The sequence below is a fragment of the Lutra lutra genome, chromosome 2 (assembly GCF_902655055.1).
Source record: "Lutra lutra chromosome 2, mLutLut1.2, whole genome shotgun sequence".
NCBI lineage: Eukaryota > Metazoa > Chordata > Mammalia > Carnivora > Mustelidae > Lutra > Lutra lutra.
In genome coordinates this window covers 119,924,978-120,069,156 of record NC_062279.1, presented here as the reverse complement: position 1 = coordinate 120,069,156, position 144,179 = coordinate 119,924,978, and the positions used below count along the sequence as shown (strand labels likewise).

General features: G+C 37.5%; 1 protein-coding gene, 1 long non-coding RNA gene and 1 other non-coding gene across 3 annotated transcripts; 1 reads left to right on the top strand and 2 right to left on the bottom strand.

Moving 5' to 3' along the window:
• Positions 1–28,828: 28,828 nt before the first annotated feature.
• On the top strand, positions 28,829–129,426 carry TNIP3 (TNFAIP3 interacting protein 3). The gene is made up of 14 exons (XM_047718345.1): positions 28,829–28,916; positions 41,154–41,239; positions 78,951–79,071; positions 93,690–93,776; positions 97,004–97,084; positions 98,795–98,860; positions 100,295–100,426; positions 102,481–102,609; positions 107,671–107,790; positions 110,603–110,728; positions 115,135–115,185; positions 116,075–116,173; positions 119,080–119,140; positions 126,905–129,426. The coding sequence occupies exons 1-14, from the start codon at positions 28,914–28,916 to the stop codon at positions 126,934–126,936; spliced, it is 1,194 nt and encodes a 397-aa protein (XP_047574301.1). The 5' UTR covers positions 28,829–28,913; the 3' UTR covers positions 126,937–129,426.
• On the bottom strand, positions 112,884–119,730 carry LOC125093339 (uncharacterized). Its single transcript, XR_007125212.1, has 3 exons — positions 119,693–119,730; positions 113,808–114,017; positions 112,884–113,215 (listed from the first exon to the last, which is right to left on the bottom strand). It is a non-coding gene; the product is annotated as an uncharacterized LOC125093339 (long non-coding RNA).
• Positions 129,419–129,525, bottom strand: LOC125094526 (U6 spliceosomal RNA). Its single transcript, XR_007125551.1, has one exon. It is a non-coding gene; the product is annotated as a U6 spliceosomal RNA (small nuclear RNA).
• Between the last annotated feature and the right edge of the window lie 14,654 nt (positions 129,526–144,179).

The following is a 144,179-nucleotide window of genomic DNA, read 5'->3' as shown; positions in this document are numbered from 1 at the left end:
CATCCATTTACCCTACAAAAGATCTACTTCCACCAGTTTTTACCGACCGCCCTGCCCCAGAGGCTGACTGGAAAGGAATACATGTTCAGGGTACCTGTACCCTCTGACTTCCAGCTATGTTTGATGAATGGGGAGCCCTTGCCAGAGATGAGCAGAAAGCAGACAAATGCAGTTAGAGAACTTCTTTCTCAGATCCTTCCTTGTGAGGCCATTTTGGCTGTGTCCATCCACCAAAGGCCACTGCTCCTTTCAGGTAGACATCTCCACACTAGCCTCTCCAGGTTCTGATCACCATCTTTCCATGGGACCAATTTGGCTGCTTCTAGCCTCAGAATATCGCACTATCCCTGGGGTGGCTTCAAGCCTCCTTATAATTAACCTTTTTAGAATTAGCCTTTACTGTGCACATGCAAATGCAAAGCTTTGTTAAAAGATACAGAGATTAGAGAGAAAGTCGACAACCGAGAGGCTCTTATTCAGGGGCCCACTGCCAATGTGAACTGCCTGCCAGCCTCATGAATAAGCTAACTTCATTCAATTGGTTACGGGGTCCACACTTTAAGTTTCAGATGAATGGAGTCTTCCAGTTATGAGCAAGGAACACGCCACCCTGCCTGTTTGTGAAGGAAGGAGGAGTCATTTCCTGGTCCTCTGCAGACAGTGTTATGGTTTGGCATAGGGTTGCAGCCAGTCATCATGGTTGGTTCCTCCATCTTTTAACTAAGGAAGTCAGACTAGAGGATCTCTGAATCAGTCTAACAATAGAGTTTGGAATTTGGAGAATGTTCCAGAGGTGGTAGTGCCTCTCCCCAGGTCTACCTCTAATATTTGCAGGTCTCAGAGCAAGAGCACAAACTGGAGGTCAATTTACTATAACTCTAAATATTTAGAAGTTACAAATAATAGTTACAGCCAAATATAGTGAATTCTATATTTCTACCCTAACAAATATGTCTTTATCACAACAAAATGAAAAATATGCATAAAGGTATAGTTTTTTTGACAAAATATCAAAGATATTTGAATTTATGCATAATTGCTCATATATGAGTCTTACTTTGACAATATGAAGATGAGTAACAAAATACATGTTATTTATAAATAATTTTTATTAATTCCAAAATTTTTGCCTTTGTTTCAGTAAAGCTACTAATAATGTTATAGTTGTCAAAATTTCTCCATAAGTTGTGTTCTACAAATTAACTTTAGATTAAAAAATAAGTATAATTCTACTCAATGTATACATTTTAATGCCTTTTATATAAATATAAATTATACTAAATGTAAAAAATTTAAACATTAAAATTATTTTTCATAAATGTTTTAATTTTCTTTTAAATATTCATAACCATGAAAATTAAAATGCAAAGTAAAATTAATGACTATCAAATACTCATATCAAAATTATTTAAATCAGGATTAACTTTTTATTTGATTTATAGATATACTGAAATTATATTGTACTAATAGACCAAATGTGTATATATATATATATATATGTATATGTATATGTAGACCAATTTATATATATCTTATATATATAATAGACCAAATATTATATATATATAATATAAAATATATTTTGTATTAATAGACCAAGTCTTGAAACTGCCAAAAGTCATCTAACTTCTACACATAGGAGCACCTTTTAGAATTAAGATGATGCTTAGTGTCTAAGACGACACTTAGACCGTCTTTAGAATTAAAATGACTTTTGTTAAGTGCAATGACTATAAGATTGTTAGGATGCTATCTTGCCTTTTCTAGCTGTTTGCTATTCCCTCTATTCTCCCCAACATGGAAGGAGTGAGCCAGAGGCCCCAAATCCTTCTCTGTTCTCATAAGAGGAATAGTTTTATCTAGCAGAATTCCCTAAAATTTTCCCAAGACATTCCGGCCTGATGACAAAGGAAGGTCCCCAGCCAGATAAAGAGAACCTAAACTGATCTCATAGATGAGAATAGATTATCTGAGGCCTCTCTGCTTCAGGAAAATATTTCTAAACATCCAAACAAATGAAAAAGTCTCTGAAAAATGGTGCAGTAACCAATGTCTGAGTAGGAGCAGATCTACTCGCCCCAAACACAGCTTGTGAATATTATTCAGCATTTGTATTATCAGTGGCCAGGCTCTGAGAGCTCTTGATGTAAAATAAGATGAAGTTAACTGATGGAGCTAAACTGGCTTTCAGAGTTCTTTAATTTCAGAATTAAAAGTAAAACAGAGAGTTAGTGACCTGGCTAATGTCCCAGCATTGGATTCTGCCATAGACAAAGATTGCAAAGCCTCAGAGGAAGTATGATGTGGTGGGAAGATCATGTATCATGTGATTGGGCAAACCTTGGCTCCAATTCCAGACTGCCACATCCAAGATTATATTGGAAAATCTCTCTCTTTTTTCCTAAGATTTTATTTATTTATTTATTTGACAGACAGAGATCACAAGTAGGCAGAGAGTCAGGCAGAGAGAGAGAAGGAAGCAGGCTCCCTGCTGAGCAGAAAGCCCGATGTGGGGCTCCATCCTAGGACCCTGAGATCATGACCTGAGCCGAAGGCAGAGGCTTTAACCCACTGAGCCACCCAGGTGCCCCTATATTGGGAAATCTCTTAACATAACTAAGCCCCTGTTAACAATTTTCACATCGTTCAGAGTGAAGCATAATACCTGTTTGTGGATTGAGTAAAATAGTGTGTAAAGAGCACATAAGACAGACACTTCTCCAATGAAGACATACAAATGGCTCACAGACACATGAAAAAATGTTCATCATCATTAGCCATCAGGGAAATTCAAATCAAAACTACATTACACCAGTTAGAATGGCAAAAATTAACAAGGCAAGAAACAACAAATGTTGGAGAGGATGTGGAGAAGGGGGAACCCTCTTACACTGTTGGTGGGAATGTAAGTTGGTGCAGCCACTCTGGAAAACAGTGTGGAAATTCCTTAAAAAATTAAAAATAGAACTACCTTATGACCCAGCAATTGCACTACTGGGTATTTACCCCAAAGATAAAGATGTAGTGAAAAGAAGGGCCATCTGTATCCTCAATGTTCATAGTAGCAATGTCCACAATAGTCAAACTGTGGAAAGAGCTGAGGTGCTCTTCAAAAGACAAGTGGATAAAGAAGATGTAGGGTCCATCTATACGATGGATATTACTCAGCTATCAGAAAGGATGAATACCCAACTTTTGCATCAACATGGATGGGACTGGAGGAGATTATGTTGAGTGAAATAGGTCAATCAGAGAAAGTCAATTACCATATGGTTTCACTTACTTGTGGAACATAGGGAATAGCATGGAAGACATTAGGACAAGGAAGGGAAAAGTGAAGGGGGGGTGGAAATCAGAGGGGGAGATGAACCATGAAGGACTGTGGACTCCAATAAACAAACTGAGAGTTTTAGAGGGGAGAGGGGTGGGGAGATAGGTGAGCTTGGTGGTGGGTATAAAGGAGGGCACTTATTGCAAGGAGCAATGGGTGCTATATGTAAACAATGAATCTTGGAACACCGTATCAAAAACTAATAATGTGCTGTATGGTGACTAACATGACATACTAAAAAAAATAGCATATAGCAGATTATAACAGATACCGTGAACATACATTTTCTTTTTCTGTCTCCAGTCCAGCATTCTCTTAACTATATACACTTATATAAGATCCCATTAAGGGTAGTGAATAAAGGAGAATGTATAGTGTTAAATATATTCTTTAAATCTCTGACCTAGAAAGTTCTTACTTTCAAAGCAATAGGCAGCAGTGACTCATTACTACAGCACTCAAAAATGAAGGAAGGATGGGGGTGGGGGGTTCCTATCAAAGCAAAACATAGAATACAGATGAATAAAAATACACGTATACATGTTTTATACACACATATTAAAGTATCTGCCTATAGGTCTAACTAGATAAGAGAGTTCAATCATAACTGATTCTACTCTCTTCTGACTCATAAGCAGCATTAAGTAACTTCCTGTACTCTACTGAAATGAGTTCTCTTTCTGCCCACCCCAGCAACCTGCAGCCTGAGAACCTGGCTCTACTTCAGAAGTTGAGTCACTGCCTTTATTTTAAAGGCTGTTTCTGCCAACAGATTCTCCATCCAATTTCAGAAAAGATTCACAAAGTGTGATTGCCTTTTGATACTTTAAGCAGTAGCTTGATTTCCTTGGTGCAGGTATACTGCCATTAGACATTTAAGGTTGATCTCAAAAAGGTAGAAAGGTAAGTTTGAGATGTTATATAATCAAAAAACTAAGTACAATATCCAAACTTAAAGAAAAATGCCAACATTTAAACATCTCTCACAGCTGAATTCAACTGCAATTTCTGATGTGCAGAAGGAAGTGATGATTCATCTCAGTTCATAATGGGTCCCCAAAGTGCTAAATTTTTCTTGCTTTACTTAATTAGAAACACCAAAGGGACCTGAGCAATGTGGTTTAACAGTGTGGAGAATCAATTTTTTTAGTTTAATCCTATCAGTAAAACTATATGACCCTTTACTAATGTAATGGATTAAAAACTGAAAGGAAAGATCATTTTTAAATTTTAAAAAAAATTATAGTTTTATATGGGATTAACCAATAGATAGATACATTGACAATAAAGCTTTGACTTATCACATAGGGTGCCTGGGTGGCTCAGTAGGTTAAGCCTCTGCCTTCGGCTCAGGTCATGATCTCAGGATCCTGGGATTGAGTCCCACATCCAGCTCTCTGCTCGGCAGGGAGTCTGCTTCCTCCTCTCTCTCTGCCTACTTGTAATCTTTCTCTCTGTGTGTCAAATAAATAAATAAAATCTTTAAAAAAAAAAACGAAAACTGACTTATCACACAAAGAAAAGGTAATTGTGGTGAATACATTCAGTTTCAATATTTTATAGAACACCAAAAAAGAATTTCTATGTTAAAAATGGGACAGGTAACACAGATTTATAGAAAGAAAGAACATAAGAAATTCCTTGTGATGTGTATGGTTGTACTGAATGTTCCTTGTCTACTCCTACAGCTGTGAAGACTGTGGTTTGGAGCATGTTTCAATTATGTTCACACAAGCCCAACTTTCCCGTCTTGCTTTGAGCCATGTCATGTGTCTCATGGTGTGACATGGGAAGTTCATGGGAACCCACTTGGCATTCACACATGTATTCTGGAAGTCTGGAGAATTAATACCCATGGAGCATGGTTGAAGAGTGAAGGATGGAGCTGAAAGAAATGCTTTACCCTGACACACAGTTCATAAGGCTCCTCAGAAGTTCCTACCGAGTAGAACATCAGTTCACCATAACAACACCAACACATCTTTATATTAATTTTCTCTCCTTCCCTGATTGAGTTCGTGTATTAGTTACCTATTTCCATGTGACAAACTGACTCAAATCTTAGTGATTTAAAACAACCAGTATTTATTCTCACAATTTCCACGGTCAACAAATCAGAAGCAGCTTCAGTGGGGTGATTATAGATCAGTCTCTCATGAGCATGTAACTCAAATGTCAGGTAGGGCCACTTTCATCAGAAGGCTTGATTGGGGCTGGAGGATCCACCTCTGAAATTACTCCTATGGTTGTGAGCAGGAGCACTGAGTTACTCACCATGTGGACTGCTGCTCACCTCATGGCAGCTGGCTTTCCACAGAATGAGTGATCCAAGACAGAAGCCAAGGGAGAATACATACAGGAAGCTACATGTCTTCTGTGACCTAGTTTTAGAAGGGCCATACTACCGCTTCTGCTGTGTGCTCTGTGACATAGACTAACTCTGGTGCAGTGCGGGAGGAGACAACACAAGAGTATGAATACCAACAGGTAGGAACAATGGGCTTTTATGGAGATTGGCTATCATACCTCTTCTATCCTTCATTTATAATCCCTGGAATAACTTCCAATAAAATACTTGAAAAAACCTTTATTTCAGGCTTTGTTTTGGGGCAGAAGCTAGGCTAAGACAATGAATAACTTCCTCTATTTAATTTTTTTTTAATGAGTAGATCAGTATGTACATACAGAAAGATTTCTAAAACATTATTAAGTGCAAAAAAGAAAAATGTAGAACACTTCTGGTATATGTCTATGACTGAGAGAATATTTTTAAAAACTAAGTAATAGTTAATAGTGACAGAAGTTTTGGAAAGAAAGGTTTATTAATTTTAATTTTATTATTCTCAGTATTATTTGAATTTTTGATAATTTGACTTTTTGGGGTGATTAAATTGTGGCTGATTTTCAATTTCTCTATAATTTTATGAATTAAAAGCATAATAGTACTTTCGAAAATAGTAACAGTCAGAGAAAATCTTTTCTGTCAGAAACTACAGAAAATATTTAGGAGAAGGCTCAATTCAGACAGTACTTTAAATAGTACTGTATTTAGTCTCTCCAGGCAGTGAGCTATAGTGTTAGCCTAATTATTTCACCCCAAAAGAAAAATGGAGAGGCATTCCACTTCTATGATAAACCCATGCCCAAAGACACAGCACATTTCTTGTTGTGCTAGCTGTACATTATCTTAACATCATATTAAAACTGGGAATACATGGAAGAATCATCTAGAACCATGCCCCAGAATTTTGCTCTTGTCCACTATTACTTTTCATATGTTTCAAACTAAAATCAAATCCACTAACAATACAGTGCCAAGATAATGAGAATTCCAGTATAAAGCAATTGACAATGGGTTTCTATTATTATCTCAAAGAACAGTTCAAAATCTTTACCTTGGAAACAACAGGCAACATTGGCTGGTAAAGCAAGTGATAAAGGAGAGTGGCTCCCTACATCCTCAGTATCTTCCTAGTCAACCTTCCCCAGTTAGAGCAGGAGAAACCGAGGCCAAATAACCAGAAGATTCCAGGAATCAGTAGGCCTCTCCTCATTAGATTGTCCTGGTGGCTGCCCCAGATGATGCTCAATTGCAGCTGAGACCAGGATGGATTTGGATTAAGCCTCTACATCTCTCTTGCCAACTAGATACATAGCTCCAGCAAGCAATTCACAAATTTTGCATAATGTGATCTCACATTTTAATCTTTTTAAAAATTTCACCGAATTATAGCAAGATTTTATATCATAAGCAAAGACACCTTTTATAGGCCAGATGATCTCTTAGTAGTGGTAACTTTTGTTACTACATAAGAATTTAAATTACTATACTAAAGAATTTGAATCATCTACCTCATTTGACTATAGTTGTAAGGAACGGAGGAGACAGACCAAAACACCTAAACTTACCAAAATCTTTTTTTCCTAAAGATGAAAAAAGTGAACTTTAGACAATAGACATTTTTTTCCTGAAGATAGGCACATTTCTCAGTAATCAAGTTAATCTCCTACAATTTTAATTGTGAATCCAAGTGTCCTTGCCTAGTCTTCCATGTTTTCAATGAGAAATACAGGTGGTTAAGACATTGTGTCCTTTGGGTGCTCTGGGCCATGACCACAGTGCTGTTCCCATTTTGACACATATGGACACTGGCAAGGCTTATTATTGTTATCAGTATTGGAGTCTGCTAATATCTGGAGTGCTAAGTGGCATCACTTTCCACTCCTCTGGTGTGAATCTCATTAATGTGACAAATTTCAGAGTCTGATGCGAATACATAAAAAAAAAAAAGTTGAAAGTTGTTGTTGTTGTTGTTATTGTTTTTTCATAGACGGCTTAACTTCCCTACAAGTTTTGTCCCCTCAAAAAAGTCTTGACGGAGGAGGGGAATTAGATGGTGATCAAAAGGTACAAACTTCCGGTTATGAGATAAAGGAGTTCTATATAATATACAGCATGGTGACTATAATTAATAGTACTGTACTGTATATTTGTAAGTTGCTAAGAGAGTAGATCTTAAAAGTTCTCTATCATAAGGAAAAAAAATTGTAATTATGTGAAGTAATGAATGGTAACTACATTTATTGTTGCGATCATTTCCGTGTGTGTGTGTGTGTGTGTGTGTGTGTAGATAGATAGATAGATATGTATATATATACATTATGTTGTATCCCTTAAATCTCACAATGTTATATGTCAACTATGTCTCAATAAAACCAGAAAAAAATAATGAGTTCACCATGTTCCTCTGAATGACCCTCTAAAAGAAGCTATGTCTATTTAGAGTGATGTAAATTGCTTGAATTTTCACTTTTGCCTTCGTATGGCAAGCTTGAATATATAGTGATTGGATTTAGGAAAACATAGAACACAGTGGATGGCATGACGAAGGTTAAGTAAGTGTGGCTAAAAATATCCTTGCCAGAAACAGAAAGATCAGTAACTGTGAAATCTATGCAAGCACAATTCCTTTTACTCATATACTCCTAATTCCTTTTAATCAAATAAGACCAAGAAGTAATTATTAATATAATGTGCAAATTTATATAACAAGTTTTCTCAATTTTATAAAGTCTTGAACCACAGAGAGAGGGAATCTTCCTCTTTTGCTATCCCCTCTCATTCTTTTGGCGGAGAGAAACACTGCAGTTTTCTTGTCAAACTGCATGTATTCTAGTCTTGACTTAGTTAATTATTTTCATGATCACCATAAAATATAACCTTAAAATTTCTTCCATAATTTCAAGCTTCTTGTTCCGGAATTAAAACTGGAAAGAAATTGTTATGTGAGTTCTCTACATTGTTCATGATTTAAAGTTCTCTTCAGAAAAGTTTCCAAGAGACTCTTGTATCTCCAAAAATGTGGTAACTCACAAACTGTACATACTAGCTTTAACTGAATGTTCTTTTTTGGACATGGAAAGTAACTGAAATATTTACACCCTGGTTTTATCTAGGGAAATAAAAAAACTAATATTTGGAAGCTGACTTGAGAATATCAATATAAATATAAATAATAAAAATAAAATAAAACATTATTTTCTTTGCCATATTCCAAAAGTTTCACCTTGAAGGAGATTCAGCTTTGAAGTTAATTAGTGCTTTGACAAGCCTATTTGGAGTTTCCAGGGCTGTAGTTTGGTTGGCATCAAGATGGATTGGGAGAGATGGCAGAAAACTCTACTGTTCTGCTTAGAAGAGGAAGAGATTTGACACTTCACAGGGAATGGGTGGCTAGAGAGAGACCCAAAGGCTGGAAATGGGAAAGAGAGACAGAAAAATTTAATATTATTCTGAGTAAAATATCATGTGTTGTGTAATGCAAGTTTTCCCTTAGTCTTCTGTACACAATCATTAGTTAATTTATACTGGTCACTCATGCTTTGTAGAGAAGAATTCCTAGTAGGGGAAACTGAAGAAGTACTGAATCCAGTTTCAAGGCTGGTATGAGGTGAAAACAGGTGTCCACTGAAGATATTACATATGAGATGAGAAAAGATTTCAATGATATGATTTTCGAGCTAGAGAATCACTTCCTTTTCTAAGACCCCACATATCCCATAATTTGTATAGATAGAACAGAATCTTAGATTTTTCTAAGAGAAAATATAATATTTTAAAGATAATGGTCGAACTTGTGTGTGCCACCACTAGATTGTCAGGGAACAGGAATTAAAGACACGAATATATAAGCATGGGGCTTGGAGTGCCTTAAACACCTGGAATTAGAAGTTATGTAAACCAGTGATTTTCATTTAGGTTGGTTTGGTTTGGATTTTCATCCCTTACAATGGGAAATCTCTTGCCTTTGATGCAGAGAACAATTCTGGTTATCATCAGAAGGTCAGTGAGGACAAAGAGAGTCATAGGGATGATAGATGAAGAACAGGTACAGTTAAAAGAAAATAATCTGGTAGCTGAAAGCATTTGCCATTCTACTTGCCTTGAACGGATCAATTTCCAAGCTCTAGTTTGAACACTAGCATTGGCCTCAGAGAAAGAAATCCAAGGGCTTCTCAATGAGAGAAGCATTATATCAAACTTTAGCTGTACCTTGAGTATTGAGGAGTTAGCCAGCTGCCAATGTGGATATGGAAGAGAAAGTTCTCTGTAGCCGGGTCAACTTGGATGGGGAGGAAAGAAGAAAGTATTGTGCAGAGGGGTACACAATAAACTATAAAGGTTACTCACGGCTAAAGATCTGGCCCTTAGTCCTGAACTAGCATTGACCTCTCTTCCTTGGCCATGCTTCTGTAAATTTTTCCCACTTAACTGCACGTATTTATTTATGACCCTGGTTAAAGCCACCTCTTCTATTCTTGATCCTACTAGCTCATTCTTCTTTCATATCTTCCTTGGGGTTGCCTGAATCTGTCCCCCATTGGGCTAATTATGCCTCAATCTCTTAGCTGTGTTTGTGGTTATACATCTAGACTCCTGCCACCTGCTCTCTTCTTATATGGTATTTTATCCTTTGAGTTTTATTAGGGCACCAACTGTGCCCATTTGGGGCTTTTGATCCCATTCACTAAACTGTGAGAGTCATATGGAGGCTTATGTAGCACTAACTGAATGGTCCAGTCGAGGGGAAAATATAAGGGCAGAAAGAAGACACAGCTTGGAAGAGAGTCGGAAAACAGAATGAAAAATTATTAATAATGTTGACTTTCACTTTTTCAACCTTAAAAAAATCCTTGTTGTGCTTTATTTTATCTCCCAAAATTAGTGGAAGATTTCCAGTCATGATTCACCAGTAGTTCAAGATGAGCTGCCATGCTGATTTCTGCTCTTCCATCTGGCCCATCAGGAGGTCCCTTCTCATATTTTGGTTTGAATATCATTTTGTCACTGGAGCTCTCTCTGACTACAGTGGTCCTTTTTATTCACAGAAGATATGTCTCAAGACCCTCAGTGGATTCCTGAAGCTTCAGATAGTACCAAACCTCATACATGTTTTTTCCTTTACATACATCCTTATGATAAAATTTAATTTATAAATTTGGCAAAGTAAGAAATTAATAATAATAACTAAAATAAAATTTAATAATTATAACAATATAACTGTAATAAAAGTTATGTGAATGTGGCTTCTCTGTCTTGATATTTTATATCACTCATCTTCTTGTAATGATATGAGATGAAAAAATCCCTGATGATGAAGTGAGGTGAATGACATAGGCATTGTGACATAATGTTAAGCTACTACTGACCATCTGACCATACATCAGAAGGAGGATTATCTGCTTCTGGTCCATGGTTAATTGGAGTTTGGAGGATGAAAATGAAACCTTGGAAAGTAAAACCATGGATAAGGGGGAACTACTATGCCAAATTCCACATCTCCATCACTTCTAGGCTTTATGTTTCTGCATATCATTTACCACCATCTGACAGAGTCTATGTCTCACTTGTCTGTTAATGTTTCATTCCTCTCTGGTTAATCTTCTGTCCCACCAGGGCATAACATTAGGTACTCAATAGATATTGGCTGAGTGAGTCAATGAATGAATGACAAAAAATAAATCAATATTTCTATTATATAACCTTCCCCCTTCCCTCAAAAAGAGCAGTTTGGTTAATAGTGCTATTCTCTGTAGGCAGTTTCAAAGACAGCCATTCCCCCACTCATTTGTGTGTATCATGGTTTTATCTTACATGTTTCAAGACATTTAAGTATTAAAAATAAACAAAGCTGATGAAAAAAGAACTGGGTGGTGCAGTGAGTTAAGCACCCTATTCTTGGCTTGGGCTCAAGATTGAGCCCTGCATCAGGCTCTGCGCTCAGCACAGAGTCTGCTCGAGACTGTCTCTCCCTCTGCCCTTCTCCCCCGCTCAAATTAATAAATAAATCTAAAAAAAAACACCCAAAACTGATGAGATCTAAGGTTTTCAAAAAATTAAATGTAAGCAAAAAATTTAAAAATACATAATGATTATAAAAGATCTGGGGAAAATCACATTTGGGGAATATATTAGTCAAAACAAACAATTTTAAACACGTTATTAAAAACTGAAACTGGATGACAAATTTTCATTACTGTTATTAATCTGCTACAAAATCTTTAGATAATAGATATTATAATTCAAGGCCAAGAGCAGCTTTCTTTTAGCCAAGAAATGCTCTAACATCATCGACATAATGCCAGTTGGAAAAGTTCTAAGACAATCACAGTGACATTCAGCAGCCTCTGATTGCTCACAAAGTGTGTGGTATGTCAGAGATACTCACCATTTTTCTGATAAAATATTAATGATATATAAGCCAAGGCATCGAGCAAAGGGAAAGTTCAGTATTAAAAGGGGACAAATTGGACCACCCTGCCCTAAGCATGTGGGGTGTGGGTCATGTGGGGTGGGTGTCTTCATGATAATCACCTGTGACCAACAAAGAATAACCAGACCCTAAAAAGGAAGTAAGCCACTGAAGATGTTATCAACAGAGATGCTAAAAGATTTCAGTGTAATCAATAGAGATGCTAAAAGTTCCCTGGTTAGCCTTCTATAAAAGATCAACCCTAAAGGCCCTTGTTGGCAACCCTGTTGGACCCCTCTCACTACTGAGAGCTTTTTTCTCTGTATCCTTGCTTAGTAAACATATATTGCTTTACTTGCTAAATAAATAAATAAATAAATAAATGGGAAATTTCATTAAAATATCATTTTTTAAGATTTATTTATTTATTTTAGAAAGAGAGAGCAAGGGCACAGGGGGAGGTGCAGAGGGAGAGGGAGAGAGAATCTCAAGCAGACTTCATGCTAAGCACAGAGTCAAGGGTCTCCATCCCATGACCTGAGCCAAAACCATGAGTTAGGTGCTTGATCAACTGTGCAACCCAGGCTCCTTCATTAAAGTATCATTTTAATCAATGGACACATGAAACTTTACTTTGTTGTATTAAAATTAGTTTAGGGAATATGTTTTGCCAACAATATACCTATGAATGTATTAAATCAATTTGAGATTTTGAAATATGATTTTCTAAAATACATCCAAGAGATTTTTTCTTTCACAAAAGGAATATTTACGATCATCCACAAAAGACTAGTTTTCAACAATTTGAAACTGATACTGAGAATTCCAGAAGTTGAAATGGTTGACTACAGGTTTAGTTCTGATAATAATGAGGGGAAGATGTCAGATAAACCAGAGGCGACATCCACAAATATCCCGCTTCCTTTTTACTGCTGAATAGCACTGCATGCTATTTACCTATCTCGGAGGCTTCCAAGAATTCAAAATACCCTGGCAATATGTGTGGCAGTGTCCTGCTTCTGTCTATTTACTTCCTTTGTCTCAACCTTGCTCTACTCTCCCATCACCTCTCTTTCTTATTTCACTGGAATCATATACTTCCAAAAGCACTCCATAATAAATAGACACAACCCTTTTATGTATACACAACCCTTCACACATACACACACATACACATCTTACATTATGCTTATGTATATACATTTTATGTTGTATCTATATATGGTGCATCTATAAACATCAGTACCAATAAACTAATTTATAGACCCTAATAACTAACATTGGCAGAAGCTAAAAAATGAAATCTAAAATCAACATATGTTGCCATTTTACTTGCCAACTATACCTTTAAAAAGCTGGAAAAAATAAAACACATATTTCGGAACTGAAAAACAAGTAAAAGATGATAGGTAGGTAGAGATATGATAGGTCTATGTAGGATTTTTAAATTATGTACAATTTATCAACTCCAAATCATTGAAGATATGTTACTAACATGCTAGGACATAAAAATATGTGATACATTATAATCTGCTTGAAAATATTATTTTTTGAAAATTTTGCTAGGGAGTTTAAGTTTCCTTTATCTTACTCATTTGGTTAATGGGATTTTTTTCTTCATTTCTTCTGAATGTTTCCCTATCTCCTGAAAATTGTAGAAATTGATGTTTTACTCAATCTACTTGTAAGGAGGTTTTAGCATATGGTTTGTGAAAGGGAGAATCACAGAAGGGCAGTTCATATAGAGAGTGTTTGTTTTTCTGAGGCAACATTCAAGGTGAATTTAAGCTCAGCCTAGGTTGAACACAATTTCACATGTCATTGGCACTGTGTGATGAAACTGTACCTCGAATAATATCCTCACTCTTCAAAGGGAGTGTAGATATATTCTCCTATTTAACCTTCAGGCTCATTTCTCATGTCAGGTTTTTATAAAATTGCCTGCATGTTAATTGCCCAAATTAGAGGGTAAGAAAAGAGCAGTCATAATAAAAGATTTCCCACAAAATCATCATCTAGTCTTATTTTTTTCATACATCAGAATAGGGGCTTGGCAGTTTTGTCCAAGTCTCCAGATTTCTAGAACTGTCCGTGATACATCAACTAGTTTAAGTATAGCTGAGGTGGTTTGTGTATGTTCATTTCTTGTCATCAAAATGTCTTCTGTTACTTTGAAAATCCTTGTAAACTTTTTTGAGTGTTCTGCACTGTGGCCAATTTTGAAAGACCTTTTCTTTTTAAATGCCTTTATTTAGAGGAAACATAAATAGAATAACCATCAAAATCCTGTCTCTGCAAATGGTTGAATTCAGAGTTAGTGAAGTATATCATCCAGAAAGTGATGCTATGATGTGGATGAAATGAAATGTAATGAAAGCAATCTTTATGCAATGAGAAAAATCTAGCCCCAAGGACATGATATAAATGCTTACTAGTTAAGTCTTTAAACTATGAGTCATGAGCCATGATTAGTGAAGTATTCCTTCTCAGCTTTCAGTAACCATGAAGGTAATTTTTATAAAAGTAGTTTTTTACCCTACCCATAGTGATAGCTAGAAAAGATAAACTCCCACACAAGGCAGTGGTGGGGGCAGTGAGGGAGGAGGTTACGATCTGCGTGGGAAGCTGTAGGTTGTCAGGGACACTTTATAGTCCAAGATGAGGCTCCTACTCATCTAGCTTGAGCAGTTAGCAGCCACTTTTTAGTTGTTTAGTTGGCCCTGCTCTCTCTCTCCCACCACCCTACCATCAAATCCAACACTTATGTTCAAAAACCAGCTTGCAGTTCTTATTAGAACACTTGAGCTTGTATCAACTTGCACCAGCCAATGGAATCAATTATTAAGATCTTATTAACACATATTTTATCATTCAAGCCATATGTTTCTGTAAATATCTCATTGAGTTGTTCCATTTAAAAATAAAGATGGTGTATCCCTCAAGATAGTGTGTGTGTGTGTGTGTGTGTGTGTGTGTGTGTGTGTCTTTCAATATATTAAATTCAGCATTTCATTCAAAGTTATCCAAAGCCTTGGGTCATACTGTTCCTAGTTTTCACCAAACAAATAATTCCTAATTTCTATCTTGGCATTGCTCAGCCTGATACTGGGGCTCAAAATTATATTAGAAAAGAATATAGTCCCCCTGCAGAAGCACTTACCAACAAGAAATTGATATTCTGCATTTATTTTTCTCTTAATACTGAAGTCTTCACAAAACGTTTTACATTAGCTTTTCTTTTTACCACAGACCAATCGCAAACGTCCACATTATATATTTTGTGTAAATGTATAAGTGTGTCTATGTCTCTCTCTATACTCATGTGCATACACTCATATAGACAAAAGCATATGTGATGAAAAATAAAACAGAAGTCACAGCAGCACATTTTCACAAGTTGTTTGTCAATTTCATAATCCTACCACCACCTGAAAAGGTGTTTAATGGTGTTCAGATTAACAATCCTAATCTGAAAATCTACAGATCCACGGTGGCCATGAAGAGCTTGAAATGTTGATGAAGCCACGCCTCCTTGTCACTTTAGAGGCCCTTGTATGCCTCATTAACACAGGGCAAGGAAACAGAGTGCTCTGCTTGCTTTCCCAGCATCTACCGCCTGTTGCCACACCCTGAGGAAGAACTTCCTCTTTTTCCACAATTTTAGCAGGAGCTTTTGTGGTCTATTTTCCAGAAATTAACTCCCCTTCCAGTTATCACTCTGATTATTTTTGAGAGCCCCAGGGAACCATATCCCATATTCTCCAAAGCAAAGGCCTCAGGTTTTCAGATTCCAGTAGACATGCCTGCAGTCACTCAGCAGCTGTGGCAGAGTTGACTCTCACAAGTTTGTGGTCTTCTGAGAAGAACAGTCCTCCAGTGGAACTCCTCTGGTGTTCCCTTGATGGCCTTGAGGAGTATCACTACCCTATCTAATCCCCATACCACAACTAGGACGGGGATATAATTTTTCTTAAGAATTTCCCGAAGAGTTGAAGGTAATGGATACGTAACTCAGAAAGTACCTTACAACTGTGATTAGAGACCTGAAGATGGCTTCTTAGGACTCTGTGTAGCCAGCGGTAAGGGACAATATAACTCCCGACTCATAGGAAGCCTCAGATATTCATACCTCAGGGGTCACTGAGGAGAAATGTTCTCTTCTGTCCAAGCTGATTAGCAGAATGTCCGAGATGATCTAGCAACTTTGTAGGTAGCCTCTTCAATCCTCACAACAACCCTATCATAATGATAATTACTACCACCACCATAATAATCCTTTTTACAGATGAGGAAAATAAGATCCAGAGAGGTTAAAAGTCATCTTGCTCAAGATCACAAAGCCAGGATTTGAAAAGCATCTGACTCCCTCACTTCAGGGATCTAGAGACAACTAAAACTGGTGGTGATCAGAGCACTAAGTTCAAACCCTCAACTTAATGAAATTCTGACAGCTTCTTGAGTAAAGAAGACAGGCGGGAACCTTGCCATGAGGAAGAAGTCAGGTGAGAGAAAGCAGCAACCATATTCTGAAGGTTAGGAGGAACACCTGACTGAAATGGCACCTCCCATTGCAGACCTCCAAGCTACAGCAGTGTTAAGGTTGATGCTCTCTGAGTCAAGAGGAAAAGACATTCTTCCAGCCGCACAACTGCCCCAGCTCTCCCACCTTGAGGCAGGAATCCCAGCAGATCCTAATACTGCACCCCCACTATCATGTGCAGTGGGAAGGAAGAGAAAGACATATTATTTCCACTGTCCTTTAAAAAGCTTCCTTCCGGGTGCCTGGGTGGCTCAGTGGGTTAAACCTCTGCCTTTGGCTCAGGTCATGATCTCAGGGTCCTGAGATCGAGTCCTGCATCGGGCTCTCTGCTTGGCAAGGAGCCTGCTTCCTCCTCTCTCTCTCTCTGCCTGCCTTTCTGCCTACTTGTGATCTCTCTGTGTCAAATAAATAAATAAAATCTTAAAAATAAAAAAAAAAGCTTCCTTCCCATTCTAAAGAAAGCCCAGTCTTACAAGTAAGCATACCATATTGTTAAGCCATGATTAAGCCATGATTCAGCTGATGGCTTCGTGGCTTGGTCTACAAAGGTAAGTACATATATGACTCTTGAACAGTATGGGTTTGAACTGTGTGGGTTCACTTATATGTGGATCTTTCTCAATAAATACAATATAGCATTGTCAATGTATTTACTCTTCCTTATGATTTTCTTAATGTTTTCTTTTCTCTAGCTTATTTTATAGTAAGAATACAGTATATAATACACATACAAAATACGTGATAATTAACTATTTGCTATTCGTAAGGCTTCTGGTCAACAGTAGGTTATTAGTAACTAAATTTTGGGCAGGGGTCAAAAGTTATATGTGGATTTTAAACTGCATGGGGACTTGGTGCCCTTAACCCTCACTGTGCTCAAGGGTCAGCATGCATATATATGTGTGTGTGTGCTTGCGTGTATGTGTGTGTGTATACACACACAGTCAGGAAAAAAGCAATAAGGTCAAGGTAAATTACTTGTCAGTGAGACAAGCAAGAATGTAAGTTTTACTCCTTAAAATACAGATGGCAATTTGCAGTTGTATTTCCTCTCCATAATTAAATTCATGGCAGATGGTACAATTCTTTGCATTGTCATGTAGATTTTACAACTACTCTAAAAAATAACAATTTTAATGGCACATTACTTCATTTTATCTGCTATCCCAAATTATTTGATGCAATTGCTTCAAGATTCTACAAGCTCAACGACAATTATAATGACACTTCCTATAAAATTTATGAAGTATATGCTCAAGTTGAAGTCTAAGTTGAGAAAATGGAATGGCCTTAAGAGACTTTATTGCAGAAATCTCTATCCTAGCAACCATCTCTTTAAAGAGATGGATACAGGGGCGCCTGGGTGGCTCAGTGGGTTAAGCTGCTGCCTTCGGCTCAGGTCATGATCTCAGGGTCCTGGGATCGAGTCCCGCATCGGGCTCTCTGCTCAGCAGGGGGCCTGCTTCCCTTCCTCTCTCTCTGCCTGCCTCTCTGCCTACTTGTGATCTCTGTCTGTCAAATAAATAAATAAAATCTTTAAAAAAAATAAAAAAATAAATAAAGAGATGTATACAGGCCTAAGATAGCACACTTCTTCCCCAGTCAGGGTGTAAACATGATTCTTAAAGATGTACAAATATAGCTGAACCAGGTATCTTAGCTCTGCCCTCTAGGCATAACTAAACTTGACTTCATAATCCTAAATGCTCAGACTAATTGCCAGGGAGCAACTTTTTGATACAAAACTTCCAGACTTGCAGAACCGTCACCAGCCAAGCAGTCCTCCTGTCTAAAGAACATTGTCCGTATGATAATAGAATCTGCTCTACCTAAATAACCTCTCCCAGGAAGTTCAACTTTCCTGAACTTTCCATATTCTGACCCAATCCAAGTTAGTGCTTTTGTTCATACATGATCTCGAGTCATCCTTTCATTGGTCAAGCTTATTAACAAATGGCAAATGGACAAAATCATATTTGCTGAGGGATTCTTAATCCATTCCCTGTACCTTTCCTTAAAAATAAATCACTTCCAAAAAGTACACAATTATTTCATCAATCCCTTCTAAATATTTTCAAGTCTACTTTTTTGTAACTACCACAATCATGTTTACCTTGATTCATCTTCTTTTTGGCCATCCTGATTCTGTTGTTTACCAATAACCATCACAGTAAGGTGTCAGAAAGAATTTTTAACTAAGCCAAGACTACCTATCTCCAACATATCTACTCCAAAGCTGTGGTTCTGAGGCTCAAAGAAAGGCCCTGGGAATATGATGATTATATTCAGAGTCTTTGACCTTTTCCACCTTCTGCTGTCATAACCAATAAGCCTAAGTCTCACCCTACTCCCCTGCACTGGGGTTCTCCTAACAGTCAGTACATACTGTGCAGATTTGTACAACTTTCCATTCATATAGACACAGACCACTTTTAGGAAGAAAAGAATTAAGTAAAACATTTCAGTTTCTCCTCCCAAAGGACTGTGGGTGTAATAGTTTAACTTACTCCTGACCCTCATGGCTGATTCTAAGATGTGATAACTGACTCTGACTCCCCAACTGTGTGAAGATGTTGGCCTGCTTTCTCCCTGGTTCTCATTCCTGAATTTCTCTTGTAACCTAACATCCTGACTCACTGTTTTGGCTGAGTTTTCCATGCTAATTGGCAAGTCAGATCTCCTAGCCTCCCACAGAAAACATCTTGATAACCACAGTTTACCCACATAACTCTCTAGTCATATCATCAGCTGAAGCTGAATCTAAGCTGACACATTTCTCATTAAGTTTCCAGCAATGACTGGAACACTTGCTTTCTGATTTCTGCTTGCTTGGGAACTGAACTGCTTCCCAATTTGAGGAAGTTGTGTATATTTTTAAAAAGTTATCTTCTAATTGCAAATTTGTTTGCATGAAGCCTCATCTCACTCTGTTTTTCCCCATTTAAACTTTTCATCTGGATCCATTCCTCAGGTATGATGTTGGCGATATGTCCAGAAGAGAGTGTAGACAGCATCCCATGTGAAAGGGTGAATGAGTTTCACACTCCGAGGCTCCTTTGTTTCCACATATCATCCCGAGAAAGATTTGCTTAGGTAACAAGGTGGAGATGCTTTTCTTTGGAAGACTTTTCAGAGGTTTTCTTGTAAGAAAAGCAATGTGTGTGAGGAAAGAGCCCAGCTTTCTGAGGAGCACAGGCCACAGGTGTCTAGTGAGCAAGCAATGACAAGGGAAGAGGCAGCTGCTAGATGTTCTGGCTCCCCGAGGGGGCAGGGACAGACCATTGGCCTCATTCCCTTAAGGGGGCAGTGAAGCATGGCTTTTTGAGAGATGGGAAATGAGGAGCCTGGGTGGGCAGGGTGTGTGTTAGTATCTAGAGGAATGATTTCAGAATGAAGCAAGAAGTGTTCCAGACCTGCTTGAGGGATTACAGAGCACATGATAGAGGATTGATTGTGTTGTTTTGTTTCTCTCAGAAGTGAGGCTGTGAGCCTGTGCATTGGATACCCTTTAATGTTTTTCGGAAGACAAAAATAAAGCCAGAACTACATAGAATTACAGAATTACAATGTTTAATAATAATGCACATTTTTGAGTATATGACAGGGTAGTCTATCAGTTTTTGCTGTGTAGCAAATCACTCTAAAACTTAGTGATGTTATAAAACAAGAAATTATTTAACTCACAGTTCCATGGATTGTCAGTTTGGGGTGGGCTCAGAGAGGAAGTTTTGGCACAGCGGGACTCACATATACGTTTGTAGTAAGCAGCTGGCCAGGCTAGGCAATCGTGTTGGCTGGCTATTAAAATAGGTGGAAGGAGAGGGAGGGAGCACCTGGGACACATGTCTCTCCTCTTGATGAGAAAAACTGAAAAGTCACATTGCTTCACCCATCAAGAGAATAAAGTCTATTTCTCTATTCCCTGCATCTGGGCTGGCCTTATAGCTTACTTTTGCCGGTATAATATATAGGAAGCAAAGTCATTTCTGAGCCTAGGCCTCAAGAGGCAGTTCGTTTCTGTCCCTCCTTTTCAGCACTCTATCAGTTACCAATGAAACATTGATGAAATATAACTGAAATGTGAATTTCTTTCTGGATGGGAATGTGTGGGTCAAAGCTGGCTGTTTCGGGTACAGCATCAAACTTACAAAATATTGTGTTGCTTCAATAACTTAGCCAAAGTCAATATCACACTTTTTGCCCAACATCCATGAAGATTATATATTTCTTGAGAAATGACAAGTATTTAGGTTGGTATCCTTCTTGCTTTGACTATCACAGGCTTATTGTTCTCCTTTACTAAGACAGTACAGATTCCTTATGGAGGTGGCTATTACTGTGTGACTTGTAATCAAACAGGCTTTGAACTATGGGCATATGGAATTTCTACCCTAACTGAAGAAATTCACGGGGAGCACTCCTCTAAGATCCTAAGGAAAAGTTTGAATCTTGTTACCAGGGACATAAGACAGGATGGAAACCTCAGAACCTGGCAAAAATCAACAGCCAAAGGAGAGATTTCTGGGGTTGTTCATGACCTCAGAGACAGACAAACCATGGATAATGTCCAGAATAGATAGTGACTAAGAGAATTCCCATGGCTTCCCATTCCAAATGGAAGGCTACCACACAGATCAATTGGGAGAAGTGATAGCAAGATGCTTGACAAAGGAGAAACCAGTCAGGTCCAAGTGGAATATATTTATAGCCAAGGATGTCTGAATCATTTTGATATTCCCACACAGAGATGAAGTAGGAAAAGATGAGTCTCCAGAAGTCCATCAGGAGCAGGACAAAGGAGAGAATTCCAATTCTAGAAGATGCAGTGGACTTTGAGAGCTAGCAATAATGCCATGGCTTCTGAAGTCAGACCCAACAAACAAGAACCTAATAGTGGAAATAATCAGGTTCTCCAATTATAACCAGCAAACATCCCATCCACAATTGACTTTCAAACTCTACACCTTCCTGTCCACCTGAACCTCATTTTATAGACTACATCAACTAATTTGGCTTCAGTAGGATGAGATGGGTCACAAACTGGAGAGATAGTTACCTCTGGCAATTCACAAAACTGGCCATGGATAGGCAATTAAAGGGCTACTTCCTTGGTAGTGTTCTGCTTCTCAAAATGAGTGTTGTTTATACAGGTATATAGTTTTTGAAAATTCATCAAGCTATATTTAGATATGTACACCATTTGTATGTATTATACATCAATTAACAATTTAAAATTTAAAAATAAAAGACTGCCTCCTAAATTCTCCTAACATTGATGTTTGGACTTTGCTTTGGCTGTGTTGAGAAGAAACATGGAGTCAGAGGTTGTAACCATGAGATGTTTTCCAGAGAAATGAATTCTCCTTTTCACATTACCATTACCTATAGTCACAACCTTTAGGATAAAAGAAGGAATCACACAGACACTCATGGATGAGCCTGGCGAGGCCACTGGGTACAGTGCCACTGACTGGAGAAGAAGATATGGGTTCCTGTTAGATTGTGAGTAGGAAGACTGTGGGATCAAAATCTATATGGACTTCCACATTACAGAGGGTGACACAGATTTTACTAGGGTGGGACCAGAAATATTCCACACCATTTATTGTGAGAAGAGCAGTCACAGAGACAAGATCATTACATTTTTGGAAGGTGTATTAGAAACACCCTATTCTGTTGTGTCTCTTTACTTTTATATTATTTCCACACTCACACAGGACTCTTCACTTCTGGCACATCTGGTCACCAAATGCATGGAAGTTTTCCCCCACAAGAAGTAATTCTCTGTGACACCAGCTGTGTGGCCTACAATTCAACTCGTATCCGGCACTATCTACCCAGAAATAACATCAGATCCCAGAGGCTAAGGGCTCAGTCTCACAAGTCCGCCCAACTCCAACTTCCGAGGCCAGTTGAAAATCTAGATTGCCACATGTGCTTTTGACAGATTGGGTATAGATTGGGAGCTCCAAAAACTCCCTGCTTGGACTTCAGACACCAGTCACAAGTTCAGGCTTTTACCTGTCTTTCTGACTGACACATCATTGATGGAAGTTCCCTCCACTGCAGCCTTGGTTAATTTGCTAGAGTAGTTCATAGAACTCAGAGACACATTTCACTAGATTGTTGGTTTATTATAAAAGGATCTAACTCAGGAACAGCCAGATGGAAGATACGCATATGGCAAGGTATGGGGAAAGGGTGTGATGCTCCCATGATCTCTCACAACATGCCACTTTCCCCAAATCACCATGCGTTTACTAACACAGAAGCTCTCCAAACCCCATCCTTTTTAATGGAGTTTAATGGAATTTTAAGGGGCTTTTAATGGAGGCTTTCTTATAGAGGCATCATTGGCCATTATTGATTGGTTCAACCTCCAGACCCACTCCCCTCCCTGGAGGTCAAGGATAGAAAGAAAAATTCCAACCCTTAAATCTCATGGTTGGTTATTAGGCAACCTTAGTCCAAAAGGTTACTCATTAACATAACAAAAGGTAACTTTATGGCTCTCATCACTTAAGAAATTCCAAGGGTTTACAGAGCTCTGTGCCAGAAAGGAGGACAAAGTCCAAATACGTATTTCTTAAATTAATTACAGTATCCAGACAGTATCCACACAGTATCCTGTGTGGCTCAGTTGGTTAAGCATCTGCCTTGGGCTCAGGGGCTCAGGTATGATCCCAGGGTCCTGGGACCCAGTCCCCCATATGGCTCCCTGCTCAGCGGGGAGTCTGCTCCTCTCTCCCCCTTTGCCTGCTGCTCCCATTACTTGTGCTCTCTCTCTCTCTCTCTCATAAATAAACAGAATCTTAAAAAAAAATCAAATCAATCAATCAATCAATCACAATATCGCAAAAGGTCTTTGCAGGTAAATGTCATGTTCTATCCATCCTCAAGAGAACTGGACTTTGTTTCTTTGACTGAGACAGCACACCATTTTGGCTGGCTTGGATATATTCAAGCAGAGTGAGAAGACAGAAGAGATTGAAATGAAGAAATGAATGGGCAGAGGGAAATTGGAAATGGTGAAGTCTTTTAAGTTTAGTTTTGATCTACCTCTTAACCCAGCTGACCTTAGAAATTCCTAGTTGATATGTGAAACAATCATAATAATCTGTGTGGGACAGTGAGAAAAGTATGTTCTGAGACACACAAACCAGGGTCTGAAACCTAGCTATGCTAATTACTGGCTGAGATAAGATAGCCTAGATGGTACTTCAGTTCTTGCTTGTCAGAGCTGATGTTGGATGTTTACACCTACTCTAGTTCAGCTGTCCCCTCTCATTGGCTAGAGGTTGTCAAATATTCTGAATATCACTTCAGCATCTCTGAGTTTCATTTTCCTCATGGGAGCTAGTGATACCTTGTTTACTAGTCACTATAAAGAATACATGATATAATTCAATGCTTCTCAAACTTCAATGTTTATTAATGAGATCCCTTCTCATACCTGGAGATCTTATTAAAATGAAGATTTTGATTCAGTAAGTCTGGGGTAGGGTCTGAGATTCTGCCTTTCTAACAAGTTTCCTGCTGATCCAAAGACTTCACTTTAAGTAGCCAGGAGACATTGAGGAAGATATGTGTTGTGAGCGCTGGCTATTGTGTACCTGTACTCTTGAAACAAATAACACATTATATGTCAATTAAAAATCAATCAATTAATTAATATAAATAAATTGGGGGAAAATAAAGGCACTGTTTGTAAGCAATAAATAAATAAATAAATAAATAATAAGTAGCTGGGAGGTAATGTTCGTAAAGCATCTGATATATAATAGATGATCAGAAATTATTGCTAGTCATTATTCCCAGTGATCATCATCATCAAACTCATACATCTGAATGGCTTCTACTTATAGTTAATTGCCATACAACACAACAATGATAATATGTTATTTAAATTTATCCAAGCTAATGTTTATAATGAATTTGGCTCAATTTCAGCAATGGGCTTTGTCCATATGTGTTTATTCTTTATATTACACGAATCATTTATTCACAATTTTAGAAACCAGAGAGAATGACCAAGAAGACCTCTTGAATTTATGACATTATTTTTTATTTTTCCCTCCATTTTAGTAGATAAAGGAGAGACTATAATTTATTAAATGATAAGAAGTGTTCTTAGCATTACCCAATCAGAAATATTATTGCCAACAGTAATACTTGTTAGCCTCATTCAGTAACAAAATATTACACCTAATAATGATACCAATTATTATATGTATAGAAAAGAAAAAAATGGGAGGGATACAGCAAATTACCTCAAAATGGTGTTTTTTAGGAAATCACAGTCTAATATCAGGAATTATTTCCTCCATTTTTTTCTCTTTCCATGTGATATAGTTTTATACCCTTAAACTTGCCATAAATCCATGTTTGACATTTGTAATTAAAAATTTAAAGGAAAAGCAATTATTACTTTTAGTCCTTGGATATGCTTCACTTTCTGGAGTCCTAACATTTTTTTGTAAAATAGACAAAATTTTCTTGAGAATAAAGTACTTCCTCTAACTGCCAAGCATTTTTACAGAGCAGTGAAGAACATGGTGAGATCAGCTTTTCCTAAGGCTTACTTAGTTCTTGGGAGTAAATTAGGCATTCGAGTATATACTTTTCAGTTGTGCTGAGAGTCCATCTCCTCTAGGTCATTAAGGCTTTGGTTTAAGAGTTGAATGAGTTAATACACTTCCATGAGTAGAACTTACTCAGGATAGACACACTTGTAGACAATGCAAGGATTGTATTTTTGATATTTTTTTCTCCTCAAAGGACGTTAAAAACCATAAAACCAATCAAAATGGAAATGTTTGCTATTTGGGATGACACCAAATTATAGACTCTTTAGCCTGGGATGGGATTTTTAGGCTTCATCTTGTCCAAATCTCATTTTTAGGTAAAGGAATAGAAGACTTTGGGGGTTAAATGAATCTGATCTGTAGTAATGCTGTTAGAAAGAAAGCCACTGGAGAATAATGAATTGGTTTAAATTAAACTGTGGGCAGATCTCAGCATTTTTTTCCTTGGTGTATAAAATGATTTCCAATACAAATTTTAAAATTATTTTGAGTTTCAAAGTGCTGGAGGTAAAGTTTTACATTTGTTATGTAATCTTCTGAGTCCTCTGGGATAAAACAGTGAGGACCCCTCCCAAACGTCAGAATAGTAAATGACTTTTCCTTAAAAAACCATAAAGCTCATCATTTTAGTAACTGTTTTTACAGTTTTAAAGTTCCTGTCTATTCCCGAGTGCACAAACCTCACAATGTGCAGTTAAGATCTGAAGAGCGTAAGAAGACATTTGGCTGTAAAGGAGGGTTACAGAAAGTAGAAATCACAGCTTAGGATCAAAAGTTATTTCTCCATTTTAGATTTTCAATTAAAAACTGCTAGAATTAGAACCTTCTAGAAGAAAAATTCCCTTCAGATCGGATGTATAGGGCTTCCAGTACCCAAACTCCATGTTCACACAGATAGGGAATATGTAAATTATTCAATGTTGATCCTGTAGAATTTGATCCAGAATGCCTGACTTCTAAGTTAATGCTCTCTGGGTGGTAATCCTACAAGATAGAAATGATCAAAAGCAAATTTAATGTTGAAAACAGGTATGGTTCCTGAATTTGGATGAGAAAATAGATTCATGTATATTGAAAACAGGAAGGGATGCCGTTGTGGTGCAGGTAAAAGTCAAAGGAGTTGTGTGTCAGAGTTCTCCTGGGGCATCTCCACTTGTCAACACCTGGGGTTGTCTTTTAAAGATCACCATGTCTTTGGGCCTGGTGTATAGTGATAACTGGACTTTGGTCCCCAACAGCTGCATTTCTGATTTATCTACATCCGTGATTCTCATCCATCCTTTCATCCTCTTTAGAAAGGAGATTTATGCCCCTTCCCCCCCCCCCCCCAATTGTTTGCCTGATAAATCCTCTTTTTGGCAGAATTTTTCAGAGGAATGTTTGTTCCAGTCCTTAGGAAAAAGCAGAACTATGATAATTTAATGGGTCTAAATCATTTGTTGTTTAGCCCGTTGTTATCCATAACTGGAATTTTTAAAAAATATATACACACACATACACACAGTAATGACAGAGAACTCAGGAAAAATGTATAGAGTTACCTAAGTTCTTAAGACAGCAGTTCTATTGAAAAAAAAAAAAAAGAATGGAGAAAAAAAATCAAATTTAACCATTTTATCATAACTGTTTCCAGAATTTTATGAATGGATATTCAGTTTTGCAAAATGATGACAAATTGTCTGTTCTCTATGTCAGTTTTCATCCAGATGAGATTTCATCAAATAGCAAAGTCAGCTACACTCCTGGTTGTTATGATAATTTGACTTTATCACCTTATTGCTGTTTACTGATATGTCTTCTTGCTCTTTTGGTATCACATTAAAATGGCATAGTCTTGTGAAACATTGAGTAATTATTTTTCTCACATGGAAAGAAACTAAGAGGGTTAGTGTCATTTTGTGTTATTTAAAAATATTTTTTAAAAGAAATGTTCAAAAGACTTTAGGAGACCTTGCAACAGTGGTATTTTCATATCAAATGTTTAATAACTCAGATTAAGGACAGATTGTTTGCTTCCTAGTTTTGTTTATATTTTTAATTTTTTTTTTTTAGGTTAAGGGTCTATGCAATCTACATGGCATTATGGAATATTTTTTCTTTTGAAAAAAAAATTTTTTTTTTAAAGATTTTATTTATTTATTTGACAGAGAGAGATCACAAGCAGGCAGAGAGGCAGGCAGAGAGAGAGGAGGAAGCAGGCTCCCCGCTGAGCAGAGAGCCCGATGCGGGGCTCGATGCGGGGCTCGATCCCAGGACCCTGAGATCATGACCTGAGCCGAAGGCAGCGGCTTAACCCACTGAGCCACCCAGGCGCCCCTGAAAAAATTTTTTTAATTTAATGTTCTCTTTTTCAATGTTCCAAGATTCATTGTTTACATATAACACCTAGTGCTCCATGCAATACGTGCCCTCCTTAATATCCACCACCAGCCTCACCCCATCCCCCACCCCCATCCCCTCCAAAACACTCAGTTGTTTCTCAGAGTACAGAAGGGCATAAAGAAAAAGGTAATGAATGTTCATGACTTCACCACCCAGGATTGATACTTACTAACATTTTGTCGTAAAAAAGATAGTGCTGAAGTTCCCTGTGTAAATCACTGACTTCGCAAAGTCTTTGTGTCAGAAGTGGAATCACAGAGGTGGGATCCTCCTTAACTCATGTGGTGGAGTCTGCTTTCCTATGGTGCAATGCCTTGTGAGGAGAGCTAGAGTCAGTCACCCAGGCAAACTCTGACCCACTCCGGCCTCTCCAGCGTATTGCTAACCTGCTATTTGCTGTTTACTCAAGCTTGCCATGACTACCTGAAGAACGAATGCTTTGACATAAACAAATGGTGCAAATAACTATTAGTGATTACTACTGGGTACTTCATCAGCCATGATTTCATTCCTGGACTCGCACAAATTTCTTTATCATTTTGGAGATGTTTACCACTGCTGATAATTACATAGACTATTTTCTGTTATGGTGAGAAAAATATACATAATTCCTATTCTGTTGTGCCCGTGAAACAAGATAGGGACTATAAATATAATTTCCCCTCTAAGTTAAGAAAAAACAAAAAACAAAAAATAAAAAAAAACACTCAGCAACTTCTTTTTTTTTTTTTTTTTTAAGGTACTGGGCTTATTTCTTAATTTCTTTGAAGGATGAGTATTTAAATGTTAACCTGGGTGCTAGCTCTCTCAGGGAAAGAAATAGGAAGATGAAACAGAGGAACATTCCTAGAAATGAGTGTGTAACCTACGTGGTCCTTACAGTAAATTATACTAATTCTACATTTATGTTTATGTGTTGTGGTCCTATTAAGCTGAGATAACTTTTCCATTAAGTGGGCAGGTTGATTTCCTGTAGTACCCCCAATTGCTTGAAGAGGTGTATTGTTTTCTTGTGTTTCCATTACAACATGTAGACTAAGAGGGAATCCTCTGTGGTATTTTCACATAGGTTATGAATCTTTTATCTGGCGGTTGTATTTGTGTCTGAGGGGTGAATATTAATAGCCTCTTGGTAGCAGAGTGACTTTCTTAAAAAAGGGGTTTCCCTATGTATGGGTGGATTAACCTTTCAAAATATATGTTTCTACTTAAACCACTCAGTTACTGTTTGATTCAAAGAGTCATAAAGACAAGCTCGCCACATCTCTGTTAGACCTTGTAGTATGCTTACCTAGATCTGAGAGGGACTTTCAGTAGAGACCATGGTGAGTAACATAACGCGGTGTGCCTTTACTTTCATTTCGCTCGCTTACCAGGGTTTGCTGTATCTTCATTTCTTTTTTAAATGCTTAAAGTTTTCGTATTAAAATGGCATGTGGGATTGATGATAAGTTTTGCAATGGCAGTTAAGATATGGTTTCGTGTATTCCAGGTGGGAAGTTAGGTGGAACTTCTGAAATGTAATAATGTGGGATGTTCTCCTTTAAAATTTTCATCGCTTTTACCAGTTAGCCCCTTTGTCCACATCACAGAACCAAGCTTTTGAAATGACACATTGAACTCTATGAATGTTATCCTATTTACTTTATTATTTCTAGCAATTCTGTAGTGAGTAACTAAATTTAAGTACTTATATGAATAATTTAACTATGCCTTGTCTTCTTTGTCTGTTATAGGGGCTAACAATCTTGACTGAGGAATAATCAGTGTAGGGAGTCAGGCAGCGTGTGTCACTGTAATCTTCATGGTACGATGTAATCATGTTGATGGGAGGCATAAAAAGATCTCAAAATGTATACTTCTAAATATAAAGTCACTGGCCTGTTCTATTCAAATAGTCAAATGTTCCAAAGGAAATAGAAAAATAAACCTCTTTGGGCGTACTTTAAGTGTAAGCAATCAAACTGACATCCAAGGGAAGTTCATTTTAAAAGTCAGGGTCGGACAAAGGTAGACTGAATGCCTATGATCATAGGGACCATGTTTCATTAACCTAGCAGCATTAAACTTCTGGCTTGACCACGACATTTCTTGCTGTGAAATGCTAAGGGACTTCATTCTTAGGAATCACAGGTCATGCCCTATTGCAGAAACTCCAAAAGCCGTCTTTTAAACAGTACAGGGTTCACAAGCCTATCCCTGGTAGCATAAGGCTTGCACAGGACCTTAACAATACGTGTGAGAAGCAATTATTTGTAGGAGGGTTGATGTGAACTCACTATTTTCAGATATGCTCCCCTCACTTTTTTGAGGCAATTTTTAAAAATCAGAATTGTAAGGTATTTTTAAAGACCAGGAAACATATCTTCTCATTTTCCATTTCCTCTTCATTCCCTGTCTCTCTTTCTCTCTCTGTCTCTGTCATCCTCTCCGCTTGCTTCTCTTCTCTCTCTCTCCACTAAGTCTTCATTTTAATTAGTATATTATCGGCTTCCAGTAGCACTTTTCCAGTGAAATTCGTGGCCACTGTACTATTTTCCAATTTAAATGAGGTAGATGACACGTGAATGAGGAAGAAATCATAGTTTTTGAACATGGGAAATTTAATATTAAGCTCAGTTCCTCCTGTTAACGGAATGTGACGCACATAGGCACTAAAGGAATAATACAGGAACTACATAAGAGAGATAGGCATCCCTATGCCTAGTCAGTCAAGGTCCCTGGCCCCGGACCGTCAGACTCTACTGGGGTTAGGCCTCTTTATTAGATCAGTCGGGGTCAGGGTGGGGAGGAAAGCAAAGATGCTTACTAAGTTCTCTGTCAACCGAATACTTCCTGCTGAGGATAAAACCTTAGGCCTAGTTTTTTTTTGTTTTTTGTTTTAATTAATTTATTTATTTACTTGACAGAGATCACAAATAGGCAGAGAGGCAGGCAGAGACAGAGGAAGGGAAGCAGGCTCCCTGCTAAGCAGAGAGCCCGATGCAGGGCTCAATCCCAGGACCCTGAGATCATGACCTGAGCCGAAGGCAGAGGCTTCAACCCACTGAGCCACACAGGCACCCCTAGGCCTAGTTCTAATTAACTTTTAAAAAGTGCTCTTTTGTGTTCTATTTTTTAACGCTTTAAAAACTATCATTTTTTAAACTTAGTATCCTCATTCAGATTAGATAATGAGGATCCCTCAGAGGAAAACCTGTGAGTCACAGTTGTTGTCCCATCTATTTGGAGTTGGCACTGTTTTGACTTTTCCAAATATTGTTTTCATGAAGGATGAAAGACTTGGAATAAAAGAAACGTACTTTATACACATATGTCCTCAAGTCTCTAAGAAAGATGCAAAAATTAAAAATGTCTTTCTACTGAAATTGCACAGAGCGCGAGTAAAAAACTCCTTTTATTTGAAAACACAGCCAAGATTAAATATCGCCACGGTTTTAAAATTAAAACAACATAGGGGTGAAAATTATTCTAGTGGCCACAAAGCACAGTTTCAACAAATGGATCCTTGGATTGATCTAAGAAAGTAGAAAACTTGGATGGCCCAGAAAAAGTCACAGTGGGGCAGTTAGAACACAGTTAATAGATCATCATGGTAAGTAATCAAAGTTAATTATTCAATGCTTTTGTATAAATTCTGTAAGAAGAAACATATCAAGCAGCATAATTCATAAAATACATTTGAAGGTAAATTATCCCTTTAACAGTTTTAAATTATATCTTAAAGTACAAATATGGTGAAATGTTTCCTTTTTAATTTTAATTTAATAATTTTAATTGAATCTTAGCTTTTTGCTTATAAATTTAGGTTGGTTTTATAATCACCTGAATGTTTTATAGTTCCTGCTAAGTGAATTCCTTCCTTTTTTCCTTTTTAAAATTTTTTTGGGATATGATGACTTTGATAGGGATCTGTGGGACTAAAGTTTCTTGAACATAGAAACTGGTATAAACAATAATTTAGACAAAGCTGAGGTATAATGTGAATGATGTGAATGAATATTGATAAACAGAACATGTTACGTTTTGGTGAATCTAAAATAGATTGTATGCTTACAGGTTATATAAGTATCTACTTTAATAGGTTGCCATATTCACTTTTTCTCCTTCAACTTTAGAGAATACATCATCAATTTTCACAAATTCTCTCCTAGAAGAAGGTATTCAAGAGTCTTCTGGGAAGATAATTTACATTTTTTGAATTACAAAAGGCAAAACAGCTGGGGATACTGAATTAAGCCAAAAAAAAAAAGGTGTTCCACCTAAACAAAAGAAAAATGAGTGTGCTTCCCTTTTGAATTTTTCTTGTAGAGAGGAACATAAAATATTGGCACAGTATGAAAACTGTTAGATTTGAATTATCATTGAAAAAATGAGCAGGAAGAACTTCAACTTTAAGGTGTTTAATGTAGACAGATTTCATCCTACCTAAATATGTGTCAAAAAATAAGATGACTTTCTAATTAGAGTTTGTCCCATTGCTTGTCTAAAAACAAGAAAGAGGGAGCCTGGGTGACTCAGTTGGTTGAGTGACTGCCTTCAGCTCAGGTCATGATCCTGGAGTCCCAGGATCAAGTCCCTGCTTGGCAGGGAGCCTGCTTCTCCCGCTGACCTTTCTCCTCTCGTGCTCTCTCTCTTTCATTCTCTCTCTCTCTCTCTCTCTCTCAAATAAATAAATAAATAAAATCTTTTAAAAAAATAAAAAATAAAAACAAAGAAATATCAAAAAACATAAACATTAACAGTAAGATAAGACTAAGGTGAAGACTATATAATTAGTCTGAGAGGATCTTAAATTTCACAGGTAAAATCCTAAGCATGGATTCTGTAGCTGAACTCCAGGGTTCAGGGGTCAAGTCTCATCTCAACTTTTGATTACCAACAGAATTCCTTTACTAAAATCCCAGAGCTGAGCTCAACAATTATTAATTAATCCTTATATTATATATATTATATATATTATGTTATATATATATATAATATATTATATTATATATAAAAGACTTTATAATTAAAGTCTTTCACTTATTTTTGTTAGGGTCATCTTGAGACAGTATAGTTATTTAAGTATGTTTGTTAATCTGGAGATAATCGCCTGTTAAATAACAGTACAGTTATTATATTATAGATATATATGTATAGATATATATATACTATATTAACAGTATAGTATAGATAATCACCTGTTAAATAACAGTATAGTTATTTAAGTATGTTTGTTAATCTGGAAATAATCAAGTGTTAAAATTCCAAGGTTATTTCCTTGTGGTCACTGATGTTTAGACTTACTGTAATCGTTTGATCTTTTAATATATTTTTAACTGAAGTAAAATTAACAGTGTTATATAGATTCAGATGTACAATATAATGATTCAACATTTCTATACATAACTCAGTGCTCATCACTGTAAGTGTACTCTTAATCCCTTTTATCTTACAATTGCTAGCTTTTAATAATAATAACAATATTTTGAAATAGAGTCTCTGATATGGCTTCTATTGTTTAAAAATTTGATGTCGGTCAGAATACATTCACTTAAAGCATATTTTCTTAAAGCAAACAACACATCCTTACTCTCACATTTTCATGATTATCAGCAGAACAATCAACATCCACAAATAATAACATACATACTAGCATTCATGTTCCATAAAAATCACTTTCTCTGTAGGCTTACAGCGAGTTTTAGACATTAAACAAGATTTAAATTCTGCCATTTTTAGTTAGGGTATACTAAATAGTGCATCTGATCATTACTATAGTACCGAATAGGCATCTCTAGGCAAATGTGCTTGTAATGCCAAAGAATTAGAAAGGCTTTCAAATCCAATCTCTAATTTAATCCTTATGTTCTTCCCTTTGAAGATGGGAAGTATTATCCTACTTCACAGATGAGGATATATTGGGGCTCAGAGAGCTTAAATAATTTGCCAGGAGTCCCAAAGCTTGTTTGACACTAAATCCAATCCTCTTTACAATATATATGTTAAGAAAGGTGAATTCATCATTTAGGGAACTTCAGTGAAATTCTTCAGTAGAAATCCACACTCCAAGAATAGTTCCCAAAGCTAAGCTGGATAAAGACCCAGAGTAAACATATGCTTATCTTGCCGCAGAATGAGGGACTATTATATGGACAACAAAATCCTCTCTATAGGGTAAGAATTGGCCTTTGGTTGTATTTTGGTGACTTTCTCAGATACACGCAGCATGAGTGATATTGCAATGTATATAACCCTAGGATGACCAATTCCATAGCGCCTGTGTATTGGAAGGGCTCTTAGCCATTATAATGTCCAACCTTGGCTCACTTCAGAATGGTGATAAACACCTTATTCAGGAACAAGCATGTTTAGTGACAGCCCTAGTGACAGAATCTTGGTCTCCTGACTCCTGGTTCAGGAACTTCTCCAGTGTCAGTTTCCAGATGTCAGTCTTCCATATAGAAGTAGTGCAGGTGGCCTGATAGGATTGAGTAATAGAAAATCTGTAATGGCAAAAAATTTTACTTTATTGCTATAAAACAAAAAGACTTCTTAGAAGGAAATAGATGATAAAAGTCCCCTGATTTGACACCTTTCTCAGAAACATGAAATGGAAAAAAAAAAAAAAAAAAAAAAAAACGGCAGTTCTTTTGGGTATTTCTTTCTTTTGGTTTAGCCAAACGATGTGTAGCCAAAAATCTTTCTTATTCTTAATTTCCTTCAAGCCATTACTGTAAATGAGACTGGTATGTATTTTCCTCTCCTCCAATTTCTTCCACACTGCACTCAAAGGGCCTTAAGTATCTGTTAGATATAGGAATCTTACTTGTTAGAAGATATAAATGAATGAAAACCTAGAACATATGCTTATTTTTATGACATTATCATGTTCTTAAAAACCTTGAGTATTTGCCTAATTTTGAATAGAAATTATCTGAAGTATTTTAATTGAATCTTAGCTTTTTGCTTATAAATTTAGGTTGGTTTTATAATCACCTGAATGTTTTATAGTTCCTGCTAAGTGAATTCCTTTTTTTTTTCCTTTTTAAAATTTTTTTGGGATATGATGACTTTGATAGGGATCTGTGGGACTAAAGTTTCTTGAACATAGAAACTGGTATAAACAATAATTTAGACAAAGCTGAGGTATAATTAGGAAACCATTTTCAAGATTTTGTATGAAAAATTTTACAGTTCTTGGGGTGCCTGGTTAGCTCAGTTGGTTAAGCGCCTGACTCTTGGTTTCAGCTCAGGTCGTGATCTCAGGGCTGTGAGATCAAGGCCCAAACTGGGCTCTGTCCTCACTGAGTGTGGAAACTGCTTGGGATTTTTTTCTCTCCCTCTGCCCCTCCTCCCTCCTCTCTCTTTCTCTCTCTCTTTCTAAAACAAATAAATCTTTTAAAAAAATGTTACAGTTCCATGTACTACTTACTAACTGCTGGCATAATTAATATTCTTCAATTCATTAACTGAATGTGGAACATTTAGCATATACATTACAGGCAGTGTACTTGGTACTGGAGATTCAGTTGTGAACAGAACAGGCATAAAATCACAGAATTTACAGTCTAGTGGAGAAGAATGGTCTTTAGCAAGTAATCACTCACACATCAAAATAGGGAAATTGTGATTATGATAATTGCTACATGAGGAAGGTTCATATAGTTCTAAGAGTACATATTAAAGGAATTTGTATAATATGGGAAGTCAGGAAAGATTTACTTTAAAAAGAAGAACAATCTAAGAAAGAACAACTGCTTCAAAGTTTGCAGCAGAAGGGAACATGGCACCTTAAGAAACTGACAAAATTTTCTTATGGGTGATAGAGAAGAGGCTGAAAAATGCTTCTGGGTCAATGGCGGGGAAGGGAGCATTTTTGGTTATCATAATAATTGGGGGACCATGATGTTAAACATCTTGCAATACCAGAAGTGTTCCCACACAACCAACAACCACCATCTCCTATATCCAGTAAGTAACCCATCTAAGACATGCAGAGCTCTTTAGCTATTACAAAGACTTTGGTCATTATCATGGAAAACCATTAAGGTGCTTTTATTGTGGGGGTGGAGAAAGGGGAAATGACAAGTTCAGATATATGTTTTCAAAAACAGACAAACAAACAAACAACCGATGCTTACACTGTAAAGAGCAGATAGAAGGGAGCCAAGAGAAGGAGGCACAGCAGTTAGGAGGCTACTCCAGTGGTCCAGGTAAGAAGGAACACATTGCCAATGGCTTGCAAGCTTTGGAAAAAAACCTATATGCTTGAAGTTATTTCTTACTAGTCAATATAATAGAACATTAAGCATAAAGAAAACTTTCTTTGGCCCTTTAGCTCCCCAGTTCACTACATGAAGGAGAGACACACATGGAGGCAATAGCACCCGTGCTGCACTTCTGCCCTAAGCATTAATCCAGTAGTGATCATGCTCACCATCCCATGTTGACAGTAACTATTTGCCAGTGATAGTCAACCTAGAGAAAATAATTATTATTCTTAAGATTTCATATCTAGGTAATTTAGGAATTGGGACCAGAGGAAAAAAGTGTCTAATGTGATGTGCTTTCTTTTTCCACGTTTCTTTCTTACTAATAATAACAAGGAACTCAAAACTGTTAGCATTATTATCTGCATATTGGCATCAAATAAGCTCATGCTTTGGAAGGGACAAAAGGTTATGAAAAATACACTCAATAATTGCGGAAAGTAAGTAGGAAGGAATATTTTTAGAAAGAATTGTGTTTTGTTTGTTCACTTTGTTGTTTTTGAAAAAATGGAATTTTAAAACCTTTAGGCAGGGCATTCATTAACTGGTTGTTCACAGGTCCTACCGCCGAGCCCTACCAATGTATGTTAGTTTCCTGACCCTGCAGGGTTTTCCCACTCCTGACTGAAACTATTGCTCTTTTTCTATCCTCCACTTAACCAACTCAGCATGGATTAACCATGCTGACCATTCTCTTTGTAAAACACACAGATTGGCACTCAAGGCACTCTGAATGCTTACAGCTGAGGGCATTCACTTTTTTCTGTTTCCAAAGTTGAGTGGGACGTTACACCAGGAGTCAGCCTTTATTGTTCCCCGGAGTATTTATGACGATCTTATTTTTCCTCCAGTTACACACTTTAGATACAATTTAAATAAGCTGATGACACATGAGTACAAAAAAGATAAAAGAATTGCTGTTTCTAAACAAGCTCATTTGAGTCCCTTGGAAACATCCAAGAACTGGTGAGTTGTTAAATTTAAACTGGATGTGGGTGAGGCAAATATAAAAGATTGGACAAATATTATAAAGATCTAAAAGCATTATTTTCAGATAGCTTCGTAAATGTCTTAAAATTCTGGTTCCCTTGTAAAAAAAACCACAACTAGAATTCACAGAGGATTCGTTGTGGGCCAGAAAGCCCATGTGGATTACCATCAGTAGACTCCTACTTGGAAAAGAGAGATTGCCAATTGATGTGCACCTGGGTATTTTAAAATAGGATAAATTAATATGATACTAATATATTATTCTTCATGATTGCCAGCCTTAAATAGTTCTTTTATCAACTCACTATCTATAGGTCTCTTATGTGAATGATATGAAAGCTTTTTTATGTATTAGAACTAAAACATCACTTCTAAAAAAAAATCAATAAAATTGCATTTATATGTAAGTATAAGTAAGTAAGTATGCCTTTATGTGTAAGGCATGTTGTCTTATAACATATTTATTTTTATCATATATATATATATATATATATATATATATAAGAATAAGAATTTTCATGATGTTTTTAGTACTTACCTAGAACATGCCATCCTTAATGTATTGAATCTGGCTCACATTCGATTTTGATTTTAGTACAGGTGGATACTGGAATGAAACAGACTTTCTAGGTGAGAATTACAGGTTCTAAATTATATGTCCCAGAGGAAAGAGTACTGTATACAGATAAAAACTCCTTGTCACCTTCAAGGTTTTTCTCTCTTAAGTGGAGCTCTCAGGCCTTTGATTCCACATATGTTTTGATATATTCCAATGCTATAGCATAGGCTTGACCAACACAAAAACTTATACGATGGTGGAAGAATTCTTTGGTAATTTTTAACATGACATTTTCAAGGTCTTTAAAACAGATTCTTGCAGAGTTGACTATGATCTCTAATACTCACATCCTAGTCCTTGAATCTAACTTTAGAAATCCAAGTGTATTAAAAGCTGTCACCACAAATGGCAAAAAGCTCATAAAACTTGGTTTACTTCCCAAAGTAAGTTTATCCTCTAAAGTTGTGTTATTTTGGAACTGTGGATTGTGTAAACTTCTGCTTAAACAATCAAACAGCTTACGATCTTCACTGATTTACTGAAATCCATCCAAGAATTCAGGACATCTTTTGGTTAAGTTAAACAGAAAGCAACAGCTGCTTCTTGGGGGGGGGGGATCCCTCCTTAAAAAGAGGAGTAAGGGAGGGGGAGAAGAAAAGGAACAAAAAAGTAACCAAATGATGGAAACAGAAATGTGTTTGCTTTTACCTTAGAGGGTGCTGTCAGCCAGTCAGGTACTCTAACATCTATGGTTTTAATTGCAAATCTTTTGGTTAAGATTCAAAGCCTAAATCTTGAAATTAAGAAGGGTGAGGTACACTATCTTTCCTTTATCTTTCTACTGTTTTTTATTTAAATACAATTTGCCATAATGAAAATCCGCCATGTTCTGTGTTATCTTGGTTGTCTCATTTAGAATCTGTTTCAAATACTTAAAATGGTTAGCAAGACAAAAGGTTTGAATTACATATTCTATAAGACATTAATGAACCATAATCCAAGGTAAGTGCAATGTACTGCTGGAATTGGCAGTTCTGACTCAATGTCTGCTGGTTTGTTGTAGGGGCTTTGTTCCTACACATTTTCATGTCTCCACACCAGCCAATAAAAATTTTGGAAATCCATTCCCTCCTTTTTAGACTGATTTTGTGCTTTTGCTCAGTGAAGAACCGTTGAAGAGAGAACTTGAGGAGAATTCCTTATGTTACAGTTTCATGTCACCCTGAATTGTAATTAGTAAGATAAAGTTCAGAGGCACACGAATATTTGCTAAGTCTTAAGAGACTTCTGAAGTTGTTCATTTTCTCTATGATTAAAACAAATGAGGCACTGGTATTAAGAAGCGCCCTGGGTCCTTAGGGTTGGCTTGTTTTATTTGTTTCTACTTGAAAGAAAAGTGTTTTAACTGCCAAGTGTCCTTTACTAATTGTCTTCTTTGTCGCCATTCCGTTGGAAAAATATCTCTATCAATAAAAAAGGATAAACTATTAGAAGTTATAATATTGGCTTTTGGCTATTGGCTATTGGCTTTTCTTGATTATCATTACTCGGTATTTTGACTTCTATATAGAATAATAACAAGTATAAAATCTCAGCATATGAAAAGGCTATTTAGAAAGGAAATACAATGTTCAGTAAAATAATACCTTATGATACCAGTCTTGTGTGTTTCCACTGCCTTAGAGGTTTTATCTGTGAATCTTAAACTGTAAAATTCTAAGTCTGGAAATTTCCCTCTCCACATGCTGTTTTGGGGTTGTTTACTTAGTTCAATTGATACAATGTTCTTACCTAAGAAATACACTTTTATGAGTTTTGGGAGGCACTTGGCTCAGTCAGTTAAGTGTTCAGCTCTTGATTTCAGCTCAGGTCATTGATCTCAGGATCCTGGGATCAAGCCCTGACTCAGGCTCTGTGATGAGTGTAGAGCCTGCTTAAGATTCTCTCCTTCCTTCTCTCTCTACCTATTCCCATGCTCAAGCACAGGAGCTCTGTCTCTCTCTCTGATTAAAAAAAAAAAAAAAAAAAAAGAACGATGTATACTTTTATGAGTTTCATTCATAATGTAAAATTTTTATATGTTACTTTTAAAATATTTTAGTATTAAAATGATATCTTCCTTTATTTCAAACTTGAAATTTTGTCTGTATCATGTTTGAATATAAAAAAAACAGTAGAAAATCACGGACTATGAGTTCAATTGGCTTGACATCTAATCCTAGATCAGCCATTACTTAGCCAAATCACTTGTCCTCTTCTAGCTTCTGGTTTTTTCTCTTGTAAGATGATGGTGCCAAAACACTCAGAGTATTCTCCGAGGTCTCAATCCCATGATTCTCTGACACTCCAGGACTCCATGTGTCATTTCAGATCTTTTGTGATATTATCACTTTTTTAAAAGTAGCTTTAAAGATAATGAAGGCATTGAAGACATTTTTAAAAACTTTTCTACAAATTTATGTTAATGAATTAATTAAATACATTTTTAAAATGTATTTTCAGAAATTACAGCATAAGCACTTACTGCAAGTTAGTTTGTCAGGTAACACCTCATTTGCCTGCCTTTTCAATGCATTTGCAGAACTGTGTAATATTTCCAGAGTGCCATATAAAGAAACTGGGCACTTTTGTAATACTCCATAATTAAAAGATAGCTATACTAGTTGGTGGTCCAATTCCTACAACAGTCCTGAAAGGCATTTGCTTTCATCTACTAACTGGCTACCATGGTGGTAACAGATGACTTTTAAACAGCTGTCACAAGCTGAAAACAAAACAAAATAAAAAAGCCACCCTCCCACACTATGTACAGACAGCTTGCCAATAGCTGAAACAAATTCTAAGATCATTTTAACAAACAACCTCCCCTCCCCCCCCCTTTTTTTTTTTTGGTTATTGTTACAATTAAATAGAAACTCATAAAACTCAGACAAGCTGGTTTCATGTTTCTTGCAGACCTGAACTGCCTACATTTTCTAATGGGATCACAGCAATTAGTGGTTTCCAGATGCATTTAAAATGTGTTAAGTGCCTGCAGGAATTGGCTTTTAACACACACAAGTCTTCAAATGCTTCAATCTCAAGAATCTACTATAAGCCCCACGAGGTACTATGAAGTCTATATAATGTTTGGACAAAGTTGGGTGCTTACACTGCAATTAATAGAAAAAAAAAAATGGGAAATTTAAAAAATTCTGTGTCTTACAGTTTTCTTTTTACTTCCTTCTTCTCTTTTAATGGTCACATCACCAATTCCCTTATTATCCAAAAATCATAGAAATAATTAACAACTTTCATTGGAGAAAAATCTGGAATGAATGGTGTTCTGAGAAGAAAGTTCTTGGTGTCCTTGGGTCATTAGGACTCCTGGAAAACTCATTCCTGGACTGTGGCTAATTGAACTACAAACATGTCAGTCTGACAACGTTAACAGTTTATGACTAGTCCATTGAAATGTCCAACTTTCTTTTACTTGCTCCTGGACAATTTCTCCCTGTCATGAGATTCTTCTACAACCGAAAGACTGAGTCTTTATGTTTATACCTAGTGTTTTACCTTTGGTTGAAACTAGGCAGAAGGCGACTTTGTGGTCTGTTTTCTCATAACTGGCAGTGCTGAAAACAAGACATGAGAATAAAAACATGGCTTTTGATGAAAAATGTATTTAACAGGTGGTTTTCTTCTCTAGCCACTGACATGGTTACCTTCCCTTGAGACCCATCCAAGCCTCACGTCCTTCATATTTTTTTTTCTTTTAGATTCCATGTGGACGACGCATAAACAAAAATGAGAAACACGAAGAGAAACTGGTAATGTTCACCAATCATCCGGAGGATTCTGAAAGGTAATATGACATTTGATTTAGAGGATATATGCCTATAATAATAATATTCTAACTGAGCACTTCTGCTGTCAGACACAGATGATGAGTCCACTAAAAGTGGATGAGAACCTAACTGGATCAAACCATATAGGGTACATAAGAAAAAGAGGGGGGATAACAATGTGGATTACTTGAATATATTTTCTTTCATTGCTCTCTCAGGGGCAAGAATCTATGGTATGTCTTGGAGGTTTTTGTTTATTTTTTTAAGTATTTGGTAAATTTACCTTGGCAAGTTTGGACCTTGAGATAATTTCTATTGAATAGCAGAAATTAGCTTCTAGAAAACAACTCTAGTTCATTAATAACACGAAGTGATCATGATATCTTCTCTCCTGAGTTATTAAATCCTTAGCTGAGGGATAGTGTGAGAAATTTACTACATCAAAAAATCCCATCCTCAGTCACTTTCCATATTCTCTCAACCCTTTATAGATTTTCTCAAGCTTTCTATTCATTGACCCACATAGCTTTTTCTTTGACTTTTTATATAGCACCTTTTAGGTGCAAGATATTTTGTTTGCTACTTGCAGAAGATGAGTCAGATACAGACACTATCCTCTGGCTTGCTTGCTGTTCAGAAGTGAAAAACCAGACACATACCTCAGTATATTATACCTTCAGCACTTGCCTCATAAGTAAGGCCTATATACCCTTCTCTGAGAAATCAGAGGAAGGTTAGAATCCTAGTTGTGGCCATAAAAAGATGCCAGAAGAAGGAGTTGTTTGGCCTGACTTCTAGCAAAAGAAGATGGGAGAAAAGATGAAAAAGAGAAGGAAGAAGTATTTCAGGCTCAAGGCAGAATGTGTACAAAAATGTCCTCACAGGAAAATGAGGACTTGTGTGGGGACCAGCAAGCGGTTCATTCTGGCTTCCACATTTGGCATGTAATACAAAACACATCTTGAGTGAGAGACTAAATAGCCAGCAACTTATTCTGTAGAGCAGTGTTCCTCTGTCTATAAAGACAAAACTTCTTTAAAGTTAGAGTTAAAGAAATAATAAAACTCAGGTTCATAAGCCAGTGTTTCTCAAATTAGTGTTCTCATAACCTGTAGGTCTGGAGACACGTGTTCAGGGTTCTTGGTCTGTGAAAAGCTACTCAAGAAAAGAGGTCCATATGTACTTCCAGTATGGGAATCATGACCCCATATGAGGGGAGGGAATTTTGAACAGGGTATTGACAATAGGGTAATCTGGCAACAGTGCTTACAATTGGCAAGGAGGAAGATTAGAAGCTTGAATAAATATAGAAATGTCAATTCCTCCCATTCCTCTCAACCAGTGTCTATAACAAGCATGTTAGTCTTTAACTGTATAAGTTTAGCATCTTAATTTGTACTACTCTTTATTATTCTATAACTGTGCTGTGTGTACTTCTCTCCCTGATAAGATTTAATCTATCTCAAGAGAAAAAACTCAACATACAGCAGTATAACCCACTTTAACAGTAGGTCCACAATAAGCACTGATCTATTTCATATAGAATTTTATCAAATGTAAGTAAAATACAAAATGTACATCACAGAAGTACTCTGGGGATTAACCAATTATACTGACAACTCTAAGATACTATAGATATTACAGAAGCATAGGATACAACTTACAATATTGAGTGATTTCTAGGAAAGCTGATACCTTACTCTCCTTTGATAGAAGAGGTCCATGTTTGCCATATTTTACCAATTTAAAAGAGAAAGAAGAAAAGTGAGGAAAAGAAAGAAAGAAGGAGGGAAAAGAGACGGAAATAAGGCAGTCAAATCCATTGTTTCTGTGTTTTGAAGATATGTATATCCTTAGCATTTTCTGTATATCCACTCTAAAGAGGTAGGGATTAACCTCCTCCCCTCCCCCCACACCATTGTCTTCATGTGGAGAATTGTAAGGACTCCATGGGTTCCTGGGTCTTACTCTGTTGCTTCCTCCTGCAATGCACAGGCATGTTGAGATTCTCTCCATTTACTAATGATGAAAATTACGCAGAATTTAGTAGTTAACCTATTTCTGAGAGAAAGGGGGGGTAGGACTTTAACAGTAATTTGAAATGTTCAAGAGATACTTTTCAGGTTAACCTTTCAAGGTGTATATGACTCAGGGTCCAGAAGAAGTGTGAATGGATGAGGCAGATACTGCAGGCTGTGTCTCTGTCTCAGGGGAGGTGAGAAGGAAAGAAGGAAAAAGGGAGATGAGAAGCAACGGGGCAGCAACAGCAGTGTGAGTGCTGAGTCATCGTTCCCTCCTGCTTTCCTAACTGGTCTCCTTTCTAATTGAACCATTTTAGGCTCTCCAGGGGTAAAATTTGCCATCTCTTCAAGTATTATGTGGTGATACTATGGATGTCATACCAAGCTTCTTTGCAAAGTAGAAGTAAAGAGTAGAGGTTTTTATGGATCCCAGGGAAGGATTATCAAAGTAAATACAGTAATTTTATAGTTTTTTTTAATCTCCCTTTAATAGGATCTCAAAGCATCTTTGTTTTGGAGTACTCTTATAATGCTAGCTCCTCTTATAATGCTAGAAAAACCTTAATTTTTCTAAGGTAGATGTTTGTCTGTCTTAAAGTTTATTTTAAGAAATGTGAGTGTTTTTAAAATGAATTATGTGCTCAGAAAATTATAACTTAGCAAGGAAAACTACTATGATTCATTATAGCCTCATGTAGAGGTAATCTCAGAAGGATAAAATGAATGTTAAATTCTCATGAATTGCCTCTTTTACCTGGCATTAAACTTATTCATGATGGCACTCTTTCAGCCTATTATTAAACACGATTGAATACAATCTCAGTCATTCATTGCCTTCCCAGCACAATGTACTGGTTTTAGATGCACTTAAGGAGCTTCTGTGTCTTTCCCCATATTCAGAGAACTCAAATGCCATTATGAAAAACATTGGTGTACTTTAAGAAAATACAGCAAAGAGACTCAGTTACTACTAAATTTGTGGTTCGGGGTGAAATGTAACTAGCCAGTCTGTTAGCTTTTCGATTAAAAAAGACAAATAACCCCCCCCCAAAAAAAAATAAATAAGTAAATAAAAATAAAACAATAGTTGCTGGGGTTTTGGTTGTTTTTTTGTGGGGTTTTTTTTTTGTGTGTGTGTGTGTTTTTTTTTTTTTTTTTTACCATATGAGGAATATACTCCCCTCCAGCTGCAGTATTTGGCAGCCAAACAGCTGCTGGCTATTAAATGTCCCTTAAAACTCCATTTTTTGCTCATAAAGGGAAGAGAAGTGCGGGGACGTTTATGGGGTGTCTGGCAGATGTTTTTGTTAGAGCAAGACTATGTATTTGGTAAGAGAAAGCTAAAGTGATCTCTTTCATGATATCATCAGCATTTTTACAATTCTTTTGGCTTCTTTGTTTTTAACTTCCTTCTTACCTGACCCTAAATTAAACTATTTTGGAAAGGCAGAACAAAAGACAGCTTGCACAGTTGCTGTCCACATTGAAGAGAGGTTAGTGGTACCATCTACTTTCTCAGAAAGACATAAATTATTTTCTGTCCCCTCAGATTGTTTCATCAGGTAGAAGAGAAATGATTTTGAAGTGTTGAGTATTATAGTGACTCACAGAACATCACAGGTCATCATAATTTTTTTTCTCATAAATTTTGCTAATTCTTAGTCATGCTTTAAGTAGTTTCAGTATTAAAGTTCATGAAACAAATTTGTCAGTTTTTCATAAATTATAGATATTCAAACTAGTAAACATCAAAGTCATATTGGATTTCTGGACAGTATCTCAATTATGTGTTTATGTGTAACATTAAATAAAACTAATTTTGTATTAGATGTATAAATTCACAGAGATTTAAGACAAGGGGCTTTTGGAAAACTTGTGTTTTCAGCCAGACTCTATAAAGCACATTTAGGAAAAGCTTCTTCCATGGAAACAACCCCCACGGGGTGAAAACAGACTTCATTTTCTGAGGCCTAGCTTACACAGAATGCCTAAACAGATATCCATAGTATGTCTTTTGTTCTATCTGTTTTTTTTTTTTTAAAGATTTTATTTATTTATTTGACAGAGAGAAATCACAAGTAGGCAGAGAGGCAGGCAGAGAGAGAGGAGGAAGCAGGCTCCCTGCTGAGCAGAAAGCCCGATGTGGGGATCGAACCCAGGACCTGGGATCATGACCTGAGCCGAAGGCAGCGGCTTAACCCACTGAGCCACCCAGGCGCCCCCGTTCTATCTGTTTTTGACACTTTATGCCTGCATAAACTCTTTGATTCAATGCAACAAGCACTTGAGAAATTCCTACTAGGTGCTAAGAAGTGCCGGGGAGATGCTGGTGGAAAGAACACCAAATTAGAATTCCCCAAAGGATCTACTGAGTGAAATAAGTCAAGCAGAGAGAGTCAATTATCATATGGCTTCACTTACTTGTGGAGCATAAGAAATAACACGGAGGGCATTGGGAGATGAACAGGAGAAGGGAGTTGGGGGAAATCGGAGGGGGAGACAAACCATGAGAGACTGTGGACTCTGAGAAACAAACTGAGGGTTTTGGAGTGGAGGGGGTGGAGGGTTAGGTGAGCCTGGTGGTGGGTATTAAGGAGGGCACGTATTGCATGGAGCACTGGGTGTGGTGCATAAACAATGAATTTTGGAACACTGAAAAAAAAATTAAATTAGATTTAAAAAAAAAGAATCTACTTATCAGTTATCTGGGAAGGACAGCTTCTGCCTCTCAGCATGAAATTTGTGTATTCAGATACTGTCTCTGCCAGCTTTTACCTCAACAGAAATGTCTTTTTTTTTTTTTAAAGATTTTATTTATTTATTTGACAGAGAGAGATCACAAGTAGACGGAGAGGCAGGCAGAGAGAGAGAGAGAGAGAGGGAAGCAGGCTCCCCGATGAGCAGAGAGCCCGATGCGGGACTCGATTCCAGGACCCTGAGATCATGACCTGAGCCGAAGGCAGCGGCTTAACCCACTGAGCCACCCAGGCGCCCGAAATGTCTTTGATATTAACTGTGGAGGGACAGAGCTTGCTGGGCAGGTCACAAATAACATGCAGTTAGCTGAATGAGCTGTATATTAGTCTTCTTTTTCTGCGTGTGCTAACTCTTAGAGTTGCCTTTTTTGCTAAAGGCTTCAGAATTTAAGCTCAAGGCATCTCCTCCAATGTGCTAATTAAATCCACAGATCCTTCTAAGGCAGTACAGTCAGTTTCCATGGATCAAACCTGACACAGTTTGAGCTGAATAACATGATGGAAGATACTGCATTAGCAAAACTCTGGTTTTCAGGGCAATTTGGAAATAACAAATTCATGACTCTCTTTGTGCTGTTTAGACAGGAAGTCACGTAAATATACTATGTGATGAAATAATGAAAAAAATAAAGGAACTCGAATTTGGAAAATTCAGTTTATGTTGGTCTAGATCTTTCTCTTTTATTCTTTAATATAAATTGAAAACTTAAATACCCTCAGCAAATCAGGTTTTTTCAACTTCTGGTAGGTTTCTACTTCGAAAACTGTCTATTCAAACATAGGTTTACTTTAGAGAGTAGACAAGTTATGAGCAGAATTTGATATAAATTTTTATTCCCCACTTTTAGTCATTTATATCATTTACTAATTTTTTATTTTGGTACAGTACTCTGGCTGTCGCTTTATATTCAGAATATACTGCTCTGTTAGGATTGTAATTACTTACTTCACACATCACCTCATTTTCCAAGGCAACTAGACTAGAGATTTCACATCCAGAAAATATTTCTAAGATAGGGACATCCACTTTCCAAAACAATTACTTCCATTGTTTTAACCATGTAAGTTCCATTATTCTCTTTATATTACCAGATCAGTGTTTTCTGTTGTTGTAGAAAATACCAGCACATTAAAAAACAAAATAAAACATATTTTTTTAAAGATTTATTTATTTATTTGAGGTGGGGAAGGGCAGAGGGAAAGAGAGAGAGAGAAAGAATCCTCAAACAGACCCCCTACTGAGTGTGGAGCCCTACTCAGGGCTGGATCCCAGGTCCCTGAGATCTGAGCCAAAATCAAGAGCCGGCTGCTTAACCCACTGAGCAACCCAGGTGCCCCCAAATAAAACTTATTTTAAGATTGAAACCATTTGGCTTGCTTTGCATTTAAAAAATTTTTTTCATTTTACTCTTTACCATATTACCCTTTATATTAGAACACAAGCAAGAAAGGAAATATAAATATTAGCAGCAAAATTTAAGCTTCACAGTCTATCCTGTCATTATTAATACTTGAAATACTGGAATATGACACTGTTGGGCTGCTATTATTCATAATCAGACTTAAATTTGTTTACTATTTTACACAGCTTGGAAAGTCTTTTCACATTTATATCTAAATTTGGAGTAGGTTAAAAGGGTACATGGAAAAGTAAGCTTTGGTGTGTGATTCTTGGTTTCTTCCAGTTGTTTCCATATCTTATCTGCTGAATGGTTAGTTGCTTTGTATAGGAAAAGAGGTGATCACAATGTATAGCGCATGGTAAGTGCCCTGAAAACATTTGCAGAATGAGGGGATACAGTGAAGATTAATGTAGCCTGCAAGGTTGCTCTACTCTTACGCTAAGAAGAACCATTTTCTGGTCATTACAAATTAACCTGCCACCATGCCATCCTCTTATCCTCCTTGTCTTTCTCTTTCTTTTTGAAGTTAGTTTTTGTTTTCTAATTACAACATTAAAACATTAGCTCTAAGTCAGTTCTTTCTGTGTATGGCAACTTTCAGAGTTCCTGTATTTATGCAAAACGTCTTCATGTTTAAAATACAGATGGAAAAAGAAAAAAAGAAAAGAAAAATTAGGTTTAAACCCACTATCCCAAATAGCTACTGATAGAATGTTACAGATGTCTCTCTGTCTCTCCATTTTTTTCTTTAAAAATAGGACCATAGGGGTGCCCAGGTGGCTCAGTGGGTTAAGCCTCTGCCTTCTGCTCAGGTCATGATCTCAGGGTCTTGGGATTGAGCCCCAGATTGGGCTCTCTGCTCAGCAGGGAGCCTGCTTCCCCCTCTCTCTTTGCCTGCTGCTTTGCCTACTTGTGGTCTCTCTCTCTCTGTCAAACAAATAAAAAAAAAAAAAAATAGGACCATACCCAAAGTTGTTTTGAAACTCTTTTTAGTAGGTGTATTATAAATATTTTCCTGAGTAAATATTTATCTCAATATATCTAGTTATATAATGTTTCAATATTTATTTATTTATTTATTCCCTGTTTGAGACATTAGGTTGAATTCAGTCTTTTACTATCAGGAAAAAAAATGCTACACCAAGTACCCTTGTATTTAAAATTTTTGTGCACATTCACTTTTGTTTTTTTGAGTAAATTCTTTTTTTTTTCTTTTTTTTTTTTTTTTGGAGAGAGAGAGAGAGAGCAGAGGGAGGGACAGAAGGAGAGAGAATCTCAAGCAGACCTCCTGCTGAGCATGGAGCCCAACCTGGGGCTTGATCTCAAGGACCTTGGGATCATAATCTGAGCCAAATAAATCGAGAGTCTGATGCTTAATTGACTGAGCCACCCAGGCACTCCTTTGGGTAAATTCCTAAAAGTGGATTATTGACTGAAAATTTAGAAAAAGTTAAGGCTTTTGATATGTACTGCACAATTCTCTCAAGAAAAATAATACACACCAGTTTACCTTCTCTGTAGGAACAAAGAGAGTGATTTCTTCTACAGTATTGTTATTGCTCCAAATATTACTCACTGTTGAACCAAGTACCTCACTCTGGTCAAAATTTCTTCCCTAAGAATATTATCCCTTTCTTCAGTTAGAAGTTGCTCTGCTACTTGACTTGGTTGACTTTCTAGATGTCCTCACTAAATCAAATAACCTACCTATGATATTTTCTCTACAGTAAATCCCAGCAGACTCTGTTTTTTCTAACACCCTCACTTCTTGAATGCCATTCAGCTCTCCAACCTGGAATTTCCCTTATCACCTCAGAACTTCCGATCGTTGCTTCTTTTCTGGCCATTCCGTTTTTCTAGTGAGGATTTTCCCAAATGTGTAGTCTTGGGACACATGACTGTTTAATAGGTATTTAGAGCAAAAGTGAGGGAAATGATCTCAGGCTACTACAGTTGAGTCGGTAGATTTTCGCACAGCCTCTCACCCCCACCCCTCCGTGTCCTCCTCTGTGCCTTCTGTCCCTGAATTCAGAGGCTTTGGTTTTATCTTCCCAAAAGAATCAGCCTCTGGCCACACAAGGGATGTTAAAGACAGGTGCCAGGCTGCAAACGTCCACGTGGGAAGAGACCTCGGGGATTCAAATGTTCCAAAATCAGACACCAAATCAATCCCCTTGTTTTCAACTTTTTCCTCACTCCTTTCAAGAGCTTAGCCTCTTCAGGACTCTTTGGGGCAAATTGTCCTCACTTCTTGGTGGCTTTCTCTCTTTAAAGAGACAGGTTTTAACTTCCTGTGTCCCAGTACTGCAATTTCAACTTCTGCTTTTCTTCTTCGAGAAAATCTCATCTACTGGTGTCTCCTCTCCCAATTCTCTTTGTCCTTGTGGGTTAGTATAATTTAAAGAATTAATTTGTTGGGATCTTAACAGAGCTCCAAGAAAAGAGTTTAATTGATATGTATAATCTACCTTTTTTTTTTTTCTTTTAAGATTTTATTTATTTGAGAGAAAGACAGAGAGCATGAGCAGGGGGAGGGGCAGAGGGAGAAACAGACGCCCACTGAGCATGGAGCCCAACGCAGGGCAACATCCCAGGACCCTGAGATCATGATCTGAGCTGAAATCAAGAATCTGCTGCTTAACCAACTGAGCCACCTAGGCACCTCTGTACTATCTACCTTATTGATATAATGCTTATCTGATTGTTACTGAAATAGAGTATGTTCAAGATCAATTTTAAGAATTTATAGGGGCACCTGGATGGCTGAGTCAGTTAAGCATCGTTTCAGCTCAGGTCATGACCTCAAGGTTATTATCTCAGGGTCTGGAGTTCGAGCCCTGCACTGGGCTCTGGGCTCAGTGTGGAGTGGACTTCAGAGTCTTTCCTCCTCCCTTTTGTTCCACATCTGCATTTCTCCCTGCTCATGCTCTCTCTATAAATATATACATATATATATGTATATATTTATATTTGTAAGTGAGCCCAGTGTTTAGGTACTATCTGAGGCTTAATGTTTTCTGACATTTTCAAATTAATTAATTAATTTCACCAGAGATAGGTGAACTATCAAGTGTACTCACTTCCAATTAATTTCATAGAGTGTTAACTTGTCTCATTTAATGCTTCGAGTCTGAATTTTGCCTCACTGATCTCAAACCCAGCATTCTCCTTGCCTTCATTTGTCTGCTATGTCTTAGCCCAGTCCTTTTCTTCTGGCCTCTCGGAATCACTTGTTTTTGGAGTGTCTGTTCTTCAGCAAAGATTTGTTTTGCTTTGTAAGCCACATTGAAAATCCTGTTTATTAAATAGCCAAGTTAATCCCATTTACATTTGTTGATATTACCAGTACTTTTGCTCTCAATTCTGTCTTTTTACTTGATGTCAGTATTAATATTAGATTTACTTTCTTTCCTCCACTTCTTAATCTGTCATTTTGCTAATTTTTTTTTTTAAGATTTTTTATTTATTTATTTGACAGAGAGAGATCACAAGCAGGCAGAGAGGCAGGCAGAGAGAGAGGAGGAAGCAGGCTCCCTGCTGAGCAGAGAGCCCGATGCGGGGCTCGATCCCAGGACCCTGAGATCATGACCTGAGCCGAAGGCAGCGGCTTAACCCACTGAGCCACCCAGGCGCCCCAATTTTGCTAATTTTTATTACTTACTTTTGCATTTAGGGAAGCTTGTATTTTGATTTTAGTAGTTGATTAACTCTAGCTAATAACTCTTAAAATTCCCTTTATCTTTTTTTCCCCTTAATTAGGCTTCTATGATTTGTTAGACTTAAATGATATTATTTGACTTCTATCTATAATCTATGCAGCAATCAATGAACTTATTCTAATTTCTACTTTTTCTCTTCTCCAGTTTTTTTTCAGTTACTTTTACTTTGTCAGAACACACACAATTTACATAAGACTTTTTCATACCTGTTCTTACCTTTGTTTGAATCCTGGATGCATTCTTAGATCTACTATTTTAATACTCATCAACAGTCCATTTGCCAAGATTTCCTTTAGTCTTGATACATATAAAACAGTTTCGCTGGATACAAACTTCTTTATTCATACTTCCTTAAATAAAAAAGGCATATTTTGGTCATGTTTTTGTTATGTTTCAGTCAAGAAACTTTCATAAGTTTCTTCGGTTTTTTTTTTCCCCAGTCATATTTTTTCCAATTCTTTAAAAGTAAACAGTTTTGCTAGACTCTGTCTTATAATTTCCAAGGTATAAATTATAACAATAAGATTAAGATTTTATTTTTTTCTTTGGCTATAATTTTAATAGTAGTTCTAGTCCATTGTTTTATTTTTCTTATTGAGGAAAATCCAATGTATATATGATCTGTTTTGTTGTTCTATACCTAGTACTTCTTTCTGATCCTTTCATTTTAGTTGTGTTCCCTTATTCTAAATCTCTTATTAGACTTGCACATGTCTATTCTCCCTAGGATACTTTGTAATTTGGGCTTCATGGGTGAAATTATTTTTCTTTTTCTTCAATTTCTTTCTTGAATTTGATCATATCTCATTTTATTTTTTTTTAAGATTTTTTCTTTATTTATTTGACAGACAGAGCTCACAAGTAAGCAGAGAGGCAGGCAAAGAGAGAGCGAGAGCAGGAAGCAGGCTCTGCCGAGCAGAGATCCTGATGTAGGGCTCAATCCCAGGACCCTGAGATCATGACCCGAGCCGAAGGCAGAGGCTTTAACCCACTGAGCCACCTAGGAGCCCCGATCATATCTCATTTTAAATTGTGCTTTTTGTCCACTTCTGTCCTGAGTTTTCTGAATTTATGATTTAAGGTTGTTTTTTACATCTAAGAATACTCATTTAGAGATGTTTAACTTGTTGAGGCATGTGTTTTATTGCAGTTTTCCTCTGTTTCCTGTTTGTTTTTATTAAAGAATATTTCCATCAGCTAAACTCCTTTAATTCTCATTTTCTATTTTTTTCTTTTAGTTTTTTTTTAAGATTTATTTATTTATTTATTTGACAGAGATCTTTTCTTTTAGTTTTTAATGTGTACTGCCCATCATCCTATAATCGTTTTCCTGAACTGAGGATAGGAGTTGTTTCTTTGTAGATATGATGAGTGTGTATTACTAGGTTCCTTAGTTCAAGAGAACCCTCTTTTGCTGATAAAGATAAATGATTTTCCTTTGGTAGTTGATGTATTCCTGGTTGATGTATATTCTGATTTTATTTCCATGGGGTTCAATTTCACAGCTTGTTTACTTATATCCTTTCGCCACCAAATTCCACAGGGCTTTCCTTCTTTCCAAGTCTCATCCTCCCCTCCTCAGTCATGCCTTCCCAAGGTTGCCACTGTTAAAGAGACCTTGGGCTTCCAGACTCCAGAATGGTGAGAAATACATTTCTCCTGTTTAAGTAACCCAATCTGCAGTATTTTGTTATGGAAGCCCGAGCAGCCTAAGATATTTATTTATGCTGCAGGTGCTTGTTATGGATTTTATTTGCCATTTTGCTGATCTGTAAGGATTTGGGAGTATGTGTGGAGCAATTTGGATTAGCAGTTGCTAATATATAATAGGTATTTAGAAGTCCGGGTAATTTGTATTCCTTAGAGAACCATAATAACTTTTAGTAGCAACCATATGATTACCAAACCTAGCTCAATTCAAGACTATTAGAAATTAGAACATTTCTAAGGAATTATTTCATCTCTTTTTTTTTTTTTTTAAAGATCTTATTTATTTGAGAGAGAGAGCATGAAAGGGGTGAGGGGCAGAGGGAGAAGCCAGCTCCCTGATGAGCAGAGGGCCTGATGTGGGACTTGATCCTGGGACTCCAGGATCATGACCTGAGCCAAAGGCAGTTGCTTAACCAACTGAGCCACCCAGGTGCCCTATTTCATCTCTATATAGTGGTAATCTTTGTTTAATTATTATATGGTGTAATTTATTAGGAGTTGGTGAAACCCCTTATCATCAATGGCCCAGGGTCACTCACACCTATCTTTTTGTGCAAACTTGAGAGCAGAAGTTCTTATTTACTGACAAGTAAAGGGCATCCACTATTTCAATCTCACCATTTAAAAACTGTATTGTGGTTAAGAATGTGGTTTCTTGAGTCAGACTGCCTGAGTTCGAATCTCACATTTTAAGTAAATTACTTAATCTCTCTAAAATTTTCATTTTCTCATCTTCCCAATGGGAAAAATCATAGTTCTGAGGATTAAATAAGATAATACATATAGAGCTTCTGACACATAGTAAGCATTCAATTGCCATGCAGATCTATTTAAAACAACCAATTAGCAACCAAATTAGGCTATGGTATAGAAAATTGTTTGCTTAGAAATATTTTCAAATTTCAGTAATTTTCTTAAAAGCAGTCATGTAAGATTAGGTATAGTTATATGTATTACCAGAAAATTTGTCACTGGCTTATCTCTTACAATAACAAAAGTATTATAAGAAACATCTAAGACAGTTCTTGGCCCGTAATAAACTTTAATACATATTTGTTGAGGGAGTAAATAAAAACCACATAACAAAATGATTAACTGTTATTTATCTCACCCCACTTGGGATCAAAGAATAGAGGATCTTGATTCTTCTGCAGTTATTTTATGGATACTCAGAGGTAGAAATAAGTATGTGTGAGATTTGTCATAATTTTATTGATCTGAATTTACAAGGTTAATCTGGAGACTTATCTCCTCTGGGCTCACTAATCTTTCTATCATTATAAAGAATTTGGGGTTATTATAAGCATTATTTATACCCATTGTGACATCTTTCTTTCCAATAGCAAATGAGTGGTTTTTGCACACCAGATTTTCCAAAGCCAACTGGGTATTTGGCAATTCAATTCAATTCTGACACCAGCTTCCTTGAGTTAGCACAGATGTCACAAGTTAGTGGTTTAGTACTACAAAACTGACCCCACTTTGAACTCCAGTCACAAGCTCCAGGGGCCACCTCTGCTTCTGACTGACCAGCTATAAATTTGGGGGTTCTATAATTCCCTCCTCAGGTTCAATAATTCATTATAATGGCTCACAGGACTCAAGCAAATATTTTAATTACATTTACCAGGTTATTATAAAGCATAAAACTCAGGAACAGCCAAAAGGAAGAGACACATAGGTAAGGTATGGGGAGGTATGCCCTCTCTGGGACACCAGACTGAAGCTCTCTAAGAGTCCCACCCTGAGTCACCTCATTAACATAAATTAAGTGTGGCCAGAAGGAGCTCCGATTGATTAATAAGACACTCTCATCACTCAGGAAATTCCAAGGGTGTTAGGGGTTCTGCCAAGAACAAGGGACAAAAAACAAAAAATATATATATTTTTTGTTTGTTTTTGGTATATATATATATATATATATATATATATATATATATATCTCAAGACTTTATTTATTTGAAAAAGAAAGAGAGAGAGAGCAAAGCAGGGGGAAGGGCATAGGAAGAGGGAAAAACAGACTCCCCACTGAGCAGGGACCCTGATGTGGGGTTCCCTCCCAGGACCCTAGGATCATGACCTGAGCTGTTTATGGACTTAATGGACTGCTGCTTAACTGACTGAACCATACAGGCATCCTAAGACCAAGTATATTTTTTATTAGATGACACCCATTTTTTTGTTCCTTTAAAACTATGCCCAAAATCTGCATGCTTGGGGCACCTGGGTGGCTCAGTCTCTAAGCTTCTGCCTTCGGTTCAGGTCATGATCCCAGTGTCCTGGGATCAAGCCCCACATCAGGCTCCCTGCTCAGTGGGAAGCCTGTGTCTCCCTCTCCCACCCCCTCTGCTTGTGTTCCCTCTCTCACTGTGTCTCTCTCTGTCAAATAAATAAATAAAATCTTAAAAAAAGAAACTACATGTTTGTTGTTGTTTTCATTGACTAATATCTTAACTCAGTATTAGAGCAGTTAAACACTTAAAAATCACCTGACTTATGAAATAGTGTAGAGAGGAAGATTTAAAGGAATATAGCACCTACATAGAATTAGTTGCTTAAGCCATGGACATTTAACTATCATAAATCATGTATTGGTGTATCCTGGTTTCTACCAAACTTCAGTAGATTTAACCTTAATTAAATTTTCCGATTTTTCTGAGACTTGTAAATTGCTCTTTGTGATTTTAGAAGTTCTTGCTTTGTAATGATCAGACTCTAATATCTTCTTTATATTCTAGATTAAAATACATCATTGACCATTGTTTTTTATTCATACTGTGCTTGTTTTTCTTTGTAATTTTTTTTAAAGATTTTATTTATTTATTTGACAGACAGAGATCACAAGTAGGCAGAGAGACAGGCAGAGAGAGAGGAGGAAGCAGGCTCCCCGCCGATCAGAGAGCCCGATGCGGGGCTCGATCCCAGAACCCTGCCTGGGATCATGACCTGAGCCGAAGGCAGAGACTTTAACCCACTGAGCCACCCAGGGGCCCCTTTCTTTGTACTTTTGAACACATCTCTGAACATTCAAGGTCATTTTTCAATTGCCAGTAGTTAACAATGCTAAAAAAGAGAAAAAACAAACAAACAAAAAAAACCCAGACCACATACACAAAGATATTCTCATTAATATACCCTTCATGACTATTCTTTTCCAACAAGATTTTCCTCTACCTGACCACTTTGTTTTGTTCTTAGCTCTTTGCCCTTTGGAGTCAATACTTAAATCTATTTCTACTGTGAGTCAAAATGTCAAGAGGCAACCCCATAAATAGAAAATTAAACCGTTCTATAGCTCAGGGGCTTCATATAAGAAAAAACCTAGAGTAGGTCCAAGCCTCATATTTCAACACCTTTAAATAAATTTGTATTTAAAAGATCAAAATACTCAGTCATGTGTCTATGATAAAATTCTCTGACAATAATGAATAATTTGTATTATTATCTTTAAGAAAAAAGTCAAACATGATTACACTTAACTTACCTGCAAATCAGGCAATAACAACAACTTCCTTACTGTGTTAAGGTGAGGATTAAATTTGGTCAAGTCTTATTCATTTGCTTACTCAACATATCTACAGAAATGTCTTTGTAGAGATGTCTAAAGAATCTGAAATAAGAGGCTCAAAAAAAAAAAAAAAAAAAACCCTCCTTCTGTAAGTATCCCAAATTTGCTCTTCCCTCAGTCTTCCGTCTCTCAATAAAGGGCAACTCCATTTTTTTGGTTGCTTATTCTCTGTCTCTCTTCCACTTCTCTTTTCCCGTCCTACTGGTTAAATTCAAATTACACCCAGAATCCAACCTTTTCTCTCCACTTCCCCACTAACACACTATCTAAACCATTAGTGCCTCTATTTGGATCACCACAATTATTTTCTAAATGGGTTTGTGCCTTTTCCCTTACCTCCTTAAACCCAGCAACCAAGGGATCTTTTCAAAATAAATCACATCATTTCACCCCTTTGCCCAAAAACCTCATCTCCTCAGAATAAAAGCCAAGATTCTTTTTCTTTAGTTAAAGTGTAGTTGACCCACAATATTACATTAGTTTCAGGTGTACAACATAGAGATTCGACATTGTTATGCTCACCAGGAAAAAGCCATGTTTTTTTAATGCTCACCACACAAGCTCTCCTTGAGCTGACTCCCTTTTATTTCTAGTATTATGAGCTACAGTCCCCCTCCTAGCTCCTTCTACTCCAGTCATATCTTCCTCCTTGCTATTTGTAGGACGTATCAGGCAAGCTCTAGCCTTAAAATCTTGACACTGGCTACCTTGACAGGAAATGACTGTTTGCCCAGTAAGTTACATGGCTCACTCCTACACCTCCTGCAAGGCTTGCCCAAATGTCCCCTTCTCAATGAGCCCTGACTTTGATCACCTATATAAAAGTGCGGTTCTTACCTCCTCAAGCTAACACCCATAGTCCTAATCCCATTTATCTTGCTTTGTGTTTTTTCTGTAACTCCTCTACCTGTGAAAATGCCCACTAAACAAGGAGCTACTGCAGATGGGAAAGGAGAAACACACATAAGGAAAGTCAGTCAAGAACCAGAAAAAACAATTATAGAATAGAACAAGCAAATAAATAATAACCATATTGAAATATGATCAACATCACTGATAATTAGGAAAATACAAATTAAAATAACACTGAGATATCCATTTTGGCAAAGATATTAATACATGTAGAGCCGACTTCATTGTACAAAAATAAATCTTACACATAGATGATATAAATGAAAATTACTATAACCAATTTGGAAATAACCTAGAAGCATTATTAAAAGTTTGATCATTCAGGGATTAAGTGTCAGGCTTCGGCTCAGGTCATTATCTCGAGGTCCTGGGATTAAACCCCGTGTCTGGCTCCCTGCTCGGTGAGGAGTCTGCTTCTCTCTCTCTCCCTCTGATTATATCCCCCTGCTTATAGTCTCTCTCTTTCAAATAAATAATGAAACTCTTAAAAAAAAAAAGTGTGAATATTCATACTCTTTGACCCAAGAATCTAACTTTGGTAGATCTATATAAATAAAGTATCAGTATATAAGAGTATACCTAGACAAACATTTCTTTTTTTTTTTTTCAAACATTTCTTTTTTAAAAAAATATTTTATTTATTTTTTCAAGAGAAAGCACAAGGAGGTGGTGGGGCAGAGGGTGAGAGAAAAGCAGGCTCCCCACTGAACAGGAAGCCTTTGGGGCTTCATCCCAGGACCCCCAGGATTATGACCTGAGCCCAATACAGAAGCTTAACTGACTGAACCACCCAGGCGCCCCTAGACAAATATTTCTATTACAGATTGATTCTAGTGAAATTAAAAAAAAAAAAAATCATAGAAACAACTAGCTTTTCCATTATAGGGAAATGAATAAATAAATTTGGTCCATTTATAATTTTCAAGTAATATTTGGCCATTAAAAATCATTGGTTAACACTATATGTATGAACCTGAAAAAATTTTCAAAGTGGTACAAAATAACCAAATAATTAGCACAGTGATGTGTAATATGGGTATATTATTATTTTAAAAAAGAAAGGAAGAAAATAAATAAATTTAATAAATAAATATCATATATACTTACATTTGTTATGAGCCTAGGGAAAAAACATGGAATACTTGTGTTAATATTAATTATTACAGTAAGGTAGAACTCAGGGAAGGATACAAAAATTATTAACTTTTTCTTTTTGTCTTCACTAATGTCTGCTTGTTAAAATGCATGCACTTTCATAGCATAAAAATATCCAATAAAGAAAAAAAAGTGTATTACTTGAAAATGTGTAGCCCAATACTTTAATCAATATGTAATAAATCTACGTATCATTACCACATTCTCAAAAAGAAAAATGGTGACATTTTTAAATCAACCATGTGCTTTCAACGTTGAGTTGATGTAGGATATTTCCTTTGATTTCCATATGAAGAAAATGAGATCCTCGTGCACATAGCAGTTTCTTGGTATCTAGCCACTGAATAAATGAATAGATGCATTAATTACTAGGCAAAGAAGAAGCTAAGTACTTGCCCAAATAACAGGTAGGTAGGGGCAGAGGTACATCCGGAATCCAGACCTTCCAATTCTGGGTCCAGAGCTCTTTCCATGATCGCATAGGCTTGGAAGAGCAGCAGGGAGAAAGATGTATTGCCTGAAGCAATGATAGACTTATCCGAAGCCTTATAAATATTCTACGTCTAAATTCGCCTAAGGCAAAAATCATAGCAAGGAAAAATTAACTACGTTTTCCTCTAAGAAAGCTAGTGATATTTTGTTTTGGGTTTTTGCTTTGGTGTTTTGTTTTCTAAAGCATGCAAAATAGTACTTAGAAATTAATTTTAAATACATGAGACAGAAAACAATACCTAATAACCAGATGTTCTACTCTGGAGCCTGCTGTTCTGTCAGAAGCAAGCCGGTGACCACACGCCATCTTGGCAAGGTTTCTTTTGTGGGGCCTCCTGTGGTCCTTTCCAAGCACTAAATAAAGCATTAATATGGCTACCCCGTCGTTCTCTTTTGTGGAACATTTGATTAGCACCTTTTCTGGACTTTCCTCACACCCCAAAACTTCCTCTCTTGCCCCCTACTCATTCAGGCTCATCTGAAGCATCCACTGACGTAGCTTAGAGTCCATTCATAAATTAACCATAGTTACTACAGCCACCAAATTTCCCCCTTGACCTTCAACTCCTACTCTTTTCCCCAACACACAGTTCCACTTTTACTAATATTCAGAGTCTGTTACCAAAAAGTGACCTTTACTTTCACTCCCACCTAGCAGATCCAAAGAACAGTTTCACTTTGTGACAATCTCCTCTGGGTTCGTTCTACCTAAGATACATGATTTTCCAGTACAGTTCTGCTTTCTCTTTTGAGTCTGAGCAGAGGCCTTGGAATGGCCAATGAGACTGGAGTTCCAGAAATCCAATGGATGAAAAGAAACAAAAAGCTCTCTGAGGGAATAAAAACAAAACAAACAAACACACACTCACACACACAAAATCTGTTTAAGAAAGGCTAGCCAGTGTGCCTGTTTGCTGGCAGTAATTCCCTGGTCATTAAATCAATCATGCCCTGAGTGTCAGCCAGAGCTCTTTTTTGAATTAGAGTTCTGTCATAAGCAAAGGAATTTTCGGATGGGCAGTTCACTGGTGGTTACCAAAAGCACCGTGGGAGCTGGAAGCCTGCTGGTTAGGGCATGTGTGCTCAGGGATCCCTTTATGCATCCAGAGACCGCCAGTGGCTCTGCAGCTGCCAACTGTCAAAACTGTGTGTAAAGATGAAAAACGTTGCTCAGAAGCGTGGAAAATCCCCTCAGCCTGACAAGTTCTAACTAGGTACAGTTTTGAGAAATTGGGTCTAAATAAAGCCTGCTGAGGGCCCTACTATAACATTTTTGAGAAATCTTGGACTGTAAAGTGTCCTATTCTTAATTTAAGATTATGCAAAGGGAATTTGTAATTTTCATAATGTCGTTGTTGTAAAAATTCTTCTGTAGTCATCCTAGTCACCCTAGTCACCCTTCGACAGTGCTTGGTACTCTCAGGTGTGATCGGTGTTACCTGTTGGGTGAGAACTGGCATGAGGAAGTTCTTCCCCTCGTCTCTACCCATGTGGGGCCAGTAAAGGAGCTGAGGCAAAGTGGTCGCAACGCCTCAAGATACAAACAGAAGAGATGCCAAATATCACCCCAGTGTTGCCAGGTAAGGGCTCTGCTTCTGACTGTGGTTTCTGACAGTGGACACAGTTGCCTGGGCACCACTAGCCCATGGAGTGCCTTTGTGTAATTGAGAAACAGGTGCTCCTCCTTCTGGGAATAGGCAGCCCAGTGCAGAGCTCTTAGAGAGGCGAGTGGAGAACCAGGGAGATCCCAGCCTTCCTTGCCCCCTCAGTTGGGGCTCTGACGCAGCAACCAGAACCATGCACCCTGTCAGTGAACCTGACAAGGTTCCCCGGAGTCACCTCAGAAGGATTGAGTTCCCTTAGCTTCCTTTCCTATTGAGGCTTCCTTGAAACATTCTTTTCAAGGTGTCTCAGCCTGGCATACACCATCCGTTCCAGCTGAGTGTGGGAGAATTGGGAAGATAAAAATCAGTTCAGTTATAATTTTAATCTCACATCTCTCAACTTGTCGTGGGTTGAAACATTTAATCGATGGTTGCCGGTGACATTTTCTAATCCATTTGACGCCTAGCCTAGCTCCTGGCCAGGACATGTGGAGTTCTGTGGGTTCCCTGGCCAGCACAAGGGAACAACATTCTTTCCTCACAGGCTTCCCGCTCACCTTCATTTACTCTTAAATAAAAACCGCTGTCAATAGCTATCACAAATATTTTACTCAACTCCTCCTAGCTCTTGCCCTGGCTGTTCCCTGAGGTTGTGCATGGAGTGGGGAGGAGGAGGCCGTCCGCATGAGCACTTCCCAGTTTTCTTGCCCTCCACAGGGTCTCTAAATTTTCTTTCTTTGTTTTGCTTTTGGCTGGAAATGTCTATCTCCTTGCTCTCTCCTTGCCCAGTGCTTTCACCTGGGGCTGCTGTGGTGTGTCCTGGCGTTCTCAGGGTATTTTATTTTTTTGGAGCATTTCGTCAAACCACCCCTCAGGTTTTCTACAACTTTGTGTCTCTAACTGTCATAGAGGATCTGTACCCTTTTCAAAAGAATTTTTGGAAAGTTTTACAGGTTAAAGATGTTATCTTTCTTAGGAACCTCCTAATTCTTCATTTTTATTTAAAAAAACTTAAATACTTAAGAGTTATGTGGGTATTTTATGACGTAAACTCTAGGGTCTTAGTGCAGACCTTAGTCGCTTTTGAGAGGGGTTGTTCTCATAGCATATTCCATGATTTTGTTAACATTCTTCTTGAAACTACTTATGTTTTTCAAACAGGTATACTAAAATTTTAATTATTTGAAAGCAATTAATCTTCTCGATCAGTATTCCTGGTCTTCACTGGATCTTCTGAGCCATGTTTATTAAGCAAATTCACTATAAATTTGTTTGGAGGTCAGGTAATTATTGTTATTTTTATGAAATTCTGGAATGTAATCTCCACAACAGCAGAGATTTTCTTTTTCTTTTTTTTTTAAAGATTATTTATTTATTTGACAGAGAAAGAGAGATCACAAGTAGACAGAGAGGCAGGCAGAGGGGGAGGTAGGGAAGCAGGCCCTCTGATGAGCAGAGAGTCTGATGCAGGGCTCCATCCCAGGACCCTGAGATTATGACCTGAGCCAAAGGCAGAGGCTTAAACCACTGAGCCACCCAGGTGCCCCTTCTTTTTCTTTTTTGTTCATTGATAGAATGTGCCAGCCAGCAAGAAGAGCGTCTGGCACATAGTAGGTGTTCAATAATTATTTGCTGAATGGATGAATGATAAAATCTAATTATTCTCTTTTTATTTTGCTTTTTTACCTCTGTAAAGCTGTGAGGATGATTTCATAAGCAAACAATACGTTTTGGGTTATGTTTTCTCTGAATGCAATTCCTTACAATGAAAGTCATATACCACTTTTCATAGCTACCCATAAACTTATTATCTTTCCTGTAGTTTATTGTTTTTCCTTTAGCATTTTGGTTTGAAAAGGCTTTAAAAATGTCATTGTCATTGCTTCCTTTTTCTTTCCTATAATTTACAAAAAAAAACCCCAAAACCAAAAAACAACAACAAAAAAAATGAAATCTTTCCTAGCCTAGATCCTTAAGAGAAACCAAATATTTATACTGAACCAGAAATATATCTATTACCTACACCCTTCAGTTCTTTTTTAGAAACTCTTTTTAAAAACACGACAAAATGTTTTTATTGCTACTCAATTTTTAAAATTGCTTTTGCCTACTTGCAATCTTAGTGAAGTTTTCCCATGTGTGTTATTCAGTGAAGCAAGATCTGTCCTTAGGGAAAGGTTTCTTTCTGTGACTTAAATTTATTTTCATACTAGTGGATCTGTATCATGAAATTCTACTGCTCGCAGATAAGGCCTTTGACTTTCTAATATGGCTCTTCTTATTAATTAAGTTATTACTAGCAATCCTCCCATCTCTTTCTTGATGGCGACCATATTTTGAGGAAGTTTCCTAAATTTGCCCTCAAATTCCTTCAGAATCTTTAGGTGAATCCCAATTTTTTTTTTTTTTTTTTTTTTTTTTTAATGTGTAGCTGTGTCACAAGACTTAGAATAGACCCTACATGTGCTTGAGCTTGGACTTAGGTGTTAAGAAACACCCAAAGTCTTTAACAGGAAAGTCAAAAACCAAGTTTCTTAACTCTGAACAGCCACCTGCTTGTTCTTTTATTTTTTTAAGTTTTTATTTTAATTCCAGTTAGTTAACATACAGTGTTTTTTTTTAGTTCCAGATGTATGATATAGTGATTCAACACTCCATACATCAGCTTTTACATTGCCCTGATAGTCTCACTCTCTTCTGTTTTTTTCCTGTCTTTGGGGTTTAAATACACTGTATTTTATTAACGTTTATTAAGCTCCATAATTTAAGCCAAGTTGGCTCATGTTTATTCTTGAATATTTTAAATTGAATTCCTATCCTGCCCATGGATGTCTTTACTAAAGGAAAGGCCTTTAGTACTCTAATGATACATTAATCAGAAAAAGCAAAATATAAAAGTTAATATACCCTTAGCCCCAATTTTAAAAATACATATGTGTATCTAAAGAAAATATTTATTCAAATTATTTGCATTAAAGTTGTATTCTTATAATTATCGTAAAAATATTTGTTACAAAAGATTAAAATACTTGTTATCCCTATTTATTCAGCATATTTAAGACTTGACATTGTTAGATATTCATACTTACATTTAGCATGAATGTATATCTTTAAGCATTTAATTTTTTTATCTACAAAACTAAATTCTTTTCTCTGCATATTTATGATTTCATTTTTCTGAAAATAGTCTGACCAATGTCGTGGTTTTCCAAATCCCACTGGAATTCTGAATCTAATTTTTTTGTGTTATGATCTCCATGACATAGTCAACCACACAAAACTATTTCCTGTACCAGTCCTGATTTTTCAGTTCTTCAGGACCTAAACTTGCATATAAACCTTTCTTTTCTAAGTGTCTTCTTCTTTCAAATGATACTTGCTATGGGGGTGGAGGGGACAAATTTTTAAAAGATCTACCTTTACCAGTGTCACTATGATCTTTCTAATGCTTTACCTTTGGCAGTGAACACATAATCCTTGCTCAGCGGAAAGCAAGAGTTAAGAGGGCAAATGATCTGATCTCTGGGAACCTCAGTTTCCTCAACTGTAAGACAGGGGAGGCATCTCTGACCTCAAGAGGGACTTCGGATTGAATGAGATAAAGCACATACAGTGTTCAGTGCAGTGCTGGGCTCAGTAAATGCTGCCATCCCCACGACTAGCCTGAATGGGCAGGTTATGTTTGTTATATTTCAACAAGTGTCCCTGAGTGAGGGTGAATGTCCTGTCTTTAGTAGAAGGCTACTGTTTCCCACCCATCCTGTCATCACTTGTCAAAACAATGTCACCTTACCCACCTATTGGTCCCTGTTTTCACTACAGAATGCTACCTGGCCTTTGAAGATGCTCCTTTTTCCACTGACTCTCTGAAATATATGGGAGGTTCACTAGGTTGCCATGTATTCTGACCTACCCAATTTTAGTAATTCCTGTTCTAGTCTTGTGTGTGTGTGTGTGTGTGTGTGTGTGTGTGGTTGCGCTTACACAAATACTGCATTGCTTTAATGTTAATCTTGTAAAGATGTATTAAGAAAAAAAACTAATTTTATACCAAATAATAAAATTATTTTGCTTTGCTTGTTTCTTTCATAATCATGACCCTTGAAAATTCACTCCGAATTCAGTGGTTTGATATTTTGTAAAAACAAAGAGAAGCCAGTGTTGTTGGTCTTTTTTCCATTTCACCTACAAATAAATAATCCATTCTCTACACTCAGAAATGACTAGATAAGGTTTGTATAGTTTTAGAGCTTTTGCATCTAAAAATAATATGGTGATAGGAGCGCCTGGGTGGCTCAGTGGGTTAAGGCCTTCGGCTCAGGTCATGATCTCAGGGTCCTGGGATTGAGCTCCACAACGGGCTTTCTGCTCAGCAGGGAGCCTGCCTCCCGCTCTCTCTCTGCCTGCCTCTCTGCCTACTTGTGATCTCTCTCTCTATAAAATAAATAAAATCTTTAAAAAAATAAAAATAATACAGTGATAAAAACTCATTATAAACATCTGTGATGTTCTCCGATGTCAAAGGTCTCATCCTTGTGTAAAAAAAAAAATTGTAATTATTGAAAAGGAAAAAAAATCCCCTTTTATGCACATTCCTTTCTTTATGAAACGCATCCAAAATGATGAGGACACTCTTGGTTGATTTTGAAGGTTAATGGACCTTACACAAAGAAGTTTTACGGAAATATTTGTGGAATCAAATGAGAAAAAAATGTCTTTCTAAGACTTTTGTTTTTTCTAGTGTGTATGGATTTTAGCACTAACCCACATTTCCAAAAGTAGGCTTCCACAATATGAGTTCAACAGAGCCTATATATTTATTGTAAGTCCACAGGGAGGTGAAATGCCAGCTATTACAGAGCAAAGGTGAAGACATTCAAAGTTTGGGGTTTTGTTTGATATTTTGTGTGTTTTTTTCCTAACTGGGTTTTAAATACTATGGTGAAAATAGCTCATTTGTTTTTCTGGAATGGCTAGAAAAGCCCATCAAACTAATATGATTCATACAAATGTTCTTCCTCTGTATTCTTTTACAAAACATTTAATCATCTTTGCTTTGTTTTGGTTTGCACTAATTTCACAAATCTCAAAGAAGATTTATTGGCCTGTGTCTTAGTGTCTGCTGCATAATGAAATGCTAATTTCATTTTATAAAATGATTTCAACATTGAGCATAAGATAATTTATGTGTTGAATCAGATTTTATTTTGTAGGTTTAATATTTAAGTACTTTTTTACTTTGAAATAATTTCAAACTAAAATTTCTAAGTGTATAAAGATCTTTTTACTCCTGTGCCATTCAAAAATAAATTACCCCTGGATGATTTAGTTTGCATTTCCTACAACCAAGGACACTTTTCCGTGTAATCACAAAATAATCCCTTATCCACGAGGAAAACCTTTACCTCTACCCTCTGAGGTTCAGTATCAGGGGTCTGCTAACTTACCTGACAAAGGCTGCTTAACAAAAGAAAAGTAATATACATGTACTAATGTTTTTATTTGCACAGGAGTTCACAAGAAACAAGTGAAACTTAAAGAAGCAGTTAGATTCGGGAGCCTATAGATACTTCTTAACAAAGGAAAGAGGTGTGAGCATCAAGGGAAGAAAAATTGTAGGAAAATGAATAGGAAATATATGGGGGGACCGTTGGATGATAAAGATCATTTTGGTCAGGTATGTTTGTGCAGATTAATTTCCATGCTGGCTCTCTACTTCTGTGGATAAAAGTCGCTCTTCCCATCCTGGTAGAGGAGAGGGGTGAAATTTATGCCACCGTCACAAAGGAAAATGCATGCTCTGCTTTTAGGGAGATCAGGGAGGACTGAGAAGACTTCCTGTATTTGTCTACTTGTAATTGCCCTCAGCTTCAAATCATCCTATGTTAAAGTAAAATAAAAAGCTACACATCAAAATCAGAAAGTGAACCAAACTGATACAATACTACCACCTAACCCTCAAACCCATTCAATTTTTTGCCAATTTTCTGGTTCATACCCTTCATAGAAAAAAAAAAAAAAGGATGCAATCTAGGATCACACGCTGCATTTATTTTTCATGAGTTTAAGCCTCTTTCAGTCTGAGATAATTCCCCCAGTCTTTGCTTGACATTCACGATGTGACAATTTATAGGCCTGATATTCAGTAGAATGTCTCTCAGTTGGCTTTTGTCTAATGTCCCTCATAGTTAGATTCAGATTATGCATGTGGGGCAGGAATATCACAGATGTGAAGCTGTGCGTTTTTAATGCATCCCATCAGATGGTCACAGTTTAAATTTTTCTCATTACTGGTAATTTTAACTTTTATCATTTGGACTAAGGTGATGCCTATCAAGATTCTCCAATGTGAAGTTATTCTTTAGTATTTCCTCCAGTATTCACTAAGTATTGGGGTGGGAGATCCCATGAAATTATGTAAATATTCCATTCTTCATCAAAATTTGAGCCACTATTGTTAGCATCCATTGATATTTCTTAATTTGAATTGTTACTGTGATGGCTATCAAATATTGATTTTCTAATACCATAGTTTCTTTTACATTTATTAGTAGGCATCCCAATGTAAAGAAAATATTTCTTTTGTTCCCATTTCTGTTCATTTTAAAATTTGTGTATGTATAAATTAGTGAGTTCCTATTTTATTTAATGAGATATAATGCATTCCTATCATTATTTATTTTAATGCTAAAATTGTCCCATTTGTTTTTTTAAAGATTTTATTTATTTATTTATTTATTTATTTATTTGAGACTGAGAGAGAGAGAGAGAGAGAGCGAGCCAGGGAAGAAGCAGAGGGAAAGTGATAAGCAGACTCCGAGTAGAGTGCAAGAGCTAGATGCGGGGCTTGATCCCTTGACCCTGAGATCATGACTTGAGCCAAAATCGGTTCAGCCGACTGAGCCACTAGGCGTCCCTAAAATTGTCCCACTTTTTTTTTTTAAGATTTTATTTATTTGTCTGAGAATAAGAGCACAAGCAGGGGGAGGGGAAGGCTGAGGGAGAAACACACTTCCCACTGAGCAATGAGCTTCATTGCTCAGGATCTGGGATCATGACCTAAGCCAAAGACACTTGACCCACTGAGCCACCCAGGTGTCCTAAAATTATTCCATTTTAACCAGTCTTCTGAATACTTCCTAATTTTTCGCACAAGAAGAAACTTTAGGTTGATCAATTTCACATTCATATGAACATTGCAAAAAAAAAAAAAGGTAAATAGGGACTATTGCTACCTTTAATAAACCAACTTACCATTATAGGAGGAAATCTATTTGGTGTAAGTCTATCATTACATGAGTGTTAAATAATGATTGCAACATAAAAAACAAAACAAAACTTTACTAAAAATTGAATACAATTTTTATTAAAAGACTTTAAAAAGAAAATAAACAGAAGTAAGCTACAATTATCACACATGTGTACACTACACTTCTCTCCTCTCTCTCTCCCTCTTCTGTAAAATTCAAAATGAAAATGTGAGCAACCTCAGAAACTAGTTTCTACCTGAACTGAATGCAGAGTGCCCTCTAGAGGCTTTATTCAATCAACACAGTTTTTTCAACAGAGGAGGAACCTACTTAAATTTCTGTATGTTTTCAGACACAGTTCTCAGAAAATCCATAGGATTACCCCACACATGATAATAGCTGACCATGTGATAATTCAGCCTATTAGGTACCGCCTTAAGAAAACATGCAAGGGAGCTAACAAAAAGTCGGCAGGTACCTGATGAGTTAGACAAGAGAATTGGAAACATGCCGTCAGAAGATATCAGAAGATATTAAATTCTCATATGTCAGTTTGCGACCTTTGGAAAAGCTGTTATGAAATCTCCCCCAAATTTCTGACACAACAAATGTCTTCATAACTTATTCCATCATTTCCTTAACGTCCGTAGACAGACCAGTGTGGATTCCGATGAGCAAGCTGCCTCACTTGCCAGTCTTCCCTTGGCTCTGCACCTCTGTATGCTGTATGCCACTCCAAATCCACAGACGTCTCATAAATTAAAACCAAGAATGGCAACCATGCTTTAAAGAAACTCCAAAACAGATGTCAAAAAAAATCACATTTAAGCAGATATAGTTTACATAAGTATTATTTAATGATCATTTAGAAAGGTCTATTCTAAAATTTTTATAAAGCTCTGGAGTTTAGTGTCTAAATTACTTAATACCTCAGGTATTGACATTAAAAGCATCTCCTGCCATCTTTGATATAATTTAAAAGAATTTGAATGAAATCATTTTGCTAATAGCTGCTCCTTTAAAATAGAAAGTCCTTTCAAATATTTGTCCCAATGAAGTTCAACTTTAGCAATAGTGATTTAAGACAATAGTTTTAAGGTGATATTGCTTTGTTGTTTGATGGTAACACCTAAATACATGGTCAATAAACACCATTTGAGGTACAAGGGCAAGTATTATAATTAGTTAGATATGACTCAAAATTTAGTCTTTCAGTCTTCCTAGTCACAAGTTGATGTTGTGTAGAGATTTGAGAGATACTTTTTTAGAAGTTAAAGGAAAACCACAGTCAACACAAGAATGTGGTTACATCAGATGAAAATCCCAGGCCTAACTTACCTCTTTTGTTTTTTGATTTGGACTCAACTGCAAAATATACCAAAATATTCCTGTTGAAATTCTTATTTATAAGGGAGGCAAATTCTTTCCTCTGCACATTTTAGGGCTTGGCTGAGGCTCTGTAATGAAAGTTTACAAGAGAAAAACATACAAATGTTTCTGTGATATGGGAGCCCTTCTGTGGAAATGAAGATCCAAAGAAATTGCGAAACCTAAATGTTTTTCTACTAGGTTGAACAAAGAGAAGCTTTTATGGAAATGTAAAATATATAGCGAAGCTAAAGGAAAATCAGAATTATTTTAACAAGGTCTGTTTGTGGAGAATTCACTCGGTCTTCCTGGCCTGGGTAATAAGAATGTTTCTTTTCTCCTAGTAGAGGGAGGGTGTCTTTCAAAAGGAGTCTTATCGGGGTGCCTGGGTGGCTCAGTGGGTTAAGCTGCTGCCTTCAGCTCAGGTCATGATCTCAGGGTCCTGGGATCAAGTCCCGCATCAGGATCTCTGCTCAGCAGAGAGCCTGCTTCCCTCTCTCTCTCTCTCTGTCTACTTGTGATCTCTCTCTGACAAGTAAATAAATAAAATCTTTAAAAAAAAAAAAAGGAGTCTTATCTCAGTTTTCGGGAAGAAAAGGGGAGATCCAAATGCTTTCCTTCCATCTGCTGTTTTCCAAGTGACTTTAGTTCAAAAACAATCCTCATGCTGGAGTGGCATATTTTGGAACGGGGTATTCTGCCACCGTTCAACATGAACAAAAAAATACATGATTTTTCTGTGCGTGAATATCTAGTTTAATTTGTTCTCTTCCAGATGTTCATCAATAAGTCAATATGAGAATATTCATACTCCAGAACAATGGTTCAAAAGCACTGACTAGGTGATGCAAATGGTAGAGTAAGTGCCAAGGTTTTCTTGTCTCGAAAAGCAAGGCTTAACTTGCTTTTCATAATGGTGCTTAGGGACAAAGTTTCCTATCACCTCAATCTTTAAGATTATTCACTTTTTATAGTCTGCTTCTTGAAGAGAATGAAACTTTAAACAAACAAACAAACCCTAATGATAGTATCCCATATTAAAACAAAAATAACAACAAAAATACCAAGGCTTGCCTTGCCTCCCCTCCCCCCGCCATTGGTCCACAAACCTGTGAAGCTGTGTTCTTCCTGCAGCCTTGTCCGAGAGGGCATTTGTGTTATTTATAACTCTGTGATAAATGATAGGCAGAATAGCAATGTTTGTTTGACTTCTTCCTCTTCTTCTTTTTCCACTTCTTGGATCCTTGCTCCCTGGGGTAGAAAAACTCACATCTCAACATAGAGTGCTCTTCTGGGCTCATCTTGCTCATGATGAGATCTAGTGTGGTATCATTTTCCTCTCGTCAAAACTCAGAGAGAGTGTTAGTAAAGAACTGTGCTTAATACTTGCTTTTGAACCCTTATTTATGTTTCTTCTCAAGTGTTGATGTGACTGTGAGTTTAATTAATTAACTGGAAATTCCAACTCAGAAATACCTCCTGAACCCTGCCTACTGATGCCTGAAACTACACTTTGTAACAGAAAGGTGTGTCCCTGTCACGATATTCATAGCTGTAAGTCTTTGTCAGCTCCTTTTCTCAGAGGCAAATGTATTGACATAAGGAGAGGAGAAATAACATAGATCTCATCGTGGAAAAAAACACTCTAAAAAGGACAGAGGGACAGCCTACACATGACTTTTTAATAAAAGCTTCTTCAGGACTACCTTCTATCTTTGTTGACTTTAGATCTATTTGTTCTTAACTATTTGTTCTCTAGTGCAATATTTAATAATCCTGACGTGGATCTGTATGTAGATGGATAAGCAAGCTAAATCTGTCCTTGCCTCCAGAGGCTTATAATCGAATGGAGAATGCATGTAAGTAAGCAAACACATGCTTATGATAAAGCGTAATAAGCTTTGTAATGGGAGAAAGGCAGGTGTGATGGAAATACAGAGTTGGACTATCCCATGCAATCTACGATTCAGTTTCCCTCCCATATTTAAGGTGAAAACTGTAGGGTGGCTAACATTAAAGCCAAGCAAAGAGGCCAATGTATGCACGTATTAGAATATTTCCCGAGGCTATATCCTATCTCTGTCCTTCCGCCCTTGTGAAAGAGAGGGCTTCACCGCTACAGAACAGCTCCAGTGAAGAGCCAACTCACTAGGGTAACTGTTAGTTTCTACATAGCTTTGCTCACTGGTGCCCTTCCATGGCCTGACCAGCACTTGCCGCAGCTCTGTATCTCTTCTCGAACCTGGCTTCTCTGTGCGCATGCTCCTCGTGGGTGCAGCCCAGGAGCTCTGTCTTGGGTAGGATGCGCATTAGTTCAGCAACCTGGCACATTTCAAAAGCAGGGAGGAGATAGGTAGGGATCTAGCCAGGAATGCAATTTGAGGGCTATAACAGATTCCATGTTTCTAAGAAATAACCCCATTCTCTGGGCTTTAGTATCAGGCACACCAAAACCATTTTTAGACAGTATTTAAATTATTAAACCACATAACCTTGGGTAAAACTTTAGAAATATTCATTCTTGCCTGAGGCCAATGCTACTTTAAAAACTCTCTGAGTAATCATTTTCTCTTCTACTACCTTCTTAAGCCACAACTGTTGAAGTTCTCAACTACTAAAATAATTAAGACACTTTGACTTATTCATTTAGAACACATATACATATTACAAAGTAATATATTACATATCACATATTACATATCATAAAACACATATTACAGAGTAATTTGTTTCTCTCCACATTGGCCAGGACCATACTCAGAGTACTAATATAATAGCAAAAAGTAAAACCTAAAAAATTACTCTTTGATTATACTCTTTTAGACAACACTTCTCATTCCTGGGTCACCAAAGATTACAACTCCCAGGCTTTGAACATCTGGAAGCATTTCCATTAGAGAAGACCCACTATCGACTTTTCCTTGTCTTATATTTTCAAATGTGCTTTGTTCTTCAAATTCTTCCCTAAAAGGTCTTGGCTTAGGAGGTAAGATCAAAGCACAAAATGTGACCTTGGCAGCAGGCTGGGAGGAAATGTGGACATTTGAAGTGGGCGAGTATATGTGGAGGAAGGAAGAACATTAGTGTCCTTAATTCTTGCCCTGGCTTTGCAATCCGTCATTTAACCCCTCTGTGCCTCATTTGTGTGTGTTCTAATGCAGGAGATGAATTAAATGAATTTCAAGTTATTTCCAAGATTGTAGTTATTTGTTTTGTCTATTGAGTAAAATAATGTTCTTCAGGAATGTACACTACTGGCCAATACCGATGATGCAACCATAGCATGTAACCATCAAAACCAAGTCTGGTGGATCTGGATTGCACGCTCACCATGAGTCATTATCAACAACTAGAAACTTGATGACTTTGAAGTATAGATATCCAGTGATGTTAACGTCAATGCACAAAAAGTTAAAAACAGGATCATCGTACAGCGTAAAATGAGCTTATGTTCATGGTTTTAATTCAATTCATTAATTAATGATACCCCAGAAGATAAGAAGACACATTCAAAGAGCATTTGAGGAGCTGGGTAGTTATAGGCAATTTGATAAAGGAATGTTAGAATAAGATGCTTAGATATTAGTTAATGCCCTACAAAGCAGGAACCCATAACCTTCGGGATTATCTTTTCTAGCAGAGAGGTTTCTACAAATGAAAAATGTCTAAGCTCTAATCAAATAGTAAAATTTAAATAATGAAATAATCCTTGGATAAGCTTATTAAACCATGGCATTCAAAAACATGCTTTATACTTTGTTTAATTGGATAATTTTTTTAAGGCCTCTGTACTGGAGACTTTCGAATGTGTAAAAGAAGTCTGAGGGCTCCAAATATACCTATTTGGTATATCATTCACCTCTTTCCCTATTTTCTGTGGTTGCTCACTGGGTGAATCATTTTTTCCTGGTGGTAGTCTAGGGAAAATCAGCTTACACATCATACATAATTTAGGAAAACTTTTTTTTAAAGCTTCATTGTCATACTGGATTAACTTACTATCCTACTGGTAAAAATCTGATTCATATTAATACCATTTCTATTTACTTTGCTTTGTTGGTTTATTTTTGCATGTGAAAGGTAGGAATGAGGGATAATAATTCAGGAGATTTATATTCATGTGATTTTAAAATAAACTACGAATAAGTCAGGGTCCAATGGGAATTTACTAGACTTCATTGAACTCAGTCATGCTCACCTCAGAGAACTCTGGGCTTAACAATATTATCTCTGTAATTCTCTGTTCACTTGTGATTTAGCAGGGAAGCCAAGTCAAATAAAAATTTTAGTAAGAGTATTTGAGTCAAAGAGACATTTATGAATTTCTGTACTTTCTTCATGGTAAAAAAGAAATTAAAGTGTACTCTTAGAGAAAGCCATGCTGAGATTTGATTTTTTACAATGTTCACTCATGACAATAACTTAAGTCGGGTCAGTAACTTTCAGCTTTTTGGGGAAGTCCAGAACTTGATAAAAACTATAGACCTTTCCTTTAGAGGGAGACAATGAGCATATAATGCATCTATTATCTCATATTCAATTTTATTTGGGATGATTCGTGGACCACCTGCATCTCATCTATGCACCCTGATCAAGAACTCACAACTTAGAAAAAAGGAGTCACATTGAAGATAGGTCATAGGTGAGAAACCTGAACCTCATACCTTGTCTTCTAAAGCTCTCTTAACATCTGACTTTGTAAATCAGCTACATTTCAGTTTAGACCCCAGTAGGTTGTTTTCTTTGAAGCTGAAGCAAACACACTCAGCAAGATGGAAAACCTCAACTCAATTATTTGGGGATAACATAGGACTCTTATGGTCTTGCTGTGTTGACAATTCACACCATAGAGTGAAATGTCCTGGGCTTCAGAGTGCATCCTTATCCTGCCCCTTATAATGAGAGACCTTAAGAAATGTTTTTTATTGTTGTTGTTTTTAAGATTTTATTTATTTGAAAGAGAGAGAGTGTGCCCACACATGAGTGGGAGGGAGGGGGAGAGGCAGAGAATCTCAAGCAGAGTCTGCACTGAGTATAGAACCAGAAGTGGGGCTCAATCTCAAGACCCTGAAATCATAACCCTGAGATCATGACCCGAAATGAAACCAGGAGTCAAACACTCAACTGACTACCACCCAACCACTCCAGCATTTCTTTCGTAAGGCTCAATTTTCCCATCTGAAAAATAATGGTGATTAAGAAGTAGGGACTGGAGTGTAGGTCATTGGAACCATAAACCTCAATCTGATCAGTGGGGTAGAAGTAGAAGCAGGAAACAGATCCAAAAGTGAGGATAGTATGTACCCAGTAAAACTCACACAGGATCATGTAGGCTTTGTTCTATTTGTATATAAAAATTTGGTAGAGCGTTATTCTTTTTAATGCAACTCTGGACCTAGAGTTGAAATGTTATATTAAAACTATATCTATGATGCATGCAATTATTTAACGATCTAAAGAGAAAAGCAAAGTTTATCAACTTTAATTGATTCTTCCTCTCAACTCTCACATTGTTGAGCCTAACAGAAAGAAATAAACCTTGTTAAGTACCGTTTTCCTTTTTTTTTTTGGTAGAATAAATCTAAGGCCAGTTGAAATTCATGAACTAGAACAAATTTCACTAATAAAAAGCAATATAAAATATTTTATCTAACAAATTCTTATATTAAAGAATAATCTAAGAGATTTGCTAAGAATGTTGTAAAACCCAAATAGCAACATGGCTATCTTTTTTTATCCAAGGTGTGACTAAACTTTTTGCTTATCTTGTGAATCAAATTGGATTTTTGTGTGTGTTTTCTAAATTGTTTTTCTTCTCAGCAATATGCTAAATGTATTTTTCTTACTTTCCAAGCTCGTTTGTTAGAGCGTTTGGTAGCTGGGCAGCACCCTCAGAATGAAAAGAGTGCTCTCAATTATAGAGCACCTACAGCAGGGCTGGCCCTGGGCTAACCCTTGTACATGTTGTCACTAATCCTACTGACAGTCTCACAATGTAACAGTATTTCTCTCTTCTTATAAACCACACCAAGAATCTTCAGAGAAGTTAAGGGACTCTCTAGGTCCCATCATTAGGTTCAACTCTTAAGGCTTTTATTTTACTTTCCACTGCATCTAATGCTTTTTTCAGAGGCTTCGACTGTACGTTCTGAGGTATACTCATTATAGTGACAACAATGGCCATAACAATGCCAGTGAGAAATAAGCTCAAGTCCTCACTGTGGTAAGATCTCTGGAGTCCCACCCCCTCCTGTGTTCTTTCAGTTCCCAGCTGGGGTCCTGAGCACTCAAGCCCTGTCCCTGCCACAGTGGTCCACACTGAAACCCACCAGCTTCATATATATGACCAGGAGCTCCTTGCCTCTGGTCACCACCACATGGTTCTCTTCCTCTTTGCTGTCATTTCTCCTCTTCCTGTAGCACTCAAAGTCACCACATGGAGGCTCATTCTTCACCAAGTCCAGGGACCACCACCCTCATAAGACCCTCTGTCTTTGGCTATTATTCTGAGCCCCATACTCAAGAGAGGGAACAGGGTCCCTGATCAGAAGCAAAACATTTACTCACTTGTCCAAATGAAAAAGGAAGTGGTGGCTGTTGGCCTCTAACCATGTTCACCATTAAAGTTGAGACAGTGTGAGAATCAATACCATGTGATTGTTTCTGTGAAAAGTGAGTACCCTGCAATAGTGAATACTCAATGAATTATCGTTGAACATTGAAGAATGCACATAATGCAAGTATAGAAGAACAAGGCAGGGGAACCTGGGTGGCTTGGTCAGTGAACCATCCAACTCTTGATCTCAGCTTTGGTCTTGATCTCAAGGTTGTGAGTTCAAGTCCCAGCATGGAGCCTACTTAAAAAACAAACAAATAAACAAATGAACAAAATACAAGGCAGCCATGAAGACAGTAATAACTGAGCTCAAGTGTCCATTAGAAAGCAACTGTTAGTGTTTCCTTGCTTCATGATTTATGTCTCAACTTTATCAGTCTTATGAGTTTGAGGTTATTCACATACATTTTAAATAAGCATCATAATTTAGTGGCTAGATTTAATGTTAAGTTTAGGTGTTGTGAGTTAAATTTTATCACAGAGTCACATTTATTTAATGACAAATATTTATTGAGCTCGTGTTATGTGCCCAGGAGCAGAGCAGCTGAATAAAATCAAAGGTCCTTCTTTTCTGGGGCATATATGGGAACTCTGTGGGTGTCAGAGGGAACAGCAAATAAATAAGAAATCAAAATAATAGAAAATTCTAAGAAGAAAATGAAACAGAATTAAGGGATAGTAGTGATGGGTATGAAAAAGCTATTTCAGATGCATTAGTCAGAAGAGGTTTTCTTGTTAAAGTGATTTTTGAGGCAGGACCTGAGTAGCAGTGGGGAGCAGGTTTTGTGGAAGTAATAGCAAACACCAAGTCCCCAGAGTGGGCTTTGTGCTTAGCATGTTCTGTACCCTGTGATGGGGCAAGAGTGCATGGAAGATTTAAAAAAACAAAACAAACAAACAAACAGGTAGGAGGGGAAGAGAAGATGAGCTCAGAAACATAGCAAGGGAGCTAGATCATCTTGGGGCTGGGAAGTTGTTAACGGGTCATACCAAAGTGGTGATCCTGTCTGGGGTCTGAAAGGGCTTAGGAACATGTTTGCCACAGAGGGATGTTGTGACAGAAAGTATTGTGAGCTGGTGATAGGCAAGTCTGGTTCAGATTAGGTCTGAAAACTCTTCTCAGAGGGTTGTGGGAAACAATTGCAGACTCAATGTCCTGCATATGTAACAGTTTGGGCCATGAAGAATTTTACCCTAGACCCAGTAGCTTGTAACATATAGTGACATCATATGTGGTGCATGAGGTATAAGTTCACAGCCTGAAAAAAAGAATAAATATAAATATGAAGGTCAGGGTGCCTGGGTGGCTCAGTCATTAAGTGTCTGCCTTCAGCTCAGGTCATGATCCCAGAGTCCTGAGATGGAATCCCACATTGGGCTCCCTTCTCAATGGGGACCCTGCCTCTCCCTCTGCCTGCCACTCCCCCTGCTTGTGCTCTCTCTCTCTCTCTCTCTGTCAAATAAATAAAATTAAAAAAAAAAAAGAAAAGAAAATCTAGTTTAAATCTTGGTGTTATTAACTAATGGTCATGGGAAGGTGAGCAATTCGTTCTAGTTCTCATAAATGATAACCATTGGACTAGATTCTCTTTAAGGTAATTAATTTTTGACTCTAATATAATACTTCCATTTGGTAGCAAATAATTGCTTAGGCATTTGTTCTCAGGTTAATTGCAAACATATAGCAAGAATGGTTAAGAAACAGGCTTTATATCATCATTGATAATAACCAAGACATGGAAACTACCTAACTGTCCATCAGTGATGAATAGATAAGGAAGTAATGGTGGGGATGTGTGTGTGTGTGTGTGTGTGTGTGTGTGTGTGTGTGTGTGTATATATATATATATATATATATATATATATATATAATTTTTTAAAGATATTATTTATTTGAGAGAGAGAGAGGGAAAGAGAGAGCACAAGCAAGGGAGAGTGGGAAGGCAGGGAGACAGGCGTGGGTCTTGATCCCAGGACCCTAAGATCATGAACTGAGCTAAAGGCAGACGCTTAACCAACTGAGCCATTCAGCTGCCCCTATACAATAGAATATCATTCAGTCAGGAAAGGAAATACAACTATTTGTGACAACATGGATGGACCTTAAAAGCATTATGCTGAGTGAAATAAGTCAGACAGCGAAAGATAAATAATGTATGTACTATGTGATCTCACTTATATGTGGAATCTAACAACAAAACGAAACAAAGTAAAACAAAAAAACACAAGATGAGAAAACCCCCACCAAACTCTCAGAAAAAGAGATCAGATTTGTGGTTACCAGAGCAGGTGGGGGAAGTGCCAACTGTTGGAAGGTGGTCAAAAGGTACAAATATGCAGTTATAAGATAAGTAAGGACTAGAGATGCCATGTACAGTATGATGACTAGAGCTAACACTGCTGTAGGATGTATGGGAAAGTTGTTAAGAGAGTAGCTCATAAGAGTTCTCACCACAAGGAGAAATGTTTCTTTTTTTTTATTGTATCTATATGAGAAGATGGATATTAGCTGACCCTATCGTGGTAATCATTTCACAATATATGTAAATCAAACCATCATACTTTAACTTATACAGTAATCTATGACAATTATTGCTCAACATAACTGGAAGGGACAAATGAAAAATAAAATAGTAAAAAAGTAAAAAAAAAAAAAAATAAAACAGACATGCACAGGCACATGCACACACAGAGGCTATAGAATCCTATAGATCTGAGTTTTCTCTTGGCCCTGCCAGCGTTTGACTTTGCATAAATTTGTAAGTTGGTTAATTTCCTAAATCCAAGTTTGCTTAACTGTAAAATGCGGTGATGGGTGATACCTCAATGGACTCTTATGCCACTGAGTAAGAAACTGCAGGTCACCTGGTTCACTGTGAGTGCTCCGTTCTGGTTATTGTTATCAGACTGTGAAAATGCCTAAACTTGTCTGCATCTTACTTTATCATTTTGTATAAATGTGCAAGAAAGTGAAAATTAAACTCCCGTGTTCCTTGAAGTGCTCTAATGGCATGGACTAATACAAAATGAGGTCAGAGATTGGGAGATTCTAGAAAGGTACTGTATACCTCCATGCCATTGAAAACTCATTGTACCCTTAAATAATTTTTAATTGGCTTTATAAAATGTGCCTTTCCCGTTCCCCCCTGCGCAGATGTGAAAGCATGGAATTGGACAATAAAATCCGAGATCTGATCGAGAGGAATGCTTCTCCCGATCTTAAAGGGATGACCCTGGGAGCTACACCAAGTCACAGAAATTCATGTTCCCTAAAGGTAAGAAACTACCTTTTTTTTCTACGTTTTCTCAAAACACCCTTCAACAGTGTGTTCACCCAGAAGAATTTATGGGGACAGTCTCCAAATCATTTACAGTAATGTACTTCCTTGATGACTGAGAGGATAAAGTCAACCACTATAAAACCTCTCTTACACAGTCACTTCCTGTTACTGAGGAAACCCTTCAGCAGAAACACTTTCCCATTTAAAGTGTGATGCCAGGCAGGCAAGTGTTGCTACAGGGAAGTGAGGACAAGCTCAGGCTATAAAAAAAGAATGTCGAATACAGCAACATCTCTTTTTTGGGGAGTAAGTCACCCAATTTGTGTAAACATTCTTACATTGGATTACTAAAATCAGTACAATTCATTGTCTTTTTTTAACATTTAAAAAAATTTTAAAGATTTTACTTATTTGAGAGAGAGAGAGCACAAGCAGGCGGAGTGAAAGAGGGAGAAGGAGAAGCAGACTCTCCACTGAGCAGGGAACCCAACGCAGGGCTCCATCCCAGGACCCTGGGATCATAACCTGAGCTGAAGGCAGACTCTTGACTGACTGAGCACCCACGCACTCTACATTGTCTGTTTTTTAAAAGAAAAAACAGGCTTTCCAAATAAAAGGAGTTGTCCAACTATGAATTTCTTCTTGTTTCAGGATACTTTTCTATGGTGCTTCATAGAAGCAAATAAAATTCAAGGGTAAGGTCAGGCTAGGAATCTTGAGGATGACTTTCTTGAAATGCATTATAAATGACCACACGAACTCAAGCTCTGTAGTCCTCCTGATTAGAAACCATTTCTAATGATCTTTTCAACTATAAAAATCATACAGAGATTTTTATAGCTTGGATCTCATAGACAAATATTTAATTATGCACCTAAGTTGCTTTCATACACTTATATCTTTTTCTCTTAAAGGAGACCCTGGAATTAAATAAGGTTTAAACTCCAGACCTCAGTGAAATCTCTTGGCCCACCACTCCCAGAGAACATCTCTTAGCATTTGGGATCTCTCTGTGTCTCTCTTTTTCACACACACACACACAGACCTACCCAGTTCGTTGAACCTACCTGTTTTCACTTTAAGAATATGCTGCAGATACCCCTCTACCTCTTTTTTCATTCATTTAATAAACATAGAATTGTGTGTGTCTGGCATCTACATACTTTTTCCTGTTTAGAAACTCACTTGTCCCTGACGAAACAGTATCTTTTCTTTTTTTCAAGATTTACTTATTTATTTTAGAGAGAGAAAGAGAGAATGCGCAAGTGAGGGAGAGGCTCAGAGCGAAAGAGAACATTTCAAGCAGACTCCTCACTAAGCACGAAACTGGGCTGTGGGGCTCAATTTCACAGTCCCGAGATCATGACCTGAGCCGAAATCAAGAGTCGGATGCTTAACCCACTGAACCACCGAGGCGCCCCAAGTAGTACCTATTTTTAAAGTAAGAAATGAATGTCTGTGGATGGTTAGAGCCATGGAAGGCTTATTTCTCCCCTTCTCATCTCACCTCTTCCTCTGAACCCTCATACATACCATCTCTAATTCCCAGTTAGGATTTTCCTCCTTCATGGAAATGTATGCTTTTCTCAAGTAGCTTTCTTGTCTACTTTATGACAACAGTTGAATCCCCTCCAGTACCCTGATCCTCATATGTTTTGATTATCAGCCCCTGAGACCCATTTGCTCATGACTGACTTCCTCCCAACTCTGTTCACTTTGTCCTCTGGATTTCTCCTCATATGGTAAAGACCTCTTCTACATACTCATCATCATCCTCTTGGTAATTAGTTCCCCCTCTTTGGGGGACTTACCCAAAACTTGTTATCTTTCTTTAACATACTGCTTCTCCCATCACTTCCCTGATGAAATTTGCTCATTTTCCTACACACCACACATCCTGGCAAAGGGCTGCAGATTCCAAGCTGATCGTTTACTTTGCTGTGTTTTTTTTGTTTGTTTGTTTGTTTTGTTTTTTGTTTTTCCTTGAGAAGTATGAGATCTGGAGAGAAACATCTGGAGAAAGTGAGAAGGTGAGAGATGAGATCCAGTATTTAAGGAATTTGCAGAAGGTATGGCATGAACAGTGGGAGATGAAAGAGAGGAATAAAATTGCAGTGAGTTGCTGAATAGCTGTGAGGACAGAGCTGAACTTGTCCTATCACCACTCGGTGACAGGACAAATCCCTCCATGGCATTTGGGCTCCTGTATCTTCAGTAACCCCATCACCTCTCACCAGCTTAAAATATGCTTAGCACTCCTCCACTTTTAAACATGTGTGAGATCCCATATTATTTTATGGATAATGTTCTAACTTATTCTTACGCATCATATCCAAGCTTATTGATCGGAACATTCAAAGCTTTTCAGCCCCTTATCACATCACTAATAAGCTCTGCCTTGAAAAACCCAATGGTCATTTTGCATCTGATTTTTCACTTGTTCTCTCTTGCATTTGATGCTATTTCCTAATTCAACCTTTTAAAAATGTCTTTCTCCATCAACAGCTATAAAATCAATCTCTCATTATCCCTCCCTCCCCATACATACAACTTTTTTTCTCCAATCTTTCCTCTTAGTTCACCTTCACTGGCTTCACTTATATAATGTGCCTGTGTCGTATTAGTGTTACCCAGGGATCTATACGTAGTCCTTGGTTCATTAAACTACAAAATATATGCCAGTGACTCCACACGCATATAGCTTCCTAAACTTGGAGTTCTTTTCTTCATGCACATCAATTTCACTCAGTAGTTGCAAAATGAATTCAACATCTTTCCTGTTAAAACTGCTTGCTTCTTCCTCTCTACATTTCCTGCACTAATGAATGGATCATTTTTTTTTTATCCAGTTATCCAAACTCGGGTATAATCCAGGGCTACCAAGCTGTCCAAACCCAGGAGGCATTCATAGAATAATGCCAGTCTTCACCCTGGACCCTCAAGGTAAAAGCCTTGGTACAATCTTTGGACTTCATTTTTTTCCCTTCACCCTTCCTACTGTGTCATGGTTTGGATATTCATTATCTCTTGCCTAGACTATCCCCAGGAGATGCCTAGTCACCCTTCTTAAGTTTTATTCCACATTAATTCATATTTACCAATATGGATCTTGCTAATGTGCAAGTCCTTAGAACTTAAAAGTAGATCTTACCTACATCATAAAGTCCAAATGCCTTGGCTTAATACATAAAATCCTCCAGGATCTAGTCCCTACTTATATTTAGAACAAAACAATAGGGAGAGAATCTAGTATTTGTAGGTCAACTACCATGATAGGCATGGAGGTATTTTATATTATGTTTGAGATCTACAACAACACTTAAATATGGCTATCTTTACCCTCATTTTCCAGATTCCCTTTTTGTGGCTCCATGGTGTGAGGTAGGAGCTTCAGAGTAGGTTCTGGGAGTGGGGAAATTCTTTCTTGTGGCTTTTGCCCCACTTTTATCTTCTCAAACAGTGATTCAGACCCAGAAGGGAATATACTTCTCCCATTTCATGAAGGGGAAACTGAGTCATTGAGGAACAGACTTTTGGACATGGTTCTTGGAGCTTCCATCTAAGCCATTTCAGGGTCCCAGTGCTCCTGTCACCTTCTTGTCATCCTCTGGCCTAAGACAGGGTCAGAATATGTGAACTTCCCCCAATAAAATATTTGACAAAGAAAAAACAAACAAACAACAACAACAAAAAACTGTGCTTTCACTCTCTCTTTGAGAAAAGTTTCCCAAGAACAACCCTTGGGAGTCTCTCTGCATCCCAACAGACTTCAAACACATCTTCCTCAGTCGTCGTCTGAAGGTATCTTCAAAAATTTCATTGCTTGAGTGAACACAGTTTAGTTTCCAGTTGGAATCTCAGCTGAATTACTATTTATCCAATAGCACTCTACAGGAGGGAATCCTACATTCAAAACAAAACAAAAACTTTCGCATTCTCACTGAGATATCTATAGGACTGAAAGAAGTATATGAAAATTTATTTTTGGTGTAAGACAAGGGTTAGCCAGTGACAGTGAGACTATGGAGGGTGTCTCTCATTTTCCACTGAATGAAGTAACCATAAGATCAGTACAGTAGACTCCCTTTCCAGGAGCAGAAAATAAATTTCTTTATAGCTTAAGAGATAGGAAAAAGTGTAGCTGAATGAAAGAAATATTATTTAATGAAAGGCCCCAAGACATATGTCAAGTTCCCTTTTTCACTCAAGAAAATGAACAGACTGACTCATTGCTGTGAGGAAACAGATACGTTATTGATGAACATGAGGAACTCCAGAAGTATAAGAGCATTCTTTAATATTTGGGAGAGTTGAAATAGACAGTTGGCAAGCAAAGAGCATTGAATGTCTGGTAGGCAAAAGAAAAATAATTGCCTAAGTGACAGGTGTCTGAGTGGCTCAGACTCTTGGTATCAGCTCAGGTCATCATCTCATGGGTCATCATCTCATGGGACATGATTTCCTGGATCATGAGATCAAGCCCCAAGTGGGGCTCCATGCTCAGCGGAGAGTCTGCTTAAGATTCTGTCCCTCCCCCAACTAACATGCATGCATGCACTGTCTCTCTGTCTCTTTCTCTCAAATATATAAATAAATATTTAAAACAATATGGTCTAAGTGAGAATAATATCCATATTCCAAAATGAATGTTAAAAATAGAAGTGACACTAAACCAAGACATGGTCCTAATACTATAAGAAAATTAATGTATGAACATTCTTTTGTGACACTGTAATTGTCAGTCTTAAATTACAATGGAAAGGGGGAGGAGAATTGAAATGTATTTGTCCAAAAAATATAGAAATAAATTCTTGGAATTTATTGTAACCCTTGGAAATAAAGATGCAATTTGGGAGTAAGAAGAGTAAGTAAGTAAGAGTAAGAAGAAAAGCTATCCAAATTGTAAAAAGATCCACTAGAATTGAATTTGTTTAAGAAGTTTGTCTTGTCTTTGGATTTGTCTTCCTTTTCCTCTTTTTTTTTTTTTTTTCTGTTTTTAAATAAGAGGCAGCACCTGAAATTGGCTTTCAGTAACTTTGGCTTAAGCTGAGGAAGGATTTCCCGGTAACTAAGAACAAATTCTAGATCTGGACATTCTTCCCAAAATAAAAGGCCCTGGGAAAATTCTTTTGATGATTCAGAGAGTAATATAAACTTATGACTCTTGGAAATATTATAAAAGAAAAACTTCCTACAAACTACAGTAAGTTAACACACGTTTTCTGTAACCACATTGTTGAAAAAAAAATAGTTTCCCTTTCCTTATTTCCCTTTTTTTAAAGCTAAACTAGTATTCTTTATCAAAATGCAATTTTGAAGACCAAAATATTGTTTTCTCATTTGTAAAATGGATAGTGATAAAAATATAAAGTAAGTGAAAATGTGAAAGCAGTTTGTAAATATAAAGGGCTAAATGAGCATTATTGCCGTCATCACCGTCATCATCATCTTCTTCTTCTTCATTATTTTTACGCTAGTAGGATGATCTTGAGCTCCCCCAATCTTTTTATTTTTATATTTTTCTCAAATAATAACTAGCTTCTTCTTTGAATCCCACTATCTAATTTCAGCAGTGATGGCTATGTAATTTTTTTTAATGTATTATTTATTTTGGGGGGGGAGGGTCACAAGGAGAGGGAGACAGAGAATCTCAAGCAGGCTCCTCACTAAATGTGGCACCTGATGTGGGGCTGGATCTTAGAATCCTGAGATAACGACCTGAACCCAAACCAAGAGTCAGACACTTAATGGACTGAGCCAACCAGGCACCCCTCCAAGCATCATCTTTATATACATATGCTTTTTCTTAATTATATATAATTTTTATATAAAAATAACTTATAATTTTTATTTAAAACATAGTATCCACATTTATGCATATGATGTTGGTATGTATTGTCTCAGGAAGGAAGTAATCTCTTTTACCTGAAATGTCCAAGCTAATTACTTATTGATTATGAAATGACACAGAAGCGCTTCCATCCTCAAAGGAGTGGTCCCTTGGATCTTCAGATTGATATTAAAAAACCAGAAAATATGTGAAAGACCTGTCTGTTTTGTTCATCTTTATTTCTATAGTTAGCACAGTACCCAATCCATAACCCATAATCAATAAATAGTTGTTATAAGAATGCATACATGAATGAAGATGAGGAAACACAAGAGCAAAGTATGAGAAAAATAAAGTGATCTGCACTGATATAGCGTGATAAGGAATTAATGTTCTTACTGAGAAGAGAAAAAAAATTTAATTCAAGTAGGATTATAGGATTTGGAAGCTAAATTTCTCTTTGCCGATGACTAGTTATTCATAGTAGAAGTTAATCTCTAGGTAAGTGGTGGTGGAAACTGGTACGATTTTGTTTGGATATAATCTCCAAGGTCAAGCCAATTCATATCTAGCCCTCAAGAACGCTCAATGACCTTGAAACTTTCCCGAATTCTATTCCTTAATGGCTCGGGCTCCTGAATGATGTTTTGTCCAATAATTTTCAGCTGTGTTATTCATGTCTTGCCCATATAGATAAAAGGTTCTTCATGGGGAATAAACATGGGGGGTTAAGTTAACTCTGGTAAGGGTTCAACTACCCACATGTCATACAATGACCATGGCCAATGCACTTAACATCTCTGAATTTCAACTTAATCCTTCTTATCATCAAAGATAACTCTCCTGACAACCTCATAGGGTTGTTATAAAGTTCAAATTAAAGCAAATATAATGTTCCAAACCACAGAACTCATGTATGCAAAATATATATATTTTTGCTTTCTGAACTGAACTTAGTTTCAGTCTAGGACCCCATCCTTTCTCTTACAAGATAAAGTAATCTGCTTGGCTACAGAAAATGTCAGCCACTTCATTGTTTTCTCTGGCAATTGACATTGCAGGCCTTCTCTCATCTCCCTCCTTCTCCCCATAATGGCACATAAGGTCTGTGCAGCCGATTTTGTGAAGTAATCAAGGTGGGGGAGGATTGTCAGAAATAGCAAATAAAAATGTCTTGTATTTTCTGGCAAGTTTAGGGTGAAAGCATTTAGGCTACAAAAATCCACCATCCTACAATACCATTGGCACTAATGTAAGCTCCTCCTTATGGTCTTTTCATTGGCCCATATCCTTGGTGGCAGTCAGTGAAGCTTCCATGGCACTCATTTCACCTTTTATCCTCGGGGCCATATATATGGTAAATACTGCAAACTTCTCAGTTAACCACTTTTTCATTCTTCTCAGAAATGTAGGAAATATCTGGTTCTGCTTCCATAGCACTTTGATGTTGAGCTGTCTCAAGACCTAGACATGCCACAAAGTCTCAGCTGGGTACCATGGTGGTATGGAGAAATTCTCTTCAGATCTGGCCCCTTCTCCAGGCTTAACCCAGGGGATGAGGCTGAAGCTGTCTCTGCTCTTAGCCACAATCGGAGCACTTGGATAGATGATGGATGAGTCCGTAGAAGCAGGGGAGTGGAGCTCCATTTCTTCCGGAGCCCTCACAACGACCCAGATACTCTTATTCCCTGATCTTTTCTCATTTTCCCTCAGGCCATGAAACCTTGAAATCTATTCTTCAGGGAGGGGGTGGGAGTGTGAGAGATAAGGAAAAGGTTATATTGACTTCTCAACTACCATCTTTTCTATCAGTTCTTAATGGCAAAAGGTTTATGCCTAGATTCTGTCTTTTTCTCAAGCATTTTATTCTGAAAGTTTCAAATATATAGCCAAGTTGAAAGGATTTTATGATATACACTGGTATATCCACCACCTAAATGTTGCCACCAACCTTTTACTATACTTATTTACCACGTGTCTATCTACCTACTCATCCCTCTTTGTATGCATTAATCTGTGTTATTTTTTGAGGCATTTCAAAGTAAACTGCACAAGAGGAATTCATCTTTAAAAAGCTTTTAAAGATAATTTTCAGGAAAAAAAAATTAGCTTTTGCAATTCAAAGTTTTGGTCTTCAATATGGTCCCTGGAGTTTGGAGAGTCTATTTTGAAAACCAAAGGTTAGGTACATCTTGGTGACTCAGTCAGTTAAGTGTCTGCCTTTGGCTGAGGCCATGCTCCTGGGGTCTGGGAACTGAGTCCTGGCATAGAGCTTTTTGCTCAGTGGGGAGACTGCTTCTCCCTCTGCCTGCTGCTTCCCCTGCTTGTGCTCTCTCTCTCTCTGACAAGCAAATAAATAAAATCTTAAAAAACAACAACACAAGAAAATCAAAGGTTGAACAGGGACCGTTTTTCTCTTTGCATTTAATGGCAAACTTAATCAGCCCTGGAGGCAGAAGATCTCATTAACCAAGCAAAGAAAGGATTAGTTACAGAAAACAAAGAGCAGCGCCTATTTGGAGGGATCATGAGTTAATCAAGATATTAACTTACCTCATAGGATGTACTAAAGCACTGTGCAAATGTAGGAAATGTTATTGAAGACCACATTTATGCCTTTAAAAAATTCCCACATAGCATGTACAATTATTTTTATTGTTTATTATTAAATAGTAACCAAGATTAAGAGGAAAAAAACTTGGGGCGCCTGGGTGGCTCAGTGGGTTGAGCCGCTGCCTTCAGCTCAGGTCATGATCCCAGGTCCTGGGTTCAAGCCCCACATCGGGCTTTCTGCTCAGCAGGGAGCCTGCTTCCTCCTCTCTCTCTGCCTGCCTCTCTGCCTACTTGTGATTTCTCTCTGTCAAATAAATAAATAAAATCTTTAAAAAAAAAGAGAGAAAAAAACTTAAATCGGGATTTATATGGAGGCAAGTATATAGAGAGATCATATAACTAAAATAGAGAAGGATAAAATATTTACCTATAAAATGAATAAAAAGAAAATACACAGAAATAAAACAGTTTTTAAAAAATGGTTGATACCCCTACTCGATCTTTTTTGATTTGGAGGCAGAATATATAGCTTTGTGTGACTGTGGTCATTCTCCTCCGGGCTGTATTCTTAGAAGTGGAGGTGTGCTATAATTGCCTACTGAAGACTCATGCATAAACAAATACATTCAATAAAAATGGATGGTTTCACTATTCTGGGGTCTGAAGGTACTGTTAGTACCCAACGTTCAAGTGATAAATATTGAAGAAGCTTCCAGCCTCTCAGAAGGGAAAGGTACGTAAAAATAATGACTGTTTTACTGTAATTGCTGGAGTTGATGCCTCACAAAGCACCCTGGCATCACCAAGGAGGAAATAACTAATGGCTGTGAAGAACCAGGGCTGCCTTCACAGGGAGGGCTGATGGTCCAGCTGCCTCAGATTGCTGGCTGCTCTGTGCTGTGCTGAGAAACCCTCAGATGTGGAAGTCGCATAGAGTCTGCAGTTGCATAAAGACTACAGACTAACCAGTAGAAACCACTTTGCCCTAGGATGTATCTGATATGCACCAAACACTAAAAGTATATAGAGAGAACAGACTTCAAGCAACAGTCTAAGCTGCCTGAAAGAATTGCTTCAGAGTCAGAAGCTGGAAGGACAAAACCAAAGCCCCTCCCCCATGATGTTGTGGAATTTGGGACACCTCCCTCACCTGACTCTCCTAGTCCAAGCCCAAATTTGGGGTCTGAAGGAGAGGTGATTTCCTAGTTTGGAGGCTAAGAAGTTGAAGGTTTTGATCCTTAGATCTTTTATAATCTCTTCTGAAGATAGCTGATTCAGGAACATTCTTGATTTAATTTTGGGTAGCAAGGAGACTTTATGTGTGTCTGAGCATTACGTGTCCTTGAGTAGGCACTAAAATAATTAGCATGATCTTAGATTTGAGAAACATGGAATGAACACAACAGACAAAAATTATTATCATGAAGTTTACATTCTAATGGTGGGAAGCCACAAAGAAGAAAAATCTATATTGTATTATACACAGCGGTATGGAAAAATATAGCAGGGAAGGTAGATAGATAGAAAGTGCTGGGAGGGAGGGCAACTTTAAATCAGGAGGTCAAGTAGGAACTCAAGAAACAGCAGACATTTAAACAATCACCTGTTGAAGGTGAGGGGGTGAACCCTGTGGATATTAGGGGAAAGGTAGTTCTTGGCAGGGAGAACAAGGAATGTGCCTGCCAGGTTCATGGAGAAGCAGTGAGGACAGGACACAGGGCAGAGCGAGCAGAGGGAAGAACAGTGAGAAAGAAGTCAGAGAAGAGCAGGTGAGGGCCTTGTGGGCCCCTCTGTGGAGTTCTACTTTCACTCTGAGTGTTCTGTGCAGAGAGGTGTCATGAAATGACATATTTTTAAAGATCCACAATAGCTCCTATATTGATAATAGATGAGGGGAGGTGCAAGAGCAGAAGCACAGAGGCTTGTAGGTTATTGCGTCTACGGGATGAGCGTGGCTTGATCACTTCAGAGCTGCTAAGCATAAGCACCTTGTCCAAGTTCACATAACTAGTAAACGTGGAAGTAGGATATGACACAGAGACAGATTTCAGCCACGACTGGACGTTCTCTGAAATTGTGTACATGAATAAAGTCAGGACACAAACACTAAAGTTCCCATTTTGAAAAAGTTACTAAAAGGTACGTTTACTTCACCTTTGCTGCTCTCTCGTTGAACTGGGAAGCCTCTAGGCTCTTGGGCCCATGCGGGGCTCTCCTTTCTGATATACTTTCAAAGTGCCTACAGAATGTTCTGATAAGTTGGATACAGGTTGGGAGGGAAAGAGGAATCAAATATGTCAACTCTAAGATTTGTAACATGGAGCATGAAAGGTGCCACTGAATGTGATGGGGAAAACAGGTTTTATGTGGAAGACCAGGAAATGGGTTTTATACCCAGTGGAGAAAGAGATGCATCCAAATAGAGATGACAAGTGCATGATTAATATTGGAGTGAGACTGCTTCATTCTGTGTGCCCTAGACGAAGTGATGGTTAAATTGTTGAATATTTCAAATATTATTTTTCATTATATCTATTAGGTGGTATTGCAGTTGTCCACCTCACTCATGTGGTACATAATGTGTATATCCAGGTTTCTTTTTATGAAGAAGATACTTTGATCATGTAAAATTCCTTTTCTCAAGGGTCTTCAGTGGCCCCTTATGGCCTATGCAATAAAGTCAAAATTTTTGGCTATGAAATGTAAAGCCTTTCACAATTTGATCCAAATCAACGTTAGATGAGCTCTACTTTGGTTACATTGGGCTTGTTAGAATCCTTCATACTTGCGTCTGTCCACCTCTGTTCTGTTTATGTTGCTCACATTACAGCAGTGTACCTCAGCTTCCACCACCTACCAAAATCCTACCCACCCTTCAAGGCCCAGCAGAAACTGAAGCTCTTTCCATAACAATTAAGGCTGAGAATGAGCTCTCTCTCCTCTGAATTCTCACAGGCAGGTGTGTGCGCACACACACATGTGTGTATACATTAATTTCATTAGAAGCAGGGACCTTTGCTTATTTCCCTTTGGCATCCACTCAGAGCCAAGTGAAATCTAAATGATTGATAGCCCTTCTTTTTTGTCATATTATTTGTTGCAGAAATAATATGATCGATATCCCTATCTTTAAGATCATATTATTATTAATATCTAAGCTTTTGTATGTATTACCAAAGATAGCAAGGAGGACACAATTGTGCCCCAAGGAGGAGGACACTATTACAATTGTCATTTTACAAATGAGGAAGTCGAGGGATGCCTGGATGGCTCAGTCTGTTAAACATTTGCCTTTGGCTCAGGTCATGATCCTGGTGTCCTGGAATTGAGTCCCACATCAGGCTCCTTGCTCAGTGGGGAACCTAGTTGTGCCCTTTGTCTCTTTGTCTTTCACTCTCTAACAAATAAATAAAATATTTTTTAAAAATTAAGAAAAAAAAGCAACAAGTAGAAGTTGAGCCTCAGAGGCCTTAAGGATCATGCCCAAAGTCACAAGTGGTGAATGGTAAAGCCAAGTTATGAGTCCAAATGAGCTGACTCCAGTCAGACCTTTGCATTCCCCGTTGATGCTCTCAGTCCTTCCTGGATAGCACACTCACTTAAAAATTTGTGCAAACAGGTTCAGGAAGCAAAATAGGGTTTCAACCTTCATTCTAAAAGGATAGTTAAAAAAAAAATGTTTATTTTACCTGACAAAGAATGCCTCCAAGCATTTATAGAAATGTGATGATCTGTCTTAGAATAGTTTTGAGAGAATTATCATCAACTCACATGAGAGTTACAAACCTGTGACTGGTAGTTCCTTGGTCCTTTTTCTTCACCATATCTCTCTTTGTTCATTATTTTCCTCTGTGTAATATCTTAGTCACTTGAGAAATGAGGACTCTTCAGATTCCACTCGGAAACATGGACTGACATGTCTTTTCCTCTGAGGGTTATTGCAGCTAGTAAGACTTGTCAGGAAACAAAGCCTGACTACAAGCCAGACTCTGACATGGTGCATGTGAGAAGGCTGGAGGTGAGGTAAGGAGGGCATGTGTAACAGAATATATCTAGCTTATTTCTCAGGCTGGCTTAGTGCAAGTTCCTTTTTTCTCAAACCAAACTGGGGGCTCTCCGGAAGAGCCGTTGTTAATTCCTAAGTTACCACACTGTTCTCTGGAGCTAATTGAAAATCCGTTTGCTGTTAAACTGCATAGCAGAAGAGGCAAAGGGATTGTGATGAAAAATGCAAAGGTAGAGCATTTCCACTCCATAGAGCCATCGTGCCATGTTGTGCTGTAATGATGAGTGTGCATTGGGAGAACTATATAAAGGAGACCCAAAAGTCACCAAGGCCAAGGACGGTACTTTCTGGCAAGAAATGTTCTTTTCAACCACCCCTCTAGGTTAATGTTACCATATCCACTGGGTTTATTTTGACCAAGTACACAGATGAGGCTGAAGTGAACCTTGAACAATGTACATATAACTATTGTAGGGGAGGAGGATTGGGAAAAAATATTTTCACATTATAGTTTGTTTTCCTCATTTTTGATGAGCAGGTTTTAGTGTTAATGAAGTGTCAGTCCCCAGGGAATCTCTGCTTATATCCCCTAAAATCCGATCATATGTGAAATCTGAGCAATCTGATTCCCACCTGCATTTTTGGATATTGCCTTAAGGAAACATCACTCTGTTTCACTAGAGTGCACCCCTAGGACAGACCAAGAAACCAGGAGAAAACAAAACCATGTACATATACATATAGACAGCAAAAAATCTATAAATTTGGCATGTAGATATACATCAATTTATTCATTCAGCAGAAGGCGTTGGACACATGCTGTGTGTCACGGTGCTGTAGGCACAGAAGCAACCATGCAACCATGCAAATAAACAATTTTTTAAATACTAAGTAAGGGCTCTGCTTGGTTGGTAAATGTAGGTCAAATAAGGTCATGGGCAAGAGAAGCATTAGCCAGGTTTTTCAGGTCAATTAGTTGGAGTGGGCCCAGAGGAGGGAATGTTCTGGGTAGAGAAAGCAACATGTATTAGACATATGGCTTATTTCAGGAAATGAAGGGGATTCAGGAAGGCTGGAGCACAGGAAGAGCTGGGAAGTGATGGAAGATATGAAAGAGAAAAAGGACAAGCAAATTTGGGGCACCCACTATTCTCTTTTAAAGAGCTTGAATTTCAGGAGTTTTAGGATTTACCCCACATATAAGAGGCCATCTCTTAGGAAGGTGTAAAGGAAAATGTGAATTAAGTGATTGACTATAAATTCTTTCTTTTGCTTTCTATATTCTTGGCTGTTTTTTTGCTCCCTCTCCTCCAAGCCCAGAATGAGGTCTTCTGCTCTACCATGACACATTTGTGTAGCTCCAAGCGTCCATCTTTTCACGCTTTTATCTCCATGGCCCGGTATTCCATTACCTCAATGTCCGGTAAAAGGATGCATCAACTAGTTAACACTAAAATATTAGTGATAAAATGACAACAACAACAAAAACAAAATAAAACATTGAACTCCAAATGAATCATGGAGAAAATCTGGACTTGATCTATGGAAAAGACAGTCTTAAACTTGAGAACTGAGCTTAAGCTTTCTGCCAATATAAAAGATAAACTTTGCAAACAATAGCCAGGTTTTGTTTTAATGGATTTTCTCTTTTAGTTCCATAGGAATTAGTAGCACTTACAGAATTGTGAATGACTCATTAAGTTCAACATGGCTCAGCGCACAGCTAGAAGGCATTGCCAGAAAATCTGGCCTTAAGGGAAGCAAGTAACCGAGTTGTCAAAAAGTCAACAGTTACCTAATTCTCTGGGAAATACAACGAAGTTATAGAAGTTTGGCTACTGAGGCAAGACTTGATTTGCCCAGGCTTTCTGTGGTAACTTCCTCCTCCAGTGGGAGAAACTGCCGGTAAAGGAAGAATGACAATTTACTTACCATAGGCAAGGCTAATAGGCCTGTCTTAGTCACAGCCTGCCTCCTTGAGACATCCTGGGAAATCCCTATCTGGAAGAGAAGAAAAGTTAAAATCACAGATGCTGTGCCGACGACCTTATTCTGTGTAAATCGTATACGGACTCACTTCTCTTCATTTTTAATGAAAACTATGGCTGTTATTTTCTGTCATGAGTTAACTGTGTGATCTTTTTAAAATTGTACATATTTGATCTCACTTTAAAAAATACCACAGGAAACATTTTCTTTCTCTTTATCTCTCTGTCTTCCAAGACCCCAGGAAAAACAGCTTCCACGGCACATCTTGCACAGGGAACAACTAGAATGAGTGCTGCAGAAGGTTCTATGGAGCATGCAGAGGTAAGAACACATTTCTAGGGGATGAGTTGTCCATCTCTAGCATCAACTGCATTTCCTATGGTTCATTAGCCCATGATGAATAAGAGTAGAAATGGCTGGTTTGTTTTCTTTAGGTACTATCTGCTACATATTTTTAATCAATGTTATTTAATAAAGGAAAAGTGTCTGGGTGACCCTAGCATTTCCTTTGGTCCCTCTGAGCTACATTTCTTCTTGTACTGGTTTACAAAGTCCTTTCAGTGGGCTCCTGTGGGCTCCATATTTTGCCCTTGCTTTAGAGAAATTTGGTTCAATGTAAAATTTAAAAAAACAATATTCGTGTAGTTGGAAATAAAAGAGTATGTATGTACAATTAATACCATAATTTTGTTGGGTTGCTGGTTACTGCAACAGAAACTTAATGCATGAATGAATGAGTGAAAGTGCTTTCTTAAAGTTCTTTTTAGAACTTTTTAGAACTTTGGTTCTTTTTAGTTCTTTAGAACTTTTTAGAACTAGTTTTTTAGAACTTTTAGACCTTTAGAACTTTACTACTAGTGTAGAATCAAACCAAGTGATTTAGGAATTTAGATACTTAATTTAGCAGTGTCAGAATTTGAGTATCTCAGATGCTGTTTTGGGTGTTATTATAAATGAGAGAGAAATGCCCAGATACTTTAAGCACAGATTACACTATACAAGGAATAATTGTTCTGTAAGTGGGCCCTTAGTAGAACCAATGACTAAAAATCTTTGTATTTATTGAAACATCAGATACCTTCATAAGTAACTAGAAAGCAAAGCAAATACAAATGGAAGTTTTTCCCAAAATTTTGTGTTTGACTGACTTTGCTTTATTTTAATACATACCTGAGACATATGAACCATGGTAACATGTTGATTAATCTCCAGAGAAACCCCTGGTGATATATTTATGGCTTGTAAGAAATTCTTATTACTGTGCTTTCTCTCTCTCTCTCTTACAGATTTAGGATCTAGTTTTTCAGTAACTCTTATTTATAAAATAAAAACTAAAGTCCAAATGTTTTATAATTTCTTTGCAGAGAAAATATATATGACAAAAAAAAATACAAACTATATAATTACTTTTAATCTGGATTCCCAGAAGCCTAGGTCATACAAATGTTTGCTGGTGGCAGAAGTTTGTTTTTTTGTCTATATCACAAATAGAGAGACTTTTTGAGGACCCCAAATCTATGCCTCCAGGCATGGTCTGGAACAGGAGAAACTTGAACTTTAGTATGAATCACTATAACCTCCGAAATTTATTAAAAATAGAAATGGGATAAGTAGGCTGAGCCCAGAGGATTTTTAGGGCAGTGAAACTATTCTGTATGATACTGTAACATCATTATACATTTGTTCACACTGATAGAATGGGCAACACCAAGAATGAACCCTGATGTAAATATGAATTTTGGTGATGTGTCAGTAGAGGTTTGTCAATTGTAAGAAAAACACTGCTCTGGTGGGAGTTGTTGATAACGTGTGCATAGGTATGGGAGCAGCAGGCATATGGGAAATCTCTGTACCTTCCACTAGATTTTGCTGTAAACCTGAAAATTCTCTAAAAAATAGTTTATTAAGAAGAAAATGGAGGTGCTATACTCCCTTTTCAGAAATTCTGTTTCAGTGTTCATGATGCCCTATTAGCAAGCTCCCAACAGTGACTTTTATGTGTTCTTGTACTAAGAACCACTGGTTTGGAATCTGGTCTCACTGAATCTCTGCTTTGCTGAGTTCAGGATACCCTAAATACAGTTTACTCGGCACTTTCCAAATCAAATGCACCTAATAGTCTGTTCTGAGGCAGAAAGAGTCTAGACTTCCTAAAAAAAGGGAAAGCCCAGTTATAAGACCAATGTGTTGTCACCTGGATTTTGATGTTCCTTTTGGAACTCAGCCAAATCAGCTTCTTGAGGTCAGACGCAAGCATAATAATTCTAAACTTATTGACTCCCAGAAGAATATCTCTTTTTAAATGTGGCCCTAATTGTTTATGGGTCTGAATAAGAAGAAGCTAAGAAAACTAAGAACAGTGTCTATAGAAATATAAAGTATCATCTAGCCCTAAAACATCGAGTAAGAAACAGATAAGTAAAGAAAAGATAGAAAAACAGTTTTATAAATCATTTCTAATGAAAAAAATCCTGGAAATCCCATGATGATTGTAAAAGAACACTTCCTATAAATATTTTTGGCAAAGGCTGACACATGTTGAAAATATGTAATTGTTCATGAATATCTGTAATCAATTTCCAAAACTACTGAGCCTAAACTGAATAGCAGACTTTGGACTATCCTCATCACCAGATTCGTTGTATTGTTTATATGATTTGGAGATGAGATGGTAACAAGACTATTGAGTTAGTATAGAGAAAACAGCACTTAAGTGAACTTTGTTGGTGGTCCATTTAGACAGATGGCCCACAGTTTCCAGAGCTTTTGTTCTTTCTTTAAATAAATACCCCCAGTGCTGGGTGGGTGCGGGAGAGCTGAAAAGAAAGGTGGTTAACTTTTTTGCTGTGCCAATGATTTATTATCTATCTCAACTTATAACCTATTGGCTTTATTCAAAAGGCTGGTGAAAATTGCAAAATATCAGATAATCTATGCCAACCTCTCTATAACATAATTGTATGATGGACACTGAGGTAGCTAATTTATTATAGTCTCAGAATCGGTTTGCTGCCTTTTAGTTATATGCATTGGTCTTTTTTTCTTGATGATTCTATTATTCCTCTGACTTTTGCCAGGGTTACTCTTCAGATACGGACACATCTACAGAAATGACTTTTTAGAAATATTTATTACTTAATATAAATATCCAGTGCTCACTTCGGCAGCATATATACTTAATATAAATATCCAAAATGTGTCCATGAGACCTACCTGATTTCTATAAGAATTATTATTTTTGTTTGGAAAGGGGTTGAAATCAAAACTCATGAAATCCTAATTTCTTATTTCCCTATTGTATAGATACATTTGTAATTTATTAAAGAATTATTTTGTCAATTACTTCATATAAAGGAACCTGAAACATAATATAAACAGGTCTCTATGATGGACTATGGTGTGAGGGTTGGTACCCCTAGAATAAGATATTTTTATGAATCACCACAGGAGAGCTAGGCAAATGCATGGAGTTTGTGAAGGATAACATTTCCCCAACTTATGTTGTAGACTATTTTGTTTCACTCTTTTTTCCTTTTTTTTTTTTTTAGTATGATCAATCATCAAGCAGAAAGAACTTGACAAATTCTCTTGAACAAAAGATAAGGTGTTTGGAAAAACAGAGAAAAGAGGTAATTTAGAAATATTAGTTGAAGCAACATGTAACATGATTTAATGCTAAGAATAAAATAGAATGTGTATCTAGAGTCTATTATTTTTGTTATTGGGTCACAGTATTTAGTTTTAGGATATTGAAAAGTGTTATTTTGAGAGTGAGTGCTTTTTTCTTATTCACTTTTATTTCTCTTACTCAGTTTCTCAGTTTTTGTGTAGAAGAGTGAAAAATGACAGTCATAAATCCCATAATTATAATCTTAATTTTCTCAAAACTTAGATGTTTCATCCACATGGACTATGTGAGCTTATCAACTATGCCATTATGCCTTGCAACCTGACACACCTTGAGAATCAAACTGTCACAGGCTTTAAGTGTAATTGACTTAGGTTCTATGGCTTTATTACCTGGACATCCAACCACATAGGGGTTAAGGAGCAATATCATAAAAAAAAAAAAAAATGTTTCTTTCTAAAATGCCATTAGGGATGTAATGGATGTTATTTTGAGTTCTGTTTTTCGAAGTTTAATGAATGTAAGAAACTCTTCATTCTTCTTGACAGATGGAGAAGTGAAAAGTATAACAATTTTAGCCCTGTGTATGTTGTCAATTTTTAAATTACTTTTCTAAACAATTATACATGTTATATGCTTCATGTCTTCTCTGTGGTTCCCTCTACTCCTTGTTGATACTACATAAAATATTGAACCCTTCTGGAAAATTACTGAACGATAGCAGAGTAATGTCCTCATAGCATAGAAATGTTAATCCTTAAAATGCCAACAGATCAGATATCCTTATAGAGTAATATTATATAGTCCATAGTAAATACCCATATCTATTTCCATCATAAGATTTACCTAGTGATTGCCTGTCAGGATTAGGTATTTTGTTTTATAATTAGGAGACTATCTTGCTTCTTTTCAGTCATTGTGACTATCCTCTTGATCTCTGTCCCATATTGACAGTGTTGGATTTCTCTTAATGTAGGAAGTTACAGACTTCCCTTACAAGAAAACTAAAACACATGTCATAGTGTTTTTTCTTCCTTTTATCTAGCATATAATTTTAAAGCTTCCAAATTGCAGCCTAAATTATTTCTAAATATTGTCTTATGGTAAAACTATTATTCCTTGAAAATCTGTACTTTGAAAAAGGTGATATTATCCATTCACTGAGTATATTTTACAAATCATGGGTTGATTTTAAAAAGCACAATATTGCAAGCACATGGTGATCAGTTAATATAAATTGGAATTTGTTAACATAAATTCTGCTTTTAAAAAGCTAGAAAAAATATTTCATTGTAATAATCAATGTAAGCACATAGAAAAATATGGAAAGGTTTGAAAAAAGACCCTTCATATATTAATAAGTTTTACAGGAAACCATCAATACTCACATATTTTTCCTGGATTTTGATTGGGCTAAACAAAGATGAAAATTCAAATAACTAAGCAAAGTGGAAAGTTGCTAATAAGTGGTTCAGCTGACAAGTCAAGATATACAGAAGACTTAATAGTTTTTCATACATGAGCCACTCGTGAAAACAGGAAAAGTGTGCTCATTTAAATCATCGCAGCCCTACCAGTACTTGGTGAAAGGAATACTGCCTTCATCCATGGCTTGCAAGATATTAGTACCCCCAAAAAAGTGATTTCATTTTGGCCAAATTTCCAAATGGGCAAAAGTCCATATTGATTTACCAAATTTTAATAATTTCAGCTCCTGGAAGTCAACCAGCAATGGGATCAGCAATTTAGAAGTATGAAAGAGCTATATGAAAGAAAGGTAAACACCTCCCTGTTTAGTATTTGTTTAAATCAATAATCAGTGGGACCAATTCGGTCAAGATGCTCACTGATTTCAGCTGAAGGAGATTTGTGACCAGCCAACTGTTGAAAAATGATGGGGGTGGGGGGAAGGTGGTGAGTGTATTATTGGCCTCTTGGTACTGAAGATTAATGAAGGATATCAGTGAATTCTCTTGCGCATGGCAATACAAAAAACAAAGTACTAAAAATAGCCTCTCGAGGTGTCTCTAGAGTTCTTATGCACACACTTATCATAGCTCACAGAATATCCTAGCAGGAATGAACACACAAGGTTATAGGTGAAGTGACAGATGGTTTAAGGTTCATATTGTTTTTTGCAAGGCTAGTTCTCTACTTCTTTAATTAGATAGCATAAGCTCTTTCTACAGATAAAGAAATAAACAACGGTAACAGTGCAAGTGTGAGGGGAAGTGGTGCATTCCCTTTCCCCCCTAAAGTATGTTTTCTGTCAAAGCATCTTTAGTTTTGGTGAGAAGTTTTTGGAGGGATCAACTTATCATTTTAAATTATTTCACGTTCAAAAAGAGGGAAAGGGAGAAAGTAAATTCCCCTGAATAATTCAGAATTAAGAAACCGGACCACAATGAGTAACATAGCAGTATTGCTCTTTTCCATTTTGATAGGCATAAGTATTAAATTTAGTTAGTGCACGATTATGTTCCACGATATGAGGCCATGGTCAGGTCACCTTATTATAGTCAGTCTGGGACAGCTTTTGTGTCCCCAGATTTTAAAGAACACGATCCCAGAGAAAATGTTTAAGCTGCTCAGGAAGAATGGCTCGCAGGTTTATGGAGACCGGGGGTTAACAACGGGCATCTTTGATGAAGCACCCTTTCCTAAAGCTTCTCAACTGGATCGGCGTCACTCTGAGGGCTGACTCGGCCTTTCATAGGGGGTCCAACATTGCACATTACTGATGAGTTAAAAGCCATTGTTTTTCTCTGGTGTAGACATATTCACTTATCCCTTATCCCTCCATGCCGCCCTTTTCAAGTCAGGAAAGGGCCCATTTTGAGAGTTAGGAATAGAATGACAAGCCCAGAAGTGTCCCCTCATCCCGTCTAAGGTCCAAATCTTTATTCCCTCGGAAGTGGTGTGGTTTGGAGAAAAGAGGGAAGGGGCTGAAGTCTGTTTCAGGGGTTTGTTCCCCCCCCGCCCCCCCCCCCCCCCCCCGAGAGGAAGCCCTTTTTTAGATGCACTTGTCCTGATCTCTGCGAAGGGGTGGGGTTGGCGGGGAGGGGAAGTAGAGCCTCTCCCCTTAGGGGCCCGCCCAGGAGTGGGGCGTGTCTGTCCCCAAGTGCACTTGGTGGGAATAAATCCGGGAGGGGGGAGGAGGGTGTGAGTTTCAGAAGCGGTTTCTGCAACGCTCTGTGAACGACTTCCTCAGGTCGCGGAGCTGAAAACGAAACTAGACGCCGCAGAAAGATTTCTCAGCGTGCAGGAGGAGGAGCGGCAACAGAGTCAGAGAGAGAGCGACAGGCTACGCGAGCTGAACCGCGAGCGGCTGCAGCGCCAGGAGGTGGGCGGGGCTCGAGGAGCGGACCTCCCCCGCGCCGCGGCAGGGAGTAGCGGGACCCCACACCTGTGTGCGAGGGCGGAGGGTTTGTGCGAGTCCCCAGAGGCGCAGAGCCGGACAGTTCTCCGCAATCCGAACCAGGGACATGCCCCGCTCGCTTCCTCCTTTGTTGACCAAATGGGCTTGCGGTCCTGTGTCGGTAGAGAACGGATCTACCGGCAGAGAGAACTGATCTGAGATTTGGAGCTGTCTTTCTAGCGCATTTCAACCTAGAAGATGAATTTTGCTCTTCGATTTTACTCACATATATTATTTTATTATTAGTGTTAATAATAATAATAGGACAGTACCTTGTATTTGTATAGCTGCTTTTCAACTTACAGAGTTTTACAAATCAGCATGGCTTTTATCATCATAAAATTAGGACGTTTTTAAAAGGGGCCTCACCTTCATTATCTCATTTAACAAGCTCTTCTCATCCCTGAGGAAAATATTATTTTTGCATTTTAAAGACAAAAAAGCTGAGATGTAAAGAGGATGCGTGACTTGCCAACCTTGCCAGCCCAGTACTTGGGAAAATGGGAGTTGAACCCCGTCTCCAGATTCTAATTCTCTATTAATTCCTGCAGAGTGCAAGACGGTGGTCATGAAGGCGAAAGGCTTCTCCTAAAATACTCTTGGTTTTGAGGCTAGTGGGTATTGTAGAAAATGGGAGAAAAACCTTAAGTTCTAATTGACTCTTATTTTTTAATGTATGTTAACAAAAAACAAGAACTGTAAATATTCTAAGGTGAAGTCTTGTGACTGATACTGTGAGGCATTGGCTGTATTTTAACAAATGCACCAATCTTAACGCCGTGCCTAAAATCAGTGCAGACAGTCCTCGGTGTAGGTTTCCTATTTTGGGAAGGGTGTCTCTGTCTCAGTGAGAAGAAAACAAGGTTTAGCAACTCCTTCTGGTCCTGGAGAAGTACCTTCCTTATCCATTTAGACCCTGACCAACCGGGAATCATGGCAATTGTTCCTTCATGCAGTTGGAAACATATTCTAGTGAAGTCCTTTTCTTCTAAATTATGCCAAGTTAGAAAATGATTGATTCATTTTCTAAGCATATATGAGCTCATTCTAATTAAAGCAAATGGAAAGGTTTTCACTAAAAAACAAAAACAAACAAAAAGAATAACCTAAAGTAGATATCTTAAATCTCATTATTATATTGGGAGATATTAATCACTAAAAGAGCATACTTTAACCTATGCATTAGCTATCTTCTCGTCTTGATTTACCTAAATTCTGAAATATTTATTTTATTAGGTTAAAATCTGAATGCCATTAAGAATCTAATTCACTCCAGAAAAAGTTTACTATCTAAAATACAAAATAAGAATTAGAAGACAGATGTTGTCTGAATCCAGAGCCTGCTAGTGTCAAAGCAACAAACCTTGCTTCAGTTATTTAAACCACAGGACATCTTGAAGGTTATCTGGAACATGGAGGAGTGATGGCACTTGGACTAATTGATCTCTACCATTTTTTGTCTTTTTTTTTTATCTCTACCTTTTAAAAGTAATAATCACAATAATACAGTGCTCTGAATAATTATCTGTAGTGAAGGCTCTTATTTGCCTGAAGTTGTATCCTCTTCTCCCCCTCTTCAGAATGATGCAGGCAGGATTGGGTTTTGAGATATTTTGTATTTTTGTTGCAATGATTTTTTTTTTCTTTTTTGGAGTTTAATTACTTTCACTAAGTCACTTAACTATCACTTTGTAATAGTACATGGGAACTAGCTTATTCTGTGGACCCATTTGACCCTTGAAAGTGAGGATTGGGCATTTTGAGCTTTTTTGGCATCATAAAATTTAATAGCACTGAGTAATAAAGAAAGATTTTCTCAATCCGAACTCTGTCCTCCACCCAAAGAATATTGCTTAAATGGATCAATTAAATGAAAATCTAGCAGGTCCTGTTTTTGTTGTATTTCAGAAGTATTCCTACAATATTATCTCCTCTGAATTTTATTGATTTTGATTTTTTTTCCTTTCTGTTTACTTCAGAAGGAAAAGGAGAGCCTACATGAAGAATTACACGAATTGAAGAAAGAAAATAAGTTCTTGAAGGAAAAAAATGCTCTTGTGAACAAGAAGAAGGAACATTATGAGTGCGAAATAAAACGCCTCAATAAGGTATTAGCCGGGACAAGCTGGGGAGATGGAAGGAGAGGTCCCTGTATAAAGAGCACATTCTTACCTGAGAGTCACAACAAAATCCGTGCTGCAGTGTTGTTCCCAGTCCTGGGAGCTTGCACAGAACTTCTCTGTAATTTTCTCAGTCACTCCTGTATGTATCTTTCAGCCATACTTGACTAAGGAGGCTTTAAGGAATTAAGTGTCCCTGCAAAGAATCATCATGAAAAAGAGAAACAAGGAGAAATTTTAGAAGACAGAAAGAATTTTTTTTTTTTTTTTTTTAGTTCAAAGAACCATATAAAGCGAGTGTGTTTTGTGAACAATAGCATACCTCTTGGTCAACCGCAAAAGTTTCCTGAGGAAACAGGCTGCTCTTTAAAATCATCACTATGGAACTGGCTGTGATGCAGACTCTATGGAATCATGCTAAATGCCAGACCCAAGGCTGAGATGGTGACTTTCCCGATAAGAAGCCTAAAACTCACTTTTAATTGGGGTGTGGGGTCCTGATGGGGGGAAGTGGCTGGAGGGGCAAGTCTGTTAGCAAAACAGAAGTGGTTAAATGCCTTTGCTTCAACTTAGCTATTCTAAGGGGCTACCTGTGAATTGCTTACCAAAGGATGACTAGGAAGAGTTTGTGCATTTGTGTGTCTGTGTGTCTTCGAGAGCTAACAGCTTCATTTTCCTGGGAAAGGGATTGCTGACTTGCTCAAGAAAACAAATCCTTTGCTGTTGATTTTTCAGAGAGCCACATCAGATGTGGACCATAGGAATACTTTTAGTACATGTTTGAGTCAAGATATTCATTTCTGAAGTTAGCGATTTCATTTTTTTGAAGATTTTATTTATTTATTTGACAGAAATTACAAGTAAGCAGAGAGGCAGGTAGAGAGAGAGGAGGAAGCAGGCTCCCCGCTGAGCAGAGAGCCCCATGCAGGGCTTGATCCCAGAACCCTGGGATCATTACCTGAGCTGAAGGCAGACACTTAACCGACTCAGCCACCCAGGCATCCAGGCACCCCTCAAGTTAGATATTTCTTAACCAAAGTAACAGAAATTGCCTTCTAAAACAGGAGTAGGAGATTGGCCTTGAAAGTGTACCCACTGCCTATATTTTGGACTGTGCATCTTGCGGTTAACTAGTGTTGAGAGGATCATTTAAAGATCCCCCAAGTGTTAAGTTTGTGCCTGTACAGTTGACAGGATGTTTTACAAATGTGCTGCTATACTCAGTCTGCTGGTGAGATCAGTTACTAGTAGATCAGAAGACGGGAAAGTAGTGACTAACTTTCTGAACAATGTATCTCTCTATCCTCTAAGAGAGGAAAACGATGTTCAGATACAAATTTAGGGCAAATGAATTTTCCCTTTTATTCTCTGTTGGAAATCCTCCACAGATGAATTAGAGGAACTAACACTGAGGTTATATTTGAAATCTTTCCCATTTGTGATATATTGTTTGATAGGTTTTCTCCTGTTCTCTAATTCATTTCTGTAAGTGTTGGCACAAGAATATAAATGCTGTAGAAATTAGAACAGCCAAGAACTCTGTTTTTTGCTCATGTCTACGTGTACCCTTCATTTTTGTGTATCTGTATCTATAGTCAACAGAAATGTTTTAAAAGTCAGTAAAGAATTTTAGCCCTTAGGATCATAATAAAATTGAGAAAGTAAGAACAATTACTTGAGTAAAATTCAGGCCTTAAACAAATGTCATCTTCTCACTAAGAAGATTTTTCTGGCCATCCTAATTAAAACGACATACCCCACATCTGATATTTCCTATTTTAATGTTTCTTTGTAATTTATTGCTATCTCATGTATGTTCAGTGTCTCCTATTATCAAATTTGTTTCCTGTCTCCTGATCTTGACTGTAAGCTCCATGAAGGAGGAGTTTTGCTGAACTGACTTCTCGATCAGGCTAGTAGGCACAGTACTAGGGCTCATGATACTTATAGTGGCCTATTAATATGTTTAATTTCCCTTAAAACCAGGAGAAAAAATGGACTTTCAGGTAGAAAAAAGTTTTCATATTATTATTCTATTCATCTTTATAAGAATGCAGTTATAAAACACAATTTTAATATGTATTATTTGGAGACAAGGACTCACAAATACAACAGTCATAGTGTGGCTATGTTGTGTTGTTTTGTTTTTTTACAGCTGTAGTCTGAATGCCAGCAACAGGGCCTTGCTCACAGTATGTTCTTAGATATTTATTGAATGGATGAATTAATTAAATAATTTAGCTAGTACATAATATGTTCAATAGCCAAATCTGGCCCTGAGTTTCCTGCTTTAGCAGGCATAATGCATTACTTATGACTAGTGGAAAAAAAAAAAAATAAAAGGGCACTTCAAGCCAGAAAACGTTTTGTCTGCCACATCTATACCTTAAGGTGTCATTAAAAAAACATAGATATACAATGATAAGCTATGAGGTTTTTTTCCCTCATTTAATCATGTATTAGGGTCTAATGAAATGTGTAAGTTATTACTATTCATTTTTACACTGTAGATTTGACTTGGCTTTTCTTTTCTTTCCTCTCCTTTCCTTTCCTTTCCTTTTCTCTTCTTTCCTTACCACTGTAATAAATAGAAGTTACTCAAAATGTTGATTTGGGTAGCTGATTGTGCATACCATCCAACACAGCATGGAATTTGGGGACCAACCTCCTTGCACAAGCAGACCGCCTACTGACCCATTCACGCAGCAGAAATTTGTAGCATATCAGTTTAGTAATTAACATATGGTTTTCAGAAGTTCACACAACTGTGTGTACTCAATTCAATTTATTTGCTTTGAAGGAAATACCCAAGGGCATTGTTTTCTTTGAGTTCTTAAAGAGAAGCCAGATGTTTAACCAAAGTGAGAGAAATTACCTGAGGCTAGTCAGCCAGTGCCACCCATGGGCAAAATTGATTTGTCCAACATCTCACTGTCATGAGATGGGTAGATCTGTTTAGTTTGCCTGTGCTGATAGTAAATTACTGTTCTAGAGTAGGTTACAGGTGTTTGTTCAAGGAAGTTGGAAAACCCCAAGATGGAATAAATGTTGATTAAACTCACCTTTCATTTATGATTCATTTGTAAAATTTCTAGAAGCCTGAATAGCATGAAAGGTAGACCAGGAAATTCAAATATAACAAGACCCACAAAAATAATCTCTTCATAGGGGTAGGATATGAAATCAGCATTTTTTATTTAAGTCTTATTTGGCTCACTCCATCCTAGATTCTCACCATTACTACTAACACATTTTTAAAAATTATAATTAATATGATACTTCCTAAAACTCTGTAGCTTAGCAACAAATTCTAACAAAACATAAATTATTAAACGACATTTTGTTGTTTTTTTAAGTTCTTCTTGGAGGAAGAAAGAAGTTCTCGTTTCTCTTACAATTTCCTGAAAAATGATACTTACAATCAGGCTAGACAGTATCTATAGGGTTAAAAAACATTCTATTAGGAAATTCTTAGCCTGTCTACACATATTTAAGATAGTAACTGCTTTTCTTTTCCTATCTTCATAACCATATTGTACAGTAATGCAGGAAAGTAGTTACTAATAGTATCACCAAACGCACATCATTGAAGCTACCAAAGCAGTTGAGAGGAATTGAAATCTCGGAACTCTGAAAGTGAAACTTTTCTGTTTGTATAAAGGACTCATTTGATAATGAGCAAGTAGTCATATTGTATGTGGGCTCCCAGACCACACCAGGATGAGGCGTGTTGTGTCTCAGTTTTCACGGCTGTTTATTGAACTCATCACGAACCGAGGTCTTCAGAATAGAGGCGATGTCTTTTGTATGATTTGACGAAGTATAGTAAATGTAAGAGATCATGGGCTAGTGAATAATGATGGTAATCTTGTTGACAACTCTAAGTGTCTCTTGTTGCTTTCATCTCCTCACCAGTGAAACCACTAAGTTGGGCTGGGTGTCAAGAAAGCATGGAGCACTTGGGTGGTTCAGTCGGTTAAGCATCCAACTCTTGGTTTCGGCTCAGGTCATGATCTCAGGGTTATGAGATAAAGCCTTCTGTTGGGCTCCACACTGAGCATGGAACCTGTTTGAGAGTCTCTCTTTTTTCTCTCTCTGCCCTCCCTGCCCCATATCTTGCATACTTTTGTTCTCTCTCTAGAAAAAAAAGAAGAGGAGGAAAGAAAGAAAGGAAGCAGAGTACTCTCTGTACCCTGCAGTGGGTTAATGCATTTTTTTTTAAAGATTTTATTTATTCATTTGACACAGAGAGAGAGATCACAAGTAGGCAGAGAGGCAGGCAGAGAGAGAGGGGGGAAGCAGGCTCCCTGCTTAGCAGAGAGCCTGATGTGGGGCTCCATCCCAGGACCCTGAGATCATGACCTGAGCCGAAGGCAGAAGCTTTAACCTACCCCAAATCTACTGATTCAGGAACTCCGGGGTCAGTGCCCAGGGATGGGCATGTTTGCTACCTCTCCAGGTGATCCTGATGCTCTCTAAACTTTGAGCATTATTGATAAAGTATGTGTTTGACTGAAGTAGAGAATCTGAAAGAAAGTTATAGATGTTTTATTTTCATGGTTGGCTTGGTGGCAGGGAGATGCCCAACATCAATATCAAAAGCCCTTCTAAATAACAATGATAGTTGAATAACATAAGCATCGTCATGGAGAAAAGACAGAGATTCTGAAAAAAAAAAAATGTATGCTAAAAAAGGAGAAAGAAGAAAAGTTATTCAGTTGGAAAGGTAGCATCAAAAATGGAGTTCTGGGGGCCCCTTGGTGGCTCAGTGGGTTAAGCCTCTGCCTTCGGCTCAGATCATGAATCCAGGTTCTGGGATCGAGCCCTGCATTGGGCTCTCTGCTCAGCAGGGAGCCTGCTCCCCCCTCTCTCTGCCTGCATCCTCTGCCTACTTGTGATCTCTGTCTGTCGAATAAATAAATAAAAGTCTTTTTTAAAAAATGGAGTTGTTTTGCAGGGGTCATTTTGAGATCATTGTAACAATTATAGAGGAATTCATAAGATGTGTGGTAACTCTTAGCTCAACCGTGTGCTTATCATATAACACAGGCTCTTCAAGATGCCTTGAAAATCGAGTGTTCTTCATTTTCGGAGGACTGTTTGGGAAAGTCTGAAATGGAGTGCAGGCATGAGGAGATGCGAACAGAAATGGAAGTTCTCAAACAGCAGGTGAGAAGTTGAAAGTGGCGCGATCATTTAGAAAACACAGGGCCCATTGTTCGTGGTCCTTTGGACATTTTTGGAAATCTTTCTATTCAAAACGTGTCCAAAGTCTTCGCATTTATTTTCATTAGAATTATCTAATTTTAAAGCTTGATAGGAGAATATATATCAGCTAGCCCAACTCACACTTTATAAGAGGGGAATTGAGTTTCAAATGGGTGAAATGGTTTATCCAAGATCATACAGTTAAAAGAAGGGCTTCCTAATTAACCTTTTGGTGAGATTATATTAGCACTGGTCTAGAGAGTTTCACATGGACACAATTTATTTTGAAAACACTACCACTGCAAACCCTGGACCGTTTCAGAAAATGCTTGCAGCCAGGCTGTTATTCTGAGCTGTTTGCCTCCAGGCCTTTGAACAACACGGGCAGTGTTAAATACTCTGCACTGATCATAAACACTGAAGAGCCAGCTCTGCTCACCGACAGCTGCATGTGGATGGCACCACCTAGCAATTTATTGATACACAAGGCCCTCCTCCTCCCCACTCAACCCCACATCACCAAGTGGACAGAAGAGTAAAGGTGTTAACTTCCACATGTATCAGCAACATAGGTCTATAGGCACAGAGCACTGCCTGACTGATTTGGATCTAAATTTAGTTCAGCCAGCTGGAGCTGGCTTAGCTGAGGGGCCACCCATGCATATCATATCTCTTTTCCTGTAAGAGGTTAAATAAACTCATGAAGATAAAGTTCATGGAACAGTTCACGGCGATGTCAATAAATATAGGATACATATAGGAATCCTATCTCTGAAGCGCACATTGTCAGTAATATATTAGCGGTGGGGGAGAGGATGTGATAGAACAAAGGGCTGGGAAGTATGTCCCTGGAACTGATTTGTTGGCTGTTTTGCTCTGAACAAGGCCAACTCCAAGGATTCTTGATGCAATATGCCAAAGGATGAAGCAACTGCATTCTTGTTGTTATCGTTATCATTTCCTAAGAAGTAGCCTATCTGTAAATCTAGAAAATTCTAGATCTTGCACTTGATCATAAAGTTGCATTTTCTCTTCTTTTAAGCCATTTGAATATTCGGTCCCATTACATTCAGGATCAAATACATGGTTTAAAAATAAACCTATGAAGAGAATAAGGATAGTTTTCGGAGTGTTAAAGCTCTGCCAAATTCTCAGCCCCAAAAGTACCATTGCCACTAGCCAGGATTCCTCTGAAAAAAAGAAACTACTTCTTACGTTCAGACACTTGAATCATCTTTGATGCTCTCATATAATGTGTCCCACATGCGAGAGAGTCACTCTTACACATGCATAGAATTTGCAGCAATGGTTTAGCTCATATTGGATGCAGACAATGACAGGTATCCTTTTTTTCATTATCCCCAAGAGGTCCAGAATCCATCTCCTTAGTTTTTGAGTGGCTCTTTTGCTAACTTTATGCATACACATTTTAACTGTGCACATTTTTAATTGGACACCCACAATCACTATATCATCAGGTGTCATGTGATACACTAAAGGATTTCAATTCACAAAGAAACTGAGCTAGAATCTTGGCCACCTGGCTGCAGTGATGACATCGCTATCAGTGTTGTGTTTGATAAAGAGTGTTCAGTTCTGATTAGACGAGCTTCTCCCATTTCAAATGCCGCTGGTAACTATTTACAGAGCATTAGTTTGACTCCGTCTGGAACTGAGCCTCAGATCTTAACCCAAACCCAAACCAAAACAAAATGTCAGCTTAGCTGGGTGTAGTTCCCTTGCAATGCTTCTGGTGGATGAAATCTTAAAAATTAAATGTGTATATCTGCATCTAGATCTGTATAAATGTTTAATTTTTTCCTTTCTTGCCTATTACATGTTGTTCTATTGTTATCAACTTTAATAAGCCTCTAGTTAAAACGTGGTGCATTATTCATGGTGAAGGTGCAGAGTGCATTGTTATTAATAGACAAAAATCTAGCTACTAGGTTCCCTTGGAAGTTGTAATTTAACTCATTGTCTTAAAGAAATTCTTTTGCCTCATTCCCTAAGCTTCATTTATTTTTATAGTTCCACATGCTAGTCCCCAAACCATCAGTTAACACTATGCCAGTTAAAAACAATAATGATCAAATCTGTTTTTCTTTTGGTTTGATTTTCTGGAATATGTAGAATATTTCTTGCAAAGCATTCCATTAAAATATTACTACTTTTAAAAAAATGACATATCCCCAAAATTACTGGGGCCAATTGTGAATACCTTCTAACAATCATACTTGGCTCTTTCACATACATGAGCCTTTAATTTCTATTGCATATTCAATTTACTATTTATATTTGGAAACTGGCACACCAATATTTAGTGGCTTCACTTAACAGCTATTGACAGTAAACGGTCTTTTAGAACTTCAAACACTATTCCTACATCAAAGCCTTGTGTTGGGGATGGATGGCTTGCTCCAAAATAGAGATACTTAACACTAGGCAAGGGGAATGCTTATCACAATAAGGAAATATGCAGTGAATAAAGGGTGAGGGGAATATTTTTTCAAAATATCCATGTTGTTACTTTACTTCTGAATTCCTGACACATACTCAAGGAGGAAAAATTTGAGAACTGCCATTCTAAATAAAGCGAGAGATAAAATTATGGCCAGATCCATTAGGATGGAGTCTCATCGTGAAGAAATAGTGATGAAAAGAGGATAGGAATTACTCAGATTGGACAAGCCCAGATAGCACCTCTTCTGAAATCATTTTAATAGTTTAGAGAAAAGGCTGCCAACAGTAACAAGAAGTCAATATTTCCTAGGTGCAAATATATGAAGAAGATTTCAAAAAGGAGCGATCAGACCGAGAAAGACTTAATCAAGAGAAAGAGGAGCTGCAGCAAATTAATCGAACTTCTCAATCCCAGTTGAACAGGCTGAATTCTCAGGTATAAGTCAAAACAAAATAATCTTTGCCAGCACATGTGTGTGGTTTTTTTTTCCATTAAAAATATTCAAGACTTTGGCTTCTGTTAATTGACATTGATTTTCTTTGAGAGGTAAGCACCTGGGATGAAATCATTCTTAAACAATCTTGTAAAGAGATGAAAATTACTGGCGATTTCTTTTAACTTAAATCTATTAAGGAGTTACCTAAGAAATTGGATTCCAAAGTCTTTTATAAAATTCAATTCTTTTGATCTTTTTCTCATAATATTTATCTTGGTAGAAAGGGAGTTGAACTACTTAATACTCAAAATTCAAATCCAAAGCACTCCAGCATCGTGAATTTGTTTCTACACTCTTGTCATTTTCTTTGATGGGCCATATTGGAATGTTCCTGTCTTCCAGAAACATACATATTTCTAAAAGTTATTTATAGATATAAAATACAGTGAAATCAAGAATTTTATTCAGTGGGTTCCCCGATTAAATGTAATTGGATCACTCTCAAGGAAGCCACATAATGCTAGTTTATTGGAATAGAATATATTAAATGTAAACATATTATAATTAAATGTAATAGGATATATTAGAAGTATACTCAGGAAGTGGCATGATGAATAAATATTGATGTTAATGAGGAAAATGTAGCTAACACAACTTTGGCTTAAGAAAATGAACCACAGGGGTGCCTGGGTGGCTCAGTGGGTTAAAGCCTCTGCCTTCGGCTCAGGTCATGATCCCGGGGTCCTGGGATCGAGCCCCGCGTCGGGCTCTTTGCTCGGCGGGGAGCCTGCTTCCTCCTCTCTCTCTGCCTGCCTCTCTGCCTAGTTGTGATTTCTCTCTGTCAAATAAATAAAATGTTTAAAAAAAAAAAATGAACCACAGAATTTTTGATTTGCAAAATCATCCAGTGCTTTTCAGTAAATAGGAAATTGTTGCAGGATATACTGTGACAGTTTCAGAGCTGCAGGATTCTTAGTCTCAAAAGAAATGTTTAACTATTTGTCATCCTCTTCTTCCAAATACAAAGTGTACTGTGAATTAAACTCAATTTCTTCTGTGACATATTTTCAAGGATTCATGTGGAATTCTTAATTTTACATGCAAAAATTATTTGGCCAAACCATTTTCTAAGAAATTAAAAAGAATAAAATAGTCGTTAAAGTATAATAAAACGCTTTTCTGAAAATGTTTCATGCACCTTACTTTATACAAACGAGGAGCGAGGAAATGTTCTGATGACTCTCGGTGAGGAAATCATTCTTGATTTGTATGTCTTATGTGCAGAGCTCCCTTAATTTCTTCTAAGTTGTCACTGCACTAATTATTTTACTTCCAGCCAGATTTTAATTTGCTCATTCTACTATATTAAATTCAGATTGATGATAAATCTGTGTCTAAGATTGGCAATGTCTTTGCCATTGTAGACGTTCTAGTGCTTCCAGGAACACATAACAATCTAAATAGAGACTATAATTCACAAATAATTTTTATTTCTCTGTCATCTGTAAACTAACTTTTAATTGATATCAACAAAATAATGCATTGTCTACATAGAGTATGGTATAATTGTATTGATAAACTAAGGGATCATCTTTATGATACCTTAAAATTACCAAAATTTTTCGTTAAATGATGATAGTCCAAGCATTTATTTTTCATTTTTTTTTTAAGATTTATTTATTTAGGGCCCTTGGTGGTTCATTCGGTTAAGCTACTGCCTTCAGCTTGGGTCATGATCCCATGGTCCTGGGATTAAGACCCACATCAGGCTCCCTGTTTGGTGGGGGGCCTGCTTCTCCCTCTCCCTCTGCTGCTCCCCCTGCCTGTGTTCTGCTGCTCACTCTCTGTCAAATAAATAAATAAAATCGTTTAAAAAAATAAATAAGGATTTATTTGAGAGGGAGAGAGAGAGCTCTCATGCATGCATGAGTTGGGGGAGAGGCAGAGGTAGAGGAAGAGGCAGAGAATCTCAAGCAGACTACCTCCTGGGCACGAGTCTGACACAGGGCTCCATCCCATGACCCTGAGATCATGACGTGAGCTGAATTCAAGGGTCAGACACTTAACCAATGAAGCCACTCAGGCACCCCCAACTATTTATTTTTCAAAAGTCTCATTCACTCTACTCAAAGATATAGTAGATGGCTTAACAAACTATGTTTAATGTATTAACAGCAAATCGAATGCCATGATATAATAGAATTGGCATGATGTTATTTGAATAGCATATTATCTGTGGTCCAAAAAAGGAATTCTTAGGTCAAATTATTCTGGCACTAGTTTCCTGTGTACCAGAGTTTATTCATTCTATCGCTAATGATGTTTTAAGCCAATGACTAGTAAAATAGGAGTGTGGTAAATAGCAAAATACTTAGAGATACTTAGGAGTAAGAGTAGGGGTAGAAGCTTCATGTCTGTCCCTGCTTTGACAATCAGGGATGACACTGAGCAAGTTCTTCAACTTTTCTGCACTTCCTTTTCTTCATCTGTAAAATGACAAAGTTGAACCAGATGGTCTCTAAAATATTTCTTATAATTCTAAAACCTCTGTCTCTAAAAGTAAGTTTCTAAATCTCTTAGTATACTCACCTGTGAAATATGGATGATGGTTTCCACCTCCTGACTTCACAAAGTTGTTCTCAGGGTGAAATGAAAAAAAAAAAAAAAAAAACATCTAGTTCGGGTCATGCCTCACAGGTTTTTCACAAAATGATTTTAGTCTGTCGGCAGGGGGAGTTTTTAAACAGAGTCAGTTAGTTACATAATTAACATGCCACTTTTAGTCTCTTGTAATTTAATTTTGATGCTTTCTTTCTCCAAGTCATTTGTTATATACCACGAGGAACTAAAAGAATGATCCTTGCTATTAAAGACTGACAATATAATGAGGGGGACATATATAGTCTATCCGTATGGATTCCTTATAATCTGTCCTTGTGGATTCCTGATAGTCCTTGAGGATTCCATATTGGTGTATCTGCCTGCTCACTGAAATGTATCTGTCTCCCCAAAAATCAATACTGGTGCCACCTAAGTCCATTTTTGAATATGTACGGAGCAGAAAAAAACTTGAGTTACCTTGCACACTTGTTCCCAGTTGAGGTCCAACAAGGCCTTGCCTCCTTGTTTCGGCTCTCAGACTATAACAATTGTCTTTTTTGTGGTTTATTTAGTCTCACATGTTCTCATTTTTGTTCTTTTTGTTGGTTATTGCTTTGCTTAAAATGCCCCCCACAGAGTGCTGAGGTGCTACCTCATTTCCTTTAGCAAAAGAAGGCCATGCTGTGCCTACAGAGAAAAGACATGTTAGACAAGCTCATTCAGGGAATAACATGGTGCTATAGGCCAAGAGTTCAATGTTGATGGACCAATAATCTATATTTAATAAGATGCCTTTAGTAGAAACACACATAAAACAAGATTCTGTACTGATCAGTCCACAAAAATGGTCTGACCAGAAGCTCATAGGAACCTAACCCTGCATTTCCTGAGGAGCAGTGGTTGCATTCGCCACTTCATGTTCATGGTGACTTTACAGAACCTAACTCCTGTGGGTTATGAAAACTGATTGTACACAGTACACATTGGACTATAAAAAGTCACATGGAAAATATATAATGCTAAATGGGAGGATAAAGGAAGGAGAGAGGCAGGACTTGGAACAGTATCATTCAGTGGGGATATATGCCTTACATGGATGAGGAACAGGGTGTGTGGGGATGACAATAGCATGACTAATGAGTCAAACAAAAATGGCTTTCTCTAGTTGTGTCAGATGTTGAAAAACTCCAGGGTGGGTAACTCTGCTGGGCCTTAAATAGGGAGAAGCCAAGTATAGCAGTGTGACATTGGACAAGTTCCTCAGTATCTCAGAGCTCCGTGTCCTCATCTGTAGAACAGGGATAATAACACTGAGTATCACATAGAGGCATTGGGAGGAATCAGTGAGTTATTACATGTAAAGCCGTAGATTAGTGTCTGGCACGGAGGAAGTGCATGCACAACTTTTAGCATTGACAGTGTTAGCTCTTGAGTGTACAGCAGACCGATTCCAATTCTGCAGTAAGCCGTGGAAGCTGTTTCTGTGTCTCTATCTCTTCCTAGGTCTCTACATTTATATCTGTATATCAGAATATCAACCTAAAACTGAGAACTACAGTTGTTTCAACAAATTGAAATAACAATTTAAAATGATTCCACTTTCCAGACTTTACTTGGGTGTTTCAAGATAGAATCAACGCGGGTCTGGAAAATCCGAAACGTGACTGTTTTCAATGGCATGACTGCTGTATCAGTGCTTCACTCCTGGGGCTTCTGAGCAGATCATGACAGCTGGGTCAAGAGTAACTTTAGAATGAACCATGTGGACTCTTTCGATAAACAAATGCCTTTGTTTTGTCTGTAGATAAAGGCTTGTCAGATGGAGAAAGAAAAACTCGAAAAGCAATTAAAACAGGTACGTCACTCCTTAACCTGAATTCACCAGTCTTCTGATTGTAGTTAAAATGGCAACATTAAGTTCTGCCCCCACATTTATTCCTGGGCACAGCAGTTCCTCATGGTTGCAATTAAAGATGTATTCAGGCTCTGCTACAGATGTTCCAGAACAACCCAGGCTTTGCGTTAGGGACTAAAATGCCAGTGGATAGATAATGCTTACATACCACCAAAGCCTCTCAGCCCTAACACTCATGAAAAGCACATGCTTTCCAGAACATGTTACCAGTAGCACATGCCTTAGCGCATAGAAATCTATGGGGATTTTTTCATAGACCCATGAACACCTTGTAAGTATATTTCCTAGGTGTTTCTTGCAGTTGCGTACACAATGTACAGTGGAAAATTACATCAAAGGTTTGTGCTTCTTCGAGAAAATACAGTATCTTCTTGGCACGGAAGTGTTCTGTCCCATTGGTTCTCTAGTAGGCTTCAGGAATGAATATTATTTCTCTTAATTCTTAATTTCCTCTCTGGACTTCCATTATGCTGTAGGAGTCTTGTTAAAACTTCTTTTATGGCTTCAATGGCTGGTTCTTCTTAAGTGAGGACCCTCTGTGAAGATAACTCAGACACATAAAGTTCAGTCTATACCATTTAAGTGTTTCTGATGTCTTCAACATGAGAAGCTAATTAGAGGTTCACCTAAAGTGACATCTTCCCTGGGTGCCTCATCGCTGTCAGCCCAGAGGTCACATCCGTGCTCCCACTATGCTGAGTTGGAATTATGCGAGAGTTCAAAGGAACCTTAAGCTTTCAGCCAAACCTGGGGTTGTATAAAGCAAGGGTCAGTGTGACTCCCCAGTTTCACCCACTTCCAGTGAACCAATGACATTATCCTCCCCCAGATGTTGTTCCCGATGTGTAACTGCGGCTTGAATTCCCACGGGCAGGATCCATACGCACCAGCAGGCCCTGGAGCTGCACGGGATCAACAGAAGCCCCCAGTAAGTAAGAGCTTGCGTTTCAACACACGAATGCTTATATTATCTAGTAGGTGCCAGTATTTTTTTTTTTTTTTTCGGTAGAAATGCTGTCTGTCTCTGTAATTTGGACACACACTCTTGTCCACAGAAAGAGCCTCTTTTTATCTTGGCCTCTAAGTTAGAGAGTTACAGTGGTCATGGTACACTGTATACTTTTTGGGACACGGAATCCACAGAACACACGTGGATATGAATAAATTCACTGAATGGCATCAAATTGAGCTGTAATTTGTTGAACAAACACACATTTTATAAAGGCCATTTTAAATGACATACCTGACTCTTCCAAAAGAGGGTTTTTGTGCATAAAGAGAACCAAAATGAATATAGCAAGTCTGAGAGAGGCCTTTTTCAGTTGTAAACTTATATTGAACTACTGTGGATATGGCTACATCTGTGCAATATAGTCTTTTGACATTTTCCAATTAAAAGGATATTCTTAAAGGATCCCAGAAAAAGTGACCCACTTAAGTTGCTCTCTGTGGCTGTGTCTAGCCAGGCAAAATGGAATGAACTGTGGAGCAATTATTTGTGAGTTGAATTGATTTGGACAGTCAACCTGAATAAGCCAGAACCAAAGCATCCTTCCTTCCCTTCTCCATAGCACTATTCCCCCCACCCTCCCCCGCCATCTGGACGCTGGTCTCTACTGTGTGTTTTGGCTACATAGACAGTGTCTTTATGCAGGAAAAAAAAATTATGCATTTTCTGCATTTTGGAAATGCTCAGACAACTCCCCTCCCCCTTACTTTGTGTTAACTGTGTTTTTAATTATGCAAAGAATCTTGAGATTTTAACTGGGATTTTCCTGGCAGAGCACTTACGGAGAGCATGATTCTCTTGGTTGCCATACTTTTGTATTTGAGTGTGACTCAAAGCCCTTTTCCCAAGGGAGGAGGTAATGACTCTTTGGGTGGCAGAGGCATGTCAGAATTTAATGAGCATCCCTTCTTTGACCCTGGTGTGACACACAGCACACTGCTGAGAATTGGGTTCTTTTTGTGTTATAGCCCGTTGTTACTTCTGTCTGCTCATCCTGCCCCGTTTCCTTTTTTCTTTACCTGTCTGCTTACTTTTCAATCTTTACCAGAAAAGCACTTCTGGGAATCCCCAAACACAGCTATCATTCCTTAAATTTTTGTCTTTCAGGATGTAGAAGTAAATTAATATTGTGGGAAACATAAAGAGATAGGAGTTCACTTTGGAGTGAGCTCCTACAGGTTCGGGAATTGGAGAAATATTCTTGTGAAAGGTTAACAATAAAACCAATGAGTCATGCAAGTTTATCTAGAAGTAAAAATGACTATTTTCTTCAAATACTCATTTATGAAAAGAAGGCAGAAATTCACCTATTATAAAATCTCATCAGACTTGCCCGATCAATTATAAGAGGTAAGGTAGTTCAGACCATGTAAAATTATCACCAAAAAAAGTCTTGTATTTGAAAAAGATTCCAAGCCATGTATAATGGCCTACATTTTCAAGCAGTGTTCAGTCAAAGAGAATCTTGGTATAACAGTAGAATTTCACTCCCGGAGTTCATTTTAAAAGAACAGTTCATGTTTTATGCTTATTTCTAAGCCTGAATTAAAGGACAAACAGTAGTGTTTGTAAAATTACAGTATATTTGCCTTCTTTTGGCAACTCTCCTGGAATCTAAAACCGAGGCTCACGTCACTTATCCTATGTGTTCTTTGAGACATCTAAAAATAAACGAGGAGATAAAAAACAGAGGTGATCTCATTTCCTCTTTTAGCTTTTTCGTGGACCAAAAGGAGCCAAGAGTCTAGGTGTCTGAGTGGGGGTAAAGTGGGGTCAGACTGTACTAAATGCAGCATTTCTTAGTGTCTTGTCAGATACTTGAGCTTTAAGGCTACTTTCGGTGGTCTGGCAGCCCTGCAAATTCTCCCTGTTGGCTTATCGGTGGAGACATTTTCAGGAGTTATTTCAGGAGGTAATTGATTAATAGAACAAAAGACCTGTATTCTGTGTTTCTTGGGAGGTGGGGAGTAGGCGGCAGGGGTGAGCACTGGGAGCAGGAAGACAGACCATCCTCATGGGCAGGTGAGGCTGGGTTGCTCTGTTCTGAGTGGCTAACTACAGAGGTACTCTATCTTGGATTTCTCTATCTCTGTCTTGGAACTCTATGTTGAATTTTGGGTCAGTATTTTATGATTTACTCAAAGCAGTTTGTTTGACATGTTCCCCAATGTCCAATATCTAAGTGTTCTTAACTGGTGAAGCCTAGAAGAAAATCCCACAAGAAAAATCCGAGTCTACCCTCACCTCTTACCCCCTTTCTAGTCTAAACTCTCTGAACGATCTAGAGAGTACGTTCCACGGAGGAATAGTACAAAGAGAAAGATCAGCCCTGCTTCATTGTCCTGAGCCTCTGTAAGCGCTCTCCTCACTGAATGGCTTAGATTTCTTCCTTGTACCCCAAAACACTAAACTTGTCATTGTTCTCTTCGTCTCTCTGTTGTCTCCCATGTGAGTGCTTTAAATGCAGTATTTATTGATGGCAAACTGCTTTGTTTTATTTAATGGCTGTAGTAAGTTTTACAGAAGTATTTATACTTCTGCAGATATCCCAAACACATCTGCTTTAAAAAAAAAAAAATGCCACAACCCCAAAGTAGAAGGAACTCTGGCCAACACAAAGTGGATTTGGGGGAGTGGGTTTGGCAGATGGGGATAGTGATGAAGGAGGTAAGAGAAATGAGCAAGATTGGCAGCAGGTTTGGATAGAAAGGACGTTTGTGCTGCCTACGTAATAAAAGCCACATAGTATAATTATATTTTTAATACGCCACTATGTTTTGTTTGAAGTCCATATTGCTATAATAATGTTTTATTGTTCCACACAGCCAGACTATCAGTGGTATGCTCCTGACCAGTTTCCGCCAGATGTGCAGCATAAGGCAAATGGTAAGACCACAGCTGTATTGAGCATTCTTTCATGTTTACATTTTAATGGGATCTTTTGGGGATGTTTACTCAACATACATTCGTTCGTACTCGAGGAGGGCCTTCCATAAAGTCGTGTTGAATACACAACTCTAATTTGATGCACCTGGGGTTAACTTGAACTCCTTCGGAAACAGAAAATGTTCGAATGCAGAAATGTAGAAATCTCAGTTCTGGCTTCTGCTCCTATTCCAGGCTCAGAGTCAGTATTCCATCTGGGGCTAGAAATGAAAACTTCAAGTGGAGCTATACTGTAACAACAACAACAAAGCTCTGGGATTCCACTACAAAGGGCAGATGCACGTCCACTATTCCAGGTTGAGTTTGCTAGACAGATGTTTTAAATGTCACTGGCAGACAGACAGAGGAAACCAAAGGCTCAGAACTGTGTTCCCTAATGACTAAATGTCAGACTCCAAGTTTAGGCCAAGGTAGCCCACAACACCCACCTCTAAGTGTGCTGGGGAAAAAAAAAAAAAAAAAACACTAAAAAGTCACCTATCGAGTACTCACAATGGAAAACTCTTTTATCTTATTTTTCTTTGGTTGACGATTCTCCTCTTCTTTCCAGAATCTGCCACACTTTTTCCTGCTTGTTCCTGTGCTCTCATGAGGACACTCAGGGACGGGCTGTATAAACTGGGCTATAACCATAATCCCACCTCTATTCTCATCCCAAGTCAGCCATGCCTGCTACGTGTTTAAAAATCTCAAATGACACACACCTGTGACCCTACATTCTAAATTACCAGAGATTTTAATCTATCTAGAAAGGCTGAATATGAGCCATATTCCAATTTCAGGCCATACTTGAAGCTTGATCTCATTTAGTTCAGATCTGAGATGATAGAATTCTAGATTTTACTACAAGGAGCCCATTATGGAGTAGAAATAGAATGCCAGGGATAACACATGTGGTTTTGTAGATTGTGTACTTCACAAGTCCAAGTTCTGTAAATGGAGCTTCCTGGAGTTGCACAATACACAACCTGGACAGGTGTACGCAGCAGCGCTAGGAGTGGCAAGGGCCATAGCTTATAGCAGCTTTATAGAGAAGAAAGATAAAAAGTGAGAACTCTATAAAAGAATGTCTAGGTATTTATCAGAAAACTGTAGGACTCTTTTTTTCCTCTCTTTCTACTGTGAATACAACCATTGGTTTTAGTGAAGTTCTTGGGTTCCAGCCATAATAGAGAGCTTTTATTAGAAAGGCATACTATTAACCATAATGGTTGTTGCATAATGTCTGTGTTTTTGAAATCCATTGTTGTATAATAGCTGAGCTGCCACCCAATTATAATTTTCCATTTCATATTATATTGGTCTGAAATGAATATTAAAGATATTTTCTCCCTGAATTGGAGTTTAATCACTAGAAAATACAATTATGCAGTAGAGAATTCAGTAATATCATAAAGCTATTTTTGTATCACTAATAGGTTCTTTTGGACCAATGTAATAGAAGCTAATAATTATATAAGGTAGAAGTGAATTGTGATGACCTTCAGAAACTAAATTAAATATGTAAAAATAGAATGTTATAGGCAGTATATAAGACCTAATGATTTTTGTCTGTTGGGAAGAACATAATGAAGTTGTGTTGCGTAAACATGCTGTGTAAGAGTCTACAGATGTAAAATTACAGTAAAATATAAACCTCTATTATGTAGCAACCTGAGTATTTTTAAGGACATTGCACAGCAATGCTATAAAATAGGTTTTATTATATTATACCATTTTACAGATGGGGGAACTGAGGCTTGAAGAATTAAAGTAGCATGCCTAAATCGCACAGTTGGAGAAATTTAGTCCTGGGATTAGATTGCAGACATATAGGACTTCAAAAAACCTGTGCTTTGAATCACATCCTATAGTGCCCTCAAAAACCTACCTCTCTCACTATATTAGTGTTTTCTATAATGACAGATACAAAATGAGAATGGGGATTTAACTTGCATAATTATAGAACTTAAATCTAACCCTCAATAATCTTTTCTTCCTATGAAGCCATAACATGTGTTATTTGTACCACTCATTTGGTATTTTGAATATCACAGGTAAAAGATAAGGTATTATGTAAGATTAAGTATGTAATAAATATGTTATGAATCAATTCATGCTTGGTCAGCCCTTGTCGAAACTGATGGGATATGTTGCCGTGTGAACCATTTCCTTCTCCATACCAACCCAGCTCTGCAGCTGACTCTGGCTTGTCTGCAGCAGGGAAGAGGGCTGATCAGGGATAGGGAACCACTGGAGAAATAAATTCCTTACTCAGGAATCTACCTGTTTTGAATTCTATTTCTCCTCTTCTAGCTTTCAAAGCTGATGCTATCTTAAGGTTCAAGCCAGTTCAAAAAATTGGCAAAAACTGGGGCTCCTGGATGGCTCAGTGGGTTAAGCCTCTGCCTTCAGCTCAGGCCATGATCCTAGCTTCCTGGGATCAAGCCCCACATCGGGCTCTCTGCTCACTGGGGAGCCTGCTTCCCCCTTTCTCTCTCTGCCTGCCTCTCTGCCTACTTGTGATATCTGTGTCGAATAAATAAATAAAATATTTTTTTAAAAAATTGGCAAAAACTCTGAAATCATCCTTGTCAAAAAAAAAAAATCCCTCGTGTGCCATTATTTAACTTCAGGGGTGGTTCTTATTATTTTTTATGTCATTTAATTGGAAAGCTCCTTTTGACTCGTAGATCCAACTCAATTGCTCAGAATTCTTAAAAGTAACTTTGTGGTATCGTTAAATAGGAGTTTGAAAAGGTTTTTGTTAAGCAGACATTTTTGTTATTTATGCTATTACTCATTGTCTTATTACTTGGCTAATATGTTTATCTTTCACTATTCACAAATACACTGCTAGTCAACACACCCTGTGTTTTGGGCTATAAATACCCAAACTCAAACAATGGAAGAAAAAAATGAGTGGAAAAATTAGGCTCTGTTTCTGGTAAATTATAAACAGAAAGTATTTTTAAAACTCTTATAAATTTTATTCATTTAATAAGTACGGAAGTATTCTACTTGTATTTCAGTGAAAATAACCCTTTCAGAAATATGGATATTCAAATGAATATTAATCTGTATGCGTGCCTTGTACATTGTCCTAGTTCTCAGTTTTTATTAATTTCCTATGACTCCCAACAAATTTTACTTTTCTGACCCTAATATATATAGCACATTATAGTTTGATCCTAGTATCTATCCTTATAATTCCTCTTATGGGAATCTAACCAGAAATAGTGGCTCTGACATCTACACGTGAAGTGTTTGCAGAACAGTAGCCTTTTGGGTAATGAATGATTAAATTGCTATGATCTCTAGATCCTCCTTTAACATTCCCTGAGGCATGAATACACGGAAAGCTTCGTACTTCAGGCTCAATATTTAAACGTCATGAATCAAGCATAGAAATTATTATAGTCTATCCTCCTATTGACAAATATAGCTGGAAGGGCAGATGAAATTTAAAATGCTCACATTCCAACCAGGACACAGTGGCCCAGGAGGACCTGAGCTGTGGCCCATCCCCTTTTCTCCCCACCTTTCCACTGGGAAGGATCTTGAGTGTGAACTTGAGTACAGCCCAGTTGGCACATCCATATGTCCCTCATTATGCTACAAACAGTGTAGCATAATGAGGGACTTCAGGCCTGGGCTTCAGGCCTGGGAGAGAGGACAATGAGGCTGAGAAGCAGAAGCAGGGTCACTTGAGCAGAAATTTTGAGGTTCCTCACGTGGGTACCAGGAGATTGTTCTAGAAGGAGGCAGATTTACAATGGGGAGGAAGGTGGCTGGAGGAGGGCCAGAGCAGGGTCCTCTAAAAGTGGGAACCGAATGAAGGGCTTCCTGACCAAAGAAGAAAGTCAATAGGTACTGAGTACTCTCATACAGTCTTTGGGTCACCGTATTTCCAGCTTTGCTCTCAGTTACATTCTCTGGTTATTTTTTTTTTTTTTTAAGATTTTATTTATTTATTTGACAGAGACAGTGAGTGAGAGAGAACGCAAGAAAGGGAGTGGGAGAGGGAGAGGCAGGCTTCCTGTTGAGCAGGGAGCCTGATATGGGACTCCATCCAAAGACCCTGGGATCATGACCTGAACAGAGGCAGATGTTTAACGACTGAGCCACCCGGTCGCCCCATTTTTTGGTCATTTTAGAATGCTTTGCAGACACATTGGAAATTAACTCTTCTTTCAAAAACTCAAGATTTAAATAAAGGTTTTTAAGGCATTTAAGACTTACTTGGCTTTCTCTCTTCACATTACTAAATAATTGCATTTTTATATATCGAAGTCTATAGATGTTAAGGGGTTACTGTTTCTGTTAAGAAACATATGATTTTATGCAAAACATTTTAATCTCATTTCATCTGTTATCAGAATGGGATGCAAAATGACTTCCATGTTTCTAGAACAATTATGGCATTTTAGAGTTAGTATAACCTTGAAAACATGTTTTTTGTTTCTTTCTTTGTGAAATGTCGAAAGACTGTTTTCTAACTACATCACATGCCAGTCTCTTCCGTACCTTCCAAATTTTTCATATGGTGCAGAGTTGAATTTTGTCTAATGAGCTAGAACTCAATTCTTACATTTTGGAAAGACATGAAGTATAGGCACATGAGATTGTGTTGTGAGCAAACATAATTATTTCTTTATGATATAAAAGATCAAAGCCCAACTATTATAATTTGTCTTTACTAATGTCTAGTAATAACTAATTAACCGAATACTGACTGAATTCCTTTCCTAGGGCTACCATAACAAAGGACCAAATACTAGATGGCTTAAAACAGCAGAAATTTTATCCTCTCATGAGGCTAGAAGTCTGAGATCCAGGTGTTGGCAGGGTCATGCTCCCTCCAGAACCCCTAGGGAAGGTTCCTTCCTTGCCTCTTCCTGCTTCTGGTAGCTCTAGAAGTTCCTTGGCTTTGGCAGCATAACTCCAATCTCAGCCTCACTCTTCACATGGCCCTCTTCCCTCTTGTCTGGGTCTGTGTCCAAATTTTCATCTACTTATAAGGACTCCAGTCATATTGGATGAGGCTAATCCAGTATAATCTCATATTAACCTGATTATGTGTACAAAGTCCTATTTCCAAATAAGGTCACATGCAGAGGTACCAGGGGTTAAGACATACACATTGGGGGGGGGCACAATTCAACCCATAACATTGACCATGTGCCAGAAACTATTTTAGGCATTGTATATATTTATATATTATTTCATCGAAACCTTAGAGCAACCCTATGGAATGAGTACTACTGTTGTTCCTGTTTTAAAATTGTGGAAACCAAGAAACAGATAATGTCACTCGTCCAAGACCATGTAGCTGGTTATTGGCTAGGACATAGACAAGCCGGGAAGTCTGCCTCCAAAGCCCACACTGTAACCACCAAGCAATATGGACAACTCCATGCTACACATTAAAATATAATAGTGTCATCATTTAGATCTATTCTATTTAAGTAAATTCTAATGGATCTATCCTGAAAGCCAGAATCTGCAATTCTCAGTTTGTGTCTTTTTATAGCTGTCTTTATAACTAAAAATTACAGATAATTTTACATCAGTAAAATGGCTGGATTAGTTGGATTTTTTCCAGTGGTATGAAGAGATATAGGAATCAGTATAAATAGTAGAAGGTACTTAAGAGATGTAAGAAAGAGAAAAAACTTAGACACTATACTTGTGTGATTTTCAATACAGATGGATAAAATACTAAGAATATTTTTCTTTTATAAAATATACTTAATTATCTTACCAGCAGTTAATAAAAATAATCAAAATTTAGAGACAAATAGTTTTATATCTATTTCTGGATTTTTAGAAAGAATTGCAGAAGAAATGCATCCTCACCTTATAATGCCATAAAGGTCGGCTTAATGGTAAACTAAGGGTTTTGCGAAGGGATATTAAATAAAGTGTAAATGTATAATTATATGTACAGGAACATATTAAAACACAGGTGGTAAATATATTCCTATGCAGACATTGATTTATAAGCAAAGACTAAACATTTTGATTAACATCTTATATAGATAAACACAGGTAGGTAGATAGAACCTAGATGAGAAAAATGCCCACAATAAGCTTAGACTAGTCACAATTCCACTAGGTGAATAAAATTGCAATATTTATCTAAAACGGAAGATAAAAATCTGTAGGGAAATGAGGTTTCTATTACATGTCGCATCCCAGCTGGGAAGAATGTCTACTTACCTACTTTCCGTACTGTTGATGCGTGAGCACGCACGTTCTGAGGTGAGTGGGCATGTAGAGAGCAGAGTCCCCCTTTAACCTCTCTGCTGCTCTGGGGCACCTCCCCTTGTAGGGGACTTTAGATTCAGCTGATCCTTGATGTAGAGTCAGACATGGCCTCTGCCACCAAGATCTGTAGGTCCTGTTCAGATCACTTCAGCATCATGGGAATTAACCTGCACTCTTGTGAACATAAAAGCATAGAGTGTAACACATACCATTAATAAATAATAAGGCACACAATCGGTTACTGGAACTCTTTATCAACCAGTAAGGCAAAGCAGACTGTATCTGCACTATGAGAACCCATGTTTCCCTGGTGGCGTTTCTCTTGCCCTGCCATTCGAACCACGGAGCCAAGTCCGGTGACAGAAGTCTCTTCCCACATTCACTGCATAGAGGGACATTCTGTCTTCCATTCAAGAAACTGAAGACCTGTTTTTTTTTTTCTTTTGTTCACATTTCCATTCTGCCATGGATCCTCTTGGGGGTCACAAACTCTCTCTGCTAAAACATGGGAATATTTATTTCACCTCTGTATCTATTTCACAGGAGTGCTATAAAAACTATAGAGAAATTAATTTTTCTTAATGTTTTAAGATATCTAGGGGTAGATATCATAAATGGATTAAATCTAAACTTTAGACTGGTCAGACCAGTGGATTATACTTCTGGGTCCAAATTCATGCTCTCACCATATTAGATACCTTTTTAGTAAAATGGGCACCATTCTTAGAGGAGTATTTTATTTAAGCCTGGAAAGGAAACAGTTAGTTAGTTTAAAAGTTTGTTTATTTGAAATACCAAATACAGGGCAACAAGTGTAGAACATTTAACATGTTCTCAATTGTTATCATGAATAAGAAAATACCTTATTTCTTGAAATTTGTATGTATTTTTTTGTCACCATGAGTAGATCTCTTTGCTTTTGTCCTCCCCATAGTGCTCATTTGTGGTATTCTATCCTAGTCTTACTGAAATATACCACATTTTTCATATTGGTCTTCATGGTACATTAACACATCTTAAGTACGTGATCTTTTCTATCGCTCTGACAATAATGTACCCTTCACCATACTTAAAATAGTTTATGTGGTAGTTCTCTTCCCTGGGCTAAGTACTAAACCTAATAGTAACAAATATGACTTACTTTCCTAAGCAAATGCTTGAGCTACCAAAATGCCAACAGAGATGAGAAGTAGTACAGAATATTCCTCTTCAGGCATGAGTAGAACTAGGCCACAGCTGATTTCACAAAGTGGTAAGCATATGTCAATGCTTAAAATAATAACCCTCCATTTCCCGCCTCTTGATTTTTTAGTGTAAACTTGTGGAAGCTCATGAATAAAATATTTCTCTCTCTCTCTTTTTGCCAGCCTCAAAGTTTATGTTAGCCCTGAGCCAGAAGAAGAGAAATGAATTTTTAATTTTTAATCTGAAACATTTCTCTGCTGTTTTTCATAGGTTTCTCTTCAGAAAAGAAAGTCAATCAGTAGAAGCACACACAAGTAGAGGAACATTCGGGCCAGAGGGAGAGCTTGGCTGAGGACCCTCATTTTTCTTTTTACTGGTGGCTTATGTCGACACAACTGCACATCATCTACTCCATGATTCGTGCATGGTGGTGTTTCCCTTTGGCACAGAGAGAGGAAAAGACTTGGGACAGCTAAGATCCTGATCAAGTCGGAGAAGCCAGCATTACACAACCAAATGCAATGTCCAGTTTCCTCAAAATGAGATTTGGCAGATGGATTATGCGCCATTCTTTGAAACTCTCTTCAGCATATTGCTGTTGGACTTACAGAGGCTGATCTCATGATTTCAGCAACTCCACTTTTGGTACAGTGATGTTCTATGTTGATTGAAATATATATTCCCTGGGGGAAGAGTTACTGCAGTTATAAATTTGTAACATTGCTCCCATGATTTCTGTCGGGGCTTGGTTCTTTAGTCAGTGTGACTAGGTACTGTCCTCATCATTGTTGGTCTTCGTGAACCTATGATTAGGACTGAAGACATGTATAGACCTCCTTAAACTAAATGAATGGTTCAATTTGAATAAAATGGTAACCTTGAAACTATGCTTTGAGCAGATCATTCCTATAAGGCAGATAGAGAAATTGTGAGCATCCTTCATTCTTCGGTGGGATAGGTTATGAAAGACAAAACTCCACTGTGATGTTGATGGCTTTGCTGTGTTCATATGTACTACAGTAGTAGTTTGGAGACACATGGATTTAGGGTGGAATCTGTTTTTATTTCCCATGGATTTGAGTAATTATTGATGAACAACACGTCTGACTCCTCAAACCTATAAAATTGGAAAATGAATGTATCCAGATTCTATTGTAATTAAATTTTACCATGGCATGACAGATGTCTGAAGACTAAGCAGATTTAAAAGTATTACGTTCATCCATTTAATAAAGTTTCTGCTAGGACCAACTGGAGGTCCTCTTTGTGAGGAGATGTAGAACAGAAGTGTGAGACCCACAGATATATGTAATCCTAGAAGCACCTAAAGAAAACTAGGAGCAACTGCTGAAGCCGCAGTCAAATGAAACCATCCGACATACTGCTGAAACTCTCTGGCTCCAGCTTCCAGAAGTTAAACTACTTAATTCCAGCTCAGACTCTTCTTTTTTTTTCAACTCCTGAATATACTCGCAGCTTTGTGTAATGGGAAGGTGAACCAGCCTTAGAAAGTTAAATACTTTCAGCCGGGGTCTGGCTACTAGGAAGATAATTCCTGAGAAAGAATTATCCTTCTCTTACATTAATTCTCCTAAGCTTTGTTTTTGCTGCTACTTATTAAAGAGACAAATCATCCTTGAGCAATTCTTCAGCATAAGTGAATCAGAAAAACAATGGGGTTTACAAGTCAGTTTCATCAAAGCTTTTTTTTTTTAATTTCCATTTCCTCAGATTTGTGGAATAGTCATTTCAATAGTACTTTTAGTGGTGGATTAAGTTTGCCAACTGAGATGTGCCTATAGGAATAAAAACTGAACACACACGCAAAACGTACCCTTTGATAGCCTCATTCTACGTTAATCCAACAGCAATAAAACATGATTTAACCATCCTATTACTATTACTGAAGTCATCCTATTATTAATTAGCAAGTTGGCAAACATTGGCAAGATTATGCAAATGCTAATGTAATGGGAAAAACTCCAATTTAAGTGAGACCTAATTTAATTTGAATTCCCAGTGGGTGACTGCAAATGTGGGAAGAGGACCCCTTGCCCAGAGTGCAACAAAAGAGAATTTCTACAAGAAGACGGATTTCTACAGCCCCGGCCCAAGAGCCAGTCAGTCTCTCCTGTGTCCCTCTTTCCAAATCATTTGTTTGGAGACTCCTGTCTCAGCCCATGCTTCATCCTCAGCTGTGGCCCTTGCTTCATTATCACACACAATTTCTGGAAATTAGGTGAGGAATAGCTGTGTCCTTTTGTAGGAGAGGAAGTCATACCACACAGTCTCTTTTATCGAGGAAAAGGAAAACAAGGGCACATTTTAAGTTTTTGACGATCATGGAGAATTTAACCTTGAAGGTATCACATGAATAAATAGGTGTATTCACCTTGTCTTGGTTGTGACATGAAATAAAAAAAAAAAAAAAAAAATACTTCCTTCGGGCCTTTGGATCTGGTTAAGTCTGGGAGTTAGGCCAGCCTCTGTTGCTACTAGCATAGTTTTTTTAACTCCATTTTTCTGACAGAAAGGATATTTTGGACTAAATTGCTAATATGAAGCATGAACATACTTCCAGGTGATTTTCTTTGTTTTATTTACTGAGCTCTATCCCTTAATGTTCAAGTGCATTACATGGTGGAAGTATGGGTCTGAATGGTCATTTTCATGTATTCATACTTTTAATGTAGCTCAGTCATAAGTGAAATCATATCTAAAAAGACATATGACCTCCCAACTCAATAATTCAATTTTACAAAAATTTTCTTAAATTAAAAATAAAAAAACATGGAGTGCTTCACCAATTCATGTGTCATCTTTGCTCAGGGGCCATGCCAATCTTCTCTGTATCATTCTAAGTTTAGTATATGTGCTGCCTAAGTCAGCACAACAATTATTAGATGAATACCCACTTGTTTTCCAAAATGTCTAGGCAACAACAAACATCAGCCCATTCCTTTCTTGGTTTCCAAATAACCATTCCTTCCCCCCCAGCCCCCTGGAATAGCACCTGGGTAATGCTTTCGGAAAGTTACCCTTTCCTCATTGGACCCAGTTTGATCTAAAGTGCCCTGGCCTGTTCTAGGCAAGAGGCAACCATGTGATCCAAACCAGGCTAACTGGACACCCTGTTGCTGAAATTTGAACTTCAAGCCCGCATAGTCCTGGGGAGGCCATGGTCCTTACATTTCATCATGTTCTGCAAGTTCCATATATTTGATGTGAGTAACCCAGAGTCTCTCCAATCACTTCTTGAAGTCAGAGTTTCTCTAGTTTGAAACAAAAGAACCTTAAATTACACATGTGAGAGTTAAAGCTCAGAGACTGTCAAGGGCATTGTGAGGAACACATATGTATGTTACACACACACATTTTTAATGATATATTTTAAAGTGGAAAATAAGCCTTGTAATAATATAATCAGATAAGTTAATTCAAATGTTATGCTTACCAGTCTTACAAAATATTACCTTGGATCATTGTGCAGTATATTTTAATATCTTTAAAGTGGAAAACACCATAATAAAAAATAAAATACAATTCTTCATTTGAATTTTCTCCTATATCCAAAAAAGCCCCTTAGGAAAATATTTTAACTAGGCAAACTTGGGAAAAGTTCCAATGAAATAAAACCACCAAAGCCCATGTCTAACTTCCTTATTTCTTTTTCTGAAGTGCTAACTTGCATGTAACTGATAATTTACATTTTCATAGGTTGTTAATAAATAAATTATAGGAAATAGGATTCTTTTGTGTAAGAACAATACCAAATGAATTCTCCTTTAACATCTCAGTGGGATGATGGGTTTTTTCTCAGCAAAGTTAAACTCACATTATAAACTTCCCATTATTCTGTAGCAGAATGTTAATTCAAATGCAGAGTAGTTCCTTAATGAGAAGTCAAGATAAAATTCCTGAATGCTTCAAAATCATCTGAGTCAGTACAGTTTTATTTATATTTGATCAATTCTACACATACCCTAATTCCCATCTTGATCAAATATCTATTTTGGATGTTATCATTTATCAATGTCATTTATTAGAAATTTGTTTTGTTTTTGTAAAAATGTGTGTGCAGTGATGGGACATGCAAAAGCAACAGAGACACTTTCTATTCTTTCTATTGTCGAAAGAAAATTATTCTAGCAGCTGTAGGGGTAGGCTCTGAAGCCAGGGAGAGTGAAGCTCCTTTTAATTTCCAACATATTTTTTGGCCTTTCAGTGTCTTCAGAAGTATCATATTTTTACGCAAAGCATAGTAGAGAGTCAGAATTTGGCAATTTATACTGAGCAAGATATTAACATACTCAAGTGCTCTAGCAAAATTTTATAAGTTTTCCTTTTTACAAAAATGTATTCTTTCAATAATCAGCAGAATCTAGAATCATTTCCTCTGAAAGGACAAGTAGCCTTTAATTTACTTTTATATTATTTCTAGTTCGATAAGGTTCTAGCAGTTTGACAAAAATCCATCTTTCCCATAAGGCATTAAAGGTTAGTCTCAGAATATAGATTCATTATTAAGAAAACTTACAAAATTAAAATGTATTTTTTTTAAATACAGGAAGTGGAGAGCCAAAGTTCTGACTTAATTTCTTTTTTTCCCAGTTTCATCATGTTTTCCTAAAGAAAATTATCATTAACACTATTCTGCAAACTTTTAACTTTCCTTAGACATTCTTTCTTGCTTCAGCACCAGATAATTTAACATCTATGTCCTTCACCTCCTCCACCAACTGGGGAGACAGGATGTGTGAAATTGCTTTCCAGTCAAATGAAAAAAAAAAATCAGATAAAAATAAGTTTTTTGTGGGTTTTTTGTTTGTTTTTTGTTGTTTACCAACAGAAGGAGTCAAGGTAGCTTAAAACCTTTTATCCTAAATCCTTCAAGAGATCCACTTTTATCAGAAAGAATGTAATGAGTGGGTATAGCAACATTTTATAGAAAGAGTGTGGTATTTGGAGTCAGGCACAGATTCTGCGCCTGGTTGTACCAGCTGTGAACATGAACAAGGGTGCCTAAACTAGTGAACCTCGGTTTCCGTAACTGAGAAAGGACAACAAAAAAACAGTCTCAGAAGATTTTTGTAAAAACCAATTCATATCACACACGTCACGTTTCTCCCTAGGTGGTGGTTGGGATTTGTTAGCTTCCTTCTGCTTATTGTGACAGTGAAAGAAATTTCTCTCAGGTAACATTTCCCAAAGTGTGCTCGGTAGGCGAGAAAGTGATTTTAACCCAGCTGTGCAGGAGAGGATTCCCTGTCCCCATGAATGTAAGATGTGTTTTATCCAACTCAGCTTTTGCTGTGGGACGCTTCTCTTATCTCTTCATGTCGTATTGCAAATTGCAAAACGTATATCGTGGATTGTTCTCACCATGTTAAGATGTTATGTTATGTTGATAAAGAGAACATACATAGAATTAACACAAAAATCTGATGCCATTCAAGATGAATCTCTGCAAGACAGAGGCATAAAATTCCAAATTCTCTACTAAATTTAGATATATTAGGCTTATTAAAAGTTAGACCAAACACGGAAAAGGTTATGATACCACATATCATTAAGATTAGCTTCTTGTGGGGTGGGACAGGGTAGAAGGACGAAAAAAGGACTTAAATAAAAAAAGAGGTATACACCTTGATGGGATGGACAGGTGCAGATGATGGGAGGAAGCCCAGCCCCATGAATGGGTGTGATATGCCAAATAAAAGGTGACTCATACAAGGGAAGATCAGTTTGTATGGAAGCCCCAGGAAAATCCAACAAGGAGTAACAATGGTGTTCACGGTGAACATGACTGAAAATGGATCAAAGCACGCAGATTGAAAGGGTTATCCTGATCCAGAAAGAGTGAAACAAAATAGAATATCTGGACACATTCTGAAAAAGTTGTACTATAAAGGTAAGGTAATAATCATAAATTTAAAAATAATCCTCATACAAGTTTCCAAGCTAAAAAAAAATCAATCGGTTGACAAAGGAACAATAGAGGGACACCAGCCAATCCTGGACAATGCAACATACAGGAAGACAATGGAGTAGCACTTGTCTTTTTTTCTTTACATTATACTCTTATTTTTCATTTACGTTTTCACTCATCTTTCAGGTATCAATGTAAATAACATACTGAATGTATATAAATAATACACTGAAATTATATTAAATTTTATATAAGTTGCTCTATATGCCCTAGCAACTTATTATAAGGCAATTATAAATGCCTCATTTCTGGGTCTCCCGGGGGGCTCAGTCAGTTGAGCATCCGACTCTTGATTTCAGCTCATCATGATCACAGAGTCGTGAGATCGAGCCCCACGTCATGCCCTTTGCTTGGCTGGGGTCTGCTTGAGATTCTCTCTCCCTCCCCCTCCGCCCCTCCCTGCCTGCACTCTCTCTGTCAAATAAATAAATCTTTAAAAAATTAAAAAATAAATACCTTATTTCTTAGTAATAAATATTTTCACTTTTAAAAATATATTTAAGTTTTACCATATCTATGGCTAGTTAAAATGCAGCAATGATACTGCAAGGAATCTCTCTCTCTCCTAGAGTTTATCTTCCAGTTTTGCAAATCTGAATGGATCATTACTTTTAAAATATACAGGTCACAGTTCAAAGCCAAAGACTAACTGAGTAAGAAGTGTTTATCTTTTAAATCTGAGAGCATTTTACATTTTGGCCATTGCACAAAATCCTTTTTGTAATTTTTATTCTATCTTGCAATTCAGAAGAACTTCAGGTAAAACTCATATTTCATGTTTGTCTCCCTTAAAAAAAACAAATCATATCATGGAAGTAGAAACAAAATCACACTGTGGATATAGAGTTACCAACCTAGCAGAATTACAGCTTTTTATATAATTTTCTAGTTTGTAGGGTCCAGATGAAGCCAAACTTACATATGCCACATTATGTAGGGGAATTTTGGACATTTTAGTCAATATTCCAGAGTCAACCATCTTCAAGCACATTCTTGATATTAATGTCTGCAAGGCACCTCCAGTTTCCAAAAGAAAGTTAAATTGTTGATTGGTTTCATCAAGTTCCTAATTAGGTTATTTCAAAAGTAGAAGTATGGGGCGCCTGGGTGGCCCAGTCGTGAAACTTCTGCCTTTGGCACAGGTCATGATCCCAGGGTCCTGGGATCGAGCCTTGCATCAGGCTCCCTTCTCAGTGGGAACCCTGCTTCTACCTCTCCCACTCCCCCTGTTGGTCCCCCTGCTCTCTCACTGTCTCTCTGTGTGTCAAATAAATAAAATCTTAAAAAAAAATTAAAAGTATAAATATTCCATATATACACCTGAAGCTATTAAAGTAACAGGAAATTAATGGTAAAAAGCATAAAATCTAAATGTTTTTCCTTTATAATCAATCTGTGAAGACAGCATATATATATTAACTATTACATATATTTCTTAAGTAGAGCACTAAATGATGATGAAAATATTCTAACAAATGTAAAAATGAAAGAAGAACTGAGCTTTAGATAAAACTATTTTTTTCATCTGGTAACTTTCTGAAAGTCCTTTTGAACCAATAAACGTGCCACCTGGTACCTTTCAGATTATTTTTTATTTTTTTAAGATTTATTTATTTTAGGGAGAGAGAGAGAGAGAGAGCGAGCAGGGGGAGGAGCAGAGATAAAGAGAAAGGGAGAGAATCTCAAGCAGACTCCTAGCTGTGCAAGGCTCTATCCTAGGACCCTGAGTTCATGACCTGAGTGGAAATCAATAGTCAACAGTCTAACCGAATCAGCCACCCAGGAACCCCATTTCAGATTCTTTATAAGGGATATCCAAATTGATTGCTAAGGATGTTACATATCGCTCGTAAAAGTTAGAAATAGTCATGCCAGTGTGGCTTTTGCATGTTCTTGGACAGAGGATTGCTAGAATCAGAAGGAGAACTCAGAGTGTAGTGAGCTTAAAAAAACTCTTCTTGCATTCTCATCTAAGCTCCCCTTCACAGGCTTCTGATTTCACTAGGCTCTAGGAGTAAGGGGAAAGGAGCTGGCAGACCAAGAGAAGATGGAGGATCAACAGATGAGTTCGAGGAAGGGTGACATCAACAAACACCCATCATCTGACACATCCATGACCAAAACCGATCAGCTTCACTTAGTTGAGAACCCCAGGAACATTACAGCCAGAAGCCAACTTAAGTGCCAATGTCTTTGAAGCCTTGAGGTCCTCTGATAAATTAGCACCTAGGACAAGCTACATGGTAGTCATCAACAAGGCCAGCCACAGATAGTGAAATGCTGTCTGAATGGCTCATGGAATGAGTCATCATGTTCTTAGCACAGAGTTCACAGCCTAAGAAGTTTCTCTGTTTTTTACTAGCATAAGGTCAGCTTTGAGAATCCATAAGAAAAAAATGGCTATCTTTGCTCTGCCATACTGGCATTCACCAAAATCACTGGATTTTCTTCTTTTATTCTTTACAAGCTTTCTTAAGAAAAATAGTTGCCTTTTTCTTCACTTTTTCATCTACTAACAGTTACTGTCTTTGATTTTTTGAAGATGATACTTGACTGAGGACCTTCTCATATTGACCCCGCACCAGCCATGCTGAGCCATGTGGCCCTTTCCTCAGAGGGTCAGGACTGTATTCCTAAGCTTTCTAGATGGCTGAGAGCACCTCTCTGAGCCAGACCAGCTGTCAAAAGTCAGAGAGGATCCTTATAAAATATTGAAAAGAAAATATTGTGACCCAGTATACGTAACAAAATCTTGTACCATGAGCTCCCATATACAGGAGCTCAGAAAATATATCACCCATGTGAAAGTCTGAAAAAAAAAATGTTTTAAAGATACTTTGCAGCTAAAGTATATATTCTAGATGGATTAAATAGTAAAAAGAAAAATATGAAACCCTAAAAGCAATATTTACCAAAATGGAAGAAACAACAACTAAAACCAACTTATTCAATCTATAAAATGCAACTATAAATATGTAAATATACATGAAGAAACATGTATGTAAACATAAACCATAAAAATCATAAATACCATATGTGGTATTCATATAATATATAGGTGACTATTTTAAAAACAATATAAATATGTAAACACTTACAAGAAATACATATGTATATCAAATATGATGGACAATTACCTGAAATGTCTAATGTATAAGTAGTCTTAATAAATCTTTAAAAACACTTTAATAAATAATAATAATAAATAATAATAAATAATAATAAATAAATCTTTAAAAACACTAAATACTTATTTAATAAGTATTTGTTAAGCAATTACGTTCTCTGCTATCTAAAATGAGCCTGGAATTTTCATATATTACCAGTGAGAATGTAAATTAGTTCAGCTTTTCTGGAAAGCAGTTGATGCCATATATCATGTGTTTTAATAACCCTCCAGTCTTTGATCCCGTAAAGTCCTCTTCTAAGAATCTAAAGAGTCGGTAATGTAATCAAAGGTCTACATGAGAGTTGTTAAATAAATTAGGAAACATGTAAGAGCCATTTGTCATTATTAAAATTATTTACAAAACTTTAACATATTTGAATGTTTATTTAGCTCTAAGTAAAGAAAAATCACCATTTTAAAAAATGTACTTAAGTTTACAGTTCATTATCTGCAAATCTGAAATTTAGAAACTCCAAGTAATAAAAATTATTTTGTAACTCATTATTAATAGCAAAATATGACCTGAATTCATATAAGGCTATTTATAGTCCTTATGTATCTTATTTATTGTAAACTTCAAAATTTAATATTAATGTATTTGATTGAAGGCTCCTACCCTAGCCCACACTGGGGTTATTATGTAATATATAGTTTATGTCATATTATCTTTCCATAGTTAATCAATTCTCAATTCCTAAGCATATTTTGGTTCCAAAATTTCAGGTAAGGGATTGAAGACCTATGTACAGTCTCAACTAAATATATCTATATAAATATAGATATAGATATATCCAACTGTATATTTTTTTTCATTCTATCTAGATGGATAGATGGAAGGAAGGGAGGAAGGGAGGAAGGGAGAGAGGGAGGAAGGAAGGAAGGAAGGAAGGGGTGAGGATGAGTGCAGGTATGAAAAAGAAGGATTTTTCTAAAATAGTTGTTATCCATGAACAGTGGGACTATGGGTGATTTTATTTTCTTTTTAATGTTCTGAATTTTATGAAATAAGCAAGATTTTAGAACAAAGAAAAATTTTAAAAATACAGAAAATTATTTTGGGATTATTTTATATTACAAGCTCTTCATGGAAAACACAAAGATAAATTTTTTAGCCAATTTATGTTTGAATCATCACAAGTTTAAAAATAGTGAAGGATATAGTAATAGATACTCAGTATAAAAATACACATATCTATATATATTTAATATTTAATTTTAATTTAGGTTGTGTTTCTGTAGTCATGTAAATATATTATACACACACATACATTATATATGTACAGTTTTCTCTCATGAGATCTACCCTGTCCATTTAAAAAGGCAAAAGGCAACATCTCTCATGCTCTAGATTTTTCTCTCATGCTCTTTTTCTCCCCGATTGCACTTACTACCTTCTATCATAGTATATTTACTAATTTATCATGTTTATCACTCCTGCTAGAACATTAACTCACAAGGGCTTGGATCTTTTCTCTGTTTTGTTCACAAATGTATCTCAAGCACCTAGAACAGTGCCTGGAACATATTAGGCATTCAGTGCATATTTGCTGAATTAATTAAGATACATATAATTCCAAAATACCCAGTAACAAAGAGAACAACACGCATTTTAGTAATTCATAGAATGTCAGACGTCTCAGAATCATATTATCTGAAAGGAGCTTGAGTGCTCTTCAGTATAGATAAATATGGCTTAGCTGAATATGGTTTTAGGACATTACTCACTTTCTAAAGGTTTTCCACTGAAGAACCTCTAATGGCAAAGCAAAAATGAAAACGTTGGCAACACAGACAGTTTTTTGAAGATTTCCATCATAGGTAAGAAAAATTTAGGACAATGTTGCCGTCGTGATATCTATTTGTTTTCATATATAAATATTGACTAAAATTGAGATGTCAGAAAGATATGCCATGCATATTCTGTGACTCCACTCTGTTTATATTCCAGACATTCCATATTTCTTAAGGAATATGCATTCTGTGGTTTTAAGACTTGAGAAAATAGTTTCTTCCTATTTTAAAATCTTAAGAACTTATTTCTAATGATGTTAGACTGCAATATCATACATCGTCAATAGGTGCCACCACTTCACAGAATTTACCAGAGTGAACAAATTCTTTAGTTCAATGTCCATAAGTTAATTAGTACATTTAAAAAGGAATATCATAAAGTGGAAGATGCATTGAATAACTTTATTTAAAATAAGGATATTTTCCAATGGGAATCTAAGAGAAGTAAAGTTGCATAGATAAATACTACCAAAAAAGCTTTGTGAAATTTCATAAACTCCATGGAGGATAATGGATGCATCTTAGGAAAGCACCCATTATTTTCCTTATGTTCCTGGAGTTTAGGATACTAAACTTGCTATTAATACAGATTATGCCACATTCAAACTTGAAATTTTTTTAAATAAAAAGATATGATTGTTTCCAAACATATTTAAATCACTCTTTTTTTCATTTCAAAATTTTATTTAAATTCTAGTTAGTTGTCATGTATGGTAAAATTGGTTTCAAGTATAGAATTTAGTGATCCATCACTTACATATAACGGCACTCATCTAACAAGTGCCCACCTTAATACCCATCACCCATCTAGCAACCCCCTGCGCACCTCCCTCCATCAACCCTCAGTTTGTTCTCTATAGTCAAAAGTCTCTTATGGCTTGCTTTCCTCTCTTTCTTTTTTTCCCTTCCCTTGTGTTCACCTGTTTTGTTTTTTAAATTCCACATATGAGTGAAATCATGATATTTGTCTTTCTCTGACTTATTTTGCTTAGCGTAATACATATTAGTTCCATCCATGTCATTGCAAATGGCAGGATTTCATTCTTTTGATGGCTGAGTAGTATTCCATTGTGCGAGTATATATACTTTATATATATATATATAAACGGTTATATGCATTTCCATCATTTGGCTATTTTGATAATGCTGTTAGAAACATCAGGATGCTTGTGCCCTTCCGAATCAGTATTTTTGTATCCCTTGGTTAAATACCTAGTAGTGTAATTACTGGGTCACAGGGTAGTTCTACTTTTAACTTTTTGAGGAATCTCCATACTGTTTCCAGAGTGGCTAACAGATACTTGGAAAGATGCTCACCATCACTCATCATCTGGGAAATATAAATCAAAACCATGATGAGATACCACCTTGCACCTGTCAGAGTGGCTAAAATTAACAACACAGGAAACTAACAGATGTTGGCAAGGATTGGAGAAAGGTGAACCCTCTTACACTTTGGAAATCATTTTCTCTTTTTAAAGAAAAAAGTAATGGCAAAATGTTGTGGTGGAAAACACATGGGATTTGGAGTTAGAAAGACATAGGTTTGATCCCAGCCTTTCCACTTACTACTTGGACAATTTTTTTTTTAAGATTTTATTTATTTGACAGAGAGAGATCACAAATAGAGAGAGAGAGAGAGAGAGAGAGAGACGAGGAAGCAGGCTCCCTGCCTAGCAGAGAGCCCAATGCGGGACTCGATCCCAGGACCCTGAGATCATGACCTGAGCCAAAGGCAGAGGCTTAACCCACTGAGCCACCCAGGCAGCCCCACTACTTGGACAATCTTAAACAATTTACTTGACCTTTACTTTTTTGTTAACTCAGGGTTCGTATATCTTAATTGCAAGGCTTACACATCTGACAGAGTTTTTGGAAGATTAATAATGCATATAAATCACCTGATACATAGGAGGCATTCAAAAGTTTAGTAGTTATTAGCTGCAGTCATGTTTCAGCAAAGCCTCAGAAACTACATTATTACCATGGCATAAATATGGTGGTATTGAATGCTATTATTAATAGTTATAATATTAAGTTATAATAGGTTCTAATCCACTATGAATCTAACATTTAAGAGATAACATATTTCCATATCAGATCAACTTCCATTTAGCTTTTCTATTCTCTCGTTGGACTCTGAATATGTACTTAGATTTAACTAATCTGGTGACCAAACGAGGTAGGAAAAAAGACTCATTCCAAATATCAGACGCAAAGGCACTTAAAGCAATGGACCTCCATGGCCCTGTGCATGTATTTCTGCTCCTGCTCTCAGGACACCCCAAGTTAGGCCATACCATCATTGTAGGTCAAAGTTCAAGGGTTGAAGAAATGAAGTAAAAGAACATCCCCTTCCCCAATCCCACTCTTGACATGATAAACCACTTCAGCCTAGAGTCCCTTATAGCATTTTTCCCAGGCCCAGAGAACCAGAAAACAAAAGACTGCAGAGGTGACATCCTCACATAAAACGACCTCAGAAAGTTCTGGGCAGGCTTGGACCTGACCAAGGAGAATAGGAAGGACCCCTGCTACTGAGGGTGTCATTCCCAACATGCTCTACACCACTGCCGCCATCTGCAGAGCACATCCTGACAAGTGGCTGATCATGGACTGTATACAGTGTGAGCATGGGTGAAGCACTGCCCAACAGTGATGTCTGCGTGAGTTTGCCAGGGCTACTGCAAGGTGCCACACACTGGGTGGCTTCAGTGACAGAAGCTTCTCATCCCACAGGTCTGGAGGCTGGTGATCTGAGATCAAGGTGCCAGCAAGGTTGTCTGCTCTGAGGGGTGTGAGGAAGGATCTGGTCCTTGCCTATCCCCTAGTTTATGGTGGTTAATTGACCATTTTGGGGTGTTCTTTGGCTTGTAGAAATATCAGTTCATTTTTGTCTTTATCTTCACATGGTCTTCTCCATGGGTGCATGTTTGTGTTCAAATTTCTCTTTTTTTTTTTTTTTTTTTTGACAGACAGATCACAAGTAGGCAGAGAGTCAGGCAGAGAGAGACAGGAGGAGGAGGCAGGCTCCCCGCTGAGCAGAGAGCCCAACGCGGGACTCGAACCCAGAACCCTGAGATCATGACCCGAGCTGAAGGCAGAGGCTTTAACCACTGAGCCACCCAGGCGCCCCCAAATTTCTCTTTTTTTATAAGGACATTAGTCATACTGGATCAGTGGTTCACCCAACTCCAGCGTGAGTTCATCCTAAGTTTAATTATATCTGCAATGACCCCATTTCTGAATAAAATTGTATTGTGGGGTACTAGGGTTAAGACTTTAACATATAAATTTTGAGAAGGCACAATTCAATGCATACAGTGTCCCTTTAGAAATGGTTCCAAGATACCCTGATTCTATGGTCTGAAGGTTTGTGTCCCTTTCCAAATTCCTATGTTGAAAACCTGAAGTCGAAAGTGATGGTATTAGGGCCTTTGGGAGGTGATAAAGTCATGAGAGCAGAGTCCTCATGAATGGGATTTGTGCCTCCACAAGAGGCTCCAGAGAGCTAGCTTGCCTTTCTACCATGTGAGACACAGAGAGAAACAGGTAGAAGTTATACAACTCAGAAGAAGGGTCTCACCAGAACACAACTCTGCTGGCACACAAATCCTGGATTTCAGCCTTCAAACTATGAAAAATAAATTCCATGTGGCACTGACTGAAGATAAGGAGAAAATCTACCTTAAAAATGCCAAAGTTAAGGCTAAAACTCTTATTTGGCAAGTTGGAGAGCTAGCGTTGAGTAATGGCAATAGATATTCTGAAAGAGTCAGCCATCCTGCTTTAACGAAAGAAACAACTTCTGTAGGGAATCCCTTCACAGCAACAAAAACGAAGCCAGAAAAATGGCAATCACCATCGCTGTGTCATTTCTGGCCTCCAGGACCCTCATCTTGCAGTTTTTTTTCTTCAGGTTCTATCCCATTTGTTTCACAGTACTTTTCAACACATTATTTGGTTGAAAAGAGAAAAACAAATTCATGCATGATATCCTCAGGCTTTCCTAATGAAAATGGTCTTGCAATAATGACCATCCGGTTTTGAATCCGGTCTTTTTCTTGGACTTACTTAGGGTGAACACATTTTCTGAAAGAGAAGCAGAGGGAATGACTGTAGGGACCAGGTCTTCCTCCACGGTGGAGAAGCCCAAATATTCACAAAAGCTGAGAGCATAAGGGTGCTGAGCACATGGTGAGTGCTTAAAAGAACACCAGCTGCTTGACTGAAGTGGGCTCGGAGTAGGTCTTTCCGGATCAGTCCATCTGGGATTTGCGCTTACCTGGCTCTAGCCCACATGCAGAGTGAAGAATGGCGACCATGCAAATACTTGCATCGTGGAAAGAGGGCTAATCAAGGTGCCTTTGTGTGTACAGTGAAATAGCACTCTACATTGGTCTTAGTGTTTTGCATTTATATGGGCACATTCAAGACATCACTCCACACCAGCCTAGCATGTAACTAGAAGGGGAACAAACACATTTTTTCCAGTATGACAGAGCCATAACTAAAGGGTGCCATGGAGGCTATGTCACATTGATCTCAGCTAGTCTTTATTTTACCATCTGGCTCCTTTTCTAGGGCTCCCTCAAAAGGGATACCCCTAACTAACCCATCAGGGCCTTCTCTCCCATACATCAGTCCATGTAGAAACAACAAAGGAAGTCAATTGTGCTGATTTTCTGTGTAAGGCCCCATACCAGGCTTGTTAGCAGAAGCCTCCTCCTTCACCCAGCCTGGCTGGCCTCCCCTGCGCAGTCAGGAGTCTTTATTTAAGTCCCTTTTAATGAGAGGAGCGGCTGGAACTCAATAGGCCCAACCTTCCTCTTAAAGGGACTGAGCCCCACCCTCCCACCACAGCTACTTCCAACAGCATTCCTAATAAGACTCTGTAATGTTTCCTATGATACTTATTCAACGCCTCCACATTTTTATTTTCGGAACCAACAGTGCTATTTTTCAGAATAAGTGTTACGTTAAACTTGTCCATTTGAAATAGGACCCTATCACCTACTGCTTTCCCAAATTAGCTTGTAGAATGAAGGCCACACATTAATAGGCCGGTTTCTATACGTAATATATAGTAGTGAAGGCTTGGTCGCTCACGGATGAATATTGGAAACCCCTTCACCAGTTTGAGCTTATTCCATAGGAGATCTAATCTACTTATCATTTCGTTGGGTTAAACCTGTTCACTGAGGAGATGTGTTCAGCAGTCAAAGAAAGAAGAACAGCGTCTAACAGCTACTTCAGTTTCCAATTACTTCAGTGATTTATTTGGAGCCGAAGAAGCCACTTAATCTAAGAATGCTTAAGTAATGCACGGGTAAGCTGTAGCTTGCTGAATCTCAGTGGTAGTTCTTTTGATTTAGGATCCGTGCGAGTTCCCAGACCTGCTTGTGGACATCACCAGGAAGTCTATTCTGTGCTGGTCTCTTTGTGCTTGTCTCCAGCCGACAGTGTTCTTCAAACACAGTGGCGTGTTCAAACATATATATAGCGCAGAGTGTGCTCTGATTGGTGACTGGAGCAAAGACATGGCCTCAGATTTACCTGTAAGAAATCTTTTTATTCATCTAATAGAAAATTCAAAACAAACGTTTGCATTTTTCACGTCCTCCATTTACTTGGCATGACCCAATCAGTCTTGCCTAAAATGATAATCAACTCTCTCCCACGGAGGTAAAATTTATCAAACACTCCCATATTGCACATGTCGTCTTGTGTGTGAAATCTTTGGGAAGCCGGCTGGGCAGAATTGGCGCGATCTCTTCACGGCAGCATGAGAGGGGCTCCCATTTCCTCAACTGTTGTCTTAACGCAGTGGCTTGACCATAATACTTCAGGAGCCCTCTAAAAGCTGTGACTTTTGCCATTTACACACTGATTTCCTCATTGTAAGAAATGACGTTATTAATGTTTACAAACAGTAGTTCTCAAAGTGTGGTCCCCAGACCAGCTGCATCTGCGTCTGCTGGGCACTTGTTTGTTAGAAACACAAATTCTTGGGTCATACCACAGAGGTTGAATCAGAAATTCCAGGAGTGGGAGTCTACCAATTAGTTTGAACAATCCCTCTAGGGGTCTGGTGCATGCTGAGCTCTCATGGGTGAGATACTTAGCAGATGGCAGATTTTACCTGCACATGAAGTAGATAACATAAGGAGTCTCTTGTTGTTGAAAGTCTTAATAAAGCAATGCACAGAAGACGTTGTATCAGCTTTTTTCAGCCTTTTGCCTTTATTCCAGAAATGGTGAAATTTCAATATTTCGTTTTCACCCAAATCCATTTTTAACACATAAATCATATTCTCTGACACCATAAGCCCTGTTGAAAAGATGGGGGTGAAAAATCTAGGCCATGGGAACACCAGAGATAATGACAGCAGGCCTGTTTCCCCCCAAAGGACCCGCAGGCTATGGGCCTCTTTTAATATTTTAAAAATACAAATCTCCATGTGCAGGATTTTCTCTCTCTTCATTACTGAAGCTAAATCTCTCATTCAGAACGGGTTTTGCCCAAGGACTTTGGTCTCCTAATAGGCTTTCCTCTCGAAGCAAAGTTTCTTTAATCCTCTCAGGTCAACTCTAAA

Bases quoted from the DNA above. Each gene is read 5' to 3' on its own strand.
- TNIP3 (XM_047718345.1), top strand. The intron at 41,240-78,950 runs GTAATATGACAT...CCCCCTGCGCAG, and splicing joins CATCCGGAGGATTCTGAAAG to ATGTGAAAGCATGGAATTGG. The intron at 100,427-102,480 runs GTGGGCGGGGCT...TGTTTACTTCAG, and splicing joins AGCGGCTGCAGCGCCAGGAG to AAGGAAAAGGAGAGCCTACA.